Source organism: Phaseolus vulgaris, chromosome 1 (assembly GCF_000499845.2).
Source record: "Phaseolus vulgaris cultivar G19833 chromosome 1, P. vulgaris v2.0, whole genome shotgun sequence".
Taxonomy (NCBI): Eukaryota; Viridiplantae; Streptophyta; class Magnoliopsida; order Fabales; family Fabaceae; genus Phaseolus; species Phaseolus vulgaris.
This window is the reverse complement of record NC_023759.2, coordinates 18,423,853-18,547,225: the sequence shown is the minus strand read 5'-3', so window position 1 is coordinate 18,547,225 and position 123,373 is coordinate 18,423,853. Positions and strand designations below refer to the sequence as shown.

The 123,373-nt window shown below is 36.4% G+C and overlaps 4 protein-coding genes and 1 long non-coding RNA gene across 14 annotated transcripts; 4 read left to right on the top strand and 1 right to left on the bottom strand.

The window, feature by feature from the left end:
- The first annotated feature begins 25,077 nt into the window (after nucleotides 1-25,077).
- LOC137813726 (aquaporin SIP1-2-like) lies at nucleotides 25,078-28,987 on the top strand. Its single transcript, XM_068616134.1, has 3 exons — nucleotides 25,078-25,761; nucleotides 27,260-27,532; nucleotides 28,603-28,987. Exons 1-3 carry the CDS (start codon nucleotides 25,447-25,449, stop codon nucleotides 28,759-28,761), a joined length of 747 nt encoding a protein of 248 aa, XP_068472235.1. The 5' UTR covers nucleotides 25,078-25,446; the 3' UTR covers nucleotides 28,762-28,987.
- A 5,797-nt stretch (nucleotides 28,988-34,784) lies between these two features.
- LOC137813725 (uncharacterized) lies at nucleotides 34,785-41,524 on the top strand. Its single transcript, XM_068616133.1, has 2 exons — nucleotides 34,785-38,734; nucleotides 41,401-41,524. The coding sequence occupies exons 1-2, from the start codon at nucleotides 37,490-37,492 to the stop codon at nucleotides 41,458-41,460; spliced, it is 1,305 nt and encodes a 434-aa protein (XP_068472234.1). The 5' UTR covers nucleotides 34,785-37,489; the 3' UTR covers nucleotides 41,461-41,524.
- An 8,717-nt stretch (nucleotides 41,525-50,241) lies between these two features.
- LOC137813724 (apyrase 2-like) lies at nucleotides 50,242-57,283 on the top strand. Its single transcript, XM_068616132.1, has 9 exons — nucleotides 50,242-51,114; nucleotides 51,343-51,471; nucleotides 51,728-51,784; nucleotides 51,883-51,975; nucleotides 55,471-55,676; nucleotides 55,815-55,906; nucleotides 56,075-56,292; nucleotides 56,394-56,583; nucleotides 56,681-57,283. The coding sequence occupies exons 1-9, from the start codon at nucleotides 50,803-50,805 to the stop codon at nucleotides 56,791-56,793; spliced, it is 1,410 nt and encodes a 469-aa protein (XP_068472233.1). The 5' UTR covers nucleotides 50,242-50,802; the 3' UTR covers nucleotides 56,794-57,283.
- Nucleotides 57,284-58,361: 1,078 nt separating this feature from the next.
- On the top strand, nucleotides 58,362-82,999 carry LOC137813723 (pentatricopeptide repeat-containing protein At5g15010, mitochondrial-like). Of its 3 annotated transcripts, XM_068616130.1 has the most exons (3): nucleotides 58,393-60,501; nucleotides 82,246-82,353; nucleotides 82,455-82,979. In XM_068616130.1, the coding sequence occupies exon 1, from the start codon at nucleotides 58,537-58,539 to the stop codon at nucleotides 60,370-60,372; it is 1,836 nt and encodes a 611-aa protein (XP_068472231.1). In that variant the 5' UTR covers nucleotides 58,393-58,536; the 3' UTR covers nucleotides 60,373-60,501; nucleotides 82,246-82,353; nucleotides 82,455-82,979. The 3 variants fall into 3 exon arrangements, with proteins under 3 accessions (XP_068472232.1, XP_068472230.1, XP_068472231.1); XM_068616131.1 differs by lacking the exons at nucleotides 82,246-82,353; nucleotides 82,455-82,979 and adding an exon at nucleotides 74,074-74,881 and having other exon boundaries at nucleotides 58,362-60,501; XM_068616129.1 differs by having other exon boundaries at nucleotides 58,383-60,501; nucleotides 82,246-82,999.
- A 19,745-nt stretch (nucleotides 83,000-102,744) lies between these two features.
- On the bottom strand, nucleotides 102,745-107,081 carry LOC137813722 (uncharacterized). 8 transcript variants are annotated; one of them, XR_011081494.1, is made up of 6 exons: nucleotides 106,214-107,081; nucleotides 105,942-106,057; nucleotides 105,714-105,782; nucleotides 104,333-105,629; nucleotides 103,876-104,077; nucleotides 102,941-103,782 (listed from the first exon to the last, which is right to left on the bottom strand). It is a non-coding gene; the product is annotated as an uncharacterized lncRNA (long non-coding RNA). The 8 variants fall into 8 exon arrangements; XR_011081496.1 differs by having other exon boundaries at nucleotides 103,876-104,873; nucleotides 104,991-105,629; XR_011081497.1 differs by having other exon boundaries at nucleotides 103,876-105,454; nucleotides 105,563-105,629.
- Nucleotides 107,082-123,373: the final 16,292 nt, after the last annotated feature.

The following is a 123,373-nucleotide window of genomic DNA, read 5'->3' as shown; positions in this document are numbered from 1 at the left end:
AACACTTACCCGTGAGAATATGAGAAGATATTCCTTGATGAATTGTCATTTATTTGTTTTGATTTGATCCTGGAAATTGAATGTGTCTATATTTTCTATGTTTGAATTTGGAAGCATCATATGTTTCTAATTTGATCTATTGTTTAGTGAATTAAGATGTTTGATATTTAAATTCAAATATATTCATTTACTTTGCTTGAGGACAAGCAAGATTCTAAGTTGGGGAGAGTGATAAGTGTCTAATTTCAGTAATATTTCATATTAAAATATAGACACTTATGAGGATTTATTGCTAATTTACATATAAAATAATCTCTAATTTATGAATTTATACATTTTTTATGATCTTTATTTGAATAAGAGTATTTTATTCCCAAATTTGGTGTTAATTGCAAATTTTTAGGGACGATTAAGATTTGGAGTAGAGGAGAATAATTTGAGCTAAACCGAGAAAGTTGGAAGGTCCCAGAATGAAAAAAGATGCAAAAAAGATTGGGCCTTTTTATGTTTTATCACTTAGCCCATTAGCGCGACACAGCAAGCCACCTAACCCTAGAAAAGTAGGATAAATAGGGGGTTAGAGGTTCAACCCTAGTGTGCCAAATTGAGAGGAAAACACCATTGAGTGAATTGTAACCCAATTGGGAGGATGAAAGGTGCTAGAAGTATGCGTGGCTAATTATACCCTTTGGGATTTGGAGTAATCTCCTCAAACTCTTATGTATTGAGGTGATATCTTATATATTAATATTCAGTTCTTGATTGATTATTGGTATTGTTCTTTTACTAGTAATTTTCCGTGACAAATTGAGAATCTTAAATCTGACCGGAAGGTATTTTTAGGCTTCGGACCTAAACAAAAATACTTAACATATTTGAGTTCTAGGAATAGACTTGAAATGTTAATTGCTATTAAATGTCTGAGCTTCGTTCTAAGTTGTTCTTATAATTATGCAAGGGATCGATAGTTAGGGGACATTCTTAAGGATTTTATATGCGAGGAATCGATACAAAAGATTTTTATACAGGCATCAATTTCAATCAAAGAACTTAATATTGACATGTTAATCAAAATACATGAGAGCGAGAGAGATGAAACCTAATCCCTATTTTTCCAATTGAAACAACTAATTCTTTGTCTGTTTTCTTATTGATCATCGCCAACACAACCACTTTCAATACACTTTTAATTGTTTTGTTCTATATTTAGCGATTATTGTACCTGATAGTTCACTGTTCCTTGTGGGATCGATATCCGTCCTTAGGGACAATTATTACTTCTGACAAAATTGTGCACTTGCCGTAAAAAGTCATCACTATCTCGAATGATTCACCTGTTGAACTTATCGCAGGGCACTTATACTCAGGTATTCGCATTTACAGAAATTAGGTCATCTTACCTTGCGCCAAATTAAGTAACACATCAAATAAATTCATCTCACAGGGCGCCTATACTCGGGTAATCGTACTTACATCGAGCTAATTCGTTTTACCATGTGCCACCTCAAATAACTCAACAGATAAATTTATCTCACAAGGCGTTGTTAGGATTTATGGCTATAACAAGAGGGGGGTGAGTTGTTTACAAAAGATTTTCACAAATACTTTGCTTCGAATGAAACTTTAACAATCAACTCAGAAAAGCAATTCAGAAAGCCAAACAAATTCCCAAATAGAAACAAATAACATCATTTTAATCAGTTAAAATAACAATCAACTGATTGTTTATGACAACAAAAAATATCAAACAATTATGGAGAGAAGAGATAGAGAGAATTACACACAAGGTTTACACTTGTTCACTCTATCCAAGAGTTGCATCCAGTCCTCAATCAAACCACTGAGTATTTCACTATGCAACCAATCACAGATTACACATACACCACATAAAGAGGTGGTGACTTTGAATCCCACAAAGCCTACTCACCCTCTTTGCAACACAACCAACACCTCAAGCCAGAATCACACTGACTTTACAGGATTTTACAACAATTTTACAGAGAGTAATATGAACAATTACAAGAACCTAAACAGAATTAGAAAACACCTGGAATCATAGTACAATAGAAACCCTATTGATCAGTTCTTTGAATCACAGCAAAGCTCAAAAGCAATCTTGTTAAAACTTAGTAAAACACCTTTTTCACTAACAGTTGGTAATCTCTCAAATTAGAGTATCAAACTTTTCTGTTTTATCAACCTTTTTCACGTTTGAAAGAAAACTAGTTTTATAAACCTTGAGAAGCTACCGTTGAAGACAGATTTGAACAACTAAGTCAGTTAAAACAGGTTTTCAAAAAACTGTTATGAAAACATACAGTTAATCGGTTAAAACCACGATTTAACCGGTTGAATGGTTTTGAGAGTTATACAACTGATTCAAAAAACAGTTTCAAAACACCTTTGCCAGCTAAGTGACAAACAACCGATTATCTCGAAACTTTAATTGGTTGTTTTTCCCTTTGCATGGAAAAACACTTTAATCTTTAAAACAGATTGAAATAAGCTTTGTTTGAGAATCAAGATTGATCTTACAAAGATTCTAAACCCCATAACAAATATAGTCACTTATGAGGATTTATTGCTAATTTACATATAAAATAATTCCTAATTTATGTATTTATACCTTTTTACATTTTTTTATGACCTTTATTTGAATAAGAGCATTTTATTCCCAAATTTGGTGTTAATTGTAGATTTTTAGGGAGGATTGAAGATTTGGAGTAAAGGAGAATAATTTGAGCTAAAAAGAGAAAGTTGGAATGTCCCAAAATGGAAAAAGATGCAGAAAAAGACTATTTCACAATAGAAGTATCTCGCTCAAGCGAGATATTCTCGCTTGAGCGAGAATGCGCCAAAAAGATTGGGTCTTTTTTATGTTGTATCACTTAGCCCATTAGCACGACACAGAAAGCAACCTAACCCTAGAAAATTAGGATAAATAGGAGGCTAGAGGCTCAACCCTAGTGTGCCAGATTGAGAGAAAAACATCATAGAGTGAATTGCAACCTAATTGGGAGAATGGAAGGTGTTAGAAGTATACGTGGCTAATTCTACCCTTTTGGGATTGGGAGTAATCTACTTGAACTCTTATGTATTGAGGTGATATCTTATATTAAAATATTCAGTTCTTGATTGATTATTGGTATTGTTGTTTTACTTCTAAATTTTCCTGACAACTTGAGAATCTTAAATCTTACCGAGAGGTATTTTTAGGGTTCGGACCTAGACAGTAATACTTAACATATTTAACTGGTAGAGATAGACTTGATATGTTAATTTCCATTAACGTCTGAGTGTGATTCTAAGTTGTTTTTATAAGTATGCGAGAGATCGATATTTAGGAAACATTCTTAGGGATTTTATATGCGAGAGATCAATATAAATGAATTTTCTACGAGCATCAATTTCAATCAAAGAACTTAATATTGACATGTTAATCAAAATACATGAGAGTGAGAGAGATGAAACCCAATCCCTATTTTTCCAATTGAAGCAATTACTCTTTGATTTGTTTTCTTGTTAATTCTTGCCATTATAACAATCCTCAAGCCAATTTTATTATTCTGTTTTTATATTTAGCGAATCTTTTACTTGAATATTCAATTGTTCCTTGTGGGATCGATATATGTCCTTGGGGACAAATTATTACTTCTGATAGCACGATGCACTTTCTGTAGAAAGTCATCAACAACATAATGTTCAAAGGAAAAGAATGAAAATCTATGTGTCTTAGCTGAAATATAACTTGAGGTTTGCCGCGTTCCACGTTGGTGGGATGGCTCCTTTTTCTAGGGTTTCTAGCTTATATGCATCGTTTCCCAACATCTCGACTACGCGAAATGGGTCAGTCCACTTTGAAGACAACTTGTTATCAATCTGGTAGAGGTGGCCCTTCCGCATCACCAAGTCGGTAACCTTGAACTGTCGAGGTTTCGTCTTGGTCTTGTGCTTTAATTCCACCCTCCTCTTTAAGGCTTCTGATTTTATACGGGTGTGATCACGCACCTCGTCCACCAAGTCTAGATTCACCTTTCTTCCTTCGTTGGATTCTTCAACAACAAAATTTTGGAACCTAGGAGAACTCTTTTGTATTTCTACTAGTATCATGGCATCTGACCTATAAACCAAACTGAATGGCGTCTCCTTCTTTTGCGGGGTGGTGTGATAACACCACAAAATTCTTGGAATTTATTCTGACCAATTTTCCTTTTCCTTTTCCAATCTACTCTTCAGTCCTCTCAATAAGACCCTGTTAGCCGACTCAGCCTGCCCATTCGTTTGTGGGTGTTCTACTGAGGTGAATATCTGCTTTATTCTGAGCTTTGTTCATAGTTTCCCAATTATCAGCTAGTAAATTGGATTCCATTATCAGATACTAGGTGCCTCGGAATCCCAAAGCGGCATACAATATTTTTCCATACAAAATGTTGGACTTTGTGACCTATTATTTGCGCAACCGGCTCAGCTTCAATCCACCTGGTAAAGTACTCAATGGCGACGATGAGGTACTTCATCTGACGTATGGCCAAAGGGAAAGGGTCCAAAATGTCTATTCCCCGCGTATGGAAAGGCCATGGGCTATAAATTGATCACAGCTCCTCAGCTGATGCATGACACCAATCAGCGTGTTTCTGACATTGCTCACAGCACTGGCCATATCTCCCGCAATCTTCCTTCATGGTTGGCCAATAGTACCCTACTCAGATGACTTTCAACGAGAGAGCTCGTCCACCTATGTGACATTAAGCATTGTCTTAACAAGTTCTTCTAATGATATTTTTTCCTTTCAACTACTCCATTTTGTTGTGGAGTTCTAAGTATAGATAAAATGTGTTTTATGCCACTTTTTTCACAAGAGAAATTGAATTTTTTTCATTTCCCCCCATGATCACTCCTTATAAAGCTAATGTAGCAATTGTTTTTAGTTTGTAAAAGCTTAGCAACCTTTTTAAAAGAAAAAAATACATTATTCTTGGAAACAATAAATAATTTCCATGTGAATCTAGAATAATAATCTACAAAAACAAGTGCATAATAGTTTCCTTTAAGGCTCATGGTTCTTGAACAAGTTCATGTGAAGCAATTTAAGGGGTCTTCTAGTTGAAAAAAAAAAAATCAGCCTAAAAAATCTTTTTAGTTTTTTTTCCTTTTGAAAAGCTTCAGAGACCTTGTCCTTTTCAAACCTAAGCTTTGGAACACCATTTACTAAATATTTTGAAATTAGCTTTTTTCAAATGATGCATATGAATATATGTTAACCTTTTAACTAATAGTTGTCTTTCAAGCATTCAAATTTAAAATGATTTTAATGGAGACTATCTAACTCAATGTTAGACTATCTAACACCAAAGAGATGATAATATAGATAAGATCAAATGACCCCAAGTCATCTCCCAATGAATTCAATAGTAAATCCAGTCAATAGGTATTCAAAACTTATGCAAGTAATAAGGGTTAGAAATAACTGCAAAGATAAAAGGGTGTTGAGATTAATGTGTAGAAAATTAAGATAAATGATTATAAATAGTAAAGAAAACATGTTGACTCCCACCGTTCATTCAACAGTGAATTTTTCATTGATTATCTTAATATTTTTACTCTTTCAGTTCTCACACAGAGTTGAACTTAACCAAACAAACATCAATCAAATTTAACAAAGTCTTTTCAACAAAACAAGCGTCTACTGAAGTATTCAATATCTCACTCGTCTCTAAGCATCTACTCGTGAGATGTTTATCTTCTACATCTTGAACTAAGTGAACAAAAGATTGATTAAATATAAGCGAACTAACCAAGAACACCAATTAAAGAAAAAAATTGAATTCTCAATAAGAGTTCAAAAATAATTCCTTAACAAACACCAGAATTCAAAAAGATCAGACCTTCTAACACAAAGTGCTACAGAGAAATTAAAAGTAGAACTTTATTGAATAGAAACCTCAGAATTCATTGCAAAATCACAAGAGAATAATGCTATATTTTTTTAGTGCTACTATGAAGCTTCTTCTCTTTCTCCTCGAAGCTTGTATCTTTTATACGTTTTTTGATCCAAGGATCTCAGAAATATATTTTCTCATAGATATTGTTTACAATTTGCTTAGTTTCCAACTTTCAAGAAAAATCATATTTGTTTCCAATTTTGTCGCAATTATGTTTCTTCATATTTTTGCAAATTATTTGCTTCCGATATTTATCAGAGATATTTTACATTTTATTCTTTAATACTTTAACTCAATTCTCATTTCTTGTTTTGATTTAGAGAAGCAACTTGGACTTTCGCGTGATTTGACCCACTCACAATGGTAGATGTTCCATTCAGACCGTCTAGTCAGACACTTCTATCCTACCATCTAGTCAAATCAGCTACTTTGAGAAATATTAGAACGTCTAGTGCGAATAAAATACAAGATTAGCAAAAATAACAGTTAAGGCCTAAATAAACTCAGGAAGATGAATCTTATTTAAAATAATGGATTTATTTATGGTTATAGTTCAATAGTCTATGATTAAAACTATTAAGTGTGATTGAAATTATATTCATCAATCACCAATCATATGCCTTGAACAACCACTATTAAGATACCACAACTACTTCTTGACTTTCAAGTGCACCTGCAAAACAAGTTTATGTAGCAGAATATGGTCCCCTTATTAATTTGGTCCGCCAAGGTTAACTCTTTCTTTAGCAATTTTTGGCATCCACTTGAATAACCCATTAGGAACATCAAACTTTCTAGTTTTACAATTTTTAACCGTATGACCTTTTTCCATACAATAAAAGCAAGTGATAAATGTTGAAGCATTTTGATTTTGTATAGGAGAATAACTTTTTAAATTTTTTCACTTTACCTTGAAAACCAAGTTTATAACCAACTCCAACTTCATCAAAAATACAATTTTGTGATCCAAGCAAAGCTTTCACATTTTCTCTTCTCATTGTAAATTTGGTTAAAGTTTTTATTAGATAATGACATTTGCTTTGTAAAGTTTCACAATTTTTACAACTTTTAAGTGACTTGCTAGATTCAACACAACTACAAGAAGAGTTTGTATATATGATTTATAAATTTTCTAAATTTGTTTTGGCGTTATTCAGCCCTTCCTCTAATGTAGTGACTCAATTTTCTATCCAATTGTTCAAACCCTTAAGTCTATTATTGGACAGGGCTAGCTTGTTAGTTTCTTCATGAGTTTCTTTGAAAGCATCTAACAACTGATTGTAATTTTCTCCATTGACAAAAAAGTTAGAACTTACACCATTGATTGATGATTCATAGTCAGTCATCAAGCATAGATTTGCTTCTTCGTCTTTATTGTATGAAACACTAGGTTATTTTTCATCATTGTCCTCTCAAGCTTTGTATGCCTTTCTTGTTTTGGAATTCTTCACACTTTTTCTCTCAAAACATTTTTCCTTGTTTTGAACACTTGGACATTAAATTCTAATATGTCCTTGTTTACCATAACTATAACAAGAAAAGTTTGAAGAACTAAATTCAAGTTTTTTTGTTTAAATTGTATCTTTCTATGAAAGATTCTTGCCTCTGATCTTTATTTTTAGAAATCTCCCAAATTTCCTGACAATAGGTTCAATGTTTCTGAATTATTACATTCATAAGATTCACTCTCACTAGTTTTCTTTTTTTGAATAGCATTCCTAAGTGCAATGCTCTTGACCTTCTTGCCATTTCTCTTTTGGTCATTTAACCGATTCATTTCTAGCTATGTTCCCTTAACTTGCCAAAGAGTGACCAATGGTTAAGGTTGACAGATCCTTAGATTTTGAAATTGCTGTCGCTTTAGGTTGTTATCTTTTGTCAAGAAATTTCAGAATGTTGATATTAAGCTCTTCCTTATCAAACACCTTTCCTAGGCTCATTAGATGATTTACAATATGTCTAAATCGTTTCTATACATTTGTTATGGTCTCTCCTTGTTACATTTTAAAACACTCATGTTCTTGGATCAAGGCATGTTTCCTAGCCCATTTCACATCAAAAAATTCTTAATGTGTAACTTCTAATATGTCCCACATCTCCATAGCAAAAGTAAATTGAGAGACCCTAACAAGTCATCAACATTCAAAGCAAAAGTAGTTATGTTTTTTTGTCATACAATCATATTGAACTATTTTTTTTCTCAATTCCAGGCCATTCAAGCCAAGGTCTATCAACAAGTTCATCGTTCATCATATGTTTAGGCATAAAAGGTCCATTTACACCTGCATCCCAAATCCCTCTATCAATTGATTCAATAAATATCTTCATTTTAACATTTCAAAACTGATAGTTAACACCTCCAAACATGGATAGTCTATTGATAGAAGTGTTAAAATGTATGGCTTTACACTAGAGGGGGGTGAATGGTTTAAAGGGGGTTTTCACAAACTTTTTAAGATAGAATGAAATTCCTTGCAAGAAACCAAATTTAAGAATTCAGTTTGCCAAGAACAAAGCTCAAAACAAAAAAGCACCAGAAAAACAATTGGTTATTTCGCATAAAAACAATCGGTTGTTTATACCAGTAAAATAACAACAACTGAAATTAAAGAGTTTAAGGAAGAGAGAAATGCAAAAATAGTTTATACTGGTTCACTCTTAACCCAAGAGCTACATCTAGTTTCCCAGAAACCACTAGGGAATCCACTAGGTAATCAAATCCAGATTACATACACACACTAGCAAAGAAGTGACCTTGATCCCCTCAAGACACACACTTCCTTTGGCTCAACACACACTCCACCAAGAATGTTGATCTCGACAACCTCAAGAGCACACAACCCTTCTTGGCTTTACAACACCAGAATGTACACAAATCATAGAACGAATTACACTGTTACAAAATCAACTGAAATCAATATTGAGTATTCCTATTCCACTTCTCTCTTGAATAACCAAAGCTCAAGCGAAAACTCAAATGCTTGAAAACTCTTTGAAAAACTCAAATATGTTTTTCTTTTTATTGTTTGTTATAAAACATTAACAAACTATTTATAGTATTCAAATCTTGGTCAAAGCATTTAAAGCAGGACTGTATTCAGTTATGAAATCAATTAAAGCTCTTTTAAAAAACAAAATTGTTTTTATTAGGATTCCAAAGAAACAATCGGTTGAAATAGCGAATCAATCGGTTGTTTTGGTTTGACAGCAAGTCAACCATCCAAAACAGTTTTCAAACTTTTTCAAAAACACCTAAGTATAAAACAATCGGTTGTTTCGACAAAACAACAGGTTGTTTTTCACTTAGTTTTGAAAAATACTTTAAACTTAAAAGATTTGAAAAACACTTAAGCTTTAGATTCAACAAAGAGTGGATTACAAATATAATCTACCCTGGATCCTATTCTAAAGCACCTCAACAACATCAAGCACCTCCAGCCTTCCATCAAACGCTTAGAATTTGGATTCTTCAAAGCTTGAACACACTTAATTCAACCAGAAGTGTTGAACCAAGTGGTGTTCAGGTTTTGAAGAATCCAAACCCTTTGAAGGATGTTGAAGGCTTGGTTGTGCTTGCTGTTGCTGAGCTGTCTTAGTTAGGATCTGGGGTAGTTTGAGTTTTGTAATCCACTCTAGATTGAATCCAAAGCATAGACATTCTCAATCTTTTAAAAGAAAAGTGTTTTTCAAACTAAGTGAAAAACAACCGATTGTTTTGTCAAACAACCGATTGTTTTATACTTAGATGTTTTTAGAAAATATTGAAAACTGTTTTTCAAATGGTTGAGCTGTTAAAACCAAAACAACCAATTGATTTGAGGAAACAACCGATTGTTTGTTTTGTTACCATAACAGAAAAATGGTTTTTGTTTTAACTGAGCTTTAAATGGTTCTAACTGTTTACGCTCCAGTATTTAATGTTTTGACCAATCTTTAAATGCAATAAATAAGTTTGTTAAGATTTGATAACAAACATCTTTGAATAAATTCAGTAAAACAGATTTGAGAAATAACAATCTTTTTAGAACAACAAGATTCTGATTTTCAAAGAGTTGAGATTGCTTAGAGGTTGAGATTGATTAAAGAGTGTGAGATAGGATTTCTGCTTCTATTGATTTCAAATTTACTTTTGTAACAAGTGTAATCCTTGTATTTGTTAAACAAGTTTCTTCTGTGTGTTTGCTAAGAAGTGTTGTGTGTTCTTGAGGGGATCAAGATCAGCGCATTCTTAGTGTTGGTGTGTTGGCCAAGAGAAGGGTGTGTCTTGAGGGGATCAAGGTCACTTTCTTGGTTGTGTTGTAAGTGATATAGGTTTGATTGCTTAGTGGAATTCCTCAGTGGTTTCTAAGAAGACTAGATGTAACTCTGGGTTTAGAGTGAACCAGTATAAACATCTGTGTGCATTCTCTCTATCCTTAACTTTTTAAATTCAGTTTTGATTTTGTAAACTGGTATAAACAACCGATTGTTTCTGCAAAACAACCGATTGTTTTTCTGGTGCTGTTGTTTTTGCTTATTGCTTTGGCAAACTGGATTCCTTATCAATTGTTTCTTGAGATAATTTCATTCTTGACTTAAAATTTTTCGAAATCCCTCTTTAAACCATTCACCCCCCCCTCTAGTTTAAAGCCATCCATTCTAGCAATTGGCATCAAGAGCTTGGTTCTTGAAAGTTATTCAAGTTGATCCGAAAACTGTTTTTTAAATGGCTGATAAACTACCTTTTGGGGAAGGTGCTTCAATCAATAGACCACCTCTGTTTTGTGGTTTGAACTACCAATTTTGGAAAGTAAGAATGAAAATCTTTATGGAATCACTTGACAAAGGAATTTGGGATGCAATTGAAAATGGTCCTTTTGTCCCAAAGTTTGAAAAAGATGGATCTTTCACTGAAAAGCCTTGGTCTCAATGGACTGATTCAGAAAGCAAGAAGGCCAAATTCGATTGCATTGCCAAAAATATAATAACCTATGCTTTAAATTCTGATGAGTTTTTCAGGGTCTCTCAATTCAAATCATCAAAAGAAATTTGGGACACCTTGGAAGTAACTCATGAAGGTACAAATGAGTTAAAGAGAGCTAGGAAGCATATTCTAATCCAAGAGTATGAGATGTTCAGAATGCTCAAAGGTGAAACAATTGCTGAGGTGCAGAAAAGATTCACACACATCATAAATCATCTCATGAGCCTTGACAAGACCTTTGAAAAGGAAGAGTTAAACATCAAGATCTTGAAATGTCTTGATAGAGCATGGTAACCCAAGGTAACTACTATTTTCGAATCTAAAGATCTAACATCCTTGAGTATGGCTTCTTTGTTTGGTAAGCTTAGGGAACATGAGTTAGAGATGAATCGACTCAATGTTCAAGAAAGGGAAGACAAGCACGTAAGGAGCATAGCCTTAAAAGCTTCCAAGAACAAAGGAAAACAAGAATCCAGTGATGATAGTGATGAGGAAAACCTTAGCTTGCTGTCAAGAAAGTTCAGCAAATTCTTGAAGAGGAACCACAACAAGGACAACAACAAAGATAGGTATGGAAACAAGAAATCAAATGATTTTAATTCCAATAACTATACTTGTTTTGGCTGTAGTAAGCAAGGTCATATAAAGGCAGATTGTCCAAACAAGAGCAAGGAGAAAAAGCCTAGCTACAAGGAAAATAAAGGCAAGACAAAGAGAGCCTACATAGCTTGGGATGAAAATGAGGTATCATCATCAAGTTCTTCATCAAGTGAAGATGAGAAAGCAAACATCTGCTTGATTGCTGAAGAAGATGATGAATCATGTAGCTCAAGTGAGGTAAGTTCATGTGCTTCTTTAAATGAACAAAGTTATAGTGAATTTCTTGAAGCTTTTCAAGAAACTCATGATGAAGCTAATCGATTGGTTCTTTCAAACAACCGATTGAAAGAACTTAATAGCTGGTTGGAAAAGAGAGTGAAATCACTTGAAGATGAGATTGAAAAATCAAAAGACGATTTCAAAAATCTAGAAAATCATTTCAAAAATTCTTCTTGCAAGTGTGACACTCTCATTTGCGAAAATTGTGAAAATCTTGAGAAAAATGTTCATTATCTTGTTGACACTGTGGACAAGCTTTCAAAAGGGAAATCTAACTTTGAGAATGTCTTGGCATCTCAAAGCTGTGTTTTTGGAAATGTTGGTCTAGGTTTCAATCCACAGAACCAACAAGATAAGTTTTCAAAAAAAAATTTAAGAAAGCCAGTAAAACAACCGATTGTTAAATCGAAACAACCGGTTGTTACATGCTTTTATTGCATGAAGAAGGGCCATTCGGTTAGATTCTGCAAAATAAGAAAGTTCTCTGTTCCTAGAGGCTACATGAAATGAATTACTAAAGGATATGAGGTTCCAAATGAGAAAAAGAAATCAATTGGACCCACATTTGTGAAGGGACCAAATCTTGTTGCTTGAACTCATGCTTGTGCAGGAATATTAAAGAAGTGTGAAGGACTGAGTCATCTGATCAAGTTTTTGGAAGAAAAAGACCAACATTGAAGCTGAATCAATGTTCTACATCTGTCCAAAGGCCATCAACAGTTAAAAGAGGCTTCTTGATCACAAAGCACATGGCTCATTGAAAGAAACCATAGAGAATAAGACCTTCCTTTCTCTGTTCTTAATTTCTGTTTTAAAGTTCTTTTTCATGTTTAAATACCTTCTTTAAAATTCTTAACTTCATCTGCTTTGAACTCTTTCTGCTCATAGTTAAAATTCAAAATCAGTTTTAACTGCTGCAGAAAAACAACCGATTGTTTCTTCGAAACAATCGATTGTTTTGATCCTGACAACATTGTAAAGAAATCAATTTAATTTCTATTTTGAATTTCTATCCGTTGTAGATCAATTTAAAGAGAGAATCCTTGGTCAATGAACCTATGTTGAAAGTTGATCACGTTTAGAGAAAAGTTACAACAGTCATAAAGGAGTATATTCCAAAATCTTGGAAATTCAAGAGCCTTAATGACTAGTCAAAGATCACATGTGAAGACCATGTGATTTTCAGCTTTTTCTGACGTTTTCTGTGCAGGGCAGGGTCAAGTCCTCTCTCTCTGAAAATCTGGTACCCACTCATGACATTGAATGCTTTTTAATTCTATTGCTGCTATAAAATCTGTTGCAGCTGATCTCTTCCACAAGAACAACCAATTGCAACATCTCTTGCAAAATCTGTGAGTGAGCTTTTCTCTGTTTTCTTCTCTGCCATCATGGACTCAACTCCTCCCACCTCAAAAAGAGTCAAAACCAGAGCTGTAAGGTCTGGAGGAAGGCTAGAAGGATGGTTTTCTGGAGACAATGATCTAATTGAGAGATATAGGTTTGAAACAAGCACCAAAGTGATAAACAACCCCAAGTTTGTGTGCTTTGATTGGCTGAAAAGCCAAAAGCTGGACAATATAAGGAGGTTGCTGAAAGATCAATCTCTCAAAAAGTTCCTGGAGATGAAGGGAAACATCTACCCAGATTTAATAAGGGTGTTCTACACAAATCTCAAGTTTGAGGGAAACAACCTAGTTTCTCATGTAAAAGGTGTAGATATGGAGATAACCCATGAGGTATGGGCTGTTGTTGCTGGTCTAAAGTACTCAGGCCTCAGGATTAACAAGGGAAACCTTGGAGTAGTGGAGGATTTCAACAAAATCCAATACTACAAAAGTTGCTTGAAGAACCAACATGCTCAAGTTAGGACTTGCTCGGTTGGAGGCCTAAAGCTTGATGAAAGGTTGTTAGCCCTCATTGTGACTTGGATTCTAACTTCAAGGGGGAGCAATCATTTTGTTCTTACTGAGGAGGATCTAGTGTACATCTTCTGCATCATGAAGAAGATCAAAATCAATTGGATCCACATCATCAAAGAGCACATGCAAAAGGCAATGAGGTTAAGTGACTATCACTATCCATATGTTGTTTTGGTATCTAAATTTCTACTCTATTTTGAAGTGAACCTAGAGGATGAAACATCTGAGTTGGTCAAGTCAACTCAAGAGTTGAACAATGGATCACAATGGGTTTTACCAAAGTAGGTGGCAAATGGATTAGCAAAGATGGTGATTTTGGTGCCTCATCTAGTGTTGCTGCTGATCATGAACAAGATGAACCTGCTGATATGGATTTTCTACATGAAGATCTACCTGAAGCACATCAAGATGCTGGACCTAGTGCTGGTGCTGGGAATCAAGAAGAAAGGATGCAAACCATGTCTCCTTTTGAGAGACTCATGATGAATAGGCTTGATAACTTTGAGGAGAATCAAAGGAATCTCCATGATCTTTGTGTCAACAATTTCCAGAGGATTGATAACAGGTTTGACAGCATAGATGCATGCTTCATGACTCTAGATGAACAGATCGAGACTGTATAGAATCAAATCTTTGATCTTCAATATGTTGATGATGATGAATGAAGAAAAACAACTGGTTGATGTATCGAAACAACCGATTATTTTTTTGGTGGATGTATCAGTTTTTCTTTTTGCTGCTTTTGCTGTTTAGTTCTGATGTATTCAAAACTATTATCTTGTTTTATCTCTTCTCTTTGTCTATTTGTGAAGACAAATAGGGGGAGATATATGTTGTGTTTGATTTCAGTTTTTTTTTATGCAAAAAAGTTTGGATGAGTGAAACCTTATAGGTTTTTGCTCCTATATTTGTTTGTTGATTACTCTGATATTATGCTCTGAATTTCTATACTTGTTTTGTGCTAACCAAATATCAGAAGTTCTATGCTTTGCTTAAAACTGTGCTTTGCAGGAACTGCTTCAGATTCAATTAAGTACAACACAAGCATCAGGAATTTGTCTTTATCAAATAGGGGGAGATTGTTGAACCAAGTGGTGTTCAAGCTTTGAAGAATCCAAACCCTTTAAAGGATGTTGAAGGCTTGGTTGTGCTTGCTATTGCTGAGTTGTCTTAGTTAGGATCTAGGGTAGTTTGAGTTTTGTAATCCACTCTAGATTGAATCCAAAGCATAGGCATTCTCAATCTTTTAAAAGAAGTGTTTTTCAAACTAAGTGAAAAACAACCGATTGTTTTGTCGAAACAACCGATTATTTTATACTTAGATGTTTTTAGAAAAGATTGAAAACTGTTTTTCAAATGGTTGAGCTGTTAAAACCAAAACAACCGATTGATTTGAGGAAACAACCGATTGTTTGTTTTGGTACCATAATAGAAAAATGGTTTTTGTTTTGACTGAGCTTTAAATGGTTCTAACTGTTTACGCTCCAATCTTCAATGTTTCGACCAATCTTTAAATGCAATAAATAAGTTTGTTAAGATTTGATAACAAACATCTTTGAATAAATTCAGTAAAACAGATTTGAGAAATAAAAATCTTTTTAGAACAACAAGATTCTGATTTTCAAAGAGTTGAGATTGCTTAGAGGTTGAGATTGATCAAAGAGTGTGAGATAGGATTTCTGCTTCTATTGATTTCAAATTTACTTTTGTAACAAGTGTAATCCTTGTATTTGTTAAACAAGTTTCTTCTGTGTGTTTGCTAAGAAGTGTTGTGTGTTCTTGAGGGGATCAAGGTCACTTTCTTGGTTGTGTTGTAAGTGATATAGGTTTGATTGCTTAGTGGAATTCCTCAGTGGTTTCTAAGAAGACTGGATGTAACTCTGGGTTTAGAGTGAACCAGTATAAACATTTGTGTGCATTCTCTCTATCCTTAACTCTTTAAATTCAGTTTTGATTTTGTAAACTGGTATAAACAACCGATTGTTTCTGCAAAACAACCGATTATTTTTCTGGTGTTGTTGTTTTTGCTTATTGTTTTGGCAAACTGGATTCCTTATCAATTGTTTCTTGAGATAATTTCATTCTTGACTTAAAGTTTTCGAAATCCCTCTTTAAACCATTCACCCCCCTCTAGTTTAAAGTCATCCATTCTAACAAGAAGCACCTTCAACAATAGGCAACTTGTTCTTAGTAATTATTTTGGAATCTAGATCAAATCTTGATTATTTTACAAGAATCAGATCTAGATACCAATTGTCAGAAAAAGAGGACAAGTTTAAGAGGGGGATGAATTGAACTTTCAAAACTTTTTCAAAAACTTATGAAGAATTAGAATGAATTACTTGCATAATTAATTGATTGATTGAAGTGAATATGGTACAAAACTTAATAGATTAAAAAGTCATTTATAGCAAGAAAAAGTTATATTCAAACTTGAAAATAAAGAGAGAAAGGGAAAGAAAAATACATAGTAATTTTTATATTGGTTCACTCTTAAACAAGAGCTACTTCCAGTCGCTCAACTAATCAAGCCAAGCTAATTCTAAAACAATTGTTTACATGTATAAGAAACACCAAGAACACCACTCTTGAACCCTACTAAAATGTTCTTTAACAAGTGTAACGCCCTGTTACAGAACCACAACTTGAAACTCTATCTAGTTAGGGTCAAACACCAAAATATTACTTAATTACAATAAGATCAAACAAGATCAAACTGGATCTAAAAAACTATAGTGAAAATTCTCTAACCGAAGAAATTAATCTCAAGAACACAAAGAGAAAGCTCTAAGAAAAGACTTTCAAACTCAAAACAATAACTCTCTTAAATGCAAGGTGTTTTAGAATCTAAGAATTAAAAAAAATACATTGAGAAAAGCCTAAAAACTAGAGTTATATAGAATATGAATATCCACTCCAGTCTTTTAGGACTTCAAATAAGAAAATTTCAATGGATTAAATTATCGTTTAGCTAATTAAAATTATCCTTTAACCACAAAAAGTTCTGACAAAGATTTAAACCAACTCTCTCAAGCATTTATCAAGATCAACCTAATCTCAAAGAGGAGTCATAAAAATAAAAATGATACAAAACAAAATCTATACAAAACTAAGTCTTCAATCTTCAAAGATTCTTTAAGAGTGGATTCATGAAATATAGCAACACCAACAATTTCAACACACTTAACTTACGTATTTTTGAGTTTTTTTTTTTTACAAATTCATTAGACATCATTTATTATGTTTAATGGATTGTAAAGGATGTAATTTAAAACTTGGTTAAAAGCATTTAAATAAGGGTAGTTTTCAAATACACGTCTTCACAATAACTCTCTTTCTTTGGTTAATACAGACAATAATAACACATAATGTAGAGAAATTGGGGAAGAGAGAAATATTACATGTGAAGACTTGAAGATGCTCCAAGTGATGGTGTTTTGACGATGAAGATGTTATAAATGTGTTTAGAATGTGTTGACTTTGTATTTAATTGTTATATGAGTCTTTCACACAAAGGTAAACAGGCAAGCACACAACAATCTTAAAATGAGTTTTGAAATATGAAAAACCTTTTTAAATATTTTAACAACAATATACTCAATTATCTCCCTTTTAATCGGTTAAAGTAGAAAGTTGGAAAATTATGTGTGGGTGATTTAATCGATTATCACAAAGTTTAATCGATTAAACAAGAGAATTTTTTTAACTGGTTTCCAGATAATAGTTGATTAAAAGCTTCATATTCAATTTTAATATATGATTTCAAAACTCTATAAATATAGCACTTGCTCAATGTTTTCATACAAATTTTAAGATGATTGATATACGGTTAGAAGCACTATAATATGATTTTTTTTTTCAAAGAGTTTATTTCCCTCATTTGAACTTTTAAGATTTGATTATCAAATGTTGTGCTCTTGAATCTTATATATGCTTTTGCCGTGAAAAAGATTGGTAAATTATTTCTTATTATTGCAGTTGGAGTGTTTCGATAGTGCTTTTTAATTGTTCTAGTGTTGTTGTTCTTGGTGATCAAGAGTTAATAAGCTATATATCATCTTGGGTTGTAAGAGTTGATAGGGTTAATATCCTCTTAGGTGATAAAGTGTTTATAAAGGCTGAGATCCTCTTGAGATGGGTCAAGGGTTGATAGGTTCCCGTCGGTTGACCTGGGTCGTCTTTATGCGTGGCTTGTCCTCACGAGCTAGGGCACCTTCGTTCTGCCTCGTCTATGAGTACCTGAAAAAGAAGAACAAAGGGGCGCCCTCGCGGCCGTTTGCACTCCGACGATCAAGTCAGCTAGCGAGAAACACCAAAGTGACTGGAAACCGTATGACAATCTCAATGACTGAAACTGTGTTGCCCTAATTGCCTTGTGCTCACAGTGGGTGCGCCGTCAAGAACAACTAGGGTTTAGTGCTCTGTGTAACTTTGAGAATTAGGTTAAAGCTTGTGTAACTGTGAAAGCGTACCTTACTAGGGTTCTTCGTGCCCTTTATATAGGTGAAAGCTAAGGTTTACCTCTGCGTTGCTTGCTATTATCTAGGGTTCCTTGGAGAAGGTCCTTGCGCCGCTATCCCTAGGATCTTAGCGTATCTGGCCCATGGACTTTCCTTATCTGGAGTGCAATGAATAACCTTGCGGCCACTTGGACTTTAACTTGAACGTTGTATCTTCGCGCCACCATTCTTCATGGGTGCCCTAATTAGTCATGTGTCATGCATGCAGCCTTCCTTGGAGATCTTTAATGAGCACGTGGGCATTGTCACGTGCCCCTTTGACTTGATCGTTTATTCTGTGCGGAGGGTCCCACAGCGCTGCCACCTAACTTAGGGTTATTCCATCGTGTGGGCCCTCTTCTCTGCGAAATGCTTCTGTCACGCGGGTTGACTCTTCGGGCGATGTCTTACTTGGGCGACATTTCGCTTGGGCGATGTCTCTTTATGTGTTGACTTTTAACTTTGACTTTTGGTTGATCACCCCGGGACGGTACAATAGGCATATATCATCTTTATGATCAAGAGTTGTTAGATGTTGATATCATCTTGTAGTGTATATCTTCTTAAATTTGTTCAAAAGTTGATTCTTGTTTGTATTAACTTTGAAAATTAGTGGAACCAACAATTCTTAAGTTGAATTGTTGAGACTAGATGTAGGATCTTGTTTATCTGAACCAATATAAAAACTTATCTTGTGCAACCTTTCTTTGTCTTTGTCTTTATATTTGTGTTGCAACCACTTATAATTGCATTCAAACTTTTTTTTATCTTAAAGAAGTTTTAAAAAAAATCCAAGATTTTTTATTTTAAATTTTGAAACTAAATTCACCACACCTCTTGGTTTAATAAAGTCATTCTGTTTTCCTAATAAGAAATACACACAATAATTTATATTGGTTAATTTGTTGCAACAAACTACATATAGTTCTCAATCAAGAGTTTGAGTTCCACTAGGCAGATTAATGTTATGACATATATTTCGAGTATTTTTTGGACTCGTTGTTACTATTGATCAATTCCTTGAGTATTTTTTTTATAGAAGTCACTCATAATTAACTTAATTGAATATTTTTTCAACTCATAGTCACTCTTCACTAACCTTCTTGACTATTCTTTTTCTCAATCCACCCCTGACTCAACGAGTCATTTTTTTTTTTTACAAACACATATATCTAAATTTAAAATATAAGTTTAATAGTATAATATTTTCTAAACAAGTTAAAAAAACACTAAATACAATCGAAATAGTCAAGTAATTCAAATCAAAATGTACCAATTATAGTTTAGGGGAAAAAAATAATACAAGTGTGAGATAGAAAAATTATTAAAGGTAGTTACAAAATTCTTTAATGTTAATAGTTAAAAATATAAAGCAGGCATTTAGTTTGGAAATATATGAAAATATCAATTAATATAATTTTTGTAGGTAAATTTTTAATTAAATATTGAATTTCATTAAAGAAGTAATTATGGTTTATAATTAATTTATTAGGTCAATCATTAAAATAAATTTAAGGTTTTCTAAATGTAAAGTACATTATAATTATCGAATAACATGTTATGTTAAAAATTAATTATAATAAGTATTTACCATTTAATTACAATCTGTAGTGAAACATTCAGAACAAAAGCTTTTAAGTTCTCTGTGTTCCTTTAAGGTAGCATTATTTTATCATCATAACATTAATGAACTCTTATTATATATATATATATATATATATATATATATATATAATTATAAAAAGAAAAAAAAAAGAAAAAAAAAACAAGTCAACTATGAATTGGTCTAATGTTTTTTTAGGTATTGAACTTTGAAATGTTGATCGCCAAAGAAAAAAAAATGAAATGTTGAGGAAACACGTGCTGCAATTGGTGGTAGTTGCTGTGTTTAACTTCGCCATTTTCCGTCCATATATTATAAAAAAATATTAGTAACATGATTGTGATTGGTAACAGTTTCCATATTTTCGTTACTTATGTCAGGTGTGCATGTTCCAACTTCAAAGAGTTTCAAGGCCATTGATTTACATAAAAACTAATATGCGGTTGTGATGCATCACCTGCAACTTATTGATTGGGTTACTGGTTGTAGCTTTGCCCTTTGCTTTTTTTTTTTCTTCCATAAATGTAAACTATATTTTATGTTGTACAAACTTTTCTAAACTAATTTTTGATTAGAAAAGTAAAAATGATAAAATATTTTTTTATAAACAAAACTTAATTTATATACAAACTAATTCATAAAAACTCTTTTTTTACACATATTTTTTTATGTTTAACTTATAAACTAATTTTAACTGATAAAAGAAAATGATTTTTTTTTCTCTAAAAAGTGATTCTAAAGAACTTATCCAAATATTTTCTAAGTGTTATATTTAATTTTAAAATTATATGCCACTTGATAATTACTTGTTTTTTTTTTGTATATTTAAATAATCTTCTTCGAACATGTGTATGAAGTTTTTGAGCTAACGATAACGCATTCTTTTATAATCACCATAATTAGATTTTGTTTTTACTCTTGGACGAGTGTAAAAGCCATAGATTTCTATTTTAAACATAGTAATGTGATAGCATCGTTCATATATAATTTAATGTCTCAATTGTATAATAGTTAAAATTCCACACCTTTTAATATCATTAGCTTGAAACTCTTTGCAATGGAAAGTGTAAATTGATATTTAAATTATTTGATCACTATACCCAATTATTGTATTTACATGATAGAAGTGTGTTTAAATAAATAACTTAATTAAATACTTTTATAATCTTAAATTACAGGATATATCTAATTTAATTTTTTATTTTTTTATAATTATTTGTTAGAAAATGTATTCCTATAGAATCTGTACTAGACAGAGTGCTCGAAATCTCGGTTCAAGCACTTTGATATGGTCAACTCGGTTTTTGGGTCAACATGGGCCCAAAGGATAAGCCAGGAGCTCGGCCCAAGCGCTGGTAAGATAGCTCGAAAAAGATAGTTAAAATAGAAGGAAAATTATTATTTGAGAATACTTGTGACTGAAACTGATTATTATTTTGTATGCTCTCACTGACTTGATCGTCGGAGTGTGATCAACAGGTAGAGTCTCATCTGTCCCAGCGGAAAGTTGTTCTAATACACCAAGAGATGACAAACTAGAAATGAAGCTCTTCATCCAGTCCACTCGAGGTTAATCGACGAAAACAAAATCCTATGATTAAATTTTTTTTTATAAATTATCCTAAATAATATTATTAATTTAAGTAAAAACAATTTAAGAACATGTTATAATTATCTTCAAATACTCATTAGTTTCTATATCACCACGTTTAATTTGATACCTAGTGACATTTCTCTCCTAAATTTAGTAAATTTGGGTACCTTATATATCCTTAAGGCTATTCAACTACCAAGACTATATACGGGAATAGAGAAACAAAACGAGGTTGATTCAAATGTTCTAATTCAATTCCTTGTTGGTTTAGAAGTTGTTAAAAAACATTATTTGCTATATGCGGATTAGTTGCCAAAAATTTAGATATTACTTTTGTAAGGATCGAGAAAAATAATCTTAGAATATAAATGATACAATTAAAATGACACCTGAATATTTTATTATTAAAAAGGAAAAAGCTATATAAATAGAAATTTAGTTATTCAGGTTTCATTTTAAAAGAACCACCATCTCTCTAGAAGTTTCTTTTTCTTTTCCTCTCCCTTCTCTCTAAGATTCTGACATCCTCACTCATCAGTTTGACGATCGAAGTCCATCATTATACTCCTAGCAGCGAGATCTACAAGACTGCCGGATCAGAATCATCTTTGATAGAGTAAGTTCATTTTTGTTCCATTTTTCCTTTCCTCTCCCTTCTCTCTAAGATTCTAACCTCCTTGCTCATCACTTTGACGATCAGAGTCTGCCATTGGATTCTTAGCAGTGAACTCTACGAGATTGCCCGATCAAAATCTTAGATAGAGTAAGTTCATTATTGGCTCATTTTCCTTTGAATTAGTTTTGATCTGGTTAGGGTTGCCTTTTAGTTTAAGTTTGCATGTGAGGTTTTTATCTTTAGAATTAGTCTTTGTTAGATCAGGATCCTAGTGATATAATTAGATTTGTGACAGGACTTTGTTGTGCAGGTTAGGTTATCCTTAAGCTTTTGGTGGGTTGGAGCTCTTAGTGAGCATATGCTCAAGTCCAGGTAAGGGAAACTAGTTTTATTTTTAAAATAGAACCCTAGGTTAGAAGATCTGGATGTGGGGTGACGTGGTCACCAATTCCAATTTTTGCTTGCAGAATTGTTTCTTTTGAAAAGTAAAGTAATATATTGACTGAAATGGTTGATTTTGAATCTTTTATATTGATTTTAGGGTGAATAAGTTGTTGAAAGTGTTTGTGATTAAGAATTGAAAGTGTTTGAATGATAATATAAATGAGTTGAACTATTTTTTGAATATTTTGTTGAATTACTTAAATGAAAAAGTTTGATGAGAAATGATTGTTTGATTTTAGATGATGATTGATTTAGAGAGCATATATTTGGAACTTAGTTATGTGTTTAAGTGAATTTTGAGATATATTTGGATTGTTTTGAAAGTTTAAAATATGATTTGATTGAATGGTGCTTTTATGTGTTAAATGATGTATGTAATAAAGTGAAAGTGTGATGAAGACATAGTATTTTCAGGAAAGGAAATATCGTGTTGAGATTATTATTAGAGTGTATTGATTTGTGAGTTTCTTGTGAATGAAACGATCATGACTATACTGATATAATGGAATCACATAGATGAAGTTATTCAGTTGGTTAGATTCGAAGGAAGTCCATTTGACTGAGTCTGAGGTTTGAAAGAACTGATAAGAGCATATTAAATGGATTTACCCTGTCATATGAGATTATGAGATATTGAGATAATTATGCGCATGGCTGTGTGGATTTCACAGTGAGTAGTATGATAGGTGTAGGTCTCTGGATGCTAATTTCAATACACGAGTCTTCCATAAGTAGAGTCAAGTGTCTGAATATGTGAGTCAGTAGAAGTATGACAGGAGTAATGTGGATGATGAACGTGATAGATACTTGATGGTTATGTGAAATGTTTGAGAAATTGTATGAGAATTTATGAACTTTGTGTATCAATTTGAAATTTAAATTATATAGAAAATTTTGTTATAGGTAGCTTACCATGTTATTTATTTGTGTTTGTTTCTTTATCTGTGTGTTGTACACAGAAGTAAATGAGATTGTAGGTAATAGAGCTCTTACGTGAGCAGTTGGAGGATGTGATAATATTAATTTAAATGCTCTGTTTGTTTTTAAAACTTTTAATGTATATATTAAAATCCCTATGAAAAGAAAGATACTTTTTTAAATACAATTATGAGATAATTATATATATTAATATATTAATTAGATAGTGTTTATTTTATTTTTATTTTATTATATATGGGTAAAAATTAGAGATGTTACTATTATTATTTAAACCTATCATGCATTATTTCTCAATTGTTGTAATATAACATCTACGTTTTGACCCTTGTATAAAATGGATTATCTTCCAAATGAATTTTATTATTTACTCTATGATTTCCTATATTGTTTTCTTCATGAGGCAAAACCATTTCACTGTTCAACATTCTTACTTTCATATTTTGATTTTTATTAAATATCGATATGTTTTAATCTCTAACCCTATAATTTGGGTGATGCTATAGAAAAAACAATAAAAAAGAGATTTGATTCACTTCAACAGTCAACACAAAACTATCTGGTTGAATTCTTAACTTAATTCTTCTCGAGTTGGATTTCTCTTAAACCTATCAAGCTTCATTGAGCATTATTCAAGCTAAACCCTTCAATTTAATTATCATTAACAATCACTCTCCTCTAATAATATATATGAATAATTTTTCTTCATATTATATTATTATTCAACTCTTCTCGTTTTTTCATATATCTTCAAATTCAAAGACTTATCATCAATTTTTTCTTTCAATTTTATGACATTGATTAGGATCTTGTCAATATAAACTATAGACCCATCACGTTGGATTCATCCACATAAATAAAGTGTATAAAAAATTTAACTCTATCTACTAGTTTAAAGAGACCATTTTTAATAAACAATTTTACTTTAATTTATAAACAAATTATTTATTTATTTTTATTAAAAATAAAATTAATTAACATTAATAATGTAAATTTAAATTAAGAGTGATATATTTAATTTTCATAATAAATTTATTTATAATAAGTTTTTATATGTACTACTAGTAAATCAAACTTAACAATGTCATTTTGTAATATATTTATAATTTTATTTATGAATGTAATATATTTTTAATAATATTTTTATAGTTAATACTAAATTCATAAATTATTGACAATAATAAATTTAAATTAATAATAATAGTCAAACACAATATTTTTCCAGTTAATAATAATTAAATCATTAATTTATTATTTCTAATATAACATTAATAATAATAAAAAATTTACTAAAGATTTAAGTTATTATATTTAAATTTAAATTAAATATTTAATATTTCTTCATTTTCTAATATCAATTTAATTTAGTAATAATAATATCTAAATTGATAAAAAATGATTTAATAATTTTCAAATTAAATGTAATAATATTTTTTAAAATAAAATAAATTAATTTAATAGGTTATATAAATATTTTCATTTTCCGGAAATGGTTTTTCAAAAAAATGTTATGAAAACTAGACTTGAAATCGGCACTCGCATAATAAAATTCCAACCTAAGTTTAGGTAGGAAAATCATTTTGTTGCCTCCAGGAGACAATTTGGGGTAATGTAAAATAAAAATGCATCGTTCTCTAACTATTTTTACAATAAATTTATTTAGAAAAGAATTCAAAAATTTTAATCATAAATTGTGTTTGTTTTTCTTACAATAACAAAGCAGGTGCGACCTGTTACCGCAGGTTGTTTCGGCGGAGCTTATCTGCTTTCGCACGTATGCTACATGTTGGACGGCACCTACTACTGATTAGGTGAATCACTCGCATTCTCTTCTTCACTCTCCATCAACCCCAAAGATCCATGCTTTCTTAATTCCCACCTCCCTCTCTCTCCCATTCATTTTAACAAACACCTTTTCTTCTGTTCCTCTCTCTTCTTTCGCCACTGCTCCATCACTCACCGGTGGCGCTTTCACCGGTGGAGTGACGCATAGCCTCTCCAATTCTACGCTTTCTCTTCAATTTGCCAAAGGGGTGAAGAAAGGATCAAAGATGGTTGGTGCCATAAAAGCTGCGATTGGAGACGCGGTGTTGACTTTCATGTGGGTGTTTTGTTCCTCTGTGTTGGGGATTGCTTCTGGGTACGTAACCAAAGCCCTTAACCTTCAAGACATCTCCTACAATGGGTTCCCTTACCCTTCTTTCATTGTCACCATTACCCTCGTCTTTCTACTTGTTTTCCTTTTCACCATCATCGGCAATGCCCTCGGTGGAGCTAGCTTCAACCCCACCGGCACCGCTTCCTTTTACGCCGTTGGTCTCGGTTCTGATACGCTCTTCTCAATGGCGATTCGTTTTCCTGCTCAGGTTCGTGGTTTCCCTTTTGTGTTCAAAAGGGTCTTTTACTTTTCTCTCTTGTCTATGGTGTCGCGAGTAAAATTGAATTTTTAGGCGCTATAACATTAGATCCTGAATTGAAGGATTTTTTTATTTTGAAGAAATAAGTCAGTGTAAATTGACCATCAAATCAGCTAAAAAGCCTTGTGATTAAAGTGGTATATCAACATATATTTAAGTAGAATTGTTTAGGAGTCTATTTGACATTATTTTGTGATTTCTTAGTTTAGGGATCATACAGTTACGAAGATTAAAATGACCATTAACTCGGTTGAATTGCTTTCAAATTAACTTTATTGTTCTGTCATTTTGGCCTTCTTTTTCTTTCTAATCTTTCGAGGAAATGCGTGGATGGTGGATAAGAAGTGGAAGTTAAATATAGGTTGTGTTTTATGCCATGTCTGGTTGGGTGGAATAACGCCAAGGAGAAAAAAATTTTGAAATTTTAATTGAAGAGAAAGTGAAAAGAAAGAAAATTTGGTGTTGTTGACGTATGTTTTCGCTATGTTTTAATTTTTAATTTGCAAAACAACCTCATTTTCAAAGTTCTTCTATAAATATTTGAAGATTTAAAAACAAATTGGTAATTTTGTGCATTTATAGTGAAAACATGAAATGAAAGTAAAAGTAAACATGCCCTCAATTTTTATTTTTCAAATTATTTTTTCTTTTCTTATATCACTTTCTCTCTATGTAATCAAAAGAAAAACATGCTATTTGGCTTTTTCTTTTTTCTTTTTTTCCCTCTATCTAAACACACTATTAGCATTGTTACTTTATCAAAATGTTTTAGGAATCTGCCCAGTAAGAATTGGCATTAGAGATTCAACATAGGTTCTCGAGTAGAATTTCAATTTTGATGGAAGAATAGCACCAAACATACCATTATTGTTATTCTCCTATTAGAGTGGAAGTTTCGTTTTAGTAATCTGTCTGATAAGGATTTGGATTAAAGGTTGAGGTATAAATCCTTTAGGGTATCGAGATAAAACCTCAATTTTAACCACAACAAAGAAACTGCTTCTAAGTTTTTTTCTGTTATGAATTGTGCAAGGAAATTTTGATGGATGGTTGAGTTGTGAACAGGCAGTTGGTGCTGCGGGTGGTGCATTGGCAATTATGGAAGTGATTCCTGAAAAGTATAGGCATATGATTGGGGGTCCTTCTTTGAAAGTGAATCTGCCCAGTAAGAATTGGCATTAGAGATTCAACATAGGTTCTCGAGTAGAATTTCAATTTTGATGGAAGAATAGCACCAAACATACCATTATTGTTATTCTCCTATTAGAGTGGAAGTTTCGTTTTAGTAATCTGTCTGATAAGGATTTGGATTAAAGGTTGAGGTATAAATCCTTTAGGGTATCGAGATAAAACCTCAATTTTAACCACAACAAAGAAACTGCTTCTAAGTTTTTTTCTGTTATGAATTGTGCAAGGAAATTTTGATGGATGGTTGAGTTGTGAACAGGCAGTTGGTGCTGCGGGTGGTGCATTGGCAATTATGGAAGTGATTCCTGAAAAGTATAGGCATATGATTGGGGGTCCTTCTTTGAAAGTGGATTTGCACACTGGGGCTGTTGTTGAAGGGGTGTTGACCTTTTTTATTACCTTTATCGTTCTCTTCATCTTCCTCAAGGGCCCTCGTAGTGATTTGTTGAAGACTTGGTTTCTGGCCACAGCAACTGTAGTTTTGGTCATGGTTGGATCTGCCTACACCGGCCCAGCCATGAATCCTGCCAATGTGAGTATTACCTTTTTGCATTTGTCAGCTTTGTTTTTTTCACGCATTTAATTGTATGTGTTTCTTGCATCTGTCTTTTACATTGACAATAGCGTGATTTGAATGATTGTTTTGAAAAACTACAAAAATTTGACCTCAAGATTTTATAGGCAGGACATTATAGTCCATGAGATTTTAAGAATATTCATTTAGTACTTTTCTACTCCGCTTTGTACCAAATAGGACAAAAGGGAGTGACTTGGTCTTTAAAATATCAGGTGCTAAAGTGCCTGGCCCGTACAATTTCATGGACTAGTCTGGGGTTTACTCAATCATCGTATTCTTCTCTTCTTTATCAAAGATTTTTGTTTTAAATGTATGTTGAGTTTGAAACATTATATTGTAAATTGTTTTTTTGTTTTAACAATTTCTGCTCAGGATTTCTTGTTAATGATTCTTGAATTTAGTTCTTGCACCAGGCTTTGGTTATGAAAATATTATGCTTTGTTTTTGTAGCTTTATTCAGCTAGGGAATAGGTCAGTCATATGTATGCTGCAGCTATCCTCCTTTCCTCTCTTTCCCATCGTTATTGTGTTATTTAACTGTCAAATCCTATTGTAACCTCTGCATAGTTCCTACAATTTTGGTGTTTTATAAATAGAAACAATGTGCTTACACCAAAAGACCATGCCTTTGTCATTACATACTTATTTAAGGTGTTTCCTCTATATGCCCAATATATCAAACTCGGTTAGATAATGTATCAAAATTTCACATTAGTTTAATCCAATATCACATTGACCAAGCAATCAAAATGATACAAGTTTAGGACGAGGAAATTCAGGAGCATAATGCAGATGTTCAAAGTGGTTCTCTGAAATGTGAACAAATTGCTTGACTTGAAATAGTCAAAGTGAACCTTGTCACAGTTTTGTTCCGAATAGTAATCTTAAAAATCAGAATTTGGTGTTTTATATTATTTACATCTCCTTATGCATTTATGTTTCTGAATCTTGTGTTAATTTCATGTAGAGTAGGGTCAGAGTTAGAGATGCCAATGAAAAACTGTGATCGGTTATTTTCTTTGCAGGCTTTTGGTTGGGCATACTTAAACAATTGGCACAACACATGGGACCAATTGTATGTATACTGGATTTGCCCCTTTGCCGGAGCAATATTGGCTGCATGGCTGTTCCGTGCAATCTTCCCCCCACCATCACCACCAGAAGTCAAACAAAAGAAAGCATGAACAGGGATTCGGCCATTTGGTTCTTCATTTCAATTGTTAAGCATAATGTTACTGCTGCATTATGAACCCTTTTATTCTATATAATTTCTTCTGCATTCTCTCTTCTGTTGATGGGTTATGTTTAGTTCATAAATGCCGTATCCAGTAGAAAAAATAATGTAGAATTTTAGTATCTGGACTGGATACTGATTTGATTCACATTAATGCTATTTCTTTCTAGCAAAAATCTAATTATGTTTTGGTGAATAATGTACGATGCATTTACTTTAACATGGTATATTTTGTTTCTTTTCTACGCTACCAGGAGGGATCAAGTCGAACTAAACTAAGAATGTTTTTCTATTCACGTCCTTAATATGATTTTTCATGTTTACTAAGAAACTAGTACTTATAACCACCACATTTTGTATCATAATTGAAGTGGTTTTGGCCTTTATAATGGGTTTTCAAACGTGTACAAGAACGTGATTGTTTTGGATTTGACTCGGATGAAAATATGAGGTGGATCATGCATGATAGCTCATGCGGGTCAGTCTGAAGTCTGTTGTGAAAGAGTATGGGACGAGTTTGACATTTAAGCTCGAGAAATTCTCCCTCCACCTTTATGGGCTCTTTCTACACCTCCATAATAAATATAAAGTTACTTGTTCCCCTTTCTTAAAAATTTAAATACCCTAATTTTCTTCTAACCTCACAGTACACTCCCTCATTTTCTTTCTCTTGTGGAGTCGGCGCACCTCCTTAGTTTTCCAGAGTGGTAGCATCTCCATTATCGGTTGAGACTTTAGCATTATCGGTAGAGACTTTAGCATTAAGTTTGAGAGAGGTTAGTGTTGAAGCAGGTTGAAGGACTTCCATTGTTGTGAGTTAAGTTTAATTTTTTTTTCTTCTTCACACAATTTTATTATCTTGTTTTTTTCCTGTGTTACTTTGATATCGGATTAAGCAATCCACTTTTTTTTATTAGTATTCCGGATTTTAATCCGGTATATTATTAGAAAAATAACACTGGATTGAACATTTTGGTATGCATCACCAATTCAGTGTTCGTCTTTCTAATAATATATTGAATTGTCCAATTTGATGTTCATTTTAAAATTTCATACCGGATTGAATAATTCGATTTAGTTTTTGTAATATTAAATACCGAATCGAACAATCCAGTTTACATTTTGTTTACAATCTGATTTGCCTATGTTCTGAAAATTAATTTTATTATCTTAGTTACATTAGAATATTGTATGGAATATTTTTTTGCATAGATGGCTAGGACTAGAGGTGGTAGATCACAAATTGATGGTAGGGAGAAATGATGTGAACCAAAAATACATGAATATGATCAAGGATGTTATACTTGAAGGGTCATCTCAACAAGCAAATAAAGATGTCATCAATAGGAGGAATGGTCAAAGACCAAAACATTTGAAGTTCTTCCTATTAGTGTTCTTAATATGGAGGCCCAAGCCCAACACATGATTTCATCATCCATCATGCCTCAAAAGATTATTAAGAGCAATGGCACAAGCAATAATAGATGAGCATAAATTGATGTATTTTTTTATAATTTCTTTAGAGTAGAAATTAAGTAGAACATAAAAGGAAGGTGTAAATATAGATATAAAGGGTGCTAATGTACAAAGATAAGTCACACCTTCCATGTGACATAAAAAGAAGGTGTAGGTGTAGTTTTAGGAGGTGCCAAAGAAAGAAACCAAGTCACACCTCCCTTGTGACATGTAATAGGCGCCAAATTCAAATGCTTCTGATTTGAATTTTCTCACTTTAATTTCAACCCTCTCACACTATAAATAGAGGTGCTATGCTCATGTAAATTCAGATTTGAAATTTGAAGAAAAGTTACTCTACTCAAATTGAGAGAGATTTGTGTGAGACTTGTTCTCCTTCTACTAGTCTTATCTTGTGAGTTTGGGAAGCTCTCAAGTGGTGGCATCTGGCACTTATCTTGGATCAATCACCATCTAAGTGGCGTGTTCTTCCCTTCCATGGCTTCATTCACATAAGTTCTTCTTGCTTTCATCTTCCATTTTCCATTTCCGCACATATGTTCAAATTCTATTCGGTTGTTTTGTCTTGTTCTTCATTTCTATTCGGTTAGATTGTGTTCTTCTTCTTTTTAATCGATTCATTTGTATAGTGATGTATTTCTATTCGGTTCAATGTTGTTATCTTGTTCCCTTTTTAATTTCCGCAATATAATCTTGTTCATGTGCTTGTTCTTGTTTCCTTTCCATTCATTTGTTGTGTAAGGATATGACACTCATGTTCATGAGTTTGGTTCATCATTTGGAAGGCATTAAACTCCATTGTTGTTTCCTTAAGCCTCCTTACTTTGTTCTTAAAGTGTCACAATGTTAATGAATCTAAAATCAACTCTCATCAAGAAACCTACAACATCAGTTCGCAAAGGAAATCGTGGTCAAGGTGTTGATCACACTGGTCCTCCTATGGTTGATGCACAACAAAAACATGATTAGCCTGAAGGATTTGTTGGAGGACCTTCAGACGTGTTTGTGCTAGTTAGTTTTGCAGATCATGTCGTTGTGAGACTCTAGGAGGGTGGGGTAAGTTTGAAGAAATTTACTAAAATGTTTTTAATTTTATCTATTTTAATTTGTATGTTTTGATTATTGATTTTTTTTCCTTAGGATTGGAGGGAACTTAAAGATGGTCTCACATGATCGTAAATTAATTAAATTTGGGGTGCCTCATCCTCATGTTTAACCATATATAGCTCATTCTGGATGGTTGCCTTTATGCAATAATAGTTATAAGTTCTTCGATAAAGGCTTGATTTCAGCCTTTGTTGAGAGGTGACAACGTGATACAAATACGCTCCACCAGATGACAATCACATTGGATGATGTGTTGTCATTACTACATGTCCCCATTGTGGGATAATTTCCAAAGTATGTCCACTTGGAATATGCTAGAGCTTCAACTGCTTTGAATGATTTTCTTGGAGTCTTGATGGACACTGCTAAAGAAGAGATGTGACAATGTCAAGGTGCACATGTGCAATTGAGTTGGCTAAAAGACGTGTACGAGGACTATTGCATGTGACAAAGTTGGAAGTGTGCATGTAGGGAATATTTGTTGCATTTTGTAGGATGCACAATATTTTCCAATAAAAGTGCGACATCCATCTTTGTGTTGTACATACAGTTATTCAGGAATCTATGCATGTGCGATGGATACTACTGGGGAGTTGTTGCACTAGCACATTTTTTACAACCACCTCATGGATGCTAGCTATGTACAAACAAAGCAATTAGGCAAGTATGCGTCTTTGATTTAGGTACGATACCAACAACATTTCAATTTTCTTAAGTTAATTATGTTATAGTTTGTAAGTAACATGTGTTTCAATTACACATGCGTGGATATATGAGCACTTCCCCACATGGGAAAGAGGGATATAAATCCCACATATGGCGAGTTATCTCTGCGACAACCAAATATGTTATCCGACGACATATTTGCACTATTGGGGAAGTTTGAGTGTTATTGGATTGTCTTTCCCATGATGGGGAAACTTGGACCCCATATGACGATCACTGCTTGAGTAGGCCTTTCGAGGTTATTTCATTGATACATACGCTTTAACACCATTTGTCAGCGTCACTTGTTAGAGTGTGTCTTGCACCAGTATGGGTATGAGCAGACTATCCCACGATCTTCTATGCATTATGATGGTGATCTTATAGATGATAGGTGGTTACATTTTGTTGAGCCTCTCATCACGGGTGTGACACTTGCTCCTCATCCATATGCATGTGTATCTGACTATAGGTTTAGGACCGTGTCACACCCTTACATTGTCTGTGGTGTCGAGGAGGATCTCCTGAGTGTACTCCCACATTTTTGTGGTCGTAATCCTCGTAATGAAGACATACAACCCTCTTCTCAGCAGGAGCATCAATCAACGATAAGTAGTTTTGTTCTTGAACTAATTACATTTATATTTTGATAAAAAACTATTTGTACAAGCTAACTATTTGCATATTATTGTATTGCAGGGTATCTTTCAACGAATCGCCAATGTCCTACAGCAGATGATTGATTGTGGTCATGTATCTGAAGACATTCCCACATGGGAGAGTACACAGTCCGCGTTGCAGCTACCTCATGGTGCAACTGAAGACGAGACAATGTATATCAAACACTACCATTTTATTTTACTTTGTTAATTTTGAATGAAATTTCCTTTTCATAGAATGTTTTTTAATACAAATTTAATTTTACATACATGAATATTTACATCAATTATCACCAAGATTTACATATGTGATAGTAACTCCTAATAATTGAGATTTTTTTTGCATTCGACTAACATAATAACATGACCATAAATTTCCCTCTGCATAACAGTGGGTTGACCATAATATGTCTACCATTGGTATGAGACATCCATCATGCAATTTGACTTGCATAAAGATTAAACATCAATTGTAATCACAAAGTCAATTAAAATCATTATATGAATTTAATGTTATTGACATACTTGCACAAAATGTGAACCATATACATGGCTGATACATATGAGTCGGTGTAAACTAACATCCATGGGAGGTTTACTTTACAATGGGAATATGGTTATGTTTTGTATTAATGATATGATATTGTATCTACTTGCAATAACATAACTCATATCAGGTACTGTCATGCACTTGTCTACATTACATTGTAAGAAAATAAATGGTAATAAGAGAGTGAATACATAAAATATTTAAAAATATTTTAAATTGCATAAAGCTTACTATTGACATCCCATCGACAAGTAAAGACTTCATTAGTTGCTATATGCGTTCATAACCACCAAACAATTTTGCTTATTCGTCATGCCACTGTGATAGTTCTTTAAATAAATCTATTCGTACTAGTGGTTGTGACTCTTCCCTATCCCCAACAAGGCAACAATAGATAAATAACTACAATGACCATTAGCCTTCACATCAATGATAACAACTATATAAGGATGACATACAACATGAAACTCATCTTAGAAACTGATTTTGGCACAATGGTGACCGTTGCTTTTCCCTTTTGCGAGGACATCTTCAATGAAGGGGAACTATAATTCATAGAATGAATGTTGTCAACATGCTCAAAATATGATGGTAACTGTTTTGTTGACCTCTCAAATCTACTAATTTTTTTGGCTCCTTTTAGTCTTGACCTTTTCAAGTGGTGCACACATAGATGTCATATATGGATATGCAATTTCTCGCAACTTTCCTTTAACAGTTACCTTACCACCAATGTCAACTTGTTCAAAACGATTCAAAATTACATAAACTTCTTGCTTGATAGTCAACTCGGTTGATGTAACACATGATGAGATACCATAAAAAATTAATCTAGTCCACATCACATGAACTTCATCCAGTGGTATGATACCCAGGTCATATCTAGATAATGAACAAGCACATGGTAAAATGTTGGTATTTTTTAAAACACGCCACACCACTCACTATTAAATCCCACATGTTTCACACGATCGAATTCTTCAGCAATATGAACAAAGCAAGTTTAGATACAAAGCCTACCAGTCTTTTATACAAGGTCACATTGAATGTGTTCCCTACCACATGTAAACTTTTTTTCAAACGAAGCCCTTATTTCATTATGTTGCAATATGAGGACATTGTTGACATCATCCCAACATGTACACAAGTCTCCCATACTGCTTAGCAATATGCGTTTCAGATTCCAGTGAGCATATGATAAAAAAAACATTAATGGATTAGTTTAGGGTTTACAATTGTCACAATCAGGCAAAAATGAGTTGAACATACCTATTTGAGGTTGTATTTCCCAAAAGCATCACCTTATCGGTCCATGCCTTTACAAACTTTTCTTTATATGGCCTAACCCATGTGTTGTTGACATACTCAACAAATAATGACCAAGAAGAACTAATACTTTCAAACCGTTCAAAACAATTATCAAAATCTTCACATCAACCACAATCCATGACAAACCCCCAAGCATCTATGATGGAAACCAAGTAGAGGATGCTCTAGGCCATGAAGACCAAGCCCAACAAGGGGCCCAAGCCCATCAAGGGGTCCAAGCCCAACAAGGGGCCCAAGCCCAACGAATTACTAGGAGCATGGCAAGAGCTTTGGGACAAGAGTATAATAAAATGGCTCTTCTTATTTCTTTTATAGAATAGGGGTGTGAATGTAATAAAAAGGTGTAAGTAGTAAGGGAGTCTAGTGGGGAGTGTAGATAGGAGCCTAGGGGGTGCCAAACCGAATTTCATTGCATTTGTGTGCCATTTAGCTTGCATTTTCAGCACCTCTAGGCTATAAATAAAGGTGCTTAGCTTGTACAATTCAGATTGGAATTTTATAGTAGAGAGACTATACTCAATTTGGGAGAGAATTTGTGAGTTTTGAGTCTTCCTCTTCTTTGCCTTATCTTGTGAGCTATGGTGAGCTTCAAGTGGTGGCACTCCATCACTTATCTTGGTTCAAGGTTCCAAGTGGCGTGAATGGCTTCTTCCAATTCTCAAAATCCAGCAAGCATCTTATTCTATAAGTGTTCTTCTTCCCTTTTCTTCAATTTTCCATTCGGTAGTTTTGATTCCTAGAGTTTACTTCTTTTTCTACCGTTTATTTTGTGTTTCCAGCATTGTGTTCTTAATTCTGTTTTGGTTCAGTAGCTATCATTTAAATTCTGTCCAGTTTTAATTCTTGTTCTTCTTTCCTTTTGTTTTGATTCAATTTGACAATACATGGACTTCAATATGAGTCTTGGTTGGTGCTTAGTTTTGGTGAGTTCTTGAATTTAGAACATTGATCCAATTCTAAAGTAGAGTGCCTTTTAAATCCAGCTCAAGTTGTTCCTAAGAATGTCAAGAATCATGTGTTCTTGTAGTTACATTCACATCATGTGGTATCTAGAGTCTAGGCTTGTTTTTGCTTAATTCTTGAGTTGTATTGCACTTTACTTTCAAGAGCTCTTTAATTCAAGTTGTTTACCATTCTGTTTTAGGATTTATTTTGAGTTTTCTTGCTGTTTTCTTTTGTTACACCATGTGTTTGTGAAAAGGACTCTAGCACTCATTGTTCATATGAGTATGGCTGCTCTTTTGGAATGGCATTCTCCTTCCTAGAGCTGACCTTAAGCTTCCTTTCACTTGTGGTTATACCTTGTTATATGTCTTTTAATTTTGTAATCATGTCAAGTTTTGTCTTAGTCATGTTATTCCATAATTGTCATTACTTCTTGTAGTACTTTTATTGCTTTGATTGTTTCTTGCTTTGGTATTACTTTCTGTTTTTTAGTTTATTGCTTGATCCTTTGTGCATTTTCATTTTTAGATTTGAGTTCATGCTTGTATCTTCATTCTATACAAGTTCTTTTACACAAATTCCATTATGTCTTTGCTAGTTCATCTTACTGTTTTTCTTTCCTGAATAGGATACTCTGTTTTCTTACAAACGTGCTACTGTTTTCAATTTACTGCAATTAATTGGCTCACTGAAAATTTGTGAAAATTTGGATTTACATACTTCAAAGTGTTACAAAAGCATAGAAAAAAGAATCACTCAAAAATTCCAAGTACACAAAAAATGATAAATAAAATACGAAAAGTGTACAATACTGCCGAAAAGAATACGGTAATTGGGCAGCAATTTTGAAAAAATTATTTCTCTCAATTGGCTTACTGTTTTTACCTCATTCCAGTGCCATTTTTGAGTTAAGACATTGAAGTTTCTGTGGTTAATTTTTCACAGTCCAGTTCGCTTTCAATCGGTACAGTTAAATCTGTAAACATAGCACAGTTTGCTTTAAAAAAAAAAAACAATACATTTCCAGTAGCTGTTTTCTGTTTTCTTTAATCTACTCTAGCACTTTTCTTTAGGACTCTTTTTGTGTGCCTTCTTTATTCATTGAGTTCCTTATTTTTCTTGATTGTCTTTCATTCATATTCTTTCTAGTTTGTCATACATTACTCTCTGTTTTTGGTTTAGCTTTTATTGTTTACACCTTTTTCTTGCTTGTCTTTTTGTTCTTCTTAAAAGTTGTGTGGAGACTTGTTCTTAAGTAAGTTGGTTTGCTGTAACATATTTCACTTGAAGCTACTCCATTTCACAAGCAAGGCTTGGTTGAGGACAGAATTTTTTCTTGGAGTGGTTTGAGTGCTTTCTTGGGCATTTTTCCAGCAACCTATATCTCACTGTTTTTAATTGTTTAACAAGTTTCTTTCACTGTTTTGTTTTCTGTTTTTGTGTATTTTCTGCTCATGGCTCATTTCTCTAGTGGAGAGTCCTCCAAACCGTGCTCACCACAAAAGGCAGCCCTTTATGAGGACTTAAAGAATGCCAAGCAATCCAATGCTCACTATCTTGAGGTGATAAGGAAGATGGAAGCACGGCTCCAAAGTTTGGAGTTAAACCGAGAGGAAATGCATCAAAACCGTGAGAAAAGAACTCCTCCTCCTAGTCGGCATTCTTCAAGGCACTCCCATGGTTATTATGAAGACAATCCAAGGCCAAGACATCATCACCATGAAGAGAGGCGCCAACATGTGGCTGGCCCTTGTTCTCCAAATGTAAAACTTCCTAGTTTTAGTGGTGATAGTGATCCCAATGTATACTTAGGATGAGAGGCTAAGGTGGACCAAATTTTTGATGTAAATGGGGTTAGGGATGAGCATAGGGTTAAGTTAGCTTCTTTAGAATTTTTGGACTATGCCATGCAATGGTGGCATCAATACCTCATGGACATTGACCTACACAAGAGGCCGCCCGTGGTCTCTTGGAACGATTTGAAAGCATGTTTACGCGCTAGATTCGTACCCCCACACTTTAGGAAAGACCTTATGTTGAAACTCCAACGGTTTCATCAAGGCGCGCTAAGTGTGGATGATTACTTTAAACAACTAGACACGCTTTTAATTCGAGTTAATATGGATGAGAGTGAGGAGGCTAAGATAGCTAGGTTTGTGAGTGGACTTCGAAGGGATATTCAAGACGTGGTAGAGTTACAAGAATATTCTTCTTTGGAAAATGTGGTGCACCTTGCTAGCAAAATTGAAAATCAACTTGCAAGGAAAAATGCTTTCAAAAATTCTTCTAAAGATAACTACTACCACTCTTCTTGGAAAAATAAAAACTCTTTTTCAAACATCCCTTCTAAGGACTCTACTTTCAAACCTAGAGAGTCTAAGCCTTCCACTTCCAATGCTAGGCCTAAATCACCACAAAAATCGTCTAGTAAGAAGTGTTTTAAATGTTTAAGCTATGGACATATTGCTTCTAATTGCCCTACTAAACGAACTATGTATATGCATGATGGGGTAGATAGTAGTGAGCATGGGTCCGAATCTTCTAGACATTCCTCACCTTCTAGATCCCCAAGTGAGAGTGAAAGTGAAAGCCCACATGAGGGTGACCTATTAGTAATAAGGCGCATGCTTGGACAAGTGTTAAAACCTTTTGATGAAACTCAAAGAGAAAATATTTTTCATTCAAGGTGTCTTATTAATGATAGAGTTTGCTCTTTGATTGTGGATGGGGGGAGTTGTGCAAATGTGGCAAGCACAAGAGTGGTAGACAAACTTGGATTGCCTACCATCTCTCATGCCAAGCCCTACAAGTTACAATGGTTGAGTGAGGTGGGTGAGATAGTGGTGAACAAACAAGTCCTCATTACATTTTCCATTGGCAAATATAAAGATGAGGTCTTGTGTGATGTTGTTCCAATGGAAGCTACTCATATCCTTTTAGGTAGGCCATGGCAATTTGATAGAAAAAATTTTCATGATGGCTTTACCAACAAAATTTCTTTTAACTTCCATGGACACAAAGTCATTCTCAAGTCTCTCTCTCCAAAGGAGGTACATGAGGACCAAGTCAAAATGAGAGAAAAGAGAGAGAAAGAAAAAGAAATTAAAAATTCCAAGAGAAGCCTTCTCATATCTTCCCAACAAGTTCAAAAGGTAATAGTTACTCACAAGCCTATTTTTTTAGCTATTCCTAGACCTATTGAATATGAGTCGGCTAAGGATAGTCCCACATGTTTGGACCATTTGGTAAAGGAATATGAAGATGTGTTTCAAGATCCTCCTAAAGGCTTACCACCTCTAAGAGGGATTGAACACCAAATAGACTTCATGCCCGGGGTTTCTTTACCAAATCGCCCTGCATATAGGACCAATCCCCAAGAGACCAAAGAAATTCAAAGACAAGTTGAGGATTTATTAGCTAAGGGGTGGGTACAAGATAGCATGAGCCCATGTGCTATGCCTGTCATACTTGTCCCTAAAAAGGATGGGACATGGAGGATGTGTACGGATTGTCGCGCTATAAATAACATCACCATCAAATATAGGCATCCCATTCCTAGGTTAGATGACTTGTTGGATGAATTACATGGGTCTAAAATATTTTCCAAAATTGATCTTAAGAGTGGTTACAATCAAATTCGAATTAAACATGGTGATGAATGGAAAACCGCTTTTAAGACCAAATTTGGTTTATATGAGTGGTTGGTCATGCCTTTTGGCTTGACTAATGCTCCTAGTACCTTCATGCGACTCATGCATCATGTTTTAAGAGCATTCATTGGCAAGTTTGTTGTGGTTTACTTTGATGATATTCTTATATATAGCTTGTCCTTAGAAGATCATGAGTCACATGTTAGACAAGTTCTAGAAACCCTTAGGAAGGAGAAGTTGTATGCTAACCATGCTAAATGTTTCTTTGCATTAGATCATATAGACTTCCTAGGGTTTGTGGTTAGTCATAAAGGGGTGCATGTAGATCAAACAAAAGTTGCAGCAATTCAACATTGGCCTACACCCACCAATGTCAACGAAGTACGAAGCTTTCATGGCCTTGCTAGTTTTTATAGGCGGTTTGTGAAAGACTTTAGTACAATTGCCGCACCTTTAAATGCCATAGTAAAGAAGGATGTGGTTTTTATGGGGACAAGAGCAAGAAAACGCTTTTCAAACTTTGAAGGATAAATTAACTAAAGCCCCCATTCTAGCCCTTCCTAACTTTGCTAAGACATTTGAAATAGAGTGTGATGCCTCTAATATAGGCATTGGGGCCGTCCTCCTTCAAGAAGGACACCCCATCGCTTATTTTAGTGAGAAACTCAAAGGGAGTCATCTCAATTACTCCACTTATGATAAAGAACTTTATGCTCTTGTTAGAGCTTTGCAAAATTGGCAACATTATCTTTTTCCAAAGGAATTTGTGATTCATAGTGATCATGAGTCCCTTAAATATTTGAAAAGCCAAAGCAAGCTTAATAAGAGACATGCTAAGTGGGTGGAGTTTATTGAGCAATTTCCTTATGTGATCAAACATAAACAAGGTAAAATTAATGTAGTGGCCGATGCTCTTTCACGAAGATATACCTTGTTAAATGTTTTAAATGTTCAATATTTAGGTTTTGATCACATAAAGGAACTTTATCATGATGACTTAGATTTCTCTCTAATCTATCAAGAGTGTTCCAAGGGAGGTCATAAAGACTTTTTCTTACATAATGGTTTTCTTTTCAAAGGAAAAAGACTTTGTGTTCCCCAAGGATCTATTAGACAATCTCTTGTTAGAGAGGCTCATGAGGGTGGGCTTATGGGACATTTTGGGGTAGCTAAGACCTTAGAAACATTGCATGAACATTTCTTTTGGCCTCACATGCGCAAATCCGTACATACCTTCTGTGATAGATGTATAGCATGTAGGAAGGCTAAATCTAAGGTCCAACCCCATGGTTTATATACCCCTCTTCCTATCCCTACAATGCCTTGGGTTGATATTTCTATGGATTTTATCTTAGGACTACCCAAGACATCGAAGGGTAAGGATTCCATCTTTGTGGTAGTGGACCGTTTTTCTAAAATGGCTCATTTTATTCCATGCCACAAAGTGGATGATGCATGCCATATTGCAAATCTTTTCTTCAAGGAAGTTGTTCGTTTGCATGGACTTCCTAGAAGTATAGTATCTGATAGGGATTCTAAGTTCTTAAGTCACTTTTGGCGGACCTTATGGGGGAAACTTGGCACCAAACTTCTGTTTTCTACTACCTGCCACCCCCAAACTGATGGTCAAACCGAAGTGGTTAATAGAACTTTGGGTCAATTATTAAGATGCTTTATTTCCGGGAATCCAAGGGCTTGGGAGGATTTACTACCTCATGTTGAATTTGCCTATAATAGAGTAGTGAATTCCACCACTAACCATTCTCCTTTTGAGGTTGTTTATGGGTTTAATCCCCTCACACCTCTAGATCTTCTTCCCATTCCTGTCCTTGATGAGGTTCTATGCAAAGACGGTTTTGAAAAGGCATCTTTTGTTAAAGATTTGCATAACCGCATCAAGTTACAAATTGAGAAGAAAGTTGGTAAGTATGCTGACACTGCCAACCAAAGGAGAAAGGCATTAATCTTTGAGCTCGGTGATTGGGTTTGGCTTCATTTGAGAAAGGATAGATTTCCTTCTCTAAGGAAGTCCAAACATATGCCTCGTGGTGATGGCCCTTTCCAAGTCATCAAGAGGATTAATGATAATGCCTATGAGTTAGATATGCCCTCTACTTATCTTGGTAGTAATTCTTTCAATGTTACTGATCTCACTCCTTTTGCTGCAGGTTTCCCAAATTCGTGGACGAATTCTCTCCAACCCGGGGAGCATGATGGAAACCAAGTAGAGGATGCTCTAGGCCATGAAGACCAAGCCCAACAAGGGGCCCAAGCCCATCAAGGGGTCCAAGCCCAACAAGGGGCCCAAGCCCAACGAATTACTAGGAGCATGGCAAGAGCTTTGGGACAAGAGTATAATAAAATGGCTCTTCTTATTTCTTTTATAGAATAGGGGTGTGAATGTAATAAAAAGGTGTAAGTAGTAAGGGAGTCTAGTGGGGAGTGTAGATAGGAGCCTAGGGGGTGCCAAACCGAATTTCATTGCATTTGTGTGCCATTTAGCTTGCATTTTCAGCACCTCTAGGCTATAAATAAAGGTGCTTAGCTTGTACAATTCAGATTGGAATTTTATAGTAGAGAGACTATACTCAATTTGGGAGAGAATTTGTGAGTTTTGAGTCTTCCTCTTCTTTGCCTTATCTTGTGAGCTATGGTGAGCTTCAAGTGGTGGCACTCCATCACTTATCTTGGTTCAAGGTTCCAAGTGGCGTGAATGGCTTCTTCCAATTCTCAAAATCCAGCAAGCATCTTATTCTATAAGTGTTCTTCTTCCCTTTTCTTCAATTTTCCATTCGGTAGTTTTGATTCCTAGAGTTTACTTCTTTTTCTACCGTTTATTTTGTGTTTCCAGCATTGTGTTCTTAATTCTGTTTTGGTTCAGTAGCTATCATTTAAATTCTGTCCAGTTTTAATTCTTGTTCTTCTTTCCTTTTGTTTTGATTCAATTTGACAATACATGGACTTCAATATGAGTCTTGGTTGGTGCTTAGTTTTGGTGAGTTCTTGAATTTAGAACATTGATCCAATTCTAAAGTAGAGTGCCTTTTAAATCCAGCTCAAGTTGTTCCTAAGAATGTCAAGAATCATGTGTTCTTGTAGTTACATTCACATCAATCTATAATAATGTCCCAAGCCTCAACATTAGCAACCAACATTTTACACTTTGCTTTCACATTCTTATTAATGTGAAAACAACAAAGAAGATGGGAAGATTTTGGAAACACAATGTCAATTGCATTTATCAAAGTAAGGTCTCTGTCAATAACAATAACTCCAGGGTTGGCATTTGATATCAAGAAAAACCCTTTAAATTTTTCTAGAGCCCATATAAAATTATTTTCTCTTTCACTTGCTAAGAACACAAAAGCAACAAAGAAAGTGTGTCTCATGGAGGTCACACCAACAATCTCAAGCAAAGAGAACCTATATTTGTTGGTTTTGTAAGTGATATCCATCAAGAACACAATGTTAAATGCATTCAACAATTTAACTGAATTGGGATGGGTCCAAAAAATATCACTCACAACCTTAAAAGACTTCTGACACGTACTCCAATGAATGTAGTTGTCACGGTCAAGAAACATTATTAACTACTGTAATTCAATTCTAGGACCTCTAACTGATCTTTTATATGCATATCTAGCATTGTACACTTGTTCAATTGTTGTCACATTGTGTTTATTATTCTCTTTCAAAGTAAGTAATATGTTCATCAACTTTATTAAACCTTTTTTCATATCAACAAGCATGACATGTTCATAGGGTTTCAATGTACCAACATATGGGTGACCAACTAATGAGAAAGTCAGATCATGATTATAGGTACCACATAATGCCTTCAATACCCAACTTTCACCTTTCCCAACAGGTTTACCCTGCAATTTAAATGGATAGTATTTTCGTGTACTTGTAACACTTGTCTCCACATCAGGATTGTATTTTCTATACTTACCACCCTTTTCAAAATCTAACAATACAAATGTCTTTCTACCTTGTCTTCCCTTTGCGGTATCAGATCTAACAATGACTACTACAAAGCCAAGTTGAAATGACACCCTACGCACCAATTCTAATAAGTCATTTCAAGTAACAAAAGCCTAACAAATATATGCCAACATCAATAAATCACACCTCAAACTTATAACACAAATCAATTAAAATATGTTTTACCTCATTAGTTGTAAATGACTACTGTAATCTGCTAGGATCAATTCTTGTTCATTAACTTCATAATTTATTAATTGATCTATATGAGAGTTTTTTCTACTTCTTTAGATATATTTGTCCACATCTTAGATTCACTGGCCATAATTAAATTATGACTGACCTACATCATTCAAATTTATAGAACAAAACAAAAAACAAAAATTATTTTCAATTTTAGTGTTAAAAAAACACAACAAAGGTACATTCAATTTATATTGCAAACCAGATTTTAGAATTCAGTATGGTAATTCCGGATCCGATTTAACATATTGAATTGTACAATCCAATTTGAAATATAAATTAAATGTACACAAAAGATTGATCAATCCAGAAACTAATATTGGATCCAACATATGCTGAAAGAAAACTCGCCTTAATCACCCACCTTCACCACCAATCTTTAGCACCACCAACCACAAACCACCACCACCAACTACAACCAACCACAAACACCCATAAAAAACCCCTCCAATGAAGCACAAGTCACCCACAAAATGAAATACAAGTGACCAAAAAATTCAAAACCCTAACATATACTGATAATGGTACGTTTGTAATTTTAAAATTATATGGAGGTGAAGGAAGAACCAATGGAGTTGCAGGGACGATTTCCCTTTAAGCTCACACAAACATGTTCCCCATAGTCGGTATTAATTTTTTTATAATATTTAACTGTATAATATTAGTTATATGTTGAGTATTATTAAATAATTTCATTCATTATTTTGTCAATATCATATATTTATAACTACAAATCTAAATTTAATTTTATGGTCCTCCTTAAAATATATATATATATATATATATATATATATATATATGGTTTAATACCACTTTTAGTCCCAATATAAGTTGTCAAAAATTAATTTGATCTCTCATTTTTTATTTTGTTCAATATGGTTCTAATTTTGTTTAAAATGACTCAATTTGGTCATTTCTATTAGATTGTGTTTGGCCTCTTGTAATTCAACTTTGAATTGAGTAAATAATTATTGTCCAATTTTTGAGACACTTATACTTTTCAAATTTCTCTCTAGAGATGTCTTCTTGCTAGACAAATTTCTAGATTTCTCCTAATAGTGTTGTCCCAACCTCACTCTAGAAACTAGTGTGTCAGTGATGTGATTCCACTAGCCATATAGAGAAAGGTTCTTGACCTTCTTAGGAATCACCTTGAGTTGGACATAATAGAGGCACTTTTCTTAGAGTTGGATCATTGTTCTAAGACAAGAACTCACCAAAAACTAGTACCAAATCCCAAACTCATTGGATGAACCAATTTTAGTCAAATTGAACCGAACAAAAGAGGTGAAATTAAAAGGAACCGAACAGAAATGATTAAGCACACAAATGAACCGAACAGAATTGAAATTAAAAGGCAAGAACAGAAACAATAGGTGCTGAAAAAACAGAAAAACCGAACCAAAATACTCAAGAACACAAGACAACAAAAGCAATTGAAAGAGAAGGAAGGAAGGAGAAGAGAGTGCTCATGAAGATGGAAGAATGTTGGATGATCTCGCCACTAGAAGTGTGGAATGCTCCTAGATAAGAGTGATGCCGCCACTTGAGGACTCCATTGATCCATCAAGATAAGACTAGAGAAGAAGGCTCCAAAAGCTCTCCAAAATTCACTCAAAATTTGAGTAGAGCTTTCTTAGATTAATTCCAATCTGAATTTTACAAAGGAAGCACCTCTATTTATAGCCTAAGGTGCTGAAAAATAGGTGGGAAATTTCAAATAAACTCATTTGAAATTCCCACCAAAAACAAGTCACATGGGAGGTGTGACCTTTTTCTACTATGACACCTCCCAAAAACTACACCTACACCACTCTCCTAAGTCACATGGACAATGTGACTTTATTTTACATTTTCACACACCTTTATTTAATAACCACACTTCCTAAAACTATACAAGAGTATTTCAAAGCTTGTTTGACTTAGGAGAGTGGTGTAGGTGTAGTTTTTGGGAGGTGTCAGTAGAAAAAGGTCACACCTCCCATGTGACTTGTTTTTGGTGGGAATTTCAAATGTGAGGGTGGATGTCCTCTTCCTCCATTAATAAAAGCCTCCTTTATTTGATTCTCATCAGTCAGCCTAATCTCACCTAGAATCAAACTCATAATGTCCATCTCCAAACCGTGACATTGCTACACTTCTTACATGATTCCTCTATCCTTCATAATCCATAGAAGAAATTCAAATAAAATATTGAAGAAGAGGAAGAGCTACACATGTGCATGGAAAGTGTTTTTTTATCATTCGGTAACTAAAGGAAGGTTTTGGTCCAAACTAAGTGTTCTTCGCTTTTCATTTTGTTTTCTATTTTATCTTCATTGTTCCATATTGTTTCCAAAAAAAATTCATGTCTTGAATTTTTTCACCGTTTAAAATTGTTCATATGTCTTGTTCTTTAGTTCAAATAAATTGTTCTTACTTTCATCATGTTTGTGCCTTAGGTGTTTATATTGTATGTGCTAAAATTGTTTCGCCTTTTTTTAGATTTCCTTCAATTTCAATTAGTCAAATCAATTTATATTTGAGTATTTTTTTCACTTTATAATCTCTACTTGTTATGCCAAGTCATGTTGAATCCACAAATGTTATAAACCTTTTTTGGGTGTAACAATTTTTATTCAAAAACAAATTTGAATTACTACATTGTGTTTGTGCTTTTGTGTGATTTTAATTTCTTGTAGTTAAGTTCATATACTTTTTATTAGACTAATGAAAAGTTTCTTAGATTTGGGATTCCATTATATCTTGAGTTTATCATAATCTTCTTTCAATTCCATATGTTTCCTTCTTTTTGCTTGTTGTTGAAATCTTGGTATTGATTGGAAAATTTATTATGAGTTGAATATTGTGAATTTTGGCACGAGAATTTGGATCTAGCAACATTAATATGTTAGGAATTTTGTGTTAAAAAGGAGCATCAAAATTAAAAAAGAAAAAAAAACATAAATCTTAAAAAGTCATATGCTCAAACTGAAAGAGCCTAACGCAAAACAATAACCCCAACGTATTGAATCTCAAAGTGTGATTTATGACTATTTTCTGGTTGATGTTATCTTGTGAGTATAGACATTCCAAGTTTGAATCATTTAAAAAAGAAGAAGAAATAAATCATCCAAGCACTAGTGCTCAAAACTTTAGTTTTTAATTTTTCTATTTTGGAAATCTATTCTAGTGCTATTCTTTAGGATTCCGAATTTACGCGCCTAATTTTGCTTTGTGCCTTAATTTTTAGTTTGTCATATTTGTTTTAAATCATTGAATTTTTCAATCTTTTTTCCATTTGATTTTATCTTTTGAAATTAATTTTTTGTTCTTTTACTTGTTTGACCACTTGAAGGGAATTAAGATCACCTCTTTGGTGTGTGGTTTGTAATCAAGGTTTTGATTGTTTAGTGGATTGCGAAGAGGTTTTTGGGAACTGGATGTAGCTCTTGGTTAAGAGCGAACCAGTATAAATTTGTTGTGTGATGTTTCTATCCCTTATCTCCTTTAAATATGTTTTTATTCACTGCTGATAAAAACAACCGGTTGATTCGCATAAACAACCGGTTGATTTTCTGAAATCAACTTAAAACAGTTTTATTTATTGGCTGATCTGGTTTCTTGTTCTTTGATTCTTCATTGAACTTCACTCTACCTTCAATATTTACGGAAAAACGTTTATAAACAATTCACTCCCTCTTGTTTAAGGCCTACAATTCCAACATTTGGTTGCACGATTCCTCAATTCATCCATGTTTTTAGTCCGTCTCTTGATTAAGCTTTCGGTGAATCAGCCCGGTCAGATTGTCGAGACAAGGTGATGCATGGCTATCTCTAACATGAAGTTTATGATACCCATGCAAACTTTGTTGAATCTATCCATAAATGCTCGCAAGGGTTCTCCTATTTCTTGCTTCATGTTAAGGAGAGACATGGATGAGGTGTGATGTGGTCGGCTCGTTGCATATTGTGTGGTGAACTTTGTTGTCAAAACTTTAAAGTTTCCAATGGAGTTAGGAGGGAGTCCGGTGAACCAACGAGCGATCTTGATGGCAGAGCCCCCAACCACACACAACTGCATAATAAAGAGGATGAAGACCTAAAGGTTGTTTATGGAATTATTTGCAAATATGGGTCTAATTGGGCATTTGTTTATTTTTGTAGGCCCAATCAAGAGGAAAACCATAGGATGAAAGAATGTACAAGCATATCCAAGAAGACCTCCAACTCATCAAAACATAAACTAGAGCTTTGGTCAGAAGAACACAAGAAGACTGAGTTTCAGTTGACTAGTCAACATTATTTTTGGGCCAAACTTTAGCTTAATTAAATTGTTTAAAGCTGTTTAGGATTTCATGGGCATGTATTAGGCCATTAGCATAAAATAATTGGACCAAATATTTGGGCCTAGTAGCATAGGTTTTTGGGCTTGTATTTGGGTCAATAGTAAAATAGGTCTAGTTAGGGTTAAAAGTGACTAGTTAGGGTAACAATTGGGCTTCTTTAAGCCCAATGTAACCCTAAAACGTCTAAGGTATATTAGAGAACGAAAATTACCTTCGCATGGAGCACATGGATGTCCACATGGCAACCTAGGAGTGGAGATGATTTAGCATGGAAGGTGTAAGCTCAACATAGAAAGCATGACTACATGACACCTTCTCATTAGAGATTTTTATTTTGAATTTTTAAATTTTTGCTCCAAAATGTTCAACCTTCTCTCCTATAAATTGAGGTGCTTGGCTCATGAATTATTAAGATAAATGTATGAGTGAATTGTTGTCCAAGTTTGCAAGCTTTCTCACTCTCTTTTCTAGACTCTCTAGGATAAACACCTTGATCTTCTCCTTCACCTCTCTTAGTGATTTGGCACAACCAATCACTCTCCCTACCTTACATGCACCTTTAAGGAAACCATAGCTCCATTGGAGCCATCCTTGTCTCCTTCATCCATTTGCTTTCGCCATTCATCTTAAAATTCCAAGGAAATCAATCTGTCATGAAGACAACACCATCAGGTCCTTCTTGGAGGGAGGTGGAGAAGACCTTACCTTGTTGGCTGTGTAAAGAGTCATTTGCGTCTTGAAGACATTTAGGTGTTAGTCCGGATCGGTGGAACCATCATAGAGTTTGATGGTTAGTCCTTAACACTTAGGAGGGAGTGATGTGTCGATTATCTTGTTTGTGAATGGATGCCCTGCTCTATTTATAGTATTGACTTATGGGCATTGACCCTGATGGGCTGAATACCAGTTATTAACTGATGCATAGTAGTTCATTGATACTAGGAATGTGTATCTTCCAGTTATTCCTGCATATTTCGGAATGTACATTCACTCTTTTAATGCTACTTGTAACTGTTGTTATTTATTGTATTTTTTTATGTTATTTGACTCGAACGATCGATCACTAAGATCGAGATTCACTCGTTCGATGGTACATCATTTAAACCTTTAATAATTTAGAATAAATTATACGTAATTGATAAATGAAGTTTTCTTCATTATATAGTTACTGAAAATGTTTATATATATAAATGATGTGTTTGGGAATGCTTTGATTTCTTCAAACATAAATAAAACAGAATGAACTCAGAGTTATTTACTTTTCATTTGTTTATTTTTACATAAATCTAAAGAATAATATGGATATTGTCAAATTAAAATTTTTATGAAATTTGTTTCTCAATCTATAATTATTGAGTGACCTCACAAATTTCTAAACAAATAATCGTGTTACTATTTTTTTTTGAAAAAGTAAATAATAATTTTTTTAATCATTTTAGAGTACATTTTTTTGGTAAATAACTTTTTAAAACAACATTTTGTAAAATATAATAACTTTTTTTGTAATTAGTTAAAGTATTAAATTTAAATGTTTTAGTTTAACACAGATACATACTTATGTATGCATTTTAGCCCATAGAAACCCATTTTCTTAAGGTAGATATTAAATGCATGAGATAAAAATAATGTATCAATGTTGATAATTTTGGAATAATAATACTTTGTGGCCGAATTATTTGCTGGTAACATAAGTTTTTTGAGCCGATTTTTTTGGCTCTTCGTAAGTTGTGGACTCAGATCTGAATCGGAATCTGAGTTTAGTAAGGTTCGGAGCAGTTTTTTTTTCCTCCACAAGTTAGGTAAAGTTTTTTTTTTTTTTTTTTTTTTTTACAATAAGTTAGGTAAAGTTTAAAACTTGATTTAGACGTCATAATTAGTACGTGATTAATTTTATATTCGCCCATTTATCATGGCACACGGCGTCGCGCGTGTCAAGTGTAAAAAACTTACTTTTTTATTTATTTTTTCGTGTATACGTACAATTCTACATACGCTTTTGCCCCCAATTTGGTATACATACCTCAGTAGTAGCCCGTATGGTAAAAGTAAGGCTTTAATTTTTTGTCAGTTGTAATTTCTCCATCAAAGTGCTAATTTTGCTTTGGACAAATTATAACATTTCTTAAGATTTTCTTGTAATAACACTTACTATTTTTTTTTATCAATATCTCTTAACTTTCTTGTGGGTTTCTTTATTACAAATTATGTTAACTTCTTTTTTTTACATTGGGTTTCTTTTTCTTTATTTGGTAAACAATTTTCGCATATAAAATTAAATATATAAAAATAATAAAATTTTATAGTTAACTGTGAATCAAAAAAGGAAAGTAGATTATGATTTTAAAGGAAGAATGGGAACGTGGAAAGTTAATTCTTTCTCTCGTTCCAACAGATCGTACATGACACGTAGCCTTGTACACTTGAATAAAAAATACTTAATAATACTTATACACTGGCCACAGGGACAACGCGGAAAGATTCAGAAACAAAACGACTCGGTTTTTCGCAGACCGAGTCCGACTCGGAGGGCGAGCAAGGCCAACTCAGTAACCTTTTCTTCCTTTGCAATTTACAGTTACACACCATTTAACCATTTTTCCCGCACAAACAACCCAGACACTGACAACCCCTCTTCTCTCACTACACGCGCGAGATCGTTAGAGAGAGAAAGAGAGAGAGACTTCAGTGTTGAGTTGCAGAGACGCAACGTACATTTTGCATTGGCACAATACGACGGACACCATCACGCCGTTTTCACGTCCCTCTCGTTTTCGGATCCGTCACCGACGTCGTTTTCCTCCTTTCCAATCAGTTGGTTGATAATCCCAAGACACAGAGCTGGAGCCGCTACAAGATCCCAAGCAGTTGAAGGCTCCGCCCGCCGCCGCCTCCTCCAACGGTCAGATCCGGTACCGGTCGCCATCCTCCGCTGAGCTCTTTGACGGCCAGGCCAGCAGCAACTCCCCACCGTCGCACGCCGCTGATCAGCACTCGCCGGAGTTCGAGTCAAGCAAAATGCTGAAGCGCATCGGCCGCCAGGAGTCACTCACTGACAAGATCTACCGGTTCCGAGGGACTCTGCTCGTTGTGGCGATCCCGCTCCTTCTCATTGTGTTCGTCCTCTACGTCATGCCGTCAAGCTCCTCCAACGAGTCCGCCGGAGACTACGCCCTCGTCAACCGCAAAATGTCCCCGAACAAGAAATCCGGAGGCTCCTACGCTGTCATCTTCGACGCCGGCAGCTCCGGCAGCCGCGTCCACGTCTTCCATTTCGATCAAAACCTAGATCTCGTTCACATTGGCAAAGATCTCGAGCTCTTCGTCCAGGTTAAAACAAAGCAAATTATTATTATTAAGACTATTTTGAACGGTTTGGACCTGCAATTTCTACCACAATGTTGAAGTTTTTTGGCTCACGCTACTTCTATTGTTGTCACATTTGTCTGCAATTTACCGTACTATCAAGGATTGCGATAAAAATCCAGATAATTATTATTATTTCTATACTATTATTTGATTGTGTTTTTGGTCTTACAGTTGGTTTGTATTTTGCAGCTTAAACCGGGTTTGAGTGCGTACGCTCAAGATCCGAAAAAGGCAGCAGAATCTTTGGTTCCGCTTCTGGAAAAAGCTGAGAGTGTTGTTCCTCGTGAATTGCGATCCAAGACACCAGTTCGAGTAGGGGTGAGTTTTTTTTTTCTTTTGTTAAATTTATATTTACTGACCCTATGTTTAGATGGAAGTTGGGACCGTCCTCTTAGGAATTCTGATTCACATTCCTGAAATCCAATGCACAAAATGAATAAGGAAGAGGTTATTGTTTTAGGAGTACTTTTTAGTTCTTCCAACAAACATCCAAACATACACTAATTCAGAATGTGTGGTTGTGTGTTAATTGAGGTTTGAGTCCTAATTACATTGAGTTTGTGTGCCATTGCAGGCAACCGCGGGTTTGAGGGCTTTGGAAGGAGACGCATCAGATAAGATCTTGCAAGCGGTGACTACTTCTGTGTCTTTCTCAATTCAATGTTTTTAGCAGCTATGTCCAATTTGTTATGTTTTAACTTTTTCCTGCTTTGGATTTCATTAATTAAGGTAAGGGATTTGCTTAAGGACAAGACTAGCCTGAGATCCGAGACTGATGCAGTTACAGTGCTGGATGGAACACAAGAAGGTGCTTATCAATGGGTATGATTCATGAACTTAATGCTGTTAGAACTGGCTACGGCTTTAAATCTTTAGTCTTGCCTATTGGCTTTAGTCAAGTTACTATTTGTTTGTAAAGTCTGGAATGCATCATGACTATGTGAGAATTACAAGTGTTTTCTGTTATAGATCATATTGTTAAAACTGTTAAATAGTTCATAGGGGGACTACAAGATAATTGACTAGCTCTCACTAACATACACCAGGTTCTAATTAATAGATTTTTCGATGGCTTATGTTGATTGTGGTGTATGAATGAGGTTTTGGTGGCTATGGTTTCTGACTCTTTTTATTTATTTAAGTGGGACGGAGATGAGTTTGAATGACCAAATGTGAATGAACACTTTGCTTTTGGAGAAATAAGTTTTCCAACAAGTTTTCTATATCTCTGTAGGTATGAGAACAATACATTCTATTTTGCCATTACTTTCTAATTTGGATGCATAGGAGTATCCATGAGTCTACTCAATCACGCTTGTTTCTTTTAGGATATCTAAATCCTATTTTCTTTGAGAAATTAAAAGCCTTCCTTTGGTTGAACCACTTCAATGCCTAGAAGTATTTGAGACATGTAAGATCTTTGGTCTGAAAGTGTTTTTATAAAAGCTTCTTTAGCTAAGACATTTTAGCATTATTATTTCCTATAATGACTATCTTATCAACATGCACATTCAAGTAAACAAAATTTCCAAGAGATAGTCACTATGGCAAAGAAGAGTCGAATAATAGTAATGTTTTGTCACATAAGAAAAAGTATCATTATAATCAAGACCACATATCTAAGTGTGTCCTTTCTCTACCAATCTAGTTCTAATAGCTTCCTCATTTCGTCCAACTTTAATGATGTAAATCCATTGACATCCATTTGCTTTCTTCCCAAGTGGAAGAGGAACAAATTTTGATGTGCTATTATGTTCAAGAGCTTGTATTTCAACAATCATGGCCTGTCACCATCCGGGATGATCAAGTACTTCATTCTTATTTCTAGGAATTGTAAAGAGGACATATATGAGATAAATGACAAATAAGATGGAGACAACCAGTGACAAAACAATGTATATAGGATAAGGATTACAAGTATTTGAAGAGCAATGTGCAAACCATAATCCTCATTATTAGGAGCCATTGTATTGAGTGATGATGGGGAAGGATTTGAAGAAGAGGACTCACCATGTAACATCGAAACAATCACTCATGTCTTGCATTGGTAGCCTGGTAGGTGTTAATAGGTGGCGATGATTGTTTTAGTGGACTTGGAGTAGGTGAAAAACTTTCATTATAGGTTTGATAGTGTCATAAGCAGGATATAAGACAACTCTTTGACAAGCATACCAATTTTCTGTAAGTAGTAAATGGACAAAAGTCTGAGAATCAAATCCACATAGACTTGCTATGTAATTATTTTATCAAAAAGGAAATTAATTATAGGGTTTTGATTTGACTACAAGATAAATACAACATTTTATAAAATAAAATGAAAAGAGTCAAATAAGAATTTTAAGGTTTTTGGATAAGAGAATAAAGATTAGTTGAATGACTCAAATGAAGAATATTGATAATGCAAAATGATAGAAGAGCTGTCGAATATTAGTTTCATTAGTATTTCTCATGTAATTCCCTCTTCCATAGCTCAACATGTTCAATTACACAAATTAACTCAACGATCCACAAAATTCATTTTAACTAAGCAATCCACAAAATTGATTTTAATTCAATTCCTCGATGAAAAAAATACCTAGTTCCTAATTCCTCAATGGATTTTGTCAAGCAACCAACGTTAAATTCGCGGACTTACAACTGACTTGGTAGTTTCTACCCTCGTTTCCTATTGTAGGTTGTACCACAATTTTTACCTAGATCTTAATTTATAGAAGTGTTTTCCAATTGCAATTTGGTTAGTTGACCATTATAACCTTCAAGAAATGAATTCGTGTACACTTACTCTCATTACCAATTGTGGTTCATCTGGACTTTGGTTGGTTAGTGTTTCTTTCAATTCATGTTTTTACACATTCAATTCAATTTTGTTAGCCATCTCAAATAATTAGAGGACAATATATATGGGTGAGGAGAGGATTACTAAGGAGTTTTATAATGTGGTTAGATTATAAAAAAATCATAGTTTTATTAAAAAATACCCTTCGACCAAGAAAACAATTAGTCACAACCTCGGTTGTCTTTCTCTAATCTTTCAAGTTATTGGCTTCCTATTTACAAATTTGAAACCTGAAATGAAAAGTCATTCTTTTTTCTATTCATTTTTCTTTATTCTATTTATAACACTCCTCTTTTTTTTTAGGGTTGCTTTAACCTTGAGGAACCCAGATTTTCTAGTCTTTCTACGCATACCAAACTTAAAATTTTTCCTTATGTTTGTGGGTTCCCATGCCCGTACCAACCATAGTTTCCTTTCCTGTGTTTGTGGGGTACTCATGCTCACACCAAATTTTGAACCTTCTATTATATTCCTTCTTTTTTGACTTATTGTTCTTTAAATCTTAGGTATGAGACAGTTAAGTTTTCCTGTTTTTTTGGGTTCTAAGGATCATAATAATAAAAAATTATTTTCACTATTTGGCTCAAGGGAGTGATAAGTACAAAGTTTTAGGATGACTTTTTGGCTAGAGGCTCGCAAAAGAAACAGGTCTTGATCATATCCTGATACACATATGTATCAAGTAGAAATAAGAATTAAACAAGGCCAATTAGGCTACAATTGCTTTGGTGATTTATTGCCTTGGGGAAATTAATGGGAAATGTAGGTGTGGATTACTCATTTTACAATTTTTGTTACAATTTAGTGAAGTTTGAATTTTATATCCCTGCGGACATGATCTTGAGAATATACATTTTGTTAAATGTTTGAATGACCATTCACATAGCTTGTTGAATTATATGTATTGCAAACACTCGAGTATCTTCTTGAAAATAATTATAAAAATTTATTTAAAAAATTGTCGGAGTAGATAAAATTTGTTTCTTCCCTTCTCCCCATTGAATGTTTCACCACTCTACCTACATTCAAACTCCCTTTAATTCTGAATTTCCAACAAATGTAAAATAATTGAGTATTTATTCCACTTTATAATTTTTGGTGGGATTAACTCTAGGTTCCCTTACCAATATAAAATTCTTTGATCTACAATTTTCTCATTACATAATTGAATTTTGAAATTTCTATTTGAAGAGTTACAAGTAATGCTTAGATGTATCACTGAAATATAATTTAATTAGAACTTCAAAATTTAGCGAATGGTTGTTGTTTTTAGAACACTAGAAATCTAGAGATCTGATAATTTCTTGAAAGTTTATGTGCTGAATATATGGTCAGGTAGTATTTAAGTTGTTCACACTGTGCTAGGGTTTCCGGAAATATATTAATCAAACATGAATATAGGCTACTAGCTGCAACTTGTAAATTAATTATGAACTTTGTGTATTCTCTTCTCTGAAGTTTTACCTTGGGAATGGTTTTAGGTTACGATCAATTATCTATTGGGAAATTTGGGAAAAGATTATTCAAAGACTGTCGGGGTAGTTGATCTTGGTGGTGGATCTGTTCAAATGGCTTATGCCATCTCAGAGACAGACGCTGCCATGGCTCCAAAAGTACCAGATGGAGGGGATCCATATGTCAAAGAGATGTTCCTGAGAGGAAGGAAATACTACCTCTATGTTCACAGGTTTTCTACTTACTGATTTTCATCTTTTTTCAGCCTCTAGGAGCGTAGTCATTTTCAACTCCTATTCCATATTCATTGATGTTGTGTATTCTGCAATACCTTTTTCTTCTCTGATAGATTTTTGCATCTTGCTTTCAGTTACCTGCGCTATGGTTTACTAGCTGCTCGTGCAGAGATTTTAAAGGTTTCTGATGATGCTGAAAACCCTTGTATCTTATCTGGCTATGATGGTAAATATTCTCCTTTCTTGTATGCCTGATACCAAGTTACATTCAGTTCTTTTTAACCTTTCATTGGTCATGAAGGAAAAAGAGCTTTCAATTTCAATTATTTTTATATTCTTTTTCTTGCCTTATAATTCTGATAAGAAGCTATTTTCTTTAAATATATTTTCTTAGGGTCCTATGTGTATGGAGGAAAGACGTTTAAGGCTTCATCTTCCTCATCAGGAGCAAGCATAAATGAATGCAAAAGTGTTGCTCTTAAGGCTCTCAAAGTTAACGAGTCATCATGTACTCATATGAAGTGTACTTTTGGTGGGATATGGAATGGTGGAGGCGGGGATGGACAGAAGAATCTTTTTGTTGCATCTTTTTTCTTTGACCGGGCTGCTGAGGTATTTATTATTTTATTTTATTAAACCTTGGAATAGTGTTAATAGCCATTGCTTCAAATGCTACCGCATTGCTATTCTAATCACTTATTATTTATTCATAGGCTGGTTTTGCTGATCCAAACTCGCCAGTTGCGATAGTTCGACCTGCAGATTTCGAGGATGCAGCTAAGCGGGCATGTCAAACAAAACTTGAGAATGCCAAATCGACTTATCCACATGTTGAGGAGGGGAACCTTCCCTATCTTTGCATGGATCTCGTATACCAGTATACACTGCTTGTTGATGGGTTTGGTAAGTTTTATTCCAATGCGGAATACCTATAATGACGTTTCTGCAAACTGAGTTATTGTGTTGTCTTCCTGCCCTCATTACTTCTATTTGTTAGCAGGCATATATCCATGGCAAGAAGTTACGTTGGTGAAGAAAGTTAAATACGATGATGCCCTCGTTGAGGCAGCATGGCCCCTTGGCAGCGCCATCGAAGCTGTATCATCTACGTAATGTCACTGGCATCATCACTTAGATTACTCATCAGACATCTAGGGAAACATTAGTTTCATCACTCGGATATTGTGGTGAAATACTGTCATTCATGATGGTCAGAGATTAACTTTCCGGCTGAATTGAGATTGGATATGGATCTGTGATTCAGAAATAATGGGAGATCATATCTTCATTATTTTTCATATGTAATTAATTACCAACATTTTGGAAGATTCATTCGATTCGTTAAGTGCATCTAAATATGTTGTCTAAAGAGACGAACAAAATGGTGATGCTATAACACCATTTCATTTTTGTTTCTATAAATGGTTCCATTCGTGATGATATAGTTAAATCCTTTATTTTTCTTTCTCATCTTCTTGAGAACCCAGAACTGGCATGTCGGTTTTAGGGGTGTGGGTAGTTACCACTGCATTGGTATAAGCAAATCATGCATTTGTGAACGGCATAAATTGGTATTTCTTTATTCCATCTAAATTTCCTGCCATTCTTGTTTCTCCTGTTATTATTTATTTTTGTTTTTGTGTTTTGCAATTCATTTATATCTGAATAGGCAAAATTTTGGTCAACACCGAGGAATTAACTTGGGTAAGTTCAGTTTGGTGGCAATGGGGATTCAATCGATTCATTTTGACAGGTTTAGTCAAATCCTTAAATGTTCTTCGACTGTGTCAATGTTTGAGACTGGAATTTGATGGATTAATTTTTCTAATATAAGAAAGATATAAATACAGGTTATTATTATTTTAATAGAGGAAACCTTTCTTTTTTTCCCTTGATATGATAGAGTATAAGTTGTTATTTTATTTTAAATTTTTTATTCTGGCAAAACTCAATACATTAACCTTAGTTTGGATTTGGTGTAAAAGAAAATATTATATCAGATAAAGCTGACAAAATGGATAGATATCCAATTTAAATGATTGAATAAAAGTAATTTATTAATTCATTTTGATTAGTTAAAAATTTACTTAAAATAACTTGTTTCCTATTCCTCCCTCCTATGGACCAATGTCATTGGTATCTGTAGTTTTCGTTTGCGACAATAATCTATCTAATAATAATAATAAATAATGACTATTCAAAAAAATAAAATAAATACATTTTGTACTATGTATTGTAGAATGAGTTTTGAGATCCATAAATATATTTCAGAATAAAAAATTTAAAATATATTTATAAATTTAAAATTATGCATAAATATATTTTTGTATCCAGAAATAGATTTAAAATATACAATCCAGAATATACAATAAAGTCCAGAATGTACAATGTATTTTCAGATTCAAAAAACCACATTAACACTACAACATAATTGTTGACGATGGTGGCCAATGTAGTTTTAGAGGGCTTTAGCACTCACGAATGAAAGATTTTTTTTTGAAAGGGGTGGTGCAGATATGGAAGAAGAATGGGGGAAAGAAAAATATGGGTTTAATATAAATATAAGGGTCAAAATATAGTATGGGGTAGAGCCCTCGAGTTTGCTGTGCTCAGTGTCTGTTGTAGGAAATTTGTTTCTCTAAAACATTTTATAAAATAGAACCTGCCTTCCAGTGGACACCACTGCACACTGCTTTAGATTTGTAACAGTTCACCTTTGCTTTTAGTTTTTTAGTTTCTTTTAGTACTTTTCACAAACATCTTTCACTCAGAGTTAGCCCAAGAAATTTGGGTCATAATATTATGGCGCTTGTCCAGTTTCGATAGATTGAAGTGTGCATTGCTTATTTGTCAGTCATGAGCAGAATAGGATCTAAATTATCTCTTCTCTCTGTTGCGCTATTACGTGTCAACCATAACTCAGTAGTTGTTAATCGTATTCATATGGTAGAACAACCCCTTATGGGAGATGCCTTCAATTTCTTTAACCTTTTTAGGTATGAAACAGTTTTAGCTCCGCCAAATTTTGGTTTATCTGTCAGTCCCTTTTCTACTTCATCTTCAACCAGAAGCCGTGGTGAGTCAACTGATGGCCCTGCACATGAGGTCTTGAGTGATGACGATGATGGGGAAGGGGATGAAGATGATGAGTACGATGATGGTCATGGCACGAATAAAGATAAGAATGGTACCAATTGTAGTAAGTTACATTTAAGAGATGATGATCTTGCCCAAGATGTTAAAACCATTTTGGATATAATGCATGAGATGGGTTCTGGAGCATCTGACATTAAGCAGAAGCTTGAGCATTGCAGTGTGGCGCTATCACAAGAGTTGGTTGTGGAGGTCATTTCAAAAACTCGCAATGATTGGGAAGCGGCTTTCACATTTTTCTTATGGGCTGGCAAGCAGCCCGGGTATGCTCATTCGGTTCGGGAGTATCATTCTATGATCTCCATTCTTGGCAAAATGAGGAAGTTTGATACTGCTTGGACCTTAATTGAGGAAATGAGAGGAGGTAGAACTGGTCCATCTTTTGTCACTCCACAGACACTGTTGATCATGATCAGGAGATACTGTGCTATACATGATGTTGCAAGGGCTATCAATACTTTCTATGCTTATAAACGGTTTAACTTTCAAATTGGGCTAGAGGAATTTCAAAGCCTTCTTTCTGCCCTTTGCCGGTATAAGAATGTGCAGGATGCTGAGAACTTACTGTTCTGCAACAAAAATGTATTCCCATTTGACATTAAAAGCTTTAACATAGTTCTGAATGGATGGTGTAATTTGATTGTTAGCACTAGTCAGGCAGAAAGAATATGGAAGGAGATGAGCAAGAGAGGAATCAAACACGATGTTGTCTCTTATGGAAGTATCATATCTTGCTATTCAAAATCTTCTACACTTTACAAGGTGCTTAGGATGTTTGACGAAATGAAGAATAGGAAGATCACTCCCGACAGGAAAGTTTATAATGCAGTAATTTATGCTCTAGCAAAGGGTAGGCTTGTGAAAGAAGCTGCCAATCTTATTGAAAAAATGGAGGACAACAACATTATTCCGAATGTTGTTACATACAACTCCTTGATCAAACCTCTTTGTAAAGCTCGCAAAGTTGATGAAGCTAAACAACTTTTTGATGAGATGTTGGAGCGGAGCCTATCCCCAACAATTCAAACTTTTCATGCTTTCTTCCGTATGTTAAGGACCAAGGAAGAAGTATTTGAGCTCTTGGACAAAATGAGAGAGTTGGGATGCTACCCAACCAATGAGACTTATATAATGTTGATAAGAAAGTTTTGCCGCTGGTGCCAGTTTGATGATGTATTTAAGATATGGGATGCAATGAGGGAAGATGGACTCAGCCATGATCGTAGTTCATATATAGTTCTGATTCATGGGCTCTTTCTAAATGGAAAACTAGAAGAAGCATACAGATATTATGCAGAGATGCAAGAGAAAGGCTTCCTTCCTGAACCAAAGACGGAAGAAATGCTTCAGGCATGGGTTTCTGGGAAACAGGCAAAGGAGGACCAGGTGACAGGATTAGAATCTAATCAACTTGAAAATGGTAGTCTTAAAAATATAGTGAAGGACATACCCAGTAAATTTGATAGGGAAAAATATTTTCTTCGCCAACCTGAGATCAGAAGGGTAACAAGAGAACGAGGTTTTTCTTTATGGGATTAAGACGAGGTCCAATGATACTTATTGGTCAGCAGCATACCTCAAATTCCATTTTGATTACCCCAAAGAGGTGGATGGCATGCGGGTGCATAGCCAGACATCAATTTCCTCATCATAAGCAAGAGCTGCAAGGTTAGTGCAATTCATAGACTACCAAAGTTCGTTAATTTTTATAGGATTGAAGACTTTTCAGTTAAAATTTTTAGGGATCTAAATTTAATTGCTTCTTTACTACTGGTTAACCTTGGTGGTGGTATTAATACTAGAGCTGAACTCAGGTGCTTCTATGTATTTTCATGAATTTGTTATAAATTCCACTGCAGCTAGAAACTCAAACCACCGTTGTGATTGTTTAGGTTACAGAGAAAAATGTGAATTGATAGTTGCTTGTTGGTCATCTTATTATACAATCTACTTCAGAAGTAAAATTAACCCAAATGAAGTTAATACATCGACGAAATAAATTAATTAACTAATGAAGTTGCACGTAAATCTAAGTACTGACCTTGAGTTGACGTCTTCGTGCGCGACCTCTACCGTCAGCTAGGGACTCCTTCCCACTGGTTACCTGTGGATTCCTGCAAAAAAGAGGACAAAAGGGGCGCCCTAGCGGCCGTTTGCCCTCCGACGCTCAAGTCAGCTAGCAAGAAACACCAAAACTGTGCACCTCCGTCTCTGAGCACCGCGTATGGCACTCTGAAGGTGGTAAAAGAACTGTGTATTGTGTGTATGTTTTCTCCCTCAGGCAAAGATCTTTCCCCAGTCCCTTGTGCGTAACCTCAGGGCACGAGCAAGCAACTAGAGAGTTCTGGTAAATTTGCCAAAAGTTCCAACCCTGTTTCCAACATTCCCAGCGCTATTTAAACTACCCAAGCATTTAAAGCGCCTTAACGCGCCTTTAATTACAAATGTAACGCACTCAATCAGCGTATCTAATTAGAAAACGTAGCGCATTTAAGACGTTGAAACGCTTGGGAGCCATTATAGTACCTGAATGTTCGAAACGAAAACTGTATTGAATGACTTTAATTACCTGGCACCTAACTAGAGGGTGTTTCTATTCTGACATGGCTGTCGTACACGTGGAGGGCCTCACGACGCCGTGACCCCATCTGGGGGCGTTTCTGCCCATCTGGGGACGTTTCTACGTGTGAGTCCTCCTGCTTGGGAGTGCTACTGCGCTAGGGGTGACTTTTTGGGTGCCAACTCATGCCCCCAATTATCTAGTCACTTACTTTGAGAGCGTATCTGCCTTTCTCTCGTACCCTGCACCCGGCTACCCTGGGCGTGACCTTCCTCTTGAGTCGTATCTGTCCCAAAGGCGTCTCTGGGGCGGCAGGGATACGAGTCAGGCTGCCCTACACCGGTGCTATCACTATGGCCTTGAAGCCACCTTTTCCTTCTCTTTATCGCTGCCCCGGGTTATCGGGACCTGAGGCCTTCCCACGGCGTTGCTCCCTCCATGGTCTTTCCTACCCATGGGTATCAGGGAACCACATTGTGATTGCCTTGCTTTAGTACTGTTTGATCTGGCGACGCCCTGGTTGGGCGACGCCTTCACCTAGGCGACGCCTTGCCTTGGCGACGCCTCTTCTTGGTGACGCTGGCACTTAGCGTCTCTTCACCTAGGCAACGCCTTGTGTTGACTTTGACCCCTGGTGTTGACTTTGACCTTGACTTAGTCAACGCCCGGGTACGGGACGGTACACAAGCCCCCCAGTCTTAAGCCGAAGACTTGTCTTCAGCGTAAAGACTAAGGCCTCACCCACGCCGTCCACGTGCCATCCTGATGACGTGTCGCTCCCTGCTGACTCAACAATTCTTGAATTATTGACGTGACGCTCTCTGAACCATAGGAGCGCTCTTAATGACTGATTGGACATCCTCTGAAACGGGGATGATAACACCTTTTGGGGCTACCCTTGATCGCGTGCCACGTAGCCCATCGCACGGCCAGCCTCTAGAGACCCTTGCGTTTCTCTTGGGCGATTGATCCTTTGACACGTGGCATGATCTCACGGCTCTTAGTTAGCGCCTCTTGGGTTGCAAAATGTAACGTTTAAGTTACCCCCAAACCCCGCGCTCACCCCACTGTTACATTCATTCCCTCCGCGTCTCTGCACTGTTCGTCGTCTTCAAACCCCTTTTCTCTGCAATTGCTGTTCTCTCCTTCCCGTGCTCTTCTTCCGCCTTCACTTCGATAGCAAAGGTATGATTTTCGAATACTCACGACTCTTCCCTTTCGTCGCATTGTATGATCTATTGAACTGCCTGGGACTGTTGACATTCATGCATTACTGCGTTCTTCCGCTTCTCCTTCCTTCTCTGTTCCCTTCTCCTTCTTTTTGGGTTTTCTCGCGTGGGTGATGTTTCCTGGGGTTCACTCCCCTTCCTGTCATGGCTACACTTGTTAAAACCTTTTTCCTCTCTTCTTTCTCCAGCTATTTATTTACACCATGACGCGCACGAACGCGGAGCCTGATTCCTCCCTAAAGACCCCCAAGTCCAACTACAAAGCCTACTACCCATGGGCCCCCGACGAGCTCTTGAACGAGTGTACCAGCCTCACTACCTTCCAGGACCTGGAAGCTCACCGTGGGGATCCCCATTTGTACAACTTTAACGCTTTCTGCCGCACTCACGACGCCCACATATCCGTCCGTCCCGGCAGGCCTGGGGAACCTGTTTGTTTGGACGACAGACCTAGAAAGGGGAAACCCTTCTTCTTCATGTACCAGACCGTGTTCAAACGCGTAGGAGTGCGTCTTCCCCTCACCCCCTTTGAAAGAGAACTCCTCACCGAAATTAATACCGCCCCCGCCCAGCTCCACCCCAACAGCTGGGCATTTGTAAGGGGTTTTCAAATTCTTTGCGGACACCTGGGCATCCTCCCTTCCGTAGACGTTTTCCTGCATTTCTTTGAGGTGAAAAAGCAGGGGAAAAGCTTCTGGGTAAGCTTTTCCGGGATCGCGGGCAGAATCCTCCTCTCCCTCTTCCAAAACTCTTACAAAAACTGGAAGGGGAAATTCTTTAGAGTGTGCAGTGCCAAGCACGACCCCACAACCTTGGACGACTTTCCCCTCTATTGGACGGAGCGCCCTAAGCTGCTTAGGGCCAAAGCCCTGGAAGAGCTATCTCCTGCTGACAGGGAAGTAAGCAAGGCCTTGGCTGGGCTGGGGATCGTTTTTGATACTTTGAAGCTTGTTGCTAGCGAATACAATGCTGACGCCCTGACAACATACTTTGGTATGGAGACTTTTCCCTCGTCCCCTTTGCTGTGAACACCCTGCTACCGGGTGTTTGTTCCCACTGCTTCCTCCCCTGTTTCTCATGGTGCCATGTTACTTGCATCTCACGCCTCTAGGCGTTTTGTAATTTTGCATAGTTGATTTGGCCCTAATTTCTGCTGTTTGGTCTGTTTTGGTGTAGGATCGGTGATGAATGCCTCTAAAAGAATGATGCTGGCGAAAGCAATGAAGGAGGCTCGTGTCGCCAAGGCGAGCGCCTCCTCCGCCCCTGCTGCTGCTCCGATCCCCCCACCAACTCTGTCACCGCCACCTCCGATCACTGCCGAAGCTCCCCTAAGCTCATCTCCGTCATCTCCACATAGCCCCGACGCACTTCAGACTCCCAGCTCTCCTCCACCCATCACCGCCGTTCCCCTAGCCGCAGCCTCATCTCCGGCTCCAACACCCCTTGACAAAGGGAAACGGGTCTTGGAAATTTTATCGGATGATGAGGACTCGGAAGGTGTGGCACCCTTCAAGAGGAGAAAATCTGTGCGGGTTCCTCTTCTGCTAGAGGCGTCGCCCCAGGGAGGGAATCCCTTCATGGATGACCCTCCAAGCGCGACTTCACTTCCACCCACAACAGTCCAAGAGGAAGGGGGTGAAGGCGCCGAGTCTGCCCCGCCCCCGCCACCGGTAGAAGTCTCTGCTTCCCCTGCTCCCGTCGCTGCCGCTGCCGCCCCCGATCTCATCGCCATCCCTCCTCCAATCATGCATCTGATGAGGAGCTTCAGTGGCGGGACTATGCCAGAGGGCACCGACAGGAAGGAAGGCATGCCTTTCTACTTGGGGGCCTTCTTGGCGGTGGCCCTTGAATGGCGCGCCCAGGCCAGGAATGCTGTCCTGCAAACTCAAACTCTCCAGGCCTTGGAAACAAAGGTAACTGCTCTGGAGGAGGAGAAGAAAACCCTGGGATGCCAGAACGAAACTTACCAAACCTCCCTGAAGCAGGCGCAAGAGTCCAAAGCAGAAGCTGAGAGACAACTGGCAGAGGCATTGGAGCTCCAGGCTGACTTTTATACTCGGGAAGTCGCCCTCCAAGTTCAGTTAACGGGCCTTCAAGAATTGGTCAAAGCTGATGCAGAAGTTCAAAAGGACTTGAAGGACCGTTGCTGTGAGCAGGTTGACGAGATGGAGCGGATGGAGGGGGAAATGGCCACCCAGGCCAAGGCTATGGGCCTTCTCCAGGCTGACTACGACAAACTACAGGTCGAGGTCAGTCGGCTTCGCGTGGAAAAGGAGGCTTTGGAGAAGCAGGTAGCCTCTGGGGATGCCGCCATTGAGGAGCTAGAGAAGGACAAAAAGGCCCTCATCCAGGAGATGGCGGGTACTTTCGAGGAGGGATTCCACGAAGCTTTGGCTCAAGCAGTCTGCACGAATCTGGGGATTGACATTTCCAGCTGCGATTCCACTCACCACATTGTTGGAAAGGTCGTGCCCTTGGAGATAGACGATTGAGCCGTCCCCCTCGATCATCAGCCCATTCCTTTATACTTGTTTTAACCTTCTCTAACAAATTTGTAACTCTTTGAATCATTTGCACTCTTGCTACAACTCTGGAATTTTGTTATGATTACTTTCGTGTCCTCGCGACACAGAATTCTGCATGTGTGATCTTATCCTCATTCTTTGCCTTCGCGTGCTTCGGTTGTTTTGTTTGTATTATACTCGCTTCTTTCACTTCGTTGGGCGGCCTTGTAGGCCTGGGAAAGGTCACGCGCCAATGCCCATGCCCATGGAGAGGCTCACCTAATGGAGCCTATCGTCCACGGGGTGTTTCTAACACCCAAACGGTCCTTCCCTTTATCCCTAACGCCCGACGCCCACGCCTAAGGAGAGGCCTGCTAAAGCAGCACCGTATCGTCCTCGGGTGTCTGAAACGCCGAGTGCTTTGAGAGGGGGTCGTTCCCTCCATGGTCTTTCCTTCCCATAGGTATCGGGGAACGCCCTGCCAGTGATTCGCTGGCGTTTTGGTGGTCCCGCCTCCCTCCACAGTCTTTCCTACTTGTGGGTCTCGGGGAGGCGACGCCAGTAACTACCTTTGCCCTCTTCGATTTCGTCTCCCTCCACAGTCTTTCCTACCTGTGGGTATCGGGGAGGCGACCCTGCTGATATTTTGGTTGGCGACGCCCGCGACGTCTCACGCTGGCGTCGCCCTTTGCGTCCTTACAGGCGACGCCTTGGGCGTTATCTTTACCTTGACATTGACTTTGGCCTTGGCCTTGGTCGACGCTTGAGGACAGCGAAGAGCTCAAGGTTTTGCCCGTGCCATCCACGTGGCGCTTCTTGTATGGCTGATGGGACGTTCAGTCATTCGACTTGATCTACGTGGCTCTCCTTGTATGGCTGATGGGACGTTCAGTCATTCGATTTGATCCTGATTCCTACTGTGCCCTTGATCCACTTTCGACGGCGCATCGTACCACTGGGTATTCTGTTGATACGACGTCTTCTAAGTTTAACCAGCGGTGCCAGGGCCATCCTTTCATCTTCTGCCATGTGGCTCGATCGTGCGGTGCATCCATTCGCGTCGTTTGGCGCTCTAACCGCTTTATTTAACCCTTCAAACTCTGAAACCGTTCTCATCATTTCTGCACTCTTCGTAACCTACTTACACTCTCTCTTCTTGCACCCTTTCTTCTTGCACCCTTTCTCTTCCGACGAAGGGTTCTTCCAGCATTCGCTCCCCTCGCTCGACTCTTGCATTTCCGGCGGGCCATACGCCCTTGACAATCCCTGATCTTGTTAAAGAATGTCTTCTCATGCTGCTTCCCCCAGGGTCAATCCCAAGGACTTGTACCCTTGGGCTTCGAGTGAACTTCTTGACGAATGTTCATGCTTACTCGCTACCAGGGCCATAAGGGAACACAAAGGGGATTCATGTTCCTATGATCACTGGGCCTTCGTGAGGAGGCATGACGACGACATCGCTGTGCTCCCTTGCACTCTAGGGGAGCTAGTATGTGGAGACGAACGGGCCAACGAAGGGGTCCCCTTCTTTTACCTGTACCAGGTGGTTTTCAAGACCATCGGCGTGCGCCTACCTTTCTCCCGGTTCGAGAAGGAACTGCTGACGGAGATCAATGTCGCTCCGGCACAGTTATACCCCAACAGCTGGGCCTTTGTCAAAGCCTTCGACATCCTCTTCGAGTTTCTGGGTTGTGCGCCCTCGGTTGACCTCTTTCTTCACTTCTTTGAGGTGAAGAGGCAGAGGCACAACCTTTGGGTAACTCTCAGTAACGTTCCCGGGAGAGTTCTCCTCACACCCTTCCAAAACTCGTTCACCGGGTGGAAAGGCCGGTTCTTCAAGATCTGCTGCACTGACCTTGTTCCCGACGCTCTGGATGGGTTTCCGCTGTACTGGGTGAGAGAGACGAGGGCCCTCAAAACCAAACCCTTCAAGAATCTGGCTCCAAGTGATCAAATAGCTTGCCGGATTCTTGCTGAGGCGGGAGGTTTTGACTCTGCCACTTTGATCAGCTTGGAGTTCAACGCTGGAACTCTCGAAAAGTACATATGTAAGAGTCACTGCCTAGAAACTTCGGCCTTTATTGCTTTCTAACTGTGCATGTCTTGCTTCATGGTGTCTCTGACACATTTATCTCCCTTGGTGCAGGTTCGAAAATAAACCAAGAGAGGAGGACGCGACTTACTCAAGCTCTGCAGGCTGGGATCAGGGCTTCGTCTTCCTCCAGTGCTGACTCCGATGGCCCCTGAAAAGTGGCTCTTTTGTGATTTGCATGAGTTGTAATATTTGCCCTATTTGCGCTACTCCCATTGTATCGAACATTGCTTGTAACATCAACTTTTCTATATTATACTTGATTTTTTTGCAACGTCGCTTTACTCTGCATACGTTTCGCATATTGTGCGCTTTTCCTTCGTCATGTTCCTCAACGGCGCCTGCCTTCATCTAGGCGACGCCTTCACCTGGGCGACGCCTTCTTTCTTGGCGACGCCTTCGCCTAGGTGACGCCTTCTTTCTTGGCGACGCCTTGACCTAGGCGACGCCTTCTTTCTTGGCGACGCATCACATTACTTCAAACGGAGAAAGATAAAGGCTGAAAACCAAGGCACTTCTTTTTCTCAAACTGGTTTTACCTTTTATTTGGGTGACCTCATTAAAAAACCCCCGAGAGGGAAAAAGAGCGTCCCCTTCAACTAAATTGTTACATAACTGCTTACATAAGTCAACTGAAATAAAATTTTAAGTTGGCTGCATTCCAGCTGCGCGGGATAGGACCTCCATCCAAAGTCTCTAGGCTGTACGAACCGTTGCCCTTAGCCTCAGTAACTCTGAAGGGTCCGGTCCACTTGGGAGACAACTTATTCTCCAGCTCGTATGGGTGAGCTTTCCTCATCACTAGGTCGCCGATCTGAAACTGTCGCGACTTTACCTTAGAGCTATATTACCGCTCTACTCTTCTCTTCATCGCTTCAGCTTTTATTCTGGCTTCTTCCCTGGCCTCGTCTAGTAGATCCAGGTTTACCCGCCTCTCTTCATTGGATTCTTCCACCACGAAGTTTTGAAAACGTGGTGAGCTTTCATGTATTTCTACCGGAATCATCGCGTCCGACCCGTACACCAAACTGAAAGGCGTCTCCATAGTAGAGGATTGGGGCGTGGTGTGGTATGCCCATACGATCCTTGGTACCTCTTTCGCCCACGCCCCTTTGGCTTTCTCTAGCCTTCTTTTTAACCCCCTCAGCAGAACTCTGTTTGCTGACTCCACTTGTCCGTTGGTCTGGGGGTGTTCAACCGATGCGAACACTTGTTTGATTCCTACCTCAGCGCATAGATTTCTCAACTGCTGACTGGCAAACTGGGTCCCGTTATCGGATATCAAGCGCCTAGGTACGCCAAAGCGACACACGATGTTCTTCCACACAAAATGCTGTACCTTGTGCGCAGTGATCTGTGCTACGGGCTCTGCCTCTATCCACTTGGTGAAGTATTCAATGGCGACGATCAAATACTTCATCTGCCTGATTGCCAGTGGGAACGGGCCCAGGATGTCAATTCCCCATGTATGGAAAGGCCACGGGCTGTATATGGACCGCAATTCTTCTGGCGGCGCCTTGTGCCAGTCGGCGTGCTTTTGGCATTGTCTGCACCGCCGGGCGTGTCGTGCGCAGTCCTCTTTTACTGTTGGCCAGAAAAAACCTGCGCGTATTACTTTGGAGGCTAGGGACCTTCCCCCTACGTGGCTCCCGCAGATGCCTTCGTGTAGCTCCGCCATTATCCTGGTGCACTCGTCGCCACTTACGCATGTTAGGATAGGGTGAGTGAAACCGTGCCTGAACAACACCCCATCCACCAGGGTATACCTTGCGGCGTTTCTTTTGACCTTTTTACCCTCTTCAGGCTCTACTGGGAGAGCCCCATTCGCCAGGTATCGCTTGTAGGGCGTCATCCAGGTGTCTCCCTCGGTCAAAACGCATACCTGCATCTGCTCTCCCTCGGGCACATCCGCGTACGTGCTGATGCGGGGCGCCCTCTGCGTATCTTGGGTCAAAGAGAAATGACTCCTCGGCCTTCCCCTTGTTGTATAAATCCGGAGGACATCCACCCTGTTGTCTTCCACGAATCTACGCAGAGCTTTGAGAGTCTCTTGGATCACTGTCCTCTGTCTACCCCCCTTGCCTGAGCTGGCCAGCTTTGCAAGCAGGTCAGCTCTGGCATTCTGCTCCCTCGGGACATGTATCAGCTCAAGAGCGTTGAATGCTCCCTTCAACAACTGGACGTATTTCAGATACGCCGCCATCTGTGGGTCCTTCGCCTGGAACTCACCCGACACTTGCCCCGTAATCAGCTGGGAGTCGCTTTTCACCAGGAGGTTCTGCGCGCCCATCTCCTTGGCCAGGAGCATTCCTGCTATTAGGGCTTCATACTCCGCCTGATTGTTACTCGCCTTGAAGGCGAAACGCAGGGCCTGCTCAATCAGTATGCCGTCGGGTCCCTCCAAGACTATTCCCGCTCCGCTCCCTTGTTGGTTGGAAGAGCCATCAATCGAGAGCAGCCACTGCGAGCCCACTTCCACCTCTTGCTCACCTCCGGGCGAAAGTTTCGCTATAAAATCTGCGTACACCTGCCCTTTGATGGATCCTCTAGGCTCATACTGGATGTCGAATTCTGACAGTTCCACCGCCCAGCGCACCATTCTTCCCGCCACATCAGGCTTCTGCAGCACCTTCTGTATAGGGAGGTTTGTCATCACCACCACCGTGAAGTTGTGGAAGTAATGACGGAGCCTCCTGGCAGAAAACATTACCGCTAGCGCCGCCTTCTCCAGCGCTTGGTATCTCGTCTCCGCTCCTTGTAATGCCTTGCTTACAAAATAGATGGGCTTCTAACTCTGGTCCTGCTCCTGGACTAACACAGAACTGATAGCCCGCTCCGTTACAGTAAAATATAACCGGAGGGGCACGCCCGCTACCGGTTTGCAGAGGACCGGTGGCGTTGCCAGGTACTCCTTTAGCTTAATGAAAGCCGCTTCGCATTCATCAGTCCATGCAAAGCGACTGTTTCTCTTGAGGCACTGGAAATATGGATGCCCCTTCTCTCCCCCGGCGGAAACAAACCTCGAGAGCGCCGCCATCCGCCCTGTCAGCTGTTGCACCTCCTTTACCGACGTCGGGCTTCGCATGGCGATAATCGCCGCGCATTTGTCGGGGTTCGCCTTTATCCCCCTTTCTGTGAGCATAAAACCCAAGAATTTACCGGCCTCTACCCCGAAAACACACTTCTCAGGGTTTAACTTGAGGCGATACTTGGATATTCTGACGAATAACTCCTCCAGATCCGCCATGTGCTGCGCCCTATCCTGCGACGCCACCACCATGTCGTCTACATAGGCGTACACATTCCTCCCGAGCATGGGCGCCAGGACCTTGTCCATTAACCTCTAGTACGTGGCGCCCGCGTTTTTCAGCCCAAAAGGCATCACCTTATAGCAGTAACTGCAAGTCTTAGTCATGAATGCAGTTTTGTTCTCATCTCTTGGGTGCATCTTGATCTGGTTGTACCCTGAGAAGGCGTCCAGGAAACTCAGCACCTTGCTGCTGGACGCACTGTCTACCAAGGCGTCGATGCTGGGCAGCGAGTACGAGTCCTTTGGGCACGCCTTATTCAGGTCCGTGAAGTCCACGCACATCCTCCATTTTCCATTCGCCTTTTTCACCAAGACGACGTTGGCAAGCCACTCAGGGTATTGAATCTCCCTGATGTGGCCAGCATCCAACAGCTTCTGCGTTTCGTCCTTCACCACCTGCTGTCGCTCCTCATTGAACTTTCTCTTTCTCTGGCGCACGGGGCGGACCGTGGCGTCCATGCTGAGGTGGTGACACAGGAAATCGGGGTCGATGCCGGACATATCGGAGGCGGACCATGCGAAGGCATCCAGGTGGCGCGAAATCACTTCTGCCACCCCTTCCTGTTCTTCCGGGCTCAGTGAACTTCCTAACTTGAATGTCTTGCCGCCAATCTCCCTTTCTACGGCGTTAGCCGCTGGCTATTCCCTGTTGTCATCCTCGACGGGCGCCGCCTCTTCCACGGGCGCTGCGTCCTCAGGGCCTTCCTCCATTGGTGCATCTGCTTCGGGCGTCGCCCTCGCCGGTATGGCCTCCTTAGACGTCGACCCAGCGGGCGTCGCCTCAATCATCGTCGTGTCCGCGATCGACGGACGTTCATATACCATGAACACGCCTCTCTTCGTTTTCAGGCTGTTCTCATAACATTTCCTTGCCTCCTCCTGGTCTGACCTGATGACTATCACCTGGCCACTGAGGTCCGGCAGCTTCATCTTCATGTGGCGCGTGGAGGACACCGCATTCAAACGGTTTAAACGCCGGCCTGCCCAGCAAAATATTGTAGGCGGAGTTGGCGTTCACGACCAGGTACCGGATGCTCTCGGTACGGGAGGCCTCTCCATCCGTGAACGTAGTCCTCAACTCCAGGTAACCCCGGACTTCCACCTGGTTATCCGCAAACCCGTACAGGCACCCCGTGTAGGGCCTCAACAGGTCGGGGGACAACCGTAACTTATTAAAGGTCGACAAGAACATGACGTCCGCCGAACTTCCCTGGTCGACAAGCACCCTGTGCACCTTCCTCCCGGCTGTGACGACTGAGATGACAACGGGGTTGTTGTCGTGGGGTACCACATCTCGGAGATCTCCTCTCGTGAACACGAGATCCGACTCCCATGGCTCCCCCGAGAGTCTCTCTTCGATTGAATTGACCCCCCTCGCGTATTTCTTCCGCTGGGAGGCGGTGGGTCCCCTGCCGGAAAAACCTCCAGCAATGGTGTGGACCTCGCCAAGCACAGGCATCTCGTGTGCTGGTTCTTCCGCCTGCTGCGGCGAGGTGGCGGTCGTCGTGGGCTCTGCGACATAATCCTTCAAAAACCCAATCCTCACCAGCTCATCTAGCTGGTAACCCAACGACAGGCATTTATCAATGTGGTGCCCGAAAGCCTCGTGGAATTCGCACCAAGAGTCTTTGTGATGGAGGAGGGCCAAGCACATCTAGCCATGGGAGCCAAAGCCCAAACCATGAAGAGCGTCTAAACCAAGGAGAGCGTTTAGCTCCAAGGAATGAGCGTCTAGGCCGTGAAGAAGGGAAGCTACCCATGGAGCGTCTAGATATGGAACTAGACCGTCTAGGTCCTCTCACAAGATCAATGGCTAAGCATGTACAAGCACAAGTGGATGAAGCCACGGATGGAAGAGAGAAAGCCTTGTATATGTTGCATAAAGGCCCAATAGGGGTACTTAGTAGATAGGGTAGTGTAGAAAGCACATTTGAAGGAAACATTCTAGAACCTTGCTAGGTGTGACCGGTCATGGCACATGGCCTAGGCTTTGCATTTCATTTGGTTTACATTTCATTATGTATTAGCTTAGTTCCTACGTCCAAATAGCCTATAAATAAGGAGGCTATCTCATGTATTTTCCAAGTTTATTGTGAGTAAAGTTATGCTGCCATTTTGTGCTCAACTTTGCTTCTCCCTAGAATCCTAGGCTCTAAACTTCAATTCCTTCATCTTTTCTCTTGGGCTGGCCGAACCACCCAATACCCACACTTATCATGCACCTACAAGATCAACACCACTCTTAGGAGGATCTTGCTCAATCTCATTCATTGCTTCCGCCCCATACCCTACATTGATTCAAGAAGAACTTCATGAAAATGCCATCATTTGGTATCATGAGCTTTGGTTCTTCAAGATGAGTAGCTCTTGGTCTTTCCAATTTTAGTTCTTCTTTATTTCATATTGTCATTTAATTTCCATACTTGTCTTGCTGCTTTTTTACATTTTAATTTGTTTAGTGTGCTTTGTGGAAGATCCAACCGAAGCACTCTTGTTCAATTGATCTTGAACAAGTTCTTGTGCAATTTGTGATAGGATTCCATACACCTTTGAGTTGCTATTTTCTTTTAGGCTTTTGAGTCTTTATTGCTTTCATTATTTGGTTCATATTATGCTTTGAGTCTTTAATTTTCTGAATCTATACATGTTTTGTCAAGTCATGTTCATCCATATTGTCAACAATTCATAGTAGTCCTTTTATTTGGCTTGATTGTTTCTTGATTTTGGGTCTCTTTAATTGTTTGAATCTGCTGTTCTTTGCTCCTTTGGTGCCTTTTTAATTTTAGTTTGAGTTCATATTGTGTTTAGATTCTACACAATTCTATTTCACAAATTTCCATTGTGTCTAAACTTTGGTATCTTGCTGTTTTTGTTTCCAGTTTTCAGATTCCCCTGTTTTCACCTTCTCTGTTTTGGCTGTTTTAACCCAGAAAAATATTTTCACTCATAGGAAAATTTTGATTCTCTGGAAAATGCAAGTTTAAAGTGTTATAGAAAGGACAAAAAAAGAATTAGGTCAAAAGAAGCAACAGAAAAAAATGATAAATCTTTTAAAATCAGAGTGCAAATCTGAGGCGCTCCAGCTGGCCTAACCGAACACCAAAATTGCAAAATTTATTAAAAAAAAATGGTGCATGCGTTTTGAGTGATTCCAAAGCCAGATTTTAGATAAGATCCTGAATATCTTGCATATCAAATTTTAGAGTCAAATTTTAAAAATACAGCTCAGCATAAATTGGGGAACAAACACGTTTTCTGGCCCACAACATTTTCCAGTGGTGCTGTTTTTTTTTATTTGGTCATCTAATCTAGTGCTTTTCTTTAGGAATTCTTTTGTGTGCCAACCTTTAATTGAGTACCTTTATTTGTTTGCTTTAATTTCTTGACTCTCTTTCTAGTTGTCATCATCTAAATCCTTTTGGTGGTACTGTTTTATTCAATTAAATTTGTTTCTTGCTTTTGTTCTTTGACCTCTAATTTTGGTGCTGGAATTTATTCTTCTTTGGTGCTTATGTGAATGGGAACTTGACTTGGTTAAGGTTTAGCCCTTTGCTAGGTGCTGGAAATTGGAGAATTAAAGACCATCATTCTAAGGAGAAGACAAGGCCAAAGCCGAAACAAGCATTCTTGAAAAACACTACAAACACTAGGAAGATCAACAAGCAAAGACAACAAAGAAGTGCACTAACCAAAAAGAGGATCAACAAAGGGAGTTCTCTTATTTCCTTTGCAACTTGGTTTATTGTTAATTACCTTGTTAATTACGTTTTAGACGGTGAGTGTGTCTTCAAGGGCTCAAAGTGTCCAAGAAGCCTTACCTAGGGCCGAATAGTATAGCATTCTTGATTAGTAATTGTTACTTGTTTGTAATTGCTTTTCTTTTGCTTTCATAGCTACGCTTTGCATGGTTAGTTTTGTTTAAATTTGTGTTAAACCGACTAGTTTTGTTGCATAGATAGCTTACATTGTTTTCTTGCATTTATTTCTCAACTTATTTGTGTTCTAAGTGTTTCACTAAGAGGAAGTCTTGTGTGAAGATATTGGAGGATAGTTTTTGGCAAGGAAAAGGCTTGGTACTTAAGTAGTCCTTTGTGACTCACCTTCCTTACCTGGAAAACTACCTTCTTTAACTTTCCTAAACTTTCTCAAAGTAAAACGCCTATATACACAAAGTTTTAGCCATGTCTTCTTCTTCTCACTCTCCAAAGTCTATAGAAAGTGAAGTAAAATCTTTGAAAACTCTTTTAAAAGAAGTATCCCAAGCGGTACAATTGATATCTTTTAGACAATTGGAGAATGAAAACAAAATCAATGAGTTGGCTAAGGCTCAAGAAGAGAAATCACAAAAAACACAAAAATAAAAAAAAAACGCTTACTCATGCATCTCAAAGTATTGAGTCTCTAGGGGAGGGAAGCCGTAGAATCAATGATTATTACCAACCACCCCCTAGAAGAACTAGGCAAAGGGAACAAGAGGTGCCAAGGGAAACTAGAGTAGACTTACCTCATTTTCATGGTAAAGAAAATGTAGAAATATATCTAGATTGGGAGATGAAGGTAGAGCAACTCTTTGCTTGCCATAGGGTAAGTGAGGAACGTAAGGTACCCTTAGCCACCCTTAGTTTCCAAGGGAACGCCATGTATTGGTGGACCTCTCTCGAAAGAGAAAGACGTCTTCATAGGGAACCTTCCATTACATATTGGAATGACCTTAGGGGAGCCCTAAGACGTCGACATATACCTTCCTACTACCATAGGGAGTTGATGGACAAGCTCCAAAGACTCCAACAAAAGAACATGAGTGTGGAAGAGTATAGGCAAAAAATGGAGCTCTACATGATGAGAGCATCCATTAGAGAAGAGGAGGAAACCACCATAGCTAGGTTCCTTAGTGGCCTATCACTTGAGATAAGAGATAGAGTAGAGCTCTTACCTTATCAAGACTTGAATGATTTGGTTCAACTTTGCATTAAAGTTGAGCAACAAAACTTGCGCAAAACATCAAGTCAAAAGGTGAGCCCCTATTCTAGCTTTTATCCCAAGAAAGAGTTTAGAAGGGAGGGTAGTACATCCAAGGAAAAACCAAAAGAGCCTACCAAGCCCTTCACCAAAGAAACCTCAACCCCACCCATCCGAGCTAGAGATGTTAAGTGTTTCAAGTGCTAAGGTAGGGGGCATGTGCAAGCACAATGTCCAAACCAAAGGACTATGTTTCTTAAAGGTGTAGATGAGTACACTAGTGGCGAGGATGAGCCTAGTGAGAGAGAGGAAGGGGGAGAGGATGAGAGGGTAGCTCCACTAGAGGGAGAATTGCTTATGATTAGGAGAACCCTCAACAATCACCCTAGCACATCCATTGAAACACAAAGAGAGAACATATTTCATACAAGATGCAATGTTTTAGAAAACATATGCTCTCTCATTGTGGATAGTGGATCTAGTTGTAATTGTTGTAGTGCTAGGATGGTTGAAAAGCTTAAGCTACAAGTGGTTCCTCACCCAAAACCTTACAAACTTCAATGGCTTAATGAAAATGGGGAACTACATGTAGACAAGCAAGTGGAAATCAAGTTTTCCATAGGGAACTACAAGGACAAAGTTTTATGTGATGTAGTGCCTATGGAAGCTTGTCATATTTTATTAGGGAGACCATGACAGTTTGATAAGAAAACCTTGCATGATGGTCTCACTAACGAAATTTCCTTCACCCATAAGTATAAAAAGTTTGTACTTAGTCCTTTACCACATTCTCAAGTGGTAAAAGACCAAATACAAATGAAGCAAAAGAGGGATGAGGAAAACAAAAAAAAAAAGAGCGCTAGAAAAAGAGAAAATCCTTAGGGATAGGAAGGCGTGGGAGAAGAGTATTCCTTCCCACAAGGTTGGTCAACAAGAAAAGCCTCTTGAAAACGTTTTTGAAAATTTGCTTCTTGTTGAACAACCAAGCCTTATCTTTTGTAAAGGAGAACTTACATGCACTACCACAAGTAGTGAACTTATGAATTTACCTCCTCAAATCGAAAATCTTTTGAGTGAATTTGAAGATCTATTCTCACAAGAGGGACCAATTGGGCTTCCTCCTCTAAGGGGAATAGAACATCAAATTGACTTTATCCCGGGGGCAAGCCTACCAAATAGGCCTGCTTATAGAACCAACCCCGAGGAAACTAAGGAGATAGAATCACAAGTTCAAGACTTGTTGGAGAAGGGTTGGGTTCAAAAGAGCCTAAGCTCTTGTGCTGTACCTGTCTTGTTGGTGCCAAAAAAAGATGGAAAATGGCACATGTGTTGTGATTTTCGAGCAATCAACAACATCACCATCAAGTATAGGCATCCAATTCCAAGGCTTGATGATATGCTTGATGAATTGCATGGGTCAACTCTATTCTCCAAAATTGATCTTAAAAGTGGATATCACCAAATTCGAATCAAGGAGGGTGATGAGTGGAAAACCGCTTTTAAGACCAAATTTGGATTATACGAGTGGTTGGTGATGCCCTTTGGGCTTACTAATGCCCCAAGTACATTCATGAGGCTTATGAATCACACTTTGAGGGATTGTATAGGTAAATATGTAGTAGTTTACTTTGATGATATTTTAGTATATAGTAAAACCCTAGAAGACCATCTAAGTCACCTTAGGGAAGTTCTTCTAGTTCTTAGGAAAAATAGTCTTTTTGCAAATAGGGATAAGTGTACCTTTTGTGTAGATAATGTAGTCTTCTTAGGCTTCATAGTAAACAATAAGGGGGTGCATGTAGATCCCGAAAAAATCAAAGCCATCCGAGAGTGGCCAACTCCACAAAATGTAAGTGATGTAAGAAGTTTTCATGGGTTAGCTAGCTTCTATAGAAGGTTTGTGCCTAATTTTTCTAGCCTAGCATCTCCTTTGAATGAACTTGTTAAAAAAGATGTTGCATTTTGTTGGAATGAAAAGCATGAGCAAGCCTTTCAAAGGCTAAAAGCTCAACTCACCAATGCACCCATCCTATCTCTTCCAAATTTTTCCAAAACTTTTGAGATAGAGTGTGATGCATCGGGGGTAGGCATAGGTGCGGTTTTGTTGCAAGGTAGACACCCCATTGCTTATTTTAGTGAAAAACTCCATGGTGCCACCCTCAACTACCCCACCTATGACAAAGAGCTCTATGCTCTTGTGCGAGCCCTAAAGACTTGGGAACACTACCTTGTGCCCAAAGAATTTGTCATCCATAGTGATCACGAGTCTTTAAAATATTTAAAGGGCCAACACAAGCTCAACAAGAGACATGCTAAATGGATGAAATTTCTTGAACAATTTCCTTATGTAATCAAATACAAGAAAGGAAGCACCAATATAGTGGCCGATGCTCTTTCAAGACGGCATACACTCCTTTCAAAATTGGGTGCCCAAATTCTTGGATTTGACCACATAAGAGAGCTTTACCAAGATGATCAAGAACTCTCATCCATCTATGCCCAATGTCTACATAGAGCGCAAGGAGGTTACTATGTGTCCGAGGGATATCTTTTTAAAGAGGGAAAACTTTGCATTCCCCAAGGAACACATAGGAAACTCCTTGTCAAAGAATCACATGAGGGGGGACTCATGGGCCACTTTGGAGTTGATAAGACTCTAGATCTTTTAAAAGCAAAATTTTGTTGGCCACACATGAGGAAAAATGTCCAACGACATTGTTCTAGATGCATCTCATGTTTAAAAGCAAAGTCTAGAACAATGTCGCATGGACTCTACACCCCTTTGCCGATTGCAAATGCTCCTTGGGAAGACATTAGCATGGATTTCATTTTAGGACTTCCTAGGACTGCAAGAGGCCATGACTCTATCTTTGTGGTAGTGGACCGTTTTAGCAAAATGTCCCATTTTATTCCATGCCACAAAGTAGATGATGCTCAAAATATTTCTAAACTCTTCTTTAGAGAAGTGGTGAGACTCCATGGTCTCCCTAGAAGTATAGTGTCCGATAGAGATCCCAAGTTTATCAGCCACTTTTGGAAAACTCTTTGGGGTAAACTTGGCACAAGACTACAATTTTCAACTTCTTGTCATCCTCAAACGGATGGACAAACCGAAGTAGTCAATAGATCTCTTGGAACTATGCTTCGGGCTATCATGAAGGGCAGCCACAAATCTTGGGATGAGTACCTTCCCCATATTGAATTTGCTTACAATAGAGTAGTTCACAAGACTACTAATGCTTCTCCTTTTGAAGTAGTATATGGCTTTAATCCTCTCACACCCATGGATTTGATACCCCTTCCTAATCCACAAGATTTTGTGCATAAGGAAGGCGTAATCAAAGCTGATTTTGTAAAGAAAATGCATGAGAAGATTAAACTCCAAATACAACAACAAAATGAGAAGTACACAAAATACAACAATAAAGGGAAGAGAGAAATAATTTTTGAGGAGGGAGACTTAGTTTGGCTTCACCTTCGCAAAGATAGATTTCCAACTCAAAGGAAGTCCAAACTAAGTCCCCGAGGAGATGGACCTTTCCAAGTTCTCAAGCGAGTCAACAACAATGCATATAAATTGGACCTACCTCTTGAATATGGAGTACATGACACTTTTAATGTAATCGATCTTTCTCCATTTGTAGGTACCAATGACGATGAAGAGCTGGATTTGAGGACAAATCCTTTCCAAGGGGGAGGGGATGATGGAGGAGGGCCAAGCACATCTAGCCATGGGAGCCAAAGCCCAAACCATGAAGAGCGTCTAGACCAAGGAGAGCGTCTAGCTCCAAGGAATGAGCGTCTAGGCCGTGAAGAAGGGAAGCTACCCATGGAGCGTCTAGATATGGAACTAGACCGTCTAGGTCCTCTCACAAGATCAATGGCTAAGCATGTACAAGCACAAGTGGATGAAGCCACGGATGGAAGAGAGAAAGCCTTGTATATGTTGCATAAAGGCCCAATAGGGGTACTTAGTAGATAGGGTAGTGTAGAAAGCACATTTGAAGGAAACATTCTAGAACCTTGCTAGGTGTGACCGGTCATGGCACATGGCCTAGGCTTTGCATTTCATTTGGTTTACATTTCATTATGTATTAGCTTAGTTCCTACGTCCAAATAGCCTATAAATAGGGAGGCTATCTCATGTATTTTCCAAGTTTATTGTGAGTAAAGTTATGCTGCCATTTTGTGCTCAACTTTGCTTCTCCCTAGAATCCTAGGCTCTAAACTTCAATTCCTTCATCTTTTCCCTTGGGCTGGCCGAACCACCCAATACCCACACTTATCATGCACCTACAAGATCAACACCACTCTTAGGAGGATCTTGCTCACTCTCATTCATTGCTTCCGCCCCATACCCTACATTGATTCAAGAAGAACTTCATGAAAATGCCATCACTTTGCGAGACCCTAACACCTTGTCAGTTTTCGCCGGTCGCCTCAGCCTCTCAGCTATGTTAGGTACGGCGATCAAATCCTTCAGCTCCACCACGAAGTTGTACCTCGCCGGCCTCGCTCTTTCTCTGGCCGGGCGATCGCCTCCCGCTGGACCCCGGGGCTGGGGCTTTCTGGCCTCGTAGGGGCGTCTCGCATCTGGCTTCTTTCTTCCCGTCGTGGTCTCATTGACCCTGACGGGTTGAGCTCGTGCCGGTCCCCTTTGGCGCGAGGGTACGACGCTGGTGCGCTTCACGCACACTTCCCCCTCAGAAGCAATATGTTCTACCGCCCGACGCCGTAGCTCAGCGAAAGTCCTAGGGCAGTTGCGAATGATGGATTCTCCAAAAGGACCAGGGCATACGCCTTTCACGAACGCGTACACGATCATAGGCTCCTCTGTCGTTCCGACCTTCACGACCTGGGCCCCGAATCGATTGATGTATTCCTTAAGGGTCTCCCCTTGATACTGCTTCACATCAAACAAATCGTAGGAGACTGGCGGCGGGGCCTTGTTTGCTAAGTATTGTTCCCTGAACAATCGTGACAATTGGCGGAAAGATGTGATATGACCGTCCGGGAGGCTGATGAACCAGTCCATAGCCATCCCAGTCAGGGTGCTCATAAAGAGCTTGCACTTGGCGGCGTCAGAACCACCTACCAGGACCATCTGTGTGTGAAATGCAGCAAGGTGCGTCTCTAGGTCCTCCATCCCGGTGAAGATCACCTTGGGTCCCGCGAACGTGTTCGGGATCACTGCATCTAGAATCTCCTGCGAGAAGGGAGTGGAAAACTCCCTTGGGGGGGAATGGTTCTCCATCTCGTCATGGCCATGCCGTCCCCGATCATTTCTCAGACCCTGGCGCAACTCCTCATTTACGCGGTGGAGCTCTTCATTCCTCTCATGCGAGGCATCGAGATCTGCCTGCATGCGTTCCTGTTCCAGTTTCGACTCCGCCATATCCTGCTGCAGATTTTCTCGAACTTGTGATGGGACTGATGTTTTATATCGGCCCCACGGTGGGCGCCGAATGTTCCGTCCAGTTGACCGGGACGTCTTCGTGCGCGACCTCTACCGTCAGCTAGGGACTCCTTCCCACTGGTTACCTGTGGATTCCTGCAAAAAAGAGGACAAAAGGGGCGGCCGTTTGCACTCCGACGCTCAAGTCAGCTAGCAAGAAACACCAAAACTGTGCACCTCCGTCTCTGAGCACCGCGTATGGCACTCTGAAGGTGGTAAAAGAACTATGTATTGTGTGTATGTTTTCTCCCTCAGGCAAAGATCTTTCCCCAGTCCCTTGTGCGTAACCTCAGGGCACGAGCAAGCAACTAGAGAGTTCTGGTAAATTTGCCAAAAGTTCCAACCCTGTTTCCAACATTCCCAGCGCTATTTAAACTACCCAAGCATTTAAAGCGCCTTAACGCGCCTTTAATTACAAATGTAACGCACTCAATCAGCGTATCTAATTAGAAAACGTAGCGCATTTAAGACGTTGAAACGCTTGGGAGCCATTATAGTACCTGAATGTTCGAAACGGAAACTGTATTGAATGACTTTAATTACTTGGCACCTGACTAGAGGGTGTTTCTATTCTGACATGGCTGTCGTACACGTGGAGGGCCTCACGACGCCGTGACCCCATCTGGGGGCGTTTCTGCCCATCTGGGGACGTTTCTACGTGTGAGTCCTCCTGCTTGGGAGTGCTACTGCGCTAGGGGTGACTTTTTGGGTGCCAACTCATGCCCCCAATTATCTAGTCACTTACTTTGAGAGCGTATCTGCCTTTCTCTCGTACCCTGCACCCGGCTACCCTGGGCGTGACCTTCCTCTTGAGTCGTATCTGTCCCAAAGGCGTCTCTGGGGCGGCAGGGGTACGAGTCAGGCTGCCCTACATCGGTGCTATCACTATGGCCTTGAAGCCACCTTTTCCTTCTCTTTATCGCTGCCCCGGGTTATCGGGACCTGAGGCCTTCCCACGGCGTTGCTCCCTCCATGGTCTTTCCTACCCATGGGTATCGAGGAACCACACTGTGATTGCCTTGCTTTAGTACTGTTTGATCTGGCGACGCCCTGGTTGGGCGACGCCCTCACCTAGGCGACGCCTCTTCTTGGTGACGCTGGCACTTAGCGTCTCTTCACCTAGGCAACGCCTTGTGTTGACTTTGACCCCTGGTGTTGACTTTGACCTTGACTTAGTCAACGCCCGGGTACGGGACGGTACAAGTAATTCTATTTCTATCTAACCAACTTTGTATTTAAAATTGTTCATATGACTATTTGAATCCAGGTAGCATGATTTAACATTTTTATATTAAACCTCTAGATGGAGGGAATTCTGTTGTTGGATGATTGGCTTGCATGTATTTGGAATGAAATACACACCAAATAGAGCAGAAGTAGGAGTTCGCGAAAGAGAGTTAGTATTAGTGAGGTGCATGAGTGAGCTTACTGTACAAAATCTGTAACTTTTATTGATACGTTGATTCTTATCAAAATGGTTTGAAAAGAATTTGTGGATTCTTAATGGTGTAGGTAGCTTGAATTATGGGTGAAGTTTGGTTGGTCAAAATGAAGAATGTTGAAAGCTATGGTTCAAGTTTCTAAGTGTCCTTTGCTTGGAAACTTGATTCTTTGATGAAGATCTTGGTTTGGTCAAATGGATAGTTGGTTTAGGAAAGGAGGGGGAGTCTATTGTGTTCTTCAAAGATTTCAAGAAAGGAACATGAAAGAAAAAGGAAATGAACCAAAGACGAGATTGGTTCTTACCAACTCAACTAGTTCATGTAACTTAGGATAAACTTTTACCAACCTCTAGCTCCTACATGGATAAAGCTTATGAACAACACCAAAAAGATGACAAGGGACCTCTAGCTCAGCCTTAGATAAGCTAAGGAGCTACTACCAAAGGAAAACAATAGGAGACAACCACCACTTGAACTTAGATCTAGCTAAGAACTCTAGCAAGAAGAAGATTCACACTCTTTTCAAACTCAATATGATCATGTATTATTCAAATCAAAGTATATACAAAGTTGATTGATACCGGATACAACCGGTTGATTCAAACCAATCTAAAAATCTCATGTGCAACCTTTCTATCTCTCTTTTATACTTGAATATATCTTAGTTTTTTTTTTCCAAGAATCCTAAATTCTGAATCAAGTGTTCCAATAAAAGTTTTCAAAATATGTTAATTGAGAAAAAAGATTTGCATGTTTAACATGTCTAGATTATAACTACATTGCACATGCGAATCATGCAATCACACTTAATATATCTAAGAAAAATTTCTTCATCACTTATGGAATCAAATCTTCCCAAATTGTCTTTGATATTTAGGATAAAACATTGAATTCCAAAAGGATGGAGATAAGAAATGTTTGACTTTCTATTTTACCACAGTTCATATGGAGTCTTCTTTAACAAGAGTCTTATGTAAATTTGGTTTTGCAAATAATAGGTTGTGTTAATTGCTTTTTTCCAAAAGCGTTTAGTAGTGGAGTTAACATTTAACATAGTCCAAACCATTTCTTGTAAAACATGATTCTTTCTCTAAACAACACTATTTTGTTGTGGTGTTTTAAAAGTATAAAAATTAAAGTAAATATGTATTGTAAACCCAACTTATTACTATATATGTAAATGATGTTCTATTGTAGTTACATTTTGCATGTTTGTAATTTTCTGGCTAGACTTTATTGCATTGCATTTTTACGTTTCTTTTTATATTTCTTGTTTCAATTCCAATATCCCCTTTAATTTGTGAAGAAAAGAACAATTAACATGTTTTCTTTGGGATTCAACTTTGGCTGACCCAATATTACATTAAGGGGAAAACTTAGTATTTTTGTTTGAAAAACTGAACATGTTGAGCAATCATCGAATCCCCACACTTCTTTCTAGCCAATTCTCAAAACAATTCCAAAGTTCCTGTAATCCTTAAGGTTAGGCATACCATGATTTTTCACTTTCAAGGCTTGTAATGAGCTAAAATATCATAAAGAAAAAGGTCGGGCTTAAAGGGGCGTACAGGTGGAATTAATGCAAGGTAGGTCAATTTGGCTCAGTAGTTGAAACTAAAAAAATAACTAAATCATGTCAATAGTGCATGTGAACAAGTGGCGTGAAGAAAAGTCAAGTCAAGTTCTAGAAAACCTACGAACATGAGTGAATTACACAAGAAAGAAAGTAAACCCAAACATCACCAAGGTATATTCTATAAAAAATTACCCGTAACCTAATTATCATACACAAATTTTTACTAAAATGTAAAAAAAACAAATCTATATTGCTTGATAATTCTAATTAAGAATGATGAAACTAATATTCCTCACATTTTTTTTTAAAAACATAGGTATCCAATGAAAAATATGCTAAACAATACAAAACTAGCAATAACAATACACTCTTCTACACAATTAAATCAAATATTGTCCTCAATGTGAGAATGTACTCCATAGAGAAAACAAAAACAAAACAAAATAATCAAAATAGTGGAACAAAATGAAAAACAAATAAAAGAAAGAAAAATAAAACTCCAGGGAACTTAAGAAATCTCAATCATCAGCTAGAAGAAGCTCCATCAAAGATATGTCCATCAAATCATGGGCCTCATCCATATGTATACTCTCCTAGAATAACTTTTGCAATATCAATTTAATCTCTTTGTTAAAAGACCCCAACTTGTCCATTAGTGTAGGGGTGATATGATGTATAACTAATGTGTAACCCCATACTTCTTGAACAAACCTCCCATTACAGAAATGCTCTTGATCTCTTAAATAGCTTTTGGCACGCCAACCTACAAAAATGTTAGTTGTAACAAAATATGAAACAACTTTAAAACCATTAGTCCTAGTGGCCTTAGCCTCCACCCATCAGGACACATAATCAACAACAAGTAAAATATAAGAGTAACCACAAAAAAAGAAGGAAAAAGATTCGTAAAATAATACCCCACATATAAAAACATCTAAAAAAGTATAATGGTCTACTGTGATGTCTCCTAGTAATAGTCTCTCCTTCTTTTTGACACCTTTCATAAGTGATGGTCATCTAATATGCATCTCTGAAAATGGTGGGTAAGAAATTCTACTACCAAGAACTCTCCTGTCTATTTTATAGAGACCAAAATGAGTGATCTCCCCCTACATTTATGGAATGAAAGAAATAAAGTATAAAATGAAACTCATTCTTAAGAACACAACACTTGTGAAAACTTGATCACAACAAAAACTGCACAAATATGGACCATCTCAGTTAATATTTTGCATCACTACGCATGTACGAGTAGGTACAACAAAATGAACTAAAAAAGGAGTCTAAAGAGTATAGAGTGTAAAAAACACAAAGCAACTAATGTAAATTGAAGAAAGAAAAATAATGAAAAAATGAAAAATAAAATCTTCTCTCATACTTGAAACCTGTAAAAATGTCCAATGAAAAGTGTATTAATAATGTGAGCAAGAATCAAATGGAGAAGATGCAAAAGAGAATGACATCTAACTCAATTTGGCTATGTTTTAAAGCTTACTTTAATTTTATGTAATACAATTTACCTTTTATACTATTTACTATTATACTATTTTTATTATTTCAAATTGCACTAACTAAAGGATATATCAAAATTCTACTACTACTATCAATAAATATTGGAAGTAAACATTGAAGCACATTTAACTTTTGCTTAACAACTTTCTCAAAATTTATCCATGCAAGCTTGAGTCGGTTCTATTTGAAAACTTCTAGTAGCATCTCCTCCTTCTGATCTTCAAGAAGCCTGCTAGATATGACAACTAAAAAGTATGCAATTGTATCCAAATAAGTACAAGGCTTCAACTTTAAGGAAGATAGTTGTTAAATGTATGGTAATGGAAATGTTAGAACATCATCATGAGCATCATCTGCAAAATCATCGACAAGAATAGGTATGTCAATATCCTTTGGTGGAAAAAAACCAGCACCTACAAGTGGAATAGAAACTAGATGCATGATAGATTTGATCTTAATACATATTATACACATGTCAGAATCACAAGTGCATCCTATATCATTTTTTGAAAATTGTAATAAATAAAAAATTAAGTCTATTTGCTTTTTAGATTTTTTTTTTCTTCTTCTTATTTCTATTTTTCTTTATCTTTGTCCTTTTGTACTGATACAAGCTCTTCAATCCTTTCATTTGTACTACCAGATGACATGATACTTACATTACTCGTAGGATCAACAATTTTATGCATACAACTAGTCAATTGGCCAACTTAATTTTCTATTATCATATGAGTATCCTTATACTATGTTGAAATTTCATGTTGTTCACATTCATTTACCTCACAAGCTCCTCCAAAGATGGTTTTTCAAAACTATGAGTAGTAATATCTATGATAGTCTACACAAATTTTTGATATTGTGGCCTTATATATTGTTGAAATGATGATTGAACTTCCACATTCATCATAATAGGATTGCAAAAAATATGACTCAAAAGGCTGTAGTGACTACTTAAAATATGCTCACATTTCATTTCATAATTGTATTATTGAACATGTTGAAATGAGAAATAACTTCCATATGAAAATTGATTAATAAAAAAGATAAATCCATGTTTAAAAAAAAAACCAAAAACCATGGAAATTCAAAAACTGGAAATTTGAACCTATTGATTTATAAAAATTGAAAAGAACCTAAAGCAATACAAAACACATATTCATGGGAACCAAAACCAAAACATTTTTTTTTAAAAATGACAAAAAATAATATGAACTATGTTACTAGCTAAACAATAAATACGTGTATTTTTTTAATGTGATTTACCAAGCCTATAGAATGTATTAGCAATCTCATAATCAAATGTATACAATGCTTAAGTCTGTAGCAAAAATCATGAATGCTGGAAGCTTTTTTCTACCAAATTTTGTATCTAAAAATTCATGACTATTATATAAAATATAAGGTCTCTACTAGCAAATATACAGTAAAATAAGTCACCACAGAAAACTTGGATAAAAGAACAATCTCTAGCAATTTTTTATGATTTTTACAAAACCGGGTGAATAGTAAAAGAGCAAAACAACAAAGGATACAACACAAAACAACAACTACCACTACAAAAATAAAATAAAATTAAAAAACAATGATAGAGATGAAATTCAAAATCAAAGAAGAAACAACAATATACTATACATAAATGAATGAAAAGTACTGAAAGTCAAGATTCTTAAATCAAAATACGAGTTTAGAATGGTTTATAGATCCTCGTATCTTTGGCCTAAAATTAAGCAATTTTATTCTACTATACTTGATTATACTTCTTGAACTGTTGGTATAAGTACTTTTTTATTAATTTATGGAATGATAAATGGTGTTCTACTACTTCTTTAGCCAATATTGCATGGTTATCTAATGGTGCTAGCATTCCGGATACAGTCTCTCAGTTTTGGATAGGTTGTGATTGGAATATTCCCTTGTCTTTACAGCAAATGCCTCATTTTTTTAATCATATCATGGTTAGGGAGGAACAAGATATTCCTAATTGGATTCTAGATGAGTCTGGTCGTTTCACTCTTGAATCGGCTATGACTTTTTTCTTGGAACCAGGAGTTCCCTGTGGTTGGGATAAATTCATTTGGTCTTCATCTATTCCATATTCCAAAACTCTAGTATTCTGGAAAGTTTTTCATGGGCGACTTCCTACAGATCAGCATAGTCAGAATAAAGGTTTGCATATATGTTCTATGTCTACGCTTTGTGAAAAGCATGAGGAATCTATTCAACATTTATTTTTGAATGTTCTAATGCTTTGCATATTTGGAGTTGAGTTCGACAGATTTTTCTTACTTCTCATTTCTCTAATAAGGATGATCTTCTTTCTTTTATTAAGAGTGATGGTAGTCCTTCGGTAAAATTGATTAAGATTGTTGTGATAACTTTTTCTATTTGGATGATATGGTGCATATGAATTATGCTAGATTTTAGGATAAGATTGATGTTTCTAGGGATATTTCGATAATTAAAGATTTAACTTGTTTAGTTGGAAAAATTCGTTTAAAGCTTCAATGAAGAATGATATGTTGGATTTCAATGTGATTAAATTTTTTGGTATTAATACCCGTACTGGTAAACTTCTTCCTCATCTTCCTATAAGATGGGAGTTCCCTTCACCAGACCGAGTTAAAATTAACACTGATGGGGCAACTAGGGGATATATTGGTCTTGTTACTTGTGGAGGTATTTTTCGTAGGAGTATGGGGGAGTTTATTTGTGCTTTCTCTGTGTTTCTTGAAGTTCAAACTGTTATGGTTGTTGAGTTTTATGGAGTTATACATGCTATGGAGGAAGCTCAAAAGATGAGGCTTACTAATGTATGGCTTGAATGTAATTCTGCCTTGGTTTGTGTTGTGTTTACTACTAGGACTAATGTTCCGTGGATGCTTCATAATCGATGAAATACTTGTCTTAATTACTGTGGGAAAATCAGATTTAGGGTTACTCATATTTTTCATGAAGGGAATGCGTGTGCTGATAAGTTGTCTAATTTAGGATTTATTCATAAAGAATAATTTCATTGGTATAATAGGTTTCCATCTATTATGTTCTTATAATTCTTTATGAATATGTATAGTCTACCTATGTATTGTTCTTTTTAACATAGGGTTTTGGTCTAGTCCCCCCATATTTTTTTTAATAATATTTTTTCATGTGATGACAAATGATTGTTACTTGAGGTGTCAGCTGGATGTCAAGTTGCATAGTGATGTCTAACATGAAAGCTTTTATAAAAAAATGAATCAAAAGTAAGAGTATATACTATACCAACTCATCAACAACAATTAACAACACGAAACACAAAATAGAAAACCACAAAACAAAATTAAAAAAAAACAATGAATTATTTCTTTTCTAAAATTGAGAAAAAAACTAAAAAAAACTAAAACAAATTATGTTTCTTCAAATTGGGCATAGAAAAATCAATAATCCAATCAAGATAAGAAAATAAAAATGGACAAACAAAAATTATAAAGAAAAAAAATGGTATACATAAATGAATCAAAAGTAAAAAAAAAAAGAAAAAAAAGTATATACTATACCAACTCATCAACAAAAATTAACAGCACGAAACACAAAATAGAAAACCACAAAATGAAATTAAAAATAACAACAAATTATTTATTTTCTAAAATTGAGAAAAAAAACTAAACAATTTTTTTTTCAAACTGGACATAGAAAAATCAATAATCAAATCATGATAAGAAAAAAAATGGTCAAACAAAAATTACAAAGAAAATAAATGGCAGAACACTAGCAATTTGATACAATAAAAAGTGTACCATACAACAACACAATTTTGATTTTCAATTTTCAATGTAGTTCTTGACATCAAATATTCTTAGTTTTCAATATAGAACACAACATAGGTTGATTATTAGAAGACACATATTGATTATATTCCATCTTTAGTATTCTTCATATACAAATTAATTTGAGGGTTTAGAGATCGAAAAATATAAAACACAAATTGAAAATGCAACAAAACCGATAAACAAAAATTCAAGAAGTAGAAAGGTCAATTCATAGATTTAAAAACCATATAGTTATCTAAAGATTCAGATCCAAGTTTGAATAATTAACCAATTTAATTAATCAAATAAACTAATTTTATTAAAAAAATTAAAGTATTATTCAAAATATATATATATATATAATTATCAAATCAAGATTCAATCAATTTTTAATTTAATTTCTAAAATTAGAAGTGAAAATTATAATCATAAAGTACAAAATCAAAATTAAAGAAGAAAAGAACAAACTCAGAGCTTTTAACAATCAATGCAAAACTCAATTCGGCTTTATTGATCTTGATTTCATTAATTAGTCCTCAAGAATTAGTTCTCTATTTATGAAGAGCAGAAAACAAAGTGTATAGAAGAAGAGCAAAAGTCAAAACGAAAATAGAGAGAAAAAAAGAAAAAAAAAAGAGATGAAGAGACAATTCCTAAAATCGAAGAATAAAGAAAATGATTTATGTGAAAAAGTTTATAGAATATTTAGGCTATTTAAATGCTTTGAAATTTGAAGTAAACATGGGCCTAAATGTGGGCTCTAATTAGATCCATAAGCCCTATTACAAAAGTCTAAGTTAACTATTAAAGGCATATATATGATTAACTGGGCTAAGATTTTTTCTTCTATTGAGAATGAAGGAATGAAGATAATAACTTTCAATATGAGAATAATGCTTATCTTCTCAAGCTTACTTGGAACTTTGCTTATAGTAATAAGCCTTAGTCTTTTCTCTTGAAAGCCAAAGTCGTAAATCTAAGTATTAGCTCAGCTTGGCTTATAGACCCTTTTCTATTTGGACTAGGATTAAACAATTTTATGACACTATTCTTGAGCATACCTCTTGGGCAGTAGGTATAGGTAATGATATTAATTTTTGTTATGATAAATGATGTTTTCCTACCAGTTTATCAACCATTGCAGGGGTACCTAATGGTTTTAGAAGTTCTCTAGTGAATACAGTTTCTCAAGCCTTAAACTCTTCAATAGGTGAATCATTTTTTTAAGATATCATTATTAGGTAAAAGCAGGATACTCACAATGGGACTTTGGAAGACTCTGGTAATTTCATTCTCAAATCTGATAGGAAGTTTTTCTTGGATCCCAAAGTTCCTTGTGGTTCGGGTAAGATCGTTTGTTCTAAATATATTCCTCCTTCCTAAACTCTAGTACTTTGGAAACTTTTTCATGGGCGGCTTCCTACTAACCAACACATTCAATATAGGTTTGCATATATATTCTATGTGCACTTTTTTTTGAAAACAAAGAAGAATCCATTCATCATTATTTTTTGAATGTCCTCATGCTTTGTATATTTGGAGTTGGATTTAGCAAATTTTTCTTAATGCTTCTCTAATGTGGATGACCTTGTTTCTTTTATTAAAAGTGATGGTAGTCCTTTGATTAATTTGATTAAACTTATTGTGATTACCTTCTCTATTTACATGATATGGCGTATGAGAAATTATGCTAGATTTTAGGTTAAGATTGATCTTCTCAAGGCCATTTCCACCATCAAAGACTTCACTTGCTTAGTGGGTAATTCCTCTAAAAACTCCACGAGGAATGATATGTTTGACTTATTCGTGCTTAAGTTCTTTGATATTAATACTCGTAATGACAAAGTTCTTCATCCTCTTCTAGTTAAATGGAAGTTTTCTTCCTTGGTTAGGTTAACATTAATACTAATACTGATGGTGCTGTTAGGGGTCCCCCTGGTCTTGCTGCTTGTGGTGGAATTTTTCGTGGGAGTATGAGGGAGTTCATTGGTGGTTTTTCTGCTTTCCTTGATATCTAGAATGATTTGGTTGTTGATTTTCTGTGGAGTTATCCATGCCCTTGAAGAAGCTAAAAAGATGGCTTTTTCTAATTTATGGCTTGAATGTGATTCTGCCTTGGTTTGTGATAATTTTACTTCTAGGACTACTATTCCTTAGATTCTTCATAATAGGTGGAAAAAATGTCTTGATTATTAAGGGAAAATCTAATTTAAGATTTCTTACATTTTGTGTGAAAGCAATGCTTTAGTTGACAAGCTTACTAACTTAGGTTTTATTCATAGGGAACAATTTCATTGGTATAATAGGCTTCCATCTAGTCTATTCATAGAAATCTTTATTAATAGGCATAAATTGTTAGAATTAATGGACACACCACAACCTCAAAGAGGTGATCTTGACCACTCAAGAACACACACCCTCTTTAACTTCACACACACAGTCAAATAAACCCTCTGACTTTACAGATACAGAGATAACAAGTATTCAAATTGAAAAACAATTACAAAAGAGTATGGAACATATTACACCTGATTATAGGAAATTACAGTTGCTCCTAATCCACTCTTTAACCAAAGCACAACTCAAGGCTATCTTGCTTTCTTGAATCCAAACTTTCACTCAAAATATTTTCTGAATCTCTTTTCTCTCATTCAAATAGGAAGGGTAATCACAACTTTATAACTCATCAAACTAGCTGTTTTAATCAGTTAAACATGAGCCAAAACAGTTTGTAAATAACTGAAAACAGATTTAACAGTTTTATGAAAAGCTGTTAAGAAATTAAAAAATAATCAGTTGAAATGTCGATTTAACCAGTTGAATTGGTTTTGACAGTTAAGTCAATCAAAACCAAAACAGTTCAAAAGACCATTCTCACAGGCTGAGGAAAAACAACCGATTAAAACGAAAAATCAACAGGTTGTTTTTCACTTAGCTTTGAAAAACATTTTTCTTTTTAAAACCAGATTGATTCAGTTGTGAATTTGATTAAGAGTGGATCTAGCAAATTCTAAACTACCTAGAACTAAACCTTAAACACAACAACAAGGTCTTCAAGGATTTGGAGGCATCAAAGCTTCATTTTTAGCATTCTCCCTTATTTGATGAAGACAAATCCCTGGGTTTCTTTGGGAAGTATTTTTTAGAATTTAGCACAACCTGCAATCACAAAAAGATGCAGGTACAAGAGGTAATCTATTCCAGATATATCAAGTATCACAGAACCAGTTTCCACTAGGTGATTTCCAAAGAGGAACATCAACCACATCAGTGTGAAAACTGTAAGAATGTATGGCTTTAAACTAGAGGGGGGGGGGTGAATTGTTTAAAGGGGGTTTTCACAAACTTTTTAAGCTAGAATGAAATTCTTTGCAAGAAACCAGATTAGGAATTCAGTTAGCCAAGAAACAAAGCTCAAAACAGTAAAGCACCAGAAAAACAATCGGTTGTTTCGTAGAAACAATCGGTTGTTTCGTAGAAACAATCGGTTGTTTATACCAGTAAAAATAACAACAACTGAATTTAAAGAGTTTAAGGAAGAAAAAGATGCACAAACAGTTTATACTGGTTCACTCTTAAACCAAGAGCTACATCCAGTTTCCTAGAAACCACTGGGGAATCCACTAAGTAATCAAAACCAGATTACATACACACACCACCAAAGAAGTGACCTTGATCCTCTCAAGAAACACACTTCCTTTGGCTCAACACACACACACCAAGAATGTTGATCTTGACAACCTCAATAGCACACAACCCTTCTTGGCTTTACAACTCCAGAATGTACAAAGTATTCAGAACGAATTACACTTGTTACAGAATGAACTGAAATGAATACAGATGTAATCCTATTCCACTCTCTCTTGGAAAACCAAAGCTCAAAGTTGAAAACTCAAATCTTTGAAAAGCTCTTTGAAAAACTCAAATATGTTTTTCTTTCTTGTTATTTTTTATAAAACATTAACAAACTATTTATAGTTTTCAAATATTGGTCAAAGCATTTAAAATAGGAGCGTATTCAGTTATAAAATCATTTAAAGCTCACTTAACTTACAAAACTGTTTCTGTTAGGATTTACTAACAAACAATCGATTGAAAGAGCGAATCAATCGGTTGTTTTGGTTTGACAACAAGTCAACCAACCAAAACAATTTTCAAACTTGTTCAAAAACACCTAAGTAGAAAACAATCAGTTGTTTCGACAAAACAACAGGTTGTTTTTCACTTTGTTTGAAAAACACTTTAAACTTAAAAGATTTGAAAACACTTAAGCTTTAGATCCAACAAAGAGTGGATTACAAAGATAAACTACCCCAGATCCTACTCTAAAACACATCAGCAGCACCAAGCAAATTCATCCTTCCATCAAACGCTAGGATTTAGATTCTTCAAAGCTTTGATCACACTTGATTCAACAATATCCCCCTATTTGATGAAGACAAATCCCTGGTTGCTTGTGTTGAACTTGATTGAATCTGAAGCAGTTCCTGCAAAACAAAGTTTAAGCAATATACGACATCTATGGCAGCAGGTTAGAGTAGTACAAAAAACATTGTGTTTTGCTTAACCAAAACAACAACCAAAACCAACCAAAATCAGCAGCAACAAAAATCCAGAAACATTAATCACTTAAACAAATAGAGTTTGCAAAATTAAAGACAACACAACATAAAATCTCGCCCTATTTGTCTTCACAAATAGACTATAAGAAGAGATAAAAAGCAATTGTTCCACATTAAACAGAATTTAAAAGAAATAGCACTTAAACCAGTACAGAGCAAAAACAATCGGTTGTTTCGAGCATTCAACTAGTTGTTTTTCTTCAGTCATCCTTGCCATATTGAAGCTCAAAGATCTAGTTCTGAACAACTTCAATCTGTTCATCCAGGGTCATAAAATGACTGTTCCTTGCTCTGGAATCTGTTGTCAATGCTCTGGAAAATGGTCACACAAAGATCATGGAGATTTCTTTGATTCTCAGCAAAGCCATCAAGTCTATTCACCATGTATCTTTCAAAGGAAGACATAGAAGGAATTTCCTCCCTTTGATGTCCTGCACTTGTTCCAGCACCAAGGTTAGTAGCAGGTTGTTCTTCATTATGGAAGTCCATATCAGCAGCTTGATCTTCTTCATCAAAATCAGCAGCTGCAGCACTTGATGAACCACCATGATCACCTTCTTTGCTTACCCATCTTCCATTTATTTTGGTGAATCCCATCTTGCTTAGATAACCATTATTCATTTCTTGTGTTGATTTAACCAACTCAGAGGTCTCATCTTCAAGATTCACTTCAAAATAGAGCAAAAATTTAGAGATTAAAACAACATAGGGATAGTGGTAGTCACTTAACCTCATGGATTTTTGCATATGTTCTTTGATGATATGAATCCAGTTGATCTTGATCTTCTTCATGATGCAATAGATATAAACAAGATCTTCTTCTGTTAAAACAGAATGGTTGCTCCCCCTTGGAGTTAGAATCCAAGTAACAATAAGAGCAAACACCCTTTCATCTAACTTCAAGCCTCCAACAGAACAAGTTCTCACTTGGGCTTGTTGATTCTTCAAACAGCTCTTGTAGTATTGGACTTTGTTGAAATCTTCTACAACTCCAAGATTTCCTTTATTAATCCTTAGACCAACATACTTTAATCCAGTTACTGCAGCCCACACATCATGGGTAATTTCCATGTCTACACCTTTCACATGAGAAACAAGGTTGTTTCCTTCAAACTTAAGGTTGGTGTAGAATACCCGAATCAAATCAGGGTATATGTTTCCCTTCATCTCCAAGAATCTTCTCAACAACTGATCCTTGAGAAGCTTTCTCACATTGTCCAGCTTTTGGCTTTTCAGCCAATCAAAGGAGACAACTTTTGTGTTGTTGATCACCTTTGTGCTTGTCTTAAAATGACATCTCTCAATGAGCTCATTATCCCTTGAGAACCAACCCTCAAGTCTCCCTCCAGACCTTACAACCCTTGATTTGATCCTCTTTGATGTAGGTGGAGTGGACTCCATGATGGCAGAAAAAAGAAGCAAAGGTTCACACACAAAGAGAGCAAAAGATGTTGCCAAAGATTACTCAATTGATTGTTTTTGTGAGAGAGAACTGCTACACCAGATTTTATAAAATAACTGAACCCTACTGTGATCAATTGGTATGAGTGGGTTTCAGTCTTCAAGAAGAAAAGACTAGACCAAGACCTGCACAGAAAACGTCAGAAAAGAGCAGAAAACCACATGGTCATCACATGTGATCTTTGACTAGTCATAAATGCTCTTGAATTTTCAAGATATGGAATATATTCCTTTATGACATGTTGTAACTTCCTCCAGAACACAATCAGGCTTTCAAGACAGCTTTATTGACTCAGGATCTTTTCATAAATGAGATTTGCAATAGACATAAAGAATAGAGGAATTAATTCAATTCTTTCACAGTGCTGTTAGAGAAGAAACAATCGGTTGTTTTTCTGCAGCATGTTGACAAATTGAGATTTTCAAACATAGACTGAGAAAGGTTCAAAACAGATGTAAGTGCTCATTTGAAAAAGATAATTAAACATGAAATAGTAATTAAAAACAAAGGCAAAGATAAGGAAGGTCTTATCCTTTTATGAAGTCCCTTCAATGAGTCATTTGTTTGTGATCAAGGAGCTTCTTTTGTCTTTTGAAAAGGCTTGGACTGGTACATACTTCTAATTCAGTTCCAGTCTTAATCCTTTCCTTCCAAGAACCTGATCAGATGACTCAGAACCTCATGTTCTTCTAGTTTCCCAGCATAAAAATGAATTCAAGCAACAAGGTTTGGTCCCCTTACAAATGTGGGTCCATTTGATTTAATTTTATCATTTGAAACCTCACAACCTTTGCGAATCCATTTCATAAAACCTCTGGGAACAAAATATTTCCTTATTTTGCAGAATCTGATTGAATGGCCTCTTTTCATGCAATAAAAGCATGTAACAACCGATTGTTTCGACTTAACAATCGGTTGTTTTATTGGATGTTTAGAAAATTTCTTTGAAAAATTATCTTGCTTGTTCTGTGGATTAAAACCTAATCCAGCTCTTCCAAAAACACAATTTTGAGATGCCAATACATTCTCAAAGTTGGATTTTCCCTTTGAAAGATTTTCCTCAGTTCTAACAAGATAATGTACTTTCTTTTCAACATTTTCACAAGCAAGAGAGTCACACACATGAGAAGAGTTTTTGCAATGTTTTTCAATCTCAATTTTTGATTTTCCAGCTCTTCTTCAAGTGTCTTAACCCTCTTTTCAATCCAGTTGTTAAGCCCTTTCAAATGGTTGTTTGAGAGAACCAATCGGTTAGCTTCTTCATGAGTTTCTTGAAAAGCTTGAAGCAATTTACTATAATTTTTAGCACTTAGGGAAGCACATGAACTTACATCGCTTGAGCTACATGACTCATCATCTCCTTCTGCAATCAAGCATATATTTGCTTTTTCATCTTCACTTGATGAGGAGCTTGATGAGGAGACTTCATTTTCATCCCAAGCAACATATGCTCTTCTTGATTTTCTTTTTCTCCTTGTAGCTTGATTTCTTTTCATCGCTTTCTTTGTTTGGGCAATAAGCTTTTATGTGCCCTTGTTCACCACAACCAAAAGCAAGTATAATTGTTAGAATTGAAATCACTAGTTTTCTTGTTGCCATACCTTTCTTTGTTGGCTTCTTTGTTGCGATTTCTTTTCAAGAATCTACTAAACTTCTTGGATAGCAAACTAAGGTTTTCTTCTTCACTTTCATCACTTGACTCTTGCTTACTTTTGTGCTTGGCAGCTTTCAAGGCAATGCTTCTCACATGCTTGTCTTCACTTTTTTGAACATTGAGTCTATTCATTTCTAACTCATGTTCTCTTAGCTTACCAAACAATGAAGCCGTTGTCAAGGATGTCAAATCTTTTGATTCAGAAATTGCTGTCACCTTAGGTTGCCATGATCTATCAAGACACTTGAGGATCTTGATGTTTAGTTCTTCTTTATCAAAGGTTTTCCCAAGGCTCATAAGGTGGTTGATGATGTGGATGAACCTCTTTTGTACTTCAACGATTGACTCACCTTTAAGCATTCTAAACATTTCATATTCCTGAATTAGAGTATGCTTTCTAGCTCTCTTCACATCATTGGTTCCTTCATGAGTCACCTCCAAAGTGTCCCACATCTCATTGGTCGATGAGCATTGAGAAATCATGAAAAATTCATCCGAATTCAAGACAGATGTTATGATGTTCTTAATAATACAATCAAATTTGGCCTTCTTGTTTTCAGAATCAGTCCATTGAGACCAAGGTTTTTCAATGGAAGATCCATCTTTTTCAAATTTTGGAATAAAAGGGCCATTTTCAATTGCATCCCAAATTCCCTTGTCAAGAGATTCAACAAAGAATTTGATTCTAACTTTCCAGAATATATAATTCAAACCACAGAGTAGAGGTGGTCTGTTGATTGAAGCACCATCTCCAAAAGGTAGTTTCTCAGCCATTGAAAAAAGATTTTAGGATCAAACTTGAGTATTTTTCAAGTACCAAGCTCTTGATGTTAATTGTAAGAATGTATGGTTTTAAACTAGAGGGGGGTGAATTGTTTAAAGGGAGTTTTCACAAACTTTTTAAGCTAGAATGAAATTCTTTGCAAGAAACCAGATTAGGAATTCAGTTAGTCAAGAAACAAAGCTCAAAACAGTAAAGCACCAGAAAAACAATCGGTTGTTTCGTAGAAACAATCGGTTGTTTATACCAGTAAAAATAACAACAACTGAATTTAAAGAGTCTAAGGAAGAAAGAGATGCACAAACAGTTTATACTGGTTCACTCTTAAACCAAGAGCTACATCCAGTTTCCCGGAAACCACTGGGGAATCCACTAAGTAATCAAAACCAGATTACATACACACACCACGAAAGAATTGACCTTGATCCCCTCAAGAAACACACTTCCTTTGGCTCACCACGCACACCAAGAATGTTGATCTTGACAACCTCAAGAGCACACAACCCTTCTTGGCTTTACAACTCCAGAATGTACAAAGTATTCATAATGAATTACACTTGTTACAGAATGAACTGAAATCAATACAGATGTAATCCTATTCCACACTCTCTTGGAAAACCAAAACTCAAAGTTGAAAACTCAAATCTTTGAAAAGCTCTTTGAAAAACTCAAATATGTTTTTCTTTCTTGTTATTTGTTATAAAACATTAACAAACTATTTATAATTTTCAAATCTTGGTCAAAGCATTTAAAGCAGGAGCGTATTCAATTATAAAATCATTTAAAGCTCACTTAACTAATAAAATTGTTTTTGTTAGGATTTACTAACAAACAATCGAATGAAAGAGTGAATCAATCGGTTGTTTTGGTTTGACCGCAAGTCAACCAACCAAAACAGTTTTCAAACTTTTTCAAAAACACCTAAGTATAAAAGAATCGGTTTTTTTGACAAAACAACAGGTTGTTTTTCACTTAGTTTGAAAAACACTTTAAACTTAAAAGATTTGAAAACAATTAAGCTTTAGATTCAACAAAGAGTGGATTACAAAGATAAACTACCCAGATCCTACTCTAAAACACATCAGCAACACCAAACAACTTCATCCTTCCATCAAACACTAGGATTTGGATTCTTCAATGTTTTGATCACACTTGATTCAACAAAAACCAGTTACACACACATACATGCAGCAATAGAAAAATAACCTGTTAAAAAAAAGAATTAACCGGTTAAAATTATCAGAGTTTAGCAGTTTATCATCTACCTAAGCAGTTATCAAACAAAATAATTGCAGGAATTAGATGATTACAACCCCAAAGCCACTTCTCCCCCTATTTGTCTTCACAAGTAGAGTGTAAGAAGGGACAAAAATTGCATAAAGAAAAGAAGAAATTGTTATAAAAGCTATAAATGTGCTTCAATTATCCTTGCCATACTGCAGCTCAAAAAGTTGGTTTTGCACAACCTCGATTTGTTCATCCAAGGTCTGAAACATTGTATGCATACTCTGGAACCTTGTGTCACACAACTCATAAAGGTTCCTTTGGTTGTCAGCAAAGATTTCTATTCTACTCACCATAAGTCTTTCAAAAGGAGACATGGATGTAATGCGTTCATCCATGTGTGTAGAGCTTGGACCAACTTCATGAGTCTTTGTAGGTTCATCCCCAGAAACAACAACTTCATTTTCCTCATCAATTTGATTTCCACTCGAGCTAGCTTGATCTCCATCTTTCCTCACCCATCTTCCACCAATTTTGGTAAACCTCATTTTACTTAAGGTACCATTATTTATCTCACTTGTGGGTTTCACAATTTCAAACAGCTCCTCTTCCAAGTCCACTTCAAAATAATGCAGAAAATTAGAGATTAAAACAGCATAAGGATAGTGATAATCAGTTAACCTTGTAGATTTTTGCATATGATCTTTGAAGATATGGATCCAATTGAGCTTTACTTTGTGCATGATACAATAAATGAGGACTAGATCTTCTTCAGACAAGGTGGAATGGTTACTGCCCCTTGGTGTAAGCATCCAAGAGATGATAAAGAAAATGAGTCTTTCATCCATTTTCAGCCCCCCCACAGAAAAATTTCTTACGCTTGAAAGGGGGTTCTTCAAGCAGCTATTGTAGTACTGCATTTTGTTAAACTCTTCAACAACACTAATGTTGCCTTTGTTTATCTTCAGCATAACATATTTTAAGCCAGTGATGGTTGTCCATACATCATGGGTAATTTCTATGTCTATTCCCTTCACATGTGAACAAAGGTTATCTCTAACAATTTGCAAATTTGTGTAAAAGACTCTTACCAAGTCTGGATAAATATTTCCAGACATCTCAAGGAACCTCTTTGTTCCTTTAGTAAGCTCCTAACCTCCACAAGTTTCTATTGCTTCAACCACCTGAAGGTGATTAATTTTGGGTTGTTGATTACCTTCCTACTTGTCTCATGAAGGTATTTCTCTATTTGCTTTCCTTCTCCATAGAACCAGCTCTCCAAATTGTTGAAGATGGTTGCTGCCCCTTCAAGATTGTGTTTGATGAAGGCTTATATGTAGTGTTTGATGAAGACTTATATGTACATTTCATTTGTTTTTTGCTTTGCTTTAAGTATGTCTTAGGTAGTGCTTAGAGGTTGTCTAAGAGTGGGCTTTTTGCTGAGTAACTCACCTCATAACCACTGGCCATGTGATAAGAACAAGCATAAGCTTTCTAAAACTTTTTTTCACATGTTTTACAAAAAACACGTTTACTGCATAAAAATAAATCTGTTCTTTTCTAAATAAACAGATTCTTTTTTAAACTGATGCCTTGGCTAAGTCTTGTGAAAATTAAGATTTTGTGCATCATGTATTTTGACTAAGTCTTCTACCTTTCAAAACGACTGAGTTTTAAATAGTTAAACTTTCTCTGTTTTCGTTCTGAAAAATAAATCTGTTCATCTGTAAATGAATAGATTCTTTTTGTCTCTGGTGCCATATCAAGCTTAAACGATTTTCAGTTTTATCTCAGCACCAGAATGGTTGACTAAGTCTCCTCACTTAACAAATTCTCTAACTGCTTTTTGAAAATAAATCTGTTCATTTTATTTTCAATATGTTCATTTTATAACAACTTTAACTGTTTTTCAAAAATCTGTTATAAGTTGGTTTTCTATAAAATGAAAACTTGTTTCTGGGTTTAATATTCATTCAAACAGTTCATACATTTGCAAAAACGAGTTTTACAGCAGAGAATCAAAAGTTTACAAAGGATTAGCATTTGTTCTTCAAAGATTTCAAAAATCACAAAGTGTTTGTTCTTTGTTTGGTTCCAAAAGCTTGGTGTGAGGTGCTGCTACTGTTCTAGCAATCTTGCCTACTGGTTTAAGGCAGATCTTTGTATCCTCAATCAGGTGTAGTCGTTTCACTTCTTAGTTCTTGTAATAGTTTGGTTGAACACTCTTTTTGATAGGTGTTCTTGAAGAGTGGGTGTGTGTGCTGAAATAGGTTTTTTCAGCAAGAGTACCTAAGTTCTTGTAGGTTTCAAGAACAGTGGGAATTGTACTTGGTTGTACTGTGTGTTAGTGATTTCCACATGTTGTTGGTGAAGACTGGATGTAGCTCAGTTGAGTGAACCAGTATAACTGCTTGTGTTCATTCTCTCTCACTCTCTGCAATTTCGTTTCTGCATAATTGATAAAACAGCAAAGAAATAAATCTGTTCAATTAAAAATAAATCTGTTCTTTCTGGGCACTGTGCATACTGTTCCTAATTTCTGAAAAAGTTGTTTGAATATGATAAGAACATATATAATCTGCTAAAAGCCATTGGAACAGATTGACTGTGATAGGTTGCTCAAGAAACTGTCAAAGCTATTAATTGAACCTTAAACAATTGCTTAAAGTTGAAGCCTGCTGTTCTGTGATTCATTGTTCTTAATTTCTGGAAAATTGCTTGACATCAAGAAGAACACTCATAGTTTGTTAAAAGCCACTGGAACAGGTTGTTTGTAAAGGTCACTCAATTAATTAGCATGTTATCAATTGAACCTTAATCACTTGCTTGAAATTAAGGTTTGCTGTTTTCTGTGTTTCACTGTTTTTCAATCTGATATCTGTGTGTGTGCATCTGGAAAATCTATCTGCATAATCTTGTGATTAACCTTGATGTATTAAAAGCGTTTCAAACAAAAACAGTGCTGAAATAAATCTGTTCATTTTCACATAATCGATTTATTTTCTGTAAAACTGTGTTAAACACTGTTTCTGCGAGAAAGTTTTAAAAGGTCAATTCACCCCCCCTCTTGAATTTTGGCACTATTAAACCCAACACAAATGTCCTCTTTTTTTACAACCCTGGTTTTTATCCTTTTAGCAGTGGGTGGTGTAGAATCCATGGAGAAGAGATTGACTTCCAGCAAAGAGTGAAGATAGACAATTGTCTTTGATGTGAATGCAGAGGAAAAACAATGGGTTGAATATGTGAAGAAAAACAGCTGCACAAACCATGGTTATATAGGTAATAAAGCATGGTTATCTATAAGAATATGCTCAGATGCAATAAAGCAATCTTTCAGTCCCCTAACAGAATGCACAGATAAAGATCACATGTTGATTTTGACCAAGCCTAAAGAGTTTTTAATTTCCAAGATATTTAGGAATATACTCCATAAATGGTAGTAAGTGCACAGAGAGAACATGTTCAAAGCAGTAATTAATGCACCATTGATGACCAACGACTCTGAGAGTGATCAAAGATACGAATCAAGGCACAGAGAAATAAAGCAGAATTAACCACAGTGTTGTCAGGGATGAAACAATCGATTATTTCATGAAAACAATCGATTGATTTTCTATGACAGCAATTTGAGATTAATAAAATCAAATTCTTGAACAGAAATCAAAATTCAGAGATACAGATCAAAGCACATATTGTATGTCTGTGATTAGAGAAGATACAGAATCAAATAAGCCAAAAATTAATTACAAAATCACTGAAAAGGTTTTAATACAGTTTGTTCAAGTATAAGAAGAATAAAAATAAATGAAAAATTCTTCTTCAAGATCACTGTACAAAATTGACACAGTTCATAACACCATAAACAAAGCTATATCACGAGCATATGCATCCATGTAGGCAAGATTCTACAGATCCTACAATATGGAAGCAAAATCCTTAAAAAAACATCAAATAACAAGATTTGATCCCTTAAAGAATTTGGGTCCTTTCATGTCAGATTGATCATTAGAACTTTTAGGATTCTTAGGAATCCATTTCAATATGCCTCTCAGAACAAGACTTTTTCTAGATTTGCAAAAACTAACAGAATGACCTTTCTGAACAATAGAAGTACACTACAAAAAAAAGTGTATATTGTGGTGGTTATTTTTGTATAAACTGGCGTTTATAACCGCCACAATATACACTTGTGGCGGTTTCCCAAACCGCCATAGAACTGGCCGCCACAAAGTTTAATGTGGCGGTTTTACGCTACCCGCCGCAACACCCGCCACTTTAAACATAGTGTATGTAGTGGCGATTTTTTTATGTAAGTAGTGTCAGTTATAACTGTCGCAATTTAATTCATTGAAGAAAATTCTGGCAACATAATATAAGTAAGTAATGACGTTTTTAACTGACGTAATTTTAATTTTGAAAAAATAAAATTTAATCACCACTTTTTATAATCTTTTTTTTAATCTGTTTTATACAATTAACCTAGATATAATATATTTTCATAATAAAATAAAATAATGTATAAAGTTATAATCATCCATTCATTTTATTGAAAGTTAAAGTACACATAATATTGTTCAAAAGTTTATACATAATTGAAAATTAAAACACATAAAAAATTCATACCTCCCTAATCAAGTTTAAAATTACATCACATAATTGTTCAAAAGTTCATACATCCCTAATTAAGTTTAAATTAAAAAACACATCCCTAATCAGTTTTGCTTCCATAACTTGATCCTATTATTTGATTAGGTGATGGACCACCACTTCCAATATCTGATACTTGAAATAAATAGTTTTAAGTTAATGAATTTGAATGTATAATTATAAAATAAAAAACACCAATATATATTTTAAATATATTAATACCTCATTGATGGATGCATGAACAAAGTTAGTAGCCATTGTAACAAAATGTTCGGGATCATCTTTAAATCACATGTCCTAGTATACTTGGTCAGACCATAGAAAATCCTTCAGTGCATCTTGATGATATTTGTGTCAAATGTTTGTTGGTCTATGATAACAAGTCACTTATCTTCCAGTTATGTTATTCATAGGAAGTGTTCCCCTGTTCATCATCAAAGGCAGTAAGGTTCAAGATTAACAGGATGTAAAAGATACTGATACTAACTTCATATCAAGATATCTAAATGGAATACAAATTTTTTAATAAAAGAAAAAAAAATGTTTCACATTTATGTATACACCAAAAACTAAAAAAAACTTACATAAATATTAATCTAGAAAACAGATTAATCATACTATACAAAATTAATAGAAAAGGACAATAAAAAGTTAGTAACAAGCGGCATTAATTACTTACCCCACATGAGAATCATAACTATTATTACTATTAGCCCCTAGCACATAAACATGGCCATTGGGCACACTCTGCAAGGACACAAGTTGTACAAGGAAAAGAAAAATATGCATCAATAAACATAAAGCTTTCATGCTCACCATTGTTTATTGGAATATGACTCATGAGAGTATCAATATGGTGAATAGTATATATAAAATAGTAATAATAAATAAAATTATAAGTTTTCAAATCAATATAATAAATAAAATAACAACTATCTTAGTAATATATTCATAATCGAGGTGTTTGTAAACTAATAAAGTGTGAAGCCTATCATTAACTTGATTCGTTTAAATTGTCTTGCCAAAGTTTAATGAATTGACCTTGAATAAATTAACTCATTAATGTCTTATTTCCATTTTCCGCAGTATGGTGTTCATTAATGTGATGAGTGATCAATTCATAATTGTTGAATGAAAAAAGATTGTAACAACGAACAGGGATCTCATAGTTAATGGAATTACTAAGCAACACCATTGATGTAGAGTACCCCATCATGAACCTGCAAGGTGACGGAAGATTCAAGTGAAAAAGACTTAATGATATTTTCCTATGCTCATACAACATACTATTACTAATTGCGAGGACATAAAACATATTATTTGAATTAATTTATTACCAATGGTTTTCATGAGATATGAATTTGTGGCTAGTCTGCACGGTAGACTAGATCACTAAAACAAATAAAAAGAAACAAAACAAAGCCTCAGTTTCAAAAATAATATATTTGGAAATCAATTTTTCATGCCATTAACTTGTACAACATCATATATGAGGAAGAACAACACTATAAAGCACCAACTATTAAGCATAGGAAGGTCTGCATTGGAGCTCAAAAGGAGAGAACTTCTCTGAGTCTAACTAAGCACATAAACCTACTTCCTTAGAAAATGTACATCAACACTTACAACTCCAAAAACACTTGCAGCAATTATGCAGTATATTTAAACCAAAATTGAGGTTACAACAATCATTGTTTTTGAAATATTCAATATTCAAAGTTAACCAAAATTAAGGACCTTAACATGTTTGAGCACAATAGCCTAGCTATATATCTATACCCCATGCATGGATCAAGTCTTTCTGCAAAATAAAGTAAACTACAAATGATGAATAAAGGGAGTAATCATAGCAAAGAAATGCTTATAAATGCTTCGGCAATAGAAACATTAAAATGAGAAAACGGTGCACCTAAATCATATACCATACGCAACGCCAAACACCTCGTGAGAAAACAGGAGCCATCATTTCAACCCACCTGAAAGAATTGGTGAACCTTTCTTAGACAATAGTAATGTTAAGGAAATCCTCATTAAACTTTAAGTTACCACACAACTTTTACCCTGTGCAAGGAGGACCACTGTTATTTTCATCACACCCTTTCTCTCTACCACCACTTTTGTAAATCCTTCTGTTTGAACAATGACCAAAAGCATACTCAGTATAGACACAACTATCTACTTTAAAACTTTATAATTTAATAATATGATTTATGAATTAAAGTTCACTATTGCAGGTTGGGGAAATTAACAAAACATTTGACAACAGAAAATAGGATAAATAGGAGAACCTGTGCACATTTGACTTCCCCCATGTGAGGTAATTCGATGATGTATCTCTAGTTTTTCAGTATCAAGTGCCGGTTGTGATATCTCCAGTCCTTCACTTTTTATAATATAAACATACCTAAAATCATTGAAGTATATAATATCAACCCCTAATTCATAAGATGATGTACCAATAATGTAAGACTTTTTCAAGTATTTAGAAGTTATTATAATAGCTAGTTTTAAACTGTTATTTACTATGATCAAATTTGTGTACAAAATAAATTGAACATACAGATAAATATGGATCGCTTGAATTCAACAAATCCAGCTTTCCAAGGTCACCACTGAACTCCATCACTGCTCCACATTTGGAATCTAGAACTAGAAGGAAAACAAAGTCACTGTAGACAGAACTAATCTTGCTCAAACTCCGAGAAACAAAAATATGGAAACCATAAAAGAGAGCTTCACAAATAGTGCTGATTGATAGTCTCACTCCCTGTCAAGAAATATCTAGTCTATAATATGTCAGAGAGAGAGAAACAACTAATTTCAGTTTTCCATATGTTGAATATCGGAAAGTGACTATTGTTAAATAAAGGGATAAATCGGTACTGAACCGCACTGAGGAACCTCGTCGACTCCGCGACGGTCGCAATGTCGATGTTGTGGATGCTGACGGTCGCACCGTGCTCCTCTTTGTAGCGGGACTAGGCTCTGAATTGTGCGTGAAGCTGCTTGCGGAAGCAGGCGCGAATCTGTACCACCGCGACCGCAACGTCTCGCGGCGCTGCTCATGGCGGTGGGGTACGTGAGGCCCGACGTGGCGAAGTTGCTGCTTGATCTCGGTGCGGATCCTGAGGTGGCGGATGACCGTGGAAGACTAGCATTCGATCTGGCTATGTTCAAGTACGTGGAGGTGCAGGAGATTCTTGAACGGAGAGGTTTCGTGAGTGTTTTTGCAGAGAGAGGGGGGAAGAGTGGTAGGATTTCTTAGCAAGGAGAGGGAGGGAAGAGAGGGAGGGAAGAGAGGTTTTTCAAAAGAAAAATTGGAAATAACGAGGGAGGGAAGGGAACGTATGATTTGTGATTTTTATTTTGAACGATAACTCTTGACACTTCAAAATGACACATTTTAAAGAATAATTGTGGCGGTTACTAAAACGTCGTATTATATGAAAAATTGTGGCGGTTATTAATAACCGCCATATTAAAACCGTCACTTTTTACATGATTTTTTGTAGTGGTAGTAAACAATCGGTTGTTTTGATTTTTTAATCAATTGTTTTTCTTCAAAGGTTGATAACAGTTTTGAATTTTCATTGTTCTTGTTTCATGGATAAAAGCCAAGATTAGATTTTCCAAACACACAATTTTGAGATGCTAGCACACTCTCAAAATTTGATTTTCCTTTGGTGAGTTTATCCACAGTTTTCACAAGATAAAAAACTTTGTTTTCAAGGATTTTGCAATTTTCACAAGAACTTGAGTTACATTTACAAGAAGAGTTTTTATAAATGATATCAAGTGTTTCAAAATCACTTCTGGAATTATCCAACTCTTTTTCTAAGTTTTTAACTCTTGTTTCCAACCAATTGTTTAAACCTTTCAATCTATTATTTAAGAGGGCTAGCTTATTTGCTTCTTCATGAGCCTCCTTAAAAGCCTTAAGAATTTGATAATAGCTATCACCTTTAGATGAAGAAGTTGAACTTACACTACTTGAGATAGAAGATTTTAGGCACAAATTAGCATATGCATCTTCAGAGGAGGAGCTGGAGGAAGACACTTCATTATCCTCCCAAGCTAATATAGGTTTTCTTGGTCTTGCCTCTTCTTTATCCTTTCTTGAAATTTGTTGTCTCCTTTTTAGTAAATGAAGCTTTGATGCCTCTAAAATCTGTGAAGAAAGCTTGTGCTTGTGCTGCTGTGTTTGGGTTAAGTTCTAGGTTGTTTAGAATTTGTAAAGTTCATTCTTAAACCAATGCACAGCTAAATCAATCTGTTTTGAAAAAGAAAAATTGTTTTTCTAAGCCAAGTGAAAAACAATTGGTTGATTTCACTGTTTAGTCGGTTGTTTTACACCCAACCTGTTTGACGGTTTTCAAAACTGATTTTGACTTGGTTGACTAACTACCAAAACCAATTCAACCGATTAAAACGACATTACAACCAGTTGATTGTCAAATTTCTTAACAACTTTTCAAAAATCTGTTATATCTGTTTTGAATTTGTTTTGCCTTGTGTTTAACTGTCTAAAACGGTCAGTTTGAAGAGCTATAAAATTGGTTACCCTCCATATTTGAAAAAAAAATATAAAAAGTGAAATTAAGAAATATTTTTTAGGGAGATTTGATTCAAGCTTTACCAAGATTGCCTAAGGCTGTGCAAGTGGTTCAAGAAGTGAATTAGGAGCTCTGTGATTTCCTGTGCACCAAGTGTAATATGTTCCTCTATTCTTGTAATTGTTTTTCATCTTGTATTTTTGTAAAACATTAAATTTGTAAGGTCAGAGGTTGTTCTGACTGTGGTTGTGTGAAAAGGCAAAAAGTGTGTGTGTTCTTGTGGGATCAAGATCACCTATTTGTAGTGTTGTGTAATTGTAATCTGTTGATTAGTGGAATACCGGTGGTTTTATGGGGACTGGATGTAGCTCTGGTAAGGAGTGAACCAGTATATATTGATTGTGTAATCTCTTCTCTCTCTCACTCATTACAAACTGTTTGATGTGAATTTTTTCTCTGCTCCTATAAACAACCGGTTAAAATGAAACTTCAACCGATTGTTTTTCTGCAAACAGTTTTAATAACTTTGGTTTCTTGGCTCCCTTGATTGCTTTTTCTGTAATTGATTCATAAATCTTCATTCTTAGCTCATATTTGTGAAAATATTTTGTCAAACAATTAACCCCCTATTGTTTAGGCCATTAATTCTAACAATTGAGATCAAAAGCTAGGTTATTGAAATTTACTCAAGTCCTGTTTTTTCAAAACTACTTTAATGGTTAACAAGTTTTCTTTTGGGGAGGGTGCTTATTTAAATAGACCACCTCTATTCTGTGGCATGAGCTATCAACTGTGGTGTATAAGAATGAAAACTTTTGTTGATTCTATAGATAGAAAAATCTGGGATGTCATGACAAACAATTCTTTCATACCTATGCTTGAAACTAATACTGTTTTTTCTAAAATTGAAAAAGATCATCTTGACTGTGTTGCTAAAAACATCATTTCTTCTGCTCTTGATTCTAATGAGTTTCTTAAAGTTTCAGACATTGTATTGGATAGGCCATCATGTAAAACATGTCGATCATATTGCCAAGGCCTTCCTAAAAGAAGATGAGTTGCTTCCATGGGCACAACATCACATAAAACCTCATCTTTATACTTGCCTATTGCAAAGTTAATGAGGACTTGTTTATTAACAGTTATTTCTCCTACATCACTAAGCCATTGCAATTTGTAGGGCTTTGTATGAGAGATAGTAGGCAATCCAAGCTTATCTACTACTCTTGTACTGGCCACATTAGTGCAACTTCCCCCATCCACTATCAAAGAGCAAATGTTGTTTTGAATAAGACATCTTGTATGAAAAATATTTTCCCTTTGACTTTCATCAAAAGGTTGTGAAACTTGTCCAAGAAGTCTTCTCTCAACTAACAAATCCCCTTTAAGTGGACTCTCACTCTCATCCCCACTAGATGCACTAGAATGCAAAGAATGCTTAGGAGAATCCGAATCATGCTCACTCATTACAATGCCATCATGCATGTACATACTTCGTTTAGAAGGGCAATTAGCGGCTATGTGACCATAACCCATACATTTAAAACATTTGGTATTAGACGTTCTAGTGGGTGATTTAGGCCTAGAAGTAGATAGCTTAGGTTCCTTGGGTTTGAAAGAAGAATCTTTGGAAGGAAATTTAGAAAAAGACTTTTTGTTCCTCCAAGACTTGTTGTAGTAACCATCATTGGGAGTATTTTTGAAAGAATTTTTCTTAGCAAGTTGGGCTTCCACCTTCATTGCAAGATGAACTAAAGACCCCAATGATGAATACTCTTGTAACTCAACAATATCTTGAATATCCTTCCTTAGACCACTCACAAACCTAGCAATCATAGCTTCCTCACTTTCCTCTAATTCAATTTTAAGCACAAGCGTTTCTAGCTCTTTGTAATATTCATCCACATTTAGCGTGCCTTGTTGAAACCGTTGGAGTCTCAACATGAGGTCTTTCCTAAAATGTGGGGGCACAAACCTAGCGCGCATGTAATCCTTTAAAGAGTTCCAAGAGTCCACGGGAGGACCCTTGTGATAGATAATGTCCTTTACACCACCATGCCACCATTTAATGGCATAATCACCAAACTCTAAGGTGGCTAGCTTAAGCTTATGCTCATCTTGGATCTCATGGATCTCAAATATTTGTTCACACTTAGCCTCCCAATCTAAATATACATTAGGATCACTAGAGCCATTAAAACAAGGAAGCTTGACCGAAGGTAGCCTAGCCTTTGCATCTTGGTAGAAGCCATTTCCATGGTGATGTCTCTCCCCTTGGTTGTGATGTCTATGTCCATGGAATTGGGGTGGAGTTCTCCTTCTCCTATGGTCTTCTTCACGGCCTATGTCATTTGAAGAAGCTCTTGTTGAAGGTCTATGTGAATGATGCCCATCATGGATAGAAGGAGATGGCCTAGCTTGTTGCACCTCCATCTTTTGCAATTTCTCTTCCAAACGCCTAATGGTGCGTTGAGCTTCATGCAATTCACCAAGGACCGAAGCTTTGGAAGGAGAATGCTGCTTGTAGGATGCATCACTCGAAAATCCAGCCATTTGCAAATAAAAACAGCAAACACACAAAAACAACAAACAAGTCAAGAAACAAAATTAGTAAAAACAGTGAGTTTGGCAACCAAAAGTGAATTTGGCCAGAAAAAAGAGGTCACTCTCAAAGAAATAATGTCCCTGCACCAATCTGATCTTGAGGTCTTGGAATCCTCAAATGAAAGATGTCAAAGCAAGGCACACCAATCTCAAAGCCAACCACAACAAAACTAATGAAGCAATAAAGACAAACAAGAAAAAAGTATAAGCAATGAAAGGCTAGAACAAAAGGAATACTAGATGTTTGACAAACTTAAAGATTAATGAACAAAAGACAAGCAAGAAAAATAAGGAACTCAATGAGAAAGTAGGCACACAAAAGAATACTTAAAGAAAAGCACTAGAGTAGATGAAGAAAACAAAAATTAGCTACTGGAAAATATTTTTTATGCAAACTGTGCTTGATGTTCACTGATTTAACTGGAATGATATAGAGCGAACTGGATTATGAAATTTTAACCACACAAACTTCAAGATCTTAGCTCAAAAATGGCATTGGAATCACTTAAAAACAGTAAGCCAATTAATTGAGATAAAGTTTTCAAAATCGCTGCCAGATTACCGTATTTTTTTCGGCAGAATTGTACACTTTTTGTATTTTATTTATCATTTTTTTTGTACTTTGAATTTTTGAGTACTTATTTTTTTCTACTCTTTTCTAACACTTTGAAGAACACAAATCCAAAATTTCAGAATTTTCCAGTGAGTAAATAAATTGCAATAAAGAAAAACAGTAAGCACGTTTTCAGAAAACAGAGGAATCCTAATAGGAATGAAAAACAGAATTATGAACTAGCAAAGACATAATGGAAAAATATGTATAGGAACTTGTATAGGTCTAGAATACAAGCATGAACTCAATCTAAAACAGAAAATGCACAAAGGATCAAGTATCAAACTCAGAAAATTATATGACACTAAAGCAAGAAACAACAAAATCAATAAAAGTACTACAAGAAGTGATGACAATTATGGAAAAACATGACTATGACAAAACTTGTATGGATTAAAAAAGGAAAATACTCAAACATATGATAGGCAACATAAAGAAAACAGCAAGAAAACTCAAATAAGCCTAAAAACAGAACCGTATATTGCAAGAAATTAAAGAGCTCTTGAAAATAAAGTGCAACACAACTCAAAATTTAAACAAGAACACACCTAAACTCATGATACCACATGATGTGATTCCACTAGCACACTTTGAATGATTCTTGACATTCTTAGGAATCATCTTGAGTTGGATATGAGATAGGCACTTTATCATAGAATTGGATCAAGGTTCTATGAACAAGAACTCACCGAGACTAGTACCAAAACCCAAACTCATATGGAAGTTCCATGTTTTGTCAAATTGAACCGATTGAATTGGAAGAAGAAGGCAAAGGCACCGATTAAACAACACAAAAACAGAAATGCACCGAACAAAAGACTAGAAATGAAGAAGAAAAGATGAAGAACAACAAATAAACAAATGAACCGAAGCAAAGCTCATAAGAAATGAAAATGTCGAACAGAAATTCAAGAGAAGCAAGCTAAGACATGAACAATTGAAAGAGAAGGAAGGAAGGAGAAGAGAAAGCTCATGAAGATGGAGGAATGGTTGGATGATCACACCACTTAGAGGATGGTGACTCCAAGATGAGTGTGCAAGCCGCCACTTGAGGTAACCATGGAAACTCTCAAGATAAGACTAGTGAGGAAGGCACAAAGCTCTCCAATGCTCTCTAAAAAATTGAGTATAGTTTCTCTAATCAAATTTCAAATCTGAAAAATACAAGGGCAGCACCTTAATTTATAGCCTAGAGGTGCTGAAATGCAAAGCTAATCAAATTTAAAATTCCCCCCAAATACAAATGAAAGTGGCGCCAACTATAGTCATGAGGAAGGTGTGACCTTCTCTCTCACTTTGGCACCTCCCTTATTATTCCTACACCTATCTACTAACGCACCCCCCTTAAGACTCCTAATCTAAAGACCTAAAGATGCTTTAACAAAAGAGGTTTCTAATGTTTTCCTCTAAGCACCTTTCTAAACAATATTCTTTATTATTTAAAACTTGGCCTTGCCCTTCATGGGATGGACTTGGGCTCTTTGGGCTTTGGCCTTCTTGGGCTTTGGGCTTTGGGCTTGGGCCTCATCTTTATGTTATGTCTTCTTTTAATTTTTTAGAAGGCTAGAAGGAAGAATTTTAGATGTGAAGGCAAATGGCCTCTTCCTTCATCAATAAAAGCCTCCTTTACTTGATTCTCATCAGATGTGTGGGACACTCTTGAAAGAATTCATAAAGATTCAAGAAATGCTTGGCTGGACAGTGATGAGTTCTCTTCTAGATCATCCTCTGCAGCTTCCAAAATAAACATATGTCTGATGGCAAAAGAAGATTCTGCATCAAATAGTGTAAGTACATCCTCATCTACCAAATGTGATAGTTATTATCAAATTTTTTAGGCTTTTAAAGAGACTCATGAAGAAGCTCATAGATTAACCCTTTCAAACAATCGGTTGAAAAGTAAAAATAACTAGTTGAAAAATAGAGTCAAGGTCTTGGAAGAAGATTTTAACAACTCAAAAACTGATTTTGAAAACTTAGAAATGATTTATCAAAATTCTTCTTGCAAGTGTGAATTTAGTTCTTTCAAAAACTATGAATCTCTCCAAAAGAAAGTTTTGTATCTTGTGAAAACTGTGGATAAAATTTCCAAAGGTAAATCCAACATTGAGAATGTCTTAGCATCTAAAAAATGTGTTTTTCGAAAATATGGTTTGGGTTTTAACCCACAAAGCAAGAACAATGGTTGTTTAAAACCTTTTTCAACCATTACAGAAAATCAACCAATTGAAAAGTCGAAACAACTAGTTGTTTGTTGTTTCTACTGTATGAGAAAGGGTCATTCTGTCAGGTTTTGAAAAATTCACAAATTTTTTGTTCCTAAAGGTATCCTAAAGTGGGTTCCCAATAATCCTAAGGTTCCTAACAATCAAATTAACACTCATGGACCCAAATTTATTAGGGGACCATATCTTGCCAGCTGATTTTAATTTTTGCAGAATTTCTTGATGAAAAATTAGCACCTATGGTACTTGGACAATGGCTGCTCCAAGCATCAGGAAGGCCATGTGACCTATGGGGATAACAAAGGAAAGATTTTTGGAAAAGGTACAGTTGGTAATGAAAATAGTTTTCTGATTCATGATGTTTTCTATGTGGAAGGCCTCAAGCACAACCTTTTCAGCATAAGTCAGCTTTGTGATAGATCATACCAAGTCACATTCAAAACTAACTCCTATGAGATTTTTCTACCAAACTCAAAGGAAGTGTTGTTGGTTGGTAAGAGAATAAATAATGTCTATCTACTTGATATTTCCAATTCCACATCTATTGGTTGTCTTTTGACAAAGCATGAAGAATCATGGCTTTGGCACAGAAGCATTGCACACATTCATATGCATCATTTGAACAAATTAATTTCAAATGATCTTGTTATTGGCTTACCCAAAATCAAGTTCGAGAAGGATCATGTGTGGGAAGCTTGTTAAAAGGGGAAACAAACAAAATGTTCTTTTAAATTGAAAAACATTTTTCCACCTCAAAACCCCTTGAGCTCCTACATATGGATTTGTTTGGTCCTTCAAGAACTATGAGCCTTGAAGGTAATTATTATGCTCTTGTTGTGGTTGATGACTTTTCCAGGTTTACTTGGAAAATGTTTCTGCATTCAAAAAGTGGGGCCTACTCTACATTTAAGAAGCTAGCCAAGAGGCTACAAAACTCCTGGTGCAGCAACATTGGTGCCATTAGGAGTGACCATGGTGGAGAATTCCAAAACGAGAAGTTCAGCACCTTCTGTGATAAGCTGGGCATCTTTCACAATTTCTCTACACCAAGGACACCTCAACAGAATGGTGTGGTGGAAAGGAAGAACAGATCACTTGAAGAGCTGGCAAGAACAATCTTGAATGAATCATTCTTACCAAAGTACTTTTGGGCAGATGTAGTAAGTACAACATGCTATGTAATGAACCATGTTCTTATCAGGCCCATTCTGAAGAAGACTCCATATGAACTACTCAATGGAAGGAAGCCTCACATAGGACATCTAAAGATATTTGGGTGTAAATGCTACATTTTGACCAATGGTAAAGATAATCTTGGTAAGTTTGATGAAAAAGCCGATAATGGTATTTTTCTTGGTCACTCCTTATCTAATCATGCCTATAGAGTTTATAATAAAAGACTCATGACTGTAGAAGAATCTTTACTTATTGTTTTTGATGAAAGTAACAATGTAGACCAAGGTCCAATGAAGTTTAGTGCAGAAGAAGATGAACATAATATCTTTTAGAAGAATCTGGAAAACTGTCCAAAAAAGCAATCAGTTGATTCTGTGAAACAACCGATTGAAAATCTGCAACAATGTAAGCTTCCTAAAGAGTGAAGGATTCCCAGTGATCTCTCAGTAGAAAACATCATTGGGCAAATTAATAGAGGTGTATCCAGAAGGAGGACAATAAAAAACTTTTGCAACCATACGACTTTTGTCTCCAATGTTGAACCCAAGTCAATCAATGAAGCATTCAAGGATGAACATTTGATAACTGCTATGCATGAGGAACTCAACCAATTCATAAGGAATGATGTGTGGCTTCTGGTTCCTAGGACAGATCAGATGAATGTCATAGGAAAAAAATGGGTATTCAGAACAAGTTAGATGATACAGGGGTAATCACAAGGAACAAAGCAAGACTTGTTGTAAAAGGATACAACCAAGAAGAAGGAATAGAATATGACGAAACCTTCGCACCAATGGCAAGATTAGAGGCTGCGAGACTATTCCTAGAATTTGCCTGCATGAATGGGTTCAAGCTGTTTCAGATGGACGTGAAAAGTGCTTTTTTAAATGGGATTGTAAATGAGGAAATCTTTGTATCCCAACCACTTGGGTTTGAAGACCATCTAAATCCCAATCATGTATACAAATTGAAAAAAACTTTTTTATGGTCTCAAGCAAGCGCCTAGACAGTGGTATGAAAGGTTAAGTAACTTTCTTCTGTCTCACAACTATGAAAAAGGGAAGGTTGACAAAACCCTTTTTGTTAAAAAGTCAAATTTTGTTGTCATCTTAGTACATGTATATGTTGATGATATTATTTTTGGATCAACTAATGATAGACTGTGTGAGGAGTTTGTGACAACAATGCAAGGGGAGTTTGAGATGTCAATGATGGGGAACTCTCCTTATTTCTTGGACTTCAAGTCAAGCAATCCAAAGAGGGCATCTTCTTAAATCAATCAAAGTATTGCAAAGAGATACTCAAACGATTTGAAATGGAGAATTGCAAAGAAGCATAAACACCAATGCCTACCAACTGCTATATGGATGCTGATACAGCTGGAATTGTTGTGGATCAAACAAAATATAAGGGGCTAATAGGATCTTTGCCTTATCTTATAGCTTGCAGGCCAAACATAATGTTTGTTGTGTGCCTTTGCACTAGATTCTAGTCAAATACAAAGGAGTCACATCTCAAAGCTGCTAAACGAATTCTAAAATACTTGAAGGGAACATCTACTGTTGAGTTATGGTATCCCTCTCATTCCCCTATACAACTTGTTGGATATTCTGATTTTTACTTTGCATGTTGCAAGCTAGACAGAAAGAGAACTAGTGGAACCTGTCATCTTCTAGGCTCAAGTTTGATATCATGGCATAGCAAGAAGCAAACGTGTGTAGCCCCTTCCACTGCTGAAGTAGAGTATATAGCTGCAGAGAGTTGTTGTGCTCAGATCTTATGGATCAAGCAACAACTGGAAGACTTTGGGTTAAAATTCAGCAAGGTTCCTTTATTTTGTGACAATACAAGTGTTATAAAACTCATAAAGAATCAAATTCAGGATTCCAGAACCAAACACAATGACATCCGACATCACTTTATTCGTGATCATGTATCTAATGGTGATTGTGAGGTACAATTCATTGCCATTGAAAGACAACTTGCAGGCATCTTCACCAAACCTCTATCAAAGGACAAGTTTTTCTCATTAAGGAATGAGTTAGGAATCATTGATTCACAAGCTCTACCTTGATCTATGCTATTTTTATCCTTCTTTCACTCTATTTGTGAAGACAAATAGGGGGAGAAGTGGTTTGGGATTGTAATGTTCCTATTGCTGCATCTATTTTGCTTGGACATTTGCTTGAACATTGCCTTAATTGTTTTTAAGCTGCTGTTATAACTCTGAATTTTAACTGGTTAATCTTATGATTTAACCGATTGTTTTTCTACTGCTGAACCTATGCATGTGTTGCTAGTTTTCACATTAATTTGACTGATGTTCCTCTTTGGAAATCACCTAGTGGAAACTGGTTCATGGTGCTTGATTAATTTGGAATGGATTATACTGGGTTTTTGCATCTATTTGTGATTGTAGGTTCTGCCAAATTCTAAACAGAACATTCCAAAGCATCCCAGGGATTTGTCTTCATCAAATAGGGGGAGAATGTAGAAAATGAAGCGTTGATGCCTCCAAATCTTTGAAGAAAGCTTGTGCATGTGCTGCTGTGTTTGGGTTTAGTTCTAGGTTGTTTAGAATTTTTAAAGTTCATTCTTAAACCAATGCACAGCTAAATCAATCTGTTTTGAAAAACAAAAGTGTTTTTCTAAGTCAAGTGAAAAACAACTGGTTGATTTCATGGTTTAGTCGGTTCTTTTACACCCAGCTTGTTTGAGGATTTTCAAAACTGATTTTGAATTGGTTGACTAACTGTCAAAACCAATTCAACCGGTTAAAACGACATTTCAACTGGTTGATTTCAAATTTCTTAACTTTTAAAAAACCTGTTAAATTTATTTTTACATTTTTTGAATCTATTTTGACTCGTGTTTAACTATCTAAAACGGTCAGTTTGAAGATCTATAAAACTGATTACCCTCCATATTTGAAAAAATACAGAAAGTGAAATTAAGAAATATTTTTTAGGGAGATTTTATTCAAGCTTTACTAAGATTGCCTAAGGCTGTGCAAGTGGTTCAAGAAGTGAATTAGGAGCTCTATGATTTCCTGTACACCAGGTGTAATTTGTTCCTTTATTCATGTAATTATTTTTCGTCTTGTATTCTTGTAAAACATTAAATTTGTAAGGTCAGAGGTTGTTGTGACTGTGGTTGTGTGAAAAGGAAAAGAGTGTGTGTTCTTGTGGGATCAAGATCACCTCTTTGTAGTGTTGTGTAATTGTAATCTGTTGATTGATTCTTAGTGGACTACCTAGTGGTTTTCTGGGGACTGGCTGTAGCTCTGGTAAGGAGTGAACCAGTATAAATTGATTGTGTAATGTCTTCTCTCTCTCTCACTCATTACAAACTATTTGATGTGGTTTTTGTCTCTGTTGCTATAAACAACTAGTTAAAACGAAATTTCAACCGATTGTTTTTATGCAAACAGTTTTAACAACTTTGGTTTCTTGGCTCCCCTGATTCTGTAATTGATTCATAAATCTTCATCTTAGCTCATATTTGCAAAAATATTTTGTCAAACAATTCACCCCCCCTCTTGTTTAGGCCATTAATTCTAACATCCTTAGCTTCACTGTTTGGATATTCTGCTTTGATATGTCCCTGCTCACCACATCCAAAGCAAGTATACTTATTAGTATTGAAATCACTTAGTTTTTTGGAATTGTACCTTTTGGAAGATTGGTGTTTGTTACTGTTCTTTATCAAGAATTTGCTAAACTTCTTTGATAGCAACCTAAATGTATCTTCCTCAATATCACTTGTGTCTTGACACCTTCTATGTCCAACTGTTTTCAGAGCTATGCCTTTGCTGTGCTTGTCCTCATTCTCTTGGACAAACAAACGATTCATTTCTAATTTGTGCTCCCTCAGCTTACCTAACAAAGAGGTTGTAGACATTGAGGTTAGATCTTTTCGATTCTGATATCAGTAACCTTTGGCTGCCATGTTCTGTCTAAGCATTTGAGAATCTTTATATTTAGTTCCTCTTTCTCAAAGGTCTTCCCAAGCCCCATAAGATGATTCACAATGTGAGAATATTTTCTGCACTTTAGATATTGATTCTCCCTTCTGCATCCTAAAAATTTCATACTCTTGAATGAGAGCATGCTTCCTTGCCCTCTTGACATCATTTGTTCCCTCATGTGTGACTTCAAGAATGTCCCACATTTCTTTTGTGGTTGCACACTGGGATATCCTGAAAAATTCATCACAACTCAATGGATAAGTTATTATATTCTTTGCAATCCAGTCAAACTTAGCTTTCTTACTATTGGTCTCAGTCCATTCAGACCAAGGTTAATCAACAAACACACAATTCATTTTTACTTGTGGAATAAAAGGTCCACTCTCTATAGCATCCCAAATTCCTTTATCTGTAGATTGAATACAAATTTTCATTCTAACTTTCCAGAATTGATAGTTCACACCACAGAATAAAGGTGGTCTATTGATAGCTCCTTCCCCAAAAGGTAACTTGTCAGCCATTAAAACAGATTTGAAAAACAGAACTTGGGAAAATTTAAAGAACCTAGCTCTTGATGCCAATTGTTAGCATTAATGGCCTTAACAAGAGGGGGGGCGGGGGGGGGGGGGGGGGGGGGTGAATTGTTTAAGGCATGTTTTTCGAAAATATTGGCTAAGAATGAAGATTAATGATGATTTACAGATCAAAGAATCAGATTAGCCAAGAAAACAAATTTATTAAAACTGTTATTAGAAAAACAACCGGCTGAAAATACGATTTTCAACATAGATTACCTAAGTATCGCTTTAATTAGGTTTCATTCTATGGGTTTTGGTCAAGTCCCCCATATTTTCTTGTATTTCCTTTCTTTATTTGCTCTTTTTTAAATAATACTTTCTTCATGTGGTGGCAGATGATTGTTGAAACTTGAGGTATCAACCTAACTAAGATGTCAAGTTTCATAATGATGCCTAACATGATAACTTAATACAAAAAAGAAGTCTAAGCTAAAACAAACGAAATTAAAATGAGGTTTTCACAAAATTTCAACAAATCTACCTTAACTTCAAAAATCCATAAAAAATAGTAGAAAACTTTAAATATAGCTAACCATATGTTCTCTTTGAAGTTGTAGAAATTTAGAATCTAATGCAATTAGAATCAACTAAAGTAATATATACACACAAAAAGTTATGTTCTAAATGGTGATAAAAGGTGAGATGAGCTAAAATTACAAAATTAAGGCAAATATGTATATTAAACCCAACTTATTACTACGAAAAGGAAATTATTTAAAGAATAAAAATAAAGCATATGCAAAGTGATTTAAATGTACAATAAAACTAAAAATATGTGACAAAATATGGTTCATCATTGTTCATTGTCTTCTTCATATAAGATGCTTAATATAGAATGTTCAATATGAGTTTCATTCCATCACTTTTTATACTTCAAATCTTCTTTCTCTTTATATATCTTCATTCACAACGGCTTGATATCTTTTTGATCTTCATCTGAGTGAATATCGCTCTTTGACTTCATCAGTTTTCCATTTGACACTTGATAAGGAAACTTTTGTGACGCAATCCTCCTAGGCTCCAATGCTTTAAATGGTAAAGGAGAACTCCTGGCGGAAGTGTGAATGAATGAGTGAAAGTAGAGGAAGTGATTTGAGGTTAAAGTGATTCAGGTTTCAAGAGAGGTTAGGCTAATTCTTGAAAAGTTTTCTGTTAGCTTTAAGAAAAAGAGGTAACCTAAAGGGAGTTAAGAACAAGCAAGTGTTGAATAAGAATTTTAGCAACAATTCACTAGCATATCCAAAGCTGAATTTTACATGACATATGTGCCTTATTTATAGGGCAAAGAAGCTTGCAACCCAAGCTTTAAAATACCCTAACCCTAAGCTAATATTTGGAGCATGTGCATGGGAGAGTAACTTTCACAACAAACTAGGGTAAATACCCTAACCTACCCTAATCGGTACACAAGGAACTATTAACCCTACCTTAGCACCCAAGTTAGGGTTTTAAGGGTGGGAAGGAGTCTTATCTTTTATAAGGTTAGGCTTAATGACCTATACTAGGGTTTAGCCCAAATACAAGACCCAAAATAAATCATACACTAATATGACTCAGAATACAAGGCCCAACAAACTCCTATACTACTTTGTACATTTATTTACAAAGCTTAGGAAAAGGATTCTTTGGTTAAGGTTTGGTTATGTCCCTTTAGTCTAGCTGCTGATGCAATTCTTCTTGAGTGTTGAATGGAGATTGATGGAAGGCAGTGGGAGACTTGTAGATTTATGGAGGAAGCACCCAATGGCTATGGAGGGTTTTTGTTTGGTCGTGAGTTTACAAGGTGCAAGGACCAAGGAAGAGGTTATACCAACTTCCTGTTAGAAATATAAGCCTTAAACAAGAGAGGATGAATAGTTTATGAAAGATTTTTGCAAATATTGAAGGTAGATTGAAAGACAATGAAGAATCAATCAATTAGAAATCAATTTAGCCAATTAAAAAACTGTTTTTAATTTGATTCCAGAAAATCAACTGGTTATTTTTGCGAAACAATCGGTTGTTTATATCAGCAATGTTAAAAATAAAAGCAAAAGCAGTTTTAAATAGTGTAAGGATAGAGGGATTAACACAGGATGTTTATACTGGTTCACTCTTTACCAAAAACTACATCCAGTCCTCAACAACCACTGAGAATTCATTAAGTAATCAAACCTTGATTAGAAACAACACACCAAAGTGGTGATTTCGAACCCTTCAAGAGCACACACCACCTTTGGCAAATACCACACAATTTTCATAACAACCTCTGAAACTGCACAACACCAATTCACACAAAATTAGAGTTATCAAGAAAGAAAGGAATAGAGTACACCTAGGGCAAACAAAGATTAAAGCACAGTCTGTCGAAGCTGGAGGAAGCTTCTTCCCTACCAAGGCTTGATGTGTGTTTGATGAAGAAAATAGCTTGAGTGCTTTGAAGATTGTAATAGGCTTTTAGATTCGTTTGTAATTAGGCTTGTAATTGTGTACGGTTGCCTTTTGCTATGTGACCTATCCTAGATGCCTAACCAAGTCTAGATCAAGCACATGATGTGGTTAAATGGTTTTTGAAAAGCTTTTTAAAGTGTTTTTAAAAGTTTTAAATCAGTACACAAATAAATCTGTTTTATGGAGAAAGAATCGGTTTATTTCTTCTCTGTTAAAGGCTTTTCTAAAATTCTGTTAGGGCACCACAGGCAAAGCTTAGTTCGTTATTTCAGTTAAAGCTGAGCTGGCCTATTTGCTATCATTTAATCTGTTTCACTGTGAAAGAATCGGTTTGCTCTTTGGTCAGTTGAAAGGTTTTTCACAAGTTAGTTAGGGCACCAAAGTTACAACTCAGACAGTTATTTCAGTTAGCTGAGTTGGCGGTTCTCACAAAATAGATCTGTTAAGTTCAAAAATGAATCTGTTGTTTTCATAACTGCTTTTCAACTGTTTTTTGAAAAGAGGTTAGAAACTGTTTTCTATATAAAGAAAAGTCTCTCTCACATGAAAAAGTGCTGAGCAATTACGTTTTTGACAGAGATCAAACAATTTCCATGTGAGAAGAAGGATCAAAAGATTTTTGAAAGGTTTTCCAAATATATTTTCAAGTGTGCTTGTTCTAGGAAACCTTTGATCTTGGTGAAGGTGTTGGTGCAGTTCTGCAGCAAATTGAACTACTGGTTTTGAGTTCTTGCATCTTCTTTTCAGGTGTAATCTTTCCTTTATTCTGGTTTGTAAAGGTGTAAGTGTTAGTCACTCCTTGATAGGGTTTCTTGGAGTGCAAGGTGTGCTGAAATAGGGTTTTTCAGCACTGATTGTGTTGTTCTTGTAGTGTTCAAGAACTGGTGTGTTTTTAAGTAATTGGTACTATGTTTAGTGGATTCCACCTTGGGGTAAGGTGAGACTGGACGTAGCTCTGTATGAGTGAACCAGTATAAAAACTTGTGTGCCTTTTCTTCTCATCCCTGCACTCATTTCTGATTTTACTTAATTCTGTCAAGAACTAAATCTGTTCTTTTGAAATTGAATCTGTTAATTCTGGGTTTAAGTAAGAACTGTTCTTCCTGATATGTTAAAGCTTTCTAATCACAAACAAGGCAGTTGTATATGATGGTTTAAGTGATTTGTGAACAAACAGTCCATTCATCAAAATCTGAGAAAGAACCATTATCCTTAGAACCTTGTGTTGAGTAAATTTGTTTGAATTCTAAGCATAATTGTATCCTTCATCCTCATAATAATCAGCTGATCTAACTCAGTTGTAATTCTCTATTAATCACAATTTTACATTGAACAAATTCAAATTGTGCTAGACTGCTTTGAAGAATCTGTTTCATGTAAAAACAATCTGTTCTTTTTGCCTCTGGTATACTGAAAATTGTGTGTTCTTGCGAAAATTTTATAAGCTCAATTCACCCCTCCCCTCTTGAACTTAGACACTAATAGACCCAACACAGTCAATACAGGACAATCCTATTCCACACTCAAGAATGATCCAAAGCTCTTTTAAATCTTGAAAAACTGATTTGAATGAT

Coding starts and splice junctions, on each gene's coding strand:
- LOC137813726 (XM_068616134.1), top strand. CDS start 25,447: ATGGTTGGTGCCATAAAAGCTGCGATTGGAGACGCGGTGTTGACTTTC. Junction 25,762..27,259: donor CGATTCGTTTTCCTGCTCAG/GTTCGTGGTTTC, acceptor AGTTGTGAACAG/GCAGTTGGTGCTGCGGGTGG. Junction 27,533..28,602: donor CAGCCATGAATCCTGCCAAT/GTGAGTATTACC, acceptor TTTTCTTTGCAG/GCTTTTGGTTGGGCATACTT.
- LOC137813725 (XM_068616133.1), top strand. CDS start 37,490: ATGCAATGGTGGCATCAATACCTCATGGACATTGACCTACACAAGAGG. Junction 38,735..41,400: donor CTTCCCAACAAGTTCAAAAG/GTAATAGTTACT, acceptor CTTTTGCTGCAG/GTTTCCCAAATTCGTGGACG.
- LOC137813724 (XM_068616132.1), top strand. CDS start 50,803: ATGCTGAAGCGCATCGGCCGCCAGGAGTCACTCACTGACAAGATCTAC. Junction 51,472..51,727: donor AGACACCAGTTCGAGTAGGG/GTGAGTTTTTTT, acceptor GTGCCATTGCAG/GCAACCGCGGGTTTGAGGGC. Junction 56,584..56,680: donor ACTGCTTGTTGATGGGTTTG/GTAAGTTTTATT, acceptor ATTTGTTAGCAG/GCATATATCCATGGCAAGAA.
- LOC137813723 (XM_068616129.1), top strand. CDS start 58,537: ATGAGCAGAATAGGATCTAAATTATCTCTTCTCTCTGTTGCGCTATTA.